The 144,179-nt window shown below is 38.7% G+C and overlaps 1 protein-coding gene across 1 annotated transcript; it reads right to left on the reverse strand.

Moving 5' to 3' along the window:
- Positions 1-8,481: 8,481 nt before the first annotated feature.
- LOC105467552 (protein CASC2-like) lies at positions 8,482-93,708 on the reverse strand. The gene is made up of 5 exons (XM_071069058.1): positions 91,593-93,708; positions 63,155-63,229; positions 21,024-21,085; positions 9,660-9,769; positions 8,482-8,866 (listed from the first exon to the last, which is right to left on the reverse strand). The coding sequence occupies exons 1-5, from the start codon at positions 91,643-91,645 to the stop codon at positions 8,645-8,647; spliced, it is 522 nt and encodes a 173-aa protein (XP_070925159.1). The 5' UTR covers positions 91,646-93,708; the 3' UTR covers positions 8,482-8,644.
- Positions 93,709-144,179: the final 50,471 nt, after the last annotated feature.

Consider the following 144,179-nt stretch of genomic DNA (forward strand, 5'->3'; position numbering starts at 1 on the left):
GAAGTCAGGGGGAGGAGGGGGCAGGCCAGGGAACCACATAAATAAATGGGAATTTCTACATGGACATGAGGATTTTCTTCTTCATTTAAAAAAAAATGAGAATAAGGCATGAGTATAAATTCCAAAAAGAGCAATTTATTTAAGTCTATCATTTTTGGCAACACAATAGAACGCGCTTTGGGATGAACAGTCACAAATCACTCCCCTTCCCACTGTCTGTTTTCTCCACCATATGTTGTGAAGAATACAATTCACATGCTGAAGCTTCGCCTCCTCTCCATGTGAGAAAGCACATTGTGCTATCAGCGGCCTGGTCACTGAGCCAATGTTTTTTGGAGTGGTGGAGTGGGAAGAAAGAGAAAGTAAGAAATACAGCTAACCCTCCAGTCAAATGTTTCTCTTTTTCTTTTTTCTTTTTTTTTTTTTGAGATGGAATTTCGCTCTGTCACCCAGGCTGGAGTGCAGTGGCGTGATCTCGGCTCACTGCAACCTCTGCCTCCTGGGTTCAAGGGATTCTCCTGCCTCAGCCTCCCAAGTAGCTGGGATTACAGGTGTGTACCACCACACCTGGCTAAGTTTTGTATTTTTAGTAGAGATGGGGTTTCACTGTGTAAGCCAGGCTGATCTCAAACTCCTGGCCTCAGGTGATCTGCCTGCCTTGGCCTCCCAAAGTGCTGGGATTGCAGGTATGAGCCACCACGTCCAGCTACCAGTCAGAATATTTTTCAAAGCCCAAAGAACTTTAAAAATAGTTTATTTGGCAGCAATACAGACTGGCCTGAGCTGGACTGGGCACTTCCAATGATCACTTTCATCAACTCTCAGAACTTCTAAGCAAAAGACAACTTGAGGGGCCACCAAGCAAGCAGGTGGCTTTGATGACCAATGATCACTTTCTCAGTTTCCTGTTTTCCACAGAGTGGTCGCTCTGCTTCCCCAGAACCAGTGAGATGTGAATTGGAGGTATTTACTTAGTAGAAAACCTAGGTTTTGATATTTGCCCAGGTCCCCATGGACTCTCCTGGCCCTTCCCTGATGGACTGTAATGAGAGCGCAATCATTGGTGAGATAAATTAAAAGTAACTGCCTGACATACCAACTATTGCAACCTTATTAGTACTTTATTGTAACCTAACAAGCTGACACATCCACATGACATCTATACACCCAGAGACACACTAAAGCTGTACAAGATCCTTCAATGCCAGTCTCTTCATCATGACAATGACTGTTGGACGTTCTCTGTGCCATAGCTTTCATAACTCCACATCCATGTACAGGACGCAGATGGCCCTGATGAAACAAGGCTTTCTAGAGACATTCTAAGCCGACTCAGTATGAGGTCAAGTATTTTATTAAGCCCTGCTCTTTCAGATGTTTAAAGAGGAAAAAAAAAAAAAACCCCAAAAAAACCCCAAAAAAACCAAAAAACCAACCCTTGTGTTTTCATTTACAGCATGACAATTTTGAAACACTATTTTAACAGTGTTCTAATCAATTACAAAATGAAAGTTAACCTTCATGCGATTTCATGAAAAGCAAGAAAAATCTTGGGGGTTTTGAGAATCACAGGTAAAAAAGGAGATTTGACTCCTTAAGTTGCACATCAAACTTTTCGTCTTGTCTAAATCAAACTGAACAGATGTGGAAAAAAATGAGTCAGGGTCTCCCCATATAATTCTAAATGAGCTTTCAGGTTCTGCTTCCTATGGCCCATTTTAACCTAAGCTGCCTTATTGCCTAAAATCTGCAACTTGATACTAAAAGCTTGTCAAAATTAAGTGCACGCTTTATAAGTTTACATTTTTACAGTCTCACTGTTTTTCTTTGATATTTGACAGGGACACAGGTTCCCATGTCATCTGGCCTTGAAGTACTTTTAGAACTTTCTGCTGGACCAATCTGAAGGAGCTCAAGGTTGTGGTGAGTTATGCGGCCTTTAAGTTGCCTGCCCAGCAGCCGGCCCTTGGGCCCACACTTGAGGGCTAACACCTGCTGGCTGGACAGAGCAATTAATTTTTTTAAAAATGCGGTAAGCTGCCAAAAATCAAAGCTAGAGGATAAAAATATAATTTTACCTCTTGAGCTTCCAGGGGTGGCCTTTGATCTCTTCCAATGCTTGTGTGGCAGGAGGCACGGATCTTAAATTTTCCTGCAAAAGAAACACCTTTGAAAGACACCAAACACCAAACGCTGACTGCTCACCATCTCTATCCTCTGTCCTATCACTCTCGCATAATTACACTGACACCTAACCGAGATAGCTCCTCACAGCAAAAAGACATATCTACCAAATGTCCCCTTCTTTAAGAAAATTATCATCGGAAGCTCTTAAATTATACCACAGCCCATCCCTCGTAAGATCAAATGTTATTTCTGTAAGAGGCGATAGTTGAGTTTTCCGGTTGATGATTATAATGTGGCATTTGTTTCAGAATGCCTGTACATTAAATAGATAACTGAACTTCAAAGAGCTAAATACCAATCATGGGCTGGGGCACGGCCACACATACAGCCTCCCTCCTTCTCCAAAGTCTTTGGTAGCCAAGACAAGGTCACTGGTCAGGGTAATTTGCAGGAAAAGTCAATTTCTCAAGTACCGAAGCAGGTGTTGTGGCACTCTATGACAATTTACTGAATCTAAATTGAGGAAGTTGAAAAAAGCAAAGGTCATGATCCACAGGAAGAAAGGAGGAAAGAAAATCTCTTTGACTGTATTTTTAACTCCTTTCAACCAAGATGCACTCACCAACCGAGACAATGAACACTAAAGATAAATAAATGAAAACCGGAGTAGCTCATTCCAATCAGCAACTTATCTGATTTCTTTCACTAAAAGCGGAGGATTTCATGTTTGCTTGAATTCACAAGGAAATAAGCTCAATTTATAACAGCTAAAGAACAACTCTTCTGCCTGTGAGTGTTTGGGTAGCAAAAATCAAACCAAGATATCAGAACTTTCTGTCTTTAAGTCAAATAATACATATTATATAATACATACTACGTATCATAGAGTATACAGTATTGTTATAGAATAATATATGATAAACATATAGTATATAACCCTGGATATTTTATTTGAAATCCACACATTTCCCATTTCCCCAAAACTAGGGATAGGGAACACTGTCAAAATGGAAAACACTTTCCAGAAGGGAAAAGAAACATGAACCTTACAATCCACAGTGTTGTTGATGTTGCAAGGAGATCATAGGATGTGGAGTTAGAAGATTTGAATGTGAATTCTAGTTAATCACTAATTAGCTGTGTAATTAGAACAAATCATTTAATCTCCTTCAGTCTCCATTTTCTCATCTGTAAAATTGGAGGTTGTAAGGATTAGATAAACTAATATATGTGGAAGCATTTGGCAAATTAGAAATATTTCATTATCACTGTTAACCCTTATGGCATATTTTCCCGAAGGGGGAAATGCATATACCACTGGTACACATGAGGTTGGGGTAGGCACTTAAGGTTTAAAAAAATGAGTCCGTGTGAAAAAAAAAAGTTAAATAAATAATAGTACAGGTGGAAAAATATTGAAAGTAGCATGCAAACGATTGACATTTGGTTGACTTATCCAGATATAAATTCTTCTTGGGAGGAAGGGAAAAGAGATGGAACCACCAAACTCCCTAAGGATGTCTCTAGTACAAAAAAAATTATTTTAAAATGTAGATAAATGGGTTACCTTTTAGTTAAACACTCAACCTAAAAAGAAAAGTATGCATATGATTTGCTTGCATGGCAACTTCTCTTATTAAAAAAAATCTCATGAAAACAACACTGTCTACATAATCCAAAACTGAGTTCTAGCCTGTAGTCTCAGTGTTTTCAAGCAATATTACATGCAATAAAATTGCATTAAATTGCATTTCCAGAATAATCTGAATGTTCCCCCTTGGAATTTATGTCCTCTGTCTAACAAGGGAAGCTCATATAGTGTTTTTGGTCAGAGTGTGATAGCCATAAGTTATCATAAATGTACACTAACCTCCTCGTTTTATAGATAGGGAAACATAACTGGATAAGGGCAGCCATTTGGTGACTCCCCATTTGTTGCAGATCTGGAAATAGAACTGGCTTTGGGTCCACAGACTAAGTCCAGGGCCTCTCCTATTTCCTAAATGTGAAGTACTTAATGTCCAAGCAAAGTCGGGAGAAACATTTGACATTTAAATCCTCTGTTTATTTATTTATTTTTTTAATTTACTGGTGCTAGTGAAAATCCTGTGTCAAACACAGAGGGCAACCTTAAAAGGCATTAAGCACTCAATACATTAAGAATTGAAATACATTACCTTCTTCCAGTCTCATATTCTTATTTGTTCTTACATTTTATGGTTCTTCTATATTCTTAATTTAGTTCTGAAGTTACTTTCCCTTTTTCTGTTATGTCCCCTTGAGTACAAAATATACTTTCACGAAGGTGCTTCTTAATCTTATCCAGGGTGTTTGTGAACCATCTACATTTATAGGAATATGCATTTTTTTCTTTTTGAGATGGAGTTTCACTCTTGTCGCCCAGGCTGGAGTGCGGTGGTACGATCTCAGCTCACTGCAACCTCCGCCTCCCAGTTTCGAACGATTTTCCTGCCTCAGCCTCCTGAGTAGCTGGGATTACAGGCGCCCGCCACCATGCCCGGCTAGTTTTTTTGTATTTTTAGTAGATACGGGGTTTTGCCATATTGGGCAAGCTTGTCTTGAACTCCTGACCTCAGGCGATCTGCCCACCTTGGCTTCCCAAAGTGCTGGGATTACAGGCATGAGCCACCACGCATAGGAATATTTTAATATTTGGAATTGATAACTGAAAATTCAGCATACAAAAACGCTTGTCTATATGGAAAACAATATACATGTTGTCACATATTATTACACTTGGAGTATTTAATGCAAAGGTAGTGTGCCTTTTTTTGTTGTTGTTGATTTTCCTTGTTTAGTGAAACATTTTCCAGTAGCCAGTCAAATAAATTGCTGGCAAATGAACAATATTTTAGCCATCAAGATTCAATGATCATGTTGGCCTCCCGAAACCAAACTCCAAATATGTTGAGGAAACATTCTCTGCCATGGCAGTCTCAAAACACCCTGGCATTTTACTGATACCTCTGGCACTATGCCTTCCAAAATCAGAAGGCCAGCCTAGAGCCTTGCTTATTTTAAAGTTTCTTTTTTTATCATTACATTTTAATTTTGAAATAATTTCACGCATATGAAAAAGCTACAAAAATAAGACAAAGCACTTCCATATACCCTTCATCCAAATTTCCAAAATGTCCATATTTTACCACAGTAGCTTTAGCATACTCTTCCTCTCTCAAAAGACTAACAGATCAATAGGTACATTTGTTTTTTTTCTTGAACCATCTGAGAATAAATTGTAGGCATTTTATCCTTTTACCCCTAAACATTTTAATGTTGTAGTTCCCCCATATAAGGACATTGTCTTTCATAGCTGCAGTACGAAAATCAAAATCAGGAACTTAGAATCAATATAGCACTATTACCTAATCTACAGACCTTATTCAGTTTTTCCCAATTGTCCCACTGATTTGGTTTGCAATACTTTTGATACCTCACGCCATCTTCTAAATGCATTGCTCTGCCCTATACATTGGGAATTCTGTAAGCCAGAAGCTCTTGTTCCCACACAAATAGTTCAAATGTTTTAAATTAATAAGTTATATAAATTGCTCGGGTTGAAGGAATACTCACTCATGTTTAAATTTGCATACCAGACACGGTAACACAACTTCTAGTGACTCAATATGAGTCACGTGATCATGCCCCAAAAGTGTGTTTCATGCTAAAATTGCAAAGTTGCCTGAGTCCTTGTGCTTTGTGGATTTGGGGTCCATAGTCATGGAAAGTTAACCATAGACCCTCACCTAAGTGCCCTGGAGAAATTCTCCCAGCATCAGTCTTGATAGCAGGCTTGATTTCCTCTTCCGGCTAACGGGTCACTTGAGATCTTCCCATGGCTTCATGATGTGAATTACATGAGATGAAGAAAGCATTAGGACAGGGGCTGGCTTATTAAGTGCCTAACCACTTATAGATGTAATTGATTTTATTAGTTGAATGAACAAACAGTCAAATACACTGTTTTGCATGAAACAGGATAAAATTTATTTTCAATTTGATTTAAAGTAATTAGCACATTCATTTTTCACAGCTTTTCTAATCAAGCTAAATCCTAGGCCTCCTCATGGAAGAATAAATAAGTGCAATACTATCTTGAAATTTAAAAAGTTAAGACAACACATGAAAATAAGAACAGAGACTAGGGGTAGGAGCTATATCATTTGTATATTGCCGTGGATACTTTACTACAATGCAATAGAACAACACATCCATACACTTTCTGTCAAATCATATTTCTAATCTTTGTCTAAGGTCTTAATATAGGAACATTTATTGGAGAAATAAAATAAAATTAGAAGGCTCCTTCTTTCCTTCTCTTTCTTTCCCCTTGCTTCCTCCCTCCCTCCCTTCCTTCCTCCCTCACTCCCTCCCTTCCCTCTCTCTCTCTTTCTTTTCTCTTCCTTTCTCTTTCTCTCTTTCTTCTTGCTTGCTTTCCTCTCTTTCTCCTACGCGCCCCCCCTTTTCTTTCTCTCTCCCTCTTTCTTTCACAAAGGGACACATCTAGCTTAGGAATGTGGCACAGAGCTAATTAGCCAGGCAAATAAATAAATACAGTAGAATACACAAATAAAGGTTGCCACACCTGCAGGCACTCGGGTTGAGTGAGAGGGGCCCAGTCCTCCACAGGTCACATGGGCCTCTTTTCCACCACCACTGACTGTCCTGTAAGCACAGCTGACACCACTTCGCCTCCAGCAAGGTCAGAGCGCAGCGTCACAGGAACAGAGGCAGCATTGTCTTCACGTTCACACGGAAACACCGTCCAATGTGCTCTGATCAGCAGCTGCAACAGGGGCTTCCCCATGGCGGCAGCACCAGGGCCTCCCTCGAAAGCCATCTGCCTCATCCTCCGATGGCCACCTTTCTTCCACCAACCTGCCTTCCATAAAATGCCTTATCTTGGCTTTTGAACAACTCTTCAATCCCTCAGGGACTGTGGGAATTCTCACCTTCCCTATTCGTACAAATTGCCTTTAAATGAGAAGTTATTTGGCCTGTGGTGGACACTGTCATCCGGAGCCAGAAGCTCAATGTGAGCTATGATTAATGAATTATAAAGCCAATTCACTGAGCCATTACATTAGTGGAGCACTGTCGTAAGCAGGAACTAATTCTATGTGGAAATAATCATTCAAGCAGAGAAAGGCATTTCCTATCCATTAGAAAATACTACGAAGAGATAATCCTTAAAAGAAAAAATCCACATACTATTGGCCAAAACAAAAGATTATTCAACCTTTGAAAACAAATTTGAATTTTGGCTTAATTATAGGTTTTGCTCTTATGATAAAAGAAATGCTACTTGATTATTTGATTATAAGCAATTTAGTACATGACCAGTTCTTGGAAAAAAATTTCTTTTAAGTAAAATCCCTCAATTTGTGTTTTATTACCAAAAGCCTCCATAGGGGAAAAATGTGTTTAAGACTATAACACAGGTTTAGAGAAAAATTTTGGTGATTATTGTTCATTTATTTTCCTTATTAAGCTAATTTAATTATCATTGAGACACAAACATTAGCTCCAGTACTGGGCTTCACACATCTGTTAGTAAAGATTTGATTAGGGCTACACAAATGTGCTAGATTAAACTATCTAGTTGGTGAAATTCAAGCCACCTGGATATTTTAGCAACATCAATAAGAATAATTCTCTTTTTCAAAATCAGTAAATCCAAGCTATATTAAAAAGAATTAATTAATGAGTGCCAGATAGGCAAAACAAACATTTGACAATGAATCATATTATCAAAGGTTTTGAGGGAGATCCCTCTCAGCTTATGTTTAGATGTCAAATTATATTACCAAAACTAAACAATCTGTTAAGATGATGTCTTAATGCAATAAGTCTCTAGTGCCATACGGGGTTTTCTTGTTTTTTTTTTTTTTTTTTAACTTCTTAAACATTGTTAGTAGGAAAAAAGATATGCTCTATTTACCAATGATAATCAAATCATAAAACATTTGCCCCAAAATGTTACCTTGGATATTTCCAAGAGCTGTTAGTCATTGAAATCCTATTTAAGATACTGTTACAAAGTTTAGTTAATGTGTCACACATATATCTTGATGTATGCTTCATAGGAGGAACTCAGTAAAGACACGGGTATTGAAATAATTAATATATAAACATTAGGGGTTTCATAAAATATATAAAGAATTCTAGAATTAGAAGGAACTCAAAAAATCATCCAGTCCAGGGCTGGCAAACTTACTCTGTAAATGGGCAGATAGAGAGTGAATAATCTAGGCTTTGTGAGCCTGATGGTCTCTGTAACAACGATTCAACTTTGCCCTTGTAGTCATAGACAAGAGTAAATTAATGGGTATGTTTGTGTTTCAATAAAACTTTATTTACAAAAGCAAGTAGCAGATGGAATTTGACCCACCAGCAGTATATCGATAATCCTTCATGGAATCCAACTTCTGTATTTTAAAAACCAACACCTTCGGCCTCATGTGGGATGGCAGCTCGCCCAAGGTTAAACAGCAAGTTAAGCAGCAAGTGGCAGAGCTGAAGTTGAATTTGACCCTTCCAGCTTCCAGGCAAGTGCTGAATTCATTGTAATGACACATGGATGGTTGGCTGTGTTCAGATGGAAAGTCTGCCTCAGTCTTAAAGCAGATCGGAAATGCTTCATGTATTTGATGTCTATAGAATTGTGATGTGTGGATGACTCCTCACATCTCCAGTGAATAAGTTGCTTTCCAGAGACCTAAGCAGAATCACAAATAATATTTTCTGGGAAAGGAACATGAACATCCTTGCAGTTAACCAAGCATGAAAATGCTCGCCTGAAAAGCCACACATGGCTTGCTTCATTAAAGACCATTTCAGTCTTGAAAAACTGCGTTTCTATTGAATATTTATAACAAATATGATTGAATAAAAAGAATTTAAGGTGGAAAAAACCCTATGTGTTGTGATTCCAAATTAAATCTTATTTTCATGTTGACAGTGTTTTGTATTCCCTGGTTTGCATGGTATAAAGAATCATCTTATTACAATGCCCTTTTCCAGCACCAAATAATAAGACTTTCTAGATTAATACTTGAGTCACCAACATTCATTTTCTAGCGGGGTTTTCCCCTTTCACGTAGTTCATTCTTTTCATTTGGAAGGAAGCGCAAGAAATGAGTCCCTAAGCAATCCTAAATGAGGATGTGGGTCTGGGTCTTTCTCTGTGGATATCTGCATGGAACGGCTTTGTAATCCTTGCCCTAAAACTGACAGTCCAGAAAGATATGATTGATGAAAGGGAACTGGATGTTTGAGTCAAAATGGACCGTCATTAACTAACTGAACCAAGTAAATGAAATGGAGTTTCCAAGGGGCAGTGGGGCACATTCTTCTTGAAAACATGGGCCCAATGTTCAGGATGTGTTTTACTGAAGGGGGTTGGGGAGTGGTGGGAGCCACTACTTAATGGCTCCCAGCTTGCAAAGGTGAAATAGCCCATACTATATATATAAATATATATATATATGTACACACACACACATATATACATACACACACATTTTTTTTTCTTCAGCAGTTCTGTGTTGATGTTGATTTGCACATCTCTCACTGAACAGATGAGGGTGCATCTTCTCCTGTGTCATGCATTTTTCAGGCTCTGAAATCACAAAAATAATACTCACAAATGCAAATAAAATTATGCTACTATAATTGTTTTCTAGTTTAGTTAGGTATTTTATATCAGCTTAGAAGTAAATTAAGCTGTATCTTTTCTTACTTTATGTAATCAAACAAAAATGCACAACATAAAAATCTTACATTTATGTGAAACTATATTTTCACATATGCGTTTCTTTTGGATCAAAAGGGTAGATTTTTAAAATAAATTGTATCATTTTTATAATACTTCATGTTAGAACTTAGGTCATATGTTATATCAAGTACAACTTTAGAATATAATAAAGACCCATGTATTACTGAAATATTGGAGCATACAAGTGTTTTTAAAATAAAAGTTCAACCTCTGCCCTGCCACCAGCCCCCACACAAAAAAGCTACCATATTGCTTTAGGTCACGGATAACAAAAGCATGAATGATTCAGATGAACACCTTTTGAACTTTTTTCAGGAAGACTTGAGTGGTAAGGTAACTTAAAGTCTTAACCATAATGCATGCAGGTGGCCCTTTCTTGGCTTGAAACATCTTGAAACAGTTTCCGTGCCAAGCAAGGAGGCTCCTGTATCAGTGTGGCTTGCTCAAGAAGGATGGAAAGAGAGTATGCAAATGAGTGCATATTTATTGGTTCAGGGGCAAGACTTAGAGTTGAGCGGTGCAAAATGTGACTACCCTTTCTTAGAAGCTAGCCAGAGTACATAAAGGGAATAAAAATGCATTTTTCATTATGTTTTATTCACTGAAGGAATTTCTGGTTGTTGTTGTTGTTGTTGTTTTATAATAGATGATTAAAGAATACAGGACAGCATGTTATACAAGAATAACAAAGACAAACAATTAGCAAACTATTGAGTTAGAGTGGATCTACTGTGGTGCATGTTTAATTGTAGGACTAAACAAACGCCTGTGCATTGTTAATGGGTGAACATATTGGCTGAGCTATCTGAGCTATTCCTGCTTATAAAATAGAACCTGAAGCAAGTGTATAAGGCTTTGTAGTTTGTATTTTTATATTGGCCTTATTCTTTACTCCATGTTATGTTCTTACTTTTGTTTTTCTCTTCATTTATGTTATCTTGAAGTGTCTTATGTACCCTTAGAAGCTACTTTAGGTCCAATTTAGAACTAGAGTTACATATAGTTTGAATTTTACACCATTATGGAAATTTGAAGATGTTATCATTCACTGATAGGCACAAATTATTATAAGAAAAGCTGAAGTCATTAGCCCAAATAAAGGATTAGAATTAACAATGAAAGTGAACTTAGAGTATAATTAATGAATTCTCTAATTGCTCTTCCTGTGTTAGTTCATTAAGCCTGACTATTGCGTGGATATTCAGGCATCTGTCTCCAACATCTGTCATCTCACTGATTCCTGGGTTGACTCTGTTGAAGCCTGGGAGGAAGGGTTTGCCTTTCCTCCTTCACTGCTCTTTGCATTTCCCTCCAAAATCTGAACATGCTGTGAAAACGAAAACCTTTCTCTAATATAATTGTCTGACAATGGGCAGAACCACCGTGAGAAAGTTTAAGACTTCCACGGAAAAGTTGCAGATTATGCTCACTTCAACCTTTGCTACCATTGATTGTGCATGGTTAACAGCGGAGCAGCTCTTGGCCATGTGTCACCTTTAGGCTCAGAGTTTTACTGGTAATGAGATAGTATATGGGCAGATATCTGCTCAGATAGATGACATTCCCAATCCACAGACTCATTTGTCGGGAACAAGTTCACAGCCAGTGTGTGGGAGGCACCTCATGACCCTCCCCAGCCGAAAGACTCACAATAGGTCTCACTGTGTTCAAAGACTGACAGCATAGAGGGGAAATGAGCTCATCCTTTTCTTGTCTGGTATTCTAGTCCAAACTTTATTGGACTGGTGTTCTAGGTAACCCACTCACTAAAAATTGCAGGAGCAGAAAGATCTAGGTGGGGTGGAGGCACAGAAAAGACAAAAGGCGAGTCACTATCTTGTAATCAGCTTAAGTTCCAGGACTTTGCATTAAAAAGGAATAGTTACTTAGGTATATAGCACTTAAGCTGCAGAGTAGTTGGCTAGCAAAAACAGTCCCAGGATAAGTTCAAAGCTGGAAATGATGTTGGTTGGGGGCAGCATGCTTGGTTAAAACACTTTCTCTGCAGATACAGGTGGTGATTTACGCATGCAATTGAAATGCATTCAGGATACATTTATATATATATAAAATAAAGCTCACTGCTATTTTTAAAATAGGTTGACTTCAGCTTGTACCTGCAGATACTTATATGTACACTTGTTCATACTTATATGTACTTACATGTATACTTATATACAGATATACAGATACTTATATGCATACTTGTTCGTGACCATTAGAATTAACAACACATAACATTTGGGATATTTCAGAGTTCCACACTTGACCTTACCCAAAAGCTCTAGAAGCGATTGTTTTCAGAGTTCTGGTTGCATGGATTTATTAGAAAATGCTCTTCTGTATGGAAGACATGGCTTGCTATTGCATTTCTCTTTTGCAGAAAAGCAAGTCCAACAAATCAGTGACATTATTATAGCAAGAAATTATCTATGGGGCTCCACTTCCCCAGGCTATATTTCAAATTAGTGTGGGGCTATATGGAACTTAGGGAGTGGAAAGACCATGGAATAATCAGGAGATTAAGTTTCCAGTCCAGGTTCTGCCAACAAACAGCCCTATTACCTCAGCAGGTCTCCTCCTTGTTCCATCTTTGTAGAAGAAAGAAATCACTGATTTCTAAAGCTTCCTTCCAGATCTGACTTGTTTGGACATTATGTTCTTTCCCCTCTGGAGAAACAAGTGTTATTCCCTGTGGGTGGTGGTGTGAGGAAATCACTCAGAGCGAGTAAACTGCCCTCTTCTCTCCGCAGAAGAGGAATCACAACTTCCTCTCGACTTAAGTTGATAGTGCTTTTGCATTTTTAAATTCCTATGATGAGAGGTCATCAAGAAAGAGCCACCTGATCAATCAATTCATCCAGAAGGTCCCAGTTTATCATCTTATAAGAAAAGTATGCTCATTGATTTGTTGGTTTATTTATTTGTTTATTCACTTATTCAACAAATATTTACTAAGTACTCGCTATGGGCCTGTCACTACCAAGAGGATAAAGCAAAGAACAGGAGAGAGGAGTCCCTGTCCTTCTGAAGCTCATGATTGAATGGAGGATGCTTATTTTAAAGCATAAGTAATTACAATAGAGTGAAAGGAATAAAAATGTAAGTAGGTACAGAAAGCGGTGAGAATACTTAGCAGGGGAGTCCCCATCCAATCTAAGGGTCAGGGAAGATGCTTCCTGAAGAGCTGGCACTTAAGCAGAGTCCTAAAGGATGAGGCATAGTTAGTGAGCTTAAGGGAGTCTTGGAGGGAGGGCAGAGGGCGAAAGTCATTTATCCATGCTCTGCAAATCACCTGACACATGGAGGCACCTGTCCCAGGTGACAGGATCTTAATGGGCAGCTCAGGAGAGAAGGGAACACTTTGAAACATGAAAATATGTGAAAAAAAAAAAAAAAAAAACTGAAAGGATGAGAGGCAACAGCATCCAGCATACCACAGGATCTGGAAAGTGGTGTGTTCCCACCAGCCAGACTGGACAACTTCCTGGTTCATAGGGCATTAGTTCATAGTGCATTGATAGTGGTGGGAAATTAATGTCTTTAGGCTGATTACAGCCCTGCTACCACATAGCAAATCTTAAAAATAAGACCCAACAGTCCAAACTGTTTTCAAATAACTATGTCACAAAACAGCTCAAAAATATTTACAGGAATACAAAAATATCAAGCACCCAATAAGGAAACTTATACTGTCTGACATTCAAGTAGAAATAACTAGGCATGTAGAAAAATGGGAAAATATGACCCGCAATGACAAAAATCAATCAAAAGCAACCTGGACTGACAGATGTTACAAGTAGCAGACAAGAATATCCAATTATTGTATGTATTCCATATGTTTAAAGAATTAGGCAGAAACATACATGGAAGATATTTTTAAAATACTCAAATTGAGGTCCTAAAAAGAAAATCTACAATGTATGAGATGGCAAATACATTGTATGGGATTAACAGAAGATTAGAACTTGCAGAAAGAAAGATCAGTAAACTTGAAGATATACCCATAGAAACTTTCAAGATGAAGCACAGAAGGAATTTTTTTTTTTTTTTAATGAAAATAGCATTAGTGAGCGTGGGACTTTCAAGGCTTAATATAACTAGAATTGGAATTTTCAAAGAGCAGGAGGGATGGGGAACAGAAAAAGATATTTGAAGAAATAATGTCTGAAAAGTTTTTATGGAAACTGTCAATCCAGAGAGCCAAAAAGCTAGACAAAGCACAAGCACATGAATCATGAAGAAACCACACCCAGACACATCATAATGACATTGCTCAAAGGTAAAATTGTTTTAAAAACTTTTCTAAAAAGTAAAAAAGTCTCAAAAGTCGTCAGAGGAAAAATAAAATTATGCTACATACAGAGGAATAAACATATGGATTCTAACAGATTTCTTGTCAGAGCAACATGTTTATAGAGCTGAAAAACAAATCTATGAACCCAGAGTTCTGTACCATAAAAATATCTTCACAAACAAAGGCAAAAGAAAGGCTTCTTCGGAGTTTTCAGAAAATACAGATTTTCATCAAGGAATGAAAAGAAGAGGATATGGTATCTACATAGTTAATTTTTTTTTCTGGTTTTAAAGTATTTTAAAACTACCATTGACTATTTAAACAAAAATAGTTACAATGTAGTATGGATTTGTAACATCTGTGAAAGTAAAATTTGTAGCAATAGCCAAGGCTTAAGAAGGGAGAAATGGAAGCATCCAATTAAAAAAAATCTTATAACATATGTGAAGTCATATAATATCACTTGAAGGAATAGTGTAATAAATTAAATATGTATACTGTAAACCCTAAATAAATTAAATATGTATAGTATAAACCCAATCATAAAGATGACAACAAAGAGTTATGGCTAGGAAACCAACAAAGGAAATAAAAATTGAATAACAAAAGTATTCAATTAATCCAAGAGAAGACAGAAAAAAAGAGAGGAAAAGGGAGCAAATAACTGAAGGGATAAATAGAAAATAAATAGCGAGATGACAGATTTAAACCTAACTGTATCAATAAGCACATTAAATGTAAGTGATGGAAACGCCTTAACTGAAAGCAGAAATGATAAGATGGGATATACTACCTATAAGAAGCACACTTTATACATAAAGACACAAAAAGGTTAAAAGTAAAAGGATGGACAATATATACTATGCCACACTAAACAAAAGAAAGTTAAAGTGGCTATTTTAATATTAGACAAGGTAGATTTCAGATCAAAGAATACTACCAGAAATAATGAAGACCATTTTATGATTTTAAAAGGGCTAGTTCATTAAGGGACATAATGACTCTAAATATTTATGTACTCAATAACAGAGCTTCAAATTATATGAGCAAAACTGATGGAACTGAAAAGATAAATTAAAAAATCCAAAAGGATAGCCACAGATTTGAATACACCTCTGTTACTAATTGGTCAAAGAAGTAGACAGACAATCAAAAAGAATATAATATAGAATATCTAAATATTATCAACCAACTTGATCTGATTGGCATTTATGGAACACTCCACCTAGCAACAGCATAATACACATTATTTTTTAAGGACATAAATTACATTTACCAAGGACTATATTTTGAGCCATAAAAAGTGCTCAAAAAATCCAAAAGAATTCAAGTCGACACAAAGTATATGTCAAATTTATGTCAAATAATTTCATTTTATTTGACCAAAATGAAATTAAATTAGAAAACAATGACAGAAAATATTTAGCAAATCACCAAATATTTAGAAATAACATACTTCTAAATAAACCCACTGGTCAAAATGAAATCAAAAAGGGAAATTAGAAAATAGTTTCAACTGAATGAAAATCTAAATACAACATATCAAACTTTGTGAGATGCTGTGAAATAGTACTTAGAGATACAGTCATCATTAAATGCATATGTGAGAAAAGAAGAAGCATTTCAAATTAATGACCTAGTTTTTCACCTTGGAAAACTAGCAAAAAAAAAAAAAAAAAAAAAGCAAATAAAACACACAATAAGAAGAAGAAAGAAATCATAAAGATTGGAGCAGAAACTAATAGAATAAAAACTAGAAAAACAGTAGAAAAAATTAATGAACCAAAAAATTAGTTCTTTGAAAGGGTCAATAAAATTGAAAAATCTCTAGCCATGCTGATCAAGAAAAAAGTAGAAAACACAAATTACCAATGTTAGAAATGAGAGAGTTAAGTGACATCACTACAGGATCTACAGACATTAAAAGAATAAGAAGAAGATTTTATGAACAATTTTATGTCAATAAATTCAACAGCTTAGACAAAAGAAACAAATTCCTTGAAAGATACAAACTATCAAAACCCACTCAAGAAAAAATAGATAAACCGAATATCCCTATGTCTAAAATGAATTTGTAGGTAAAAATCTTCCCACAAAGAAAACTCCAGGCCCAGGTGGCTTCACTGGAGAATTCTACATTAAAGAAATTAACAATAACAATGCTAAACCAAGTCTTCCAGAAGATAGAAAACCAGGGAATGCTTCCTAACTCATTCTATGAGGCCAGCCTTACCCTGATAGCTAAACCAAAGACATTATGAGAAAAGAGAACTACAAACTAATATTGTTGTTAACATGGATGTAAACTTTTAAACAAATTTCAGCAAATTGAATCCAATAATATACTGAAAGGGGTAATATATCATGTCTATTATGTAAGGTTTTTAATGTAACATTAAAAAAGCAATCATAATTCACCACATGAATAAACACAAAAGAAAAATCATTTGATGATCACAACACATGCAGAATAAGCATTTGACAAAATTCTACAGCATTTCTGTTTGCTTCTCCATAAACATTAAATTCTCCGTAAACTAGGAATAAAAGGGAACTTCCTCACGCTGTTCAAAAGCATTTGCTGAAAACCTGTAGCTAACATTATATTTAGTGGCGAAAGACCAAATGTTTTCCCTCCAAGAACAGGAATGAGACAGGAATGTGTACTCTCCCTGCTTCTATTCTACATTTATTGGAATTTCTAACAAGTGTAGTAACTCAATATGTGATAAAAAAGTCATCCAGATTGAAAAGAAGTAAAGCTGTCTTTATTTGCAGAAGACATAATGATCTGAGCAGAAAATCTGATGAAATCTACCTAAACATTACTACTGCTAATAAATGAGTTTAGTAAGCTTGCAGGATGCAAGATCAATATGCAAAAAATCAATTTTAAATATATATTTATATATATTTTACATATTTATATAAATATATAAAAATATATTTACATATCTATATAAATATGTAAAAATATATAATATAAAAATATAAATATATATTATATATTAATATTAAGTTATGTAACATAAATATAACATATAATATATATTTAATATATATTTTATATATAAATTTAATATATATTTATATATAGCACAAATTTAATATATAATATAAATTTAGTATATATTTAATATATAAATTTAATATATATAATGTAAATTTATATATTAATATAAATATAAATTTATATATTAATATAAATACATATACATATATATACCCTAGCAATTAAAATTATAAAAACAATACCATTTATAATAGCATTATATAACATGAAATACTTAGAGATCTGGCTAAAGATCTGTCCCTAAAGAGAAGCCTGACTAATGCAGATGTTAAAGACCTGCATAATGAAAACTATGGCGGAAAGATATTAAAAGAGACTTAAATAAATGGATATCATATGCTCATTAATCAATAAGTGAAATTATATTTTCAGTTGTTTCCTTAGTTCATCTACAAATTCAGTGCAATCCTAACCAAAATTCCAGCAGATGATTTTGTAGAAATTGACCAACTTATTCTAAAAGTTCATATAAAAACATGAAGGATCTGGAATAGCCAAAAGAGCTATGAAAAAGAAAAACAACTTTTGAGTACTAACACTGCCTGACTTAGGACATACAAAATTACAGTAGTCAAGACACAGTGGTATTGACATAAAGATTGAAAAAGAGACAAATAGAATAGGATAGAGTACAGAGCTAGACCTTCACATACCCAGACTACTAATTTTCAACAAAAGTGCAAAGGTAATACTGTGACAAAAGGATAATTTCTTTTTTAAATGGGTCAGAGCAATTGGATATGTATTTGCCAAGATAGGTAAAACTTTGAGAAAATAACATAGGAGAAAACTTTGTAACCTTGGGTTAAGCAAAAAATACTTAGATACAATGCCAAGCTTAATTCAGAAAGGAGCCAATTGATAAACTGGACTTCATCAAAATTTAAAACTTAAAACTTCTGCTGTTCAAAAGACACTACCAAGAAAATGGAAGAAAGAAGCCACGGATGGGAAGAAAACATTTGCAAGTTATATATCTAATAAAGTACTTGTGTACAGAATATATAAATAACCTTCAAAACTCAATAATCAAAAAAACAAAAAAATGGGCAAAAGATTTGAAGGACACTTCATTAAAGAAGAAATACAGTGAGGAATAAGCACATGGAAAAAGGCTGACAGCATTCCACAACAGAAAAATGCAAATTAAAGCTGTGATGATACACCACTACAAATCTATTAAATTAATTAAAAGACTGACTATGCGCAATGTTAGTGAGGAGGTGAAGAAATTAGAACTCTCATACAATGGTATAACTGATGTGGAAAACAGTTTGCTAGTTTCTGAAAACATTAAATATCCACTTACTATATGATCCAGCCATTCCACTACTAGGTATTATTTTTCCAAGAGTGACAAAAGCACAGGTCCACAGGAAGACTTGTAGGTGACTTATACAATATGCTTATAGCATATTCATTTGCAGTAGCAAAGATCTGGAAACAAAATGTCCATTAACAGGGGAATGAATAAATAAATAGGCAACACCATACAATGGAATACTACTCAGCAATGAAAAAGAGAATGAACTATTGTTAGACACAACAACGTGATTGAAGCCAAAATTAATAATGCTAGGTGAAAGAGTATCAACAAAATGAGAGTACATATTATATGATTTCACTAACATAAATTCTAGAAAAACTTAGTGTCAGAAAGCAGATCAGTGGTCATCTGGGGATGGGGAATGAACAAGTCAAAGAAAACTTTTGGAGGTGATAAATAAGTTCATTGTCTTGATTGTGTTGATGGTGTAGGTTCAACTTTGTCTAATTTTGCACTTTGTGTACAATTTATTGCATTTTCATTTAGCTTTTAAAAAGTCAAACAAAAACTGGAAAAGTATATTTGCAACAGATATAAAAATTGTATCTATAATAGATAAAAAGTTAATATAAATTGACACAAAACACTAATATTCTAACAGATAAACAGGCAAAGTTACACACAGATTTTAAAAATAATAAAAATATAGACTGGGTGAGAGGTGGCTCATGCATGTAATTCCAGCACTTTGAGAGGCCAAGACGGGTGGATCACTTGAGGTCAAGAGTTCGAGGCCAGCCTGGCCAACATGGTGAAACCCTGTCTCTACTGAAAATACAAAGATTAGCCAGGCGTGGTGGCACCCGCACCTGTAATCCCAGATACTCGGTCAGTCGAGGCAAGAGAATCGCTTGAACCCAGGAGGTGGAGGTTGCAGTGAACTGAGATTGCGCCACTGCACTCCAGCCTGGGCGACAAAGTGAGACTCCACCCCCCCCCAAAAAAAAAGAAAAAGAAAAAGAATAAAAATATGACCAGTACTTTAAATGAGAAAATGTTCAACCTCATGGAGAACTGAGAAAATAGAAATTAAAGCAACTCAAATGTATCAAGTTTTACCTTACAAATTAGGAAATATTAAATGTTTTTTTTTTAGAGACAGGGTCTCACTGTGTTGCCCAGGGTGGACAACCTGCTGGTGCAGTAGCTGTTCACCGGTGGTATCATAGCACACCATAGTCTTGACCTCCTGGCGTCAAGCCATTCTCCCGCTTCAGTCTCCTGAGTAGCCGGGACTACAGGCTCATGGCTGGAAATATTTTTAAATGATAAAAACAATGTTCATTAAGGTATGATAAAATAGTCTCTCACATATTGCTAGTGAGCATATAAATTTATGTTATTATTTTGGACAACAATTTGGCAATGTGGATTTCAAATAACAAATAACCTGAGCCTTGAAAATGGACCTGATATTGATTCAGTAATTCTACGACTGGGAATCCATCCTAAGGAAAAAAGTTCCAAAAATGGAAATCCATCCCCTTTCCCACAAAGATATTCATAGCAACAATACTTATAATAAGGTAGCTTGGAAACAATGTAAAATTGAACCATAAGGGGTCTTTATGTTATTGTTATATCAATTTCCTGAAAAATTATACAACCATATGAATTCTATTTATAAAGATTTTTTAATAACTTGGAGAACTAGGGGAAAATATTGTAATATTAAAAAGAAAAAACAAAAAGTACACCAAATCACAGTATGATTACAACTGTTTTGTTAAAAAGTGTTTTTACAAGAAAAAACACTAAATAAAGATTACATTTGGATGCGCCAAGATGTTGACGACAGTTTTCCTTGGGATTCTAAACGTACAGCCGAATTCGTTTTCCTTCTTTATGTTACTCACATATTTCCAATTTTTATGTGGCTATTGGACTTTTGTATTAAGAGGCAAAAAAATCTTTTTTAAAAAGAAGCAGAAAGTGTGATCAGTTCTTCACAGATTTTACAATTTGAGAATAAAAATTTTAATTACATTTTTCTTCCTAGTTATTTGGAGACTGTTCAATATAGGCTGTTTCTACTCACAAATTGATACTGGAAAGAATCGATATTGATCTGTTTCTCTTTTCCCATTTTTTGTCATTTCTCATCTTTGTCACCCACTCTCTGTGTGACAAGTTATTATTTTTTTAAATCTAAGTTTCTTCATCTTCCCAATGAGAGAACTGAACCGGATTTATACATTCCTGCATCACATATTTCCAGAACATCTGCTCTGGGCAGGGCCTTCAAGATGGGAGTAGGGGCAACTGGAGAACCTACGAAGCTCCCAGTTCAAGATTCCCACTAGACAGCTCATGTGAAAAGCAGGTTTCTGAGAAGGGGTGATTTTCCATGGGCCATCCTCAGGGGATGAGACTGGCATCAGAGTAGAAAAAAAGCACTCACCGAGAAGGGTGAAAATAGCCCACAGATCAGCAGGGTAAATGCAGCCTGCTGGGCATGTCCACCTAGAAGCCAAAAGGACAAATAAGTTGGGAGGGAAAAAATTTTAAAGATCAGACAAAAATAAAGTGTAGCATTTCTTAGAGTCCAGGTAATGCATCCACCATCAGCTCAGAGATAAGCAAGAGTGTGGAGGTGCTTTCCTGTAGAAAGAGACAGCAGTGTGAGGGAACAGGTTAGAGAGACAAAAAGGCAAAGTGACAGTGAAATGTGTGTGTCGGGGGGATTCACTCTAGATGCCAGGAACTTATAACGTGTTTATAACCAAGTTTACTTGGTCCCAAAGACTGGGGCTTTTATGTTAGCTGAATGGGTCACAAACTCTACTTTCATGGAAGGTTATATTGCTCCAGCAAACACCTTGACTTCAGAACACACCTTCCCCACTTCTACTCCTGCCTCTTTTCCATCGTGACTTGTGAATGTTGATGACTCCAGAGGAAGCTGACTACGTCACACAGTCATCAGGAAAAATGTGCTAGCTGCCTTTAGCCTGAATTAATATTATGCTTTCAATTTAAGCCTAAGAAAAGAGAATCTATTTTGACTTTTCTGTAAGCAAAAAGTGATCATTTGCTGATGGTTCCTTGTGCAATTCAAAAAGAAAATTATTAGATGTATGTAGGCAAGTACTGACTTGCAATGACAGTTTCTGTGAAGATGTAGAATGTATCAAGAATATACTGCTAGGAATTTTCTGTTTGTTTTCATTATCTAATGTGCACTAGGTTTGAGGGAGGTGAGTGTGTGTATATACGTGTTTCCATGTATGGAGAAAGTGCAAAGTTATTAACATTTTCATCTGCAGAAATGGATTGAAATTGTGTTCATTGACTCACAAGTAGGATCCATTACTGGGTGCTGGTTGGCAATGTCTTCTGAAAAGCACATAATAAATGAGAAATTGTCATGCCCAAGGCAGCCGCAGCTGCTTCTTCTAGACAAGGGCTTTGAGGGTTGGTTTTCAAGGGACCTGGCTTGAGCTGGAGGCCCCCAGGCTCCAGGGAAGGGTTTGATAACAGCCAGTGGGTCACACTGTGGCTTGTCACTTTCTCAGGAAAAGCTGATCCTTTTTCTAAGTCCGCAAGTGACAGGATTATTGTGTAAGTTCTTCGGAGATGCTTTCATCCTGACTGTTTTTTGTCTAAGGCTGTTGAAGGAGCTTTGCCAAGAAAAGCAAAGAATAAAGTTGAAAGACACCCAGTGCTAATGTCCTTGGTTCCACAGGCATGGGTGCCAGGGACTCTAAATGGGACGGCCTTCGAGAGGTCCTGGAGATGGGAGGAAGCACATCAGAGAAAGAGACACAGCCGGGGAGACACTAAAGGGCCTCTGTGGCCACTTCTCTTGCCCAGGGCAGATCCTTCAGGCATGGGGGTTTTCCATTCTAGCCAGGAATGACAAATCCATCCGAAGGGTACATTTTCAGCCAGTGGAACAGTCGATTGTGTGCAAGACCACAGGCTCTGTGCATGTTGTTGACCACGCTGCCTCCCCTGAAGAGGCTCGATGCTTTCTCGATGTTCCTCTCTCCACCATAACGATCTTATGTGTTTCTCCGAGTCTGGTTTGCAGTCTCCCCAGTAGACCTTTTCCACTTACCCCATCTGTCCTTCACACTGCAACCAGGGGCACCTCTTTTTTGTTGTGAACAGACTTGCTTTTGTCATTGACACATTCTTTGGATGCTATTTTTCTATCCTCGATAAATTTCCATTCCAGCCAGGAGTGTCAGAATCTCTGCAGTGACAAATCCATCTAAAGGGTACATTCTGGCCAGGACCCACTGATGGCAAAATGGGTCAAGTGGGACATCTGCCTTCAGCATCTCTCTACCTCCATCTGACAAACATCCTGTACCTGAGCTGCTTGTAGTATGCAAGGAACATCAGACACTTCTCTCTCTCCTTCCCCTCTCCCATCAAAACTTATATATCCTGGGTACTAATCTCTCAGGGCCCTTTTAGGGGCTGAAGTTGAAGTACAGTAGCTTGTAAATAACAGACACCTTCTCTACGGACACTTTGGTATTTAACAGGGGCTCTGAGTGCTTTGAGCTAAAATGGGAAGCAAAGTTGGCCTTTTAGGCCCTGAGGTAGATTAGAGTGGGGAAGAATTTTGGAACCATGGAAGGAGTGTAAGGGCCACTGCTTAGGGTCCTTCATGTCATGCTTAGAGATGGATGTCCAGGAAACTATTGCCTTGAGAAATTCATGCGAAGTCCGGAACACTTAGCACAATATCTGTTATGCTGAGAAAGCAGTGCAGCTTTTTAAAGTGGTTCAATAATTACTCTCAGACACAGAATATGTGTGCATGCGTGCATGTGTGTGTGCGTGTGTGTGTGTGTTAGTGTCACTATGCATGGTTGTGCAGGTTGTGCACTGCAAAAGGGCTGCATGTAGGGAGGCACCGTTCCTATGGCAAACATTAATGCATATCTTAGGTAAGACAGTCAACTGGCAGAGGCCATTTCTAATTGGGAGAGGGGAAACGTCAGTGCAGGTTTCAGTGAGAGACAGAGGCAGGTTCTAGCTCATCCCTCTTGGGCTCTCCCCTACTTCAAGGTCCTGATCACCTGCCCTACAACTTCAGGCTCAGCTGAAGAAGAAACTGCGTCTTGAGTCTATTTCTCCCGCTCCTACGATTGCTTGCTCTATACCATCCTAATGGTCCTGTTTCTCTCACCCTGACTGAGACAGCTCGGCCTGAGCCTGCCCACAGCTTCTCACCTCTCGCCTCCTGCACTCCAGCCTCCCCAGCTCCTCTTTCTCTTCCTGGGAAATGCCACACGCTGCTCCCTCCCACCCTAGAGCCTTTGCAATCCTGTGCCTTCAGAGTACCCAGATCATATGAGAATAAAGCTTGACTCATGCCCTTCAGCTGCAAAAGAAAGAAAAAAGGGACGTCCCCAATTTCTGATGAATGAAGCGTCAGACCCTTTTCCAGCCAAGACGTGCCCAACATGCTTTGCCCCTTTCTAAGAGCATGTGGTTTCCTTTTCCTCTCCCCTATTGGACAGCTGGCTGAGGCTGTCACTGGGAGCTCCACCCTTTCTGAGTCACGAGGCCACCAGCTCCCTCGAAGCTTCACTCCTGGGAATTTGAACCTTGAGCAGAGGGAAAAACAGCTGGATCCAACTAGAATTGCATCCTGGCCATGGCTGCCTGTGTCTGACCCCACAACTGGAGCAGAGCCTGCCCTCCAGCCTCCACGCTGCCTTAGTTCCTTCCTATGGATGGGACATTTCAAAATTCTTTCAATAAATTTCTCAGTGCTGAAGCTACCCAGAATTGGCTATGGTCCTTGTTAACTATCAGAGTGTTCTTCATACCTTTGCCCTTCTTGTTCCTATTGCCAAATCTTACCCAACTCTCAAGATGATCTTGTACAAATACTGCTTCCTCCACAAAGTCTTCCAGCATCTTTGCCCTCCTATCCCAGGCCAAAAGGAATGATCCTTCTTACTTCTTCTCTCCCACAGCCCTTTATCCTTCTCTGGCGCTGTGTATCAGACAGTACCGCGTGTGCGTTCTGGATGAGGTCTTCATTCATTTGTGGGTCCTGAAGGGCCCTTCACAGTGTCTTACAAACGGTAGGTTCTCAACAAAGCCTTGGTGGATGCCCATTGCATTATTAACAGCTGGGGTGGCTGGGGCGCATTATGTTCTCTCTGCCTCCTTGGCTAGCTCTGTGCATGTGTGATTATCTCTTCTTCTTTCCTTTATTTTGAAGAAACAGAGGTATTCCTTGTTTACAAGTTTCAGATAACTCTATCCAGTAGTTATACTGACCAGCTTTGATCTTGTAAATAGCTTAAAAAGTGATGATTTTAGGGGGTAACAATAAACCGATGGCACAGAAATGTTACAGGCTCAATTGCACCCTGAAATGTAAATAGAGCTGGGTACATGACTTCTTATAATCTGTGCCCATTGGCAGTGGTCTTCCAGTTCACTTCCCACGCAGGTGAAGGCTCAGCGTCTCACAGCTTCCCCTGCGTGTGTCTCTGTGACGCCGAGAACAGGGGTGAACAGCACCAGGCTGCTGAGGTTCTGGTGTTCAGTGCTCTGGGGCTTGGTGGAGCTGCTGAAAGAAAATGGCATCCATAGAGAATATGGGGGAGAAAGAGAGAACAAAGCCTTTCCTGTTACAGATTGAGAAGACATGTTTCAGGCAAATTGAGCAACTGAAAAGGCATATTTTCTTTCAGACTCTTTACATTCTTACAGGAAAATTAGAGGAGACATGGAAAATTCAAAGTATGCTGTGTCTCCATGAATTGAATCATGTTATCTGATTTGAAGACTGTGAAGTTATTAATAATTTTATTTATACTAGCTCATGAAATTAGTTGACTTTGGAATCGATCTTTGTTAAAGTGAAGTGGAACGCTGAGTGATCTGGGGACAGGCAGGACATTACCATGACTTTTGAACACATCACTTGGATTTGTCTCAGCTCATCTAGTGCCTTTCATGTCACAGAACATTGAATTTGGAAGGAAACCTAAAAATTCTCTTATGTGTCAGAAACTATTTTAGTGGGCAATTGGCCTTAAAAAAATTCCAAACTTCATTTCCTTTCAAGGACATTTTAGCTTGGTGTTGGCATTACTCATTCATGTGTGTACTGCTACAAGAACATCTTGGGTATGGTAGAAAATAAATGGTTTGTACAGTTTTGCCCAACTTCCCATGACATATTGAAGAGCATTGACACGGTGTAGAGAAATTTAGATGAACTATACTTCATGTCCTAGACCATTTTGGGAGAGACTATCCCAGAGTCTTCACAAAAGCCTCAATAAGACATGTCTTCAAGATGATATTGCCTGTTTGTGGTACTAAACTGATCTTTACTGAGAGTGCCTCCCATTGACCAACCCAATTAGAAACTTGAATTGTGGTGATGGCACTTCAGGACCAGTAGGGCCCCTCCCGATCATCTTTCCTCATGTCTTCACATCATCACTTGAATCTGCTCTTCTTCCAGTGTCTTCAGCTCAGTAAATGGCCTGACTTCATCCTATTGCCAGCATGTGATTCTCAGCATTCACCTAACAAAACCCCCAATCTAACTGTATCTTGCACCCATATCTCCCTTCTCACTCCCATTCATAGTCCAAGCACCATCATCTACCCTAGACTACGGCCATGGCATCCCAGTTGCTGTCCTCATTTTTTTCTCTTCTTCCTTTTCCTTTCCCATCCATTCTACATACAGCAGCCTAGGCTATACTTCCGAGACACCAGTCTTACTGTGTCTTACCCCTGCTTTTCACCCATCAGTGGATTCCTCTGTGATACTTTAGCATGGCCCCCGAGGCCCAGCATCTTCTGGCCCCTCTCTCACTCTGTATCACATACCATGCATTCACTCTACCTATGCCTTAGCCATGCAAACTTTCGCTGTGTTCCTCAATGTGCCAAGACCCTGCCAATTCAGGACCTACATTTAGGCTGTCCTTTCTACCTGGGACTATATATATCCCCCTACTTTGCCTCAAACCTCCACCCCTCCACAAACTTTCCTGGATACCCTGTTTTCAATCACTGATCTTACCTTAAATGCTGGTTCCTCAGAAATACCACCCTGAACACTGAGATTAAATTCCTTCTGTTAGAGGTACCCAGAGGAGGGGCAGTAAGCTTTTTCTATAAAGGGTCAGAGAAAAAATATTTTTGGCTTTGCTGGCCATACGGTCTCTGCAGCAACTACTCAACTCTGCAATTGTAGTGGAAAGCAGGCATAGACAATATGTACATGAATAAGCATGACTGTGTTCCAATAAAACTTTATTCACAAAAGCAAGCAGTGGGCCAGATTGAGACCAGGAACCATAATTTGCCAATCCATGCCTAGAACATTCTCTCTCTTTGCATTGTACTATTTATAACAATAGGAAGTAAGTAATTGTATCTGCATGATTATGCGTTAATGCCTGTCTTTGCTCCCTGGACTTCTTTTTCATGAAGACAGAGATCAAACCTGCCTTGCAGCCTCCAGCAGGGACAATAGACACCCAGATAAAATAATGACTTAAGCCAAGCTAATTTGCCTAGTCAGGTTTTATCCTAAGTCTTTAGCTTGAGCAATGGGAAAGGGGCCTCTATTCTTTCCTATAGAAGACAATAACTTGAGTGTATAGAAAAGCTGAGCTGCTGCAACGATCTTGGCATCAGTAGAAACTGAGAATGGAACCAGCACTGAGAAGTAGGTCTGAGAAATTAAGAGAAACTAACTGGATTATTGCTATATCATTCAGGTCCTAGATCAAGCCCTATCTGACTTAATCTATCTAGTTCTTTTTTTTTTTTTTTTTTTTTTTTGAGACAGAGTCTCACTCTGTCACCCAGGCTGGAGTGCAGTGGCACGATGTCGGCTCACGGCAACCTCTTTCTCCTGGGTTCAAGTGATTCTCCTGCCTCAGACTCCAAAGTAGATGAGATTACAGTCACACACCACCATACCCGGCTAATTTTTGTATTTTTAGTAGAGATGAGGTTTTGCCATGTTGGCCAAACTGGTCTCGAACTCCTTACCTCAGGTAATCCACCCACCTTGGACTCCCAAAGTGCTGGGATTACAGATGTGAGCCACCATGCCTGGCCTTCTAGTTCTTGATTCTAAAGTTTCATGAGTCAACATATCCTCATTTTATTAAGCACAGTTTAATTAACATTTTTTTTGTGGCTTGCAGTGGAAAAATGTGCATAATATCTGATATTTTCTCATTTGTACAGTGGAGATAATAAAACATAACTTGAAGGGTTATTGTGAGCATATAAAAATATACATAAAGATGCCTAACTGCATATTGCACACAGAAACCACTCATGTTTGTTAAATAAATGAGTAACTATTCTCATGAGCAAATACATATATTTGATGAAGCACTGTTTACCATAATATGTCTTTATCACACACTTTGCCCCACTTATGATTTTGATTATGGAAAGTTTTGACATTATTGTCAGTTGGTGAGCAATCAAAGTGGAGCTATCATCTTAATATGTAGTACAAGACACCAGGAAAAGGAAATGCAAATTACAAAAATTGATTTTAGCCACAATTTCAGGAATGTATACTGTATTAGTTCATTTTCATGCTGCTGATAAAGACATCCCTGAGACTGGGTAATTTTTAAAGAAAAAGAGGTTTAATGGACTCACAGTCCCAAGTGGTTGGGGAGGCCTCCCAATCATGGCAGAAGGCAAAAGGCATATCTTACATGGTGGCAGGCAAGAGAGAATGAGAATCAAGTGAAATGGGAAACCCCTTATAAAACCATCAGATCTGGGGAGACTTATTCACTACCATGAGAACAGTATGGGGGAAACCACCCCCATGATTCAATTGTCTCCCACTGGGTCCCTCCCACAACGTGTGGGAATTATGGGAGCTACTATTCAAGATGAAATTTGGGTGGGGACACAGCCAAACCATATATACCTTGTCTAAAAAGAGGCTTGCTGACCAAAGAAGATATGAAAATGGTGAGTAAGCATATTAAAAGGAGTCCAACATTATATGTCATTAGGAAGTTGCAAATTAAAATAACAATGAGGTATTTCATTGTTGCAAATTAAACTACATGCCTTTGAACAAAGTCCCAAACACTGACAACACCAAATGCTGGTGAGGATATGGAGCAACAGGAATGCTCATTCGTTGCTGTTGGGAATGCAAAATGGACAGCCACTTATGCAGTTTGGCAATTTCTTACAAAACTAAACATACCCTTACTATGTGATCCATCTAGCATGCTCCTTGGTATTTACTCAAATGAAAACTTATGTCCATACAGAAACCTGCATATGAATGTTTATAGTAGCTTTGTCATAACTGCCAAAACTTGGAAGCAACCACATGTCCTTCAGTAGTTGGATGGATAAATAAATGGTGGTATGTTCAGACCATGGAATATTATTCAGCACTAAAAAGAAATGAGCTATCAAGCCATGAAGAGACAGGGAGGAAATGTAAATGCATTTACTAGTGAAATTAGCCCACCCAAAAGGCACATACTGTATGATTACAACTATATGACATCCTGGAAAAGGCAACACTATGGAAACAACAAGAAGATCAGTGCTTGCCAGAGGTTGGGGAAAGACAGAAATGAATAGGCAGAGCACAGACAATTTTTAGGGCAGTGACACCATTCTGTACGATACCATAATGGTGGGTACACATTTTTTTACAACTGGTCAAAACCTATAGAATGTGTAATACTAAGAGTGCACCCTAACGTAAACTATGGACTTTGGGTGATAATGATATCAATGTAGGTTGGTCACTTGTAACAGAGGGTACCTGTGTGGTGTGAGATAGCAACAGTTGGGGAGATATGTGTGGAGGCAGAGAGTATAAGGGCCCTTTCTGTACCATCTGCTCAATTTTGCTGGAAGCCTAAAACTTCTCTAAAAATAAAGCATATTAATTAAAACATAAAATATATTTTAAAAAGAGGCTTGCCCATATCATGGTTCAAATAAGATGTATTTAACAACAAATTTTTTTCTAGGCACCTCTCTTCAAAAAATTCTTCCCCCAAAGAGATTGTTTCTGAAGAACCAGAAAAGAAAAAGAAGGAAAAAATAAAACAACCAAACCTCCAAATGTACCTGAGGATTGAGCAGACTGTGTCTTAGGTACCAGGGTTTCAATGAGTTTGAAGAGAATAGAATTTGTTTGCTTTTGTCTTATAACCCAGGTACATGAATAACCATTGACTGAAGCTTGCAAAGACATGGAAGCAGTGAGAGTTCAACTGACTCATGGAACAATCATATGAATCAGAATGGAAGAAAGATGACAAGACTGAAGAAGAAAGCACCGCTTAAAATATAAACTGGAGCCAATTTTTCCCTATCCTAAGCCATTCACTGGCCCTTCAGTTGGAATCAAACCTTAAGTTCTTACCAGTACTGAAGAAGCCCTGTGTGAACTGGTCCCAGGCTACCTCTCCAGCCTTCTTTCCCACCACTCCCTCCCTGCCATGCTGGCCTCCTGGTTGTTGCTGCTCCAGGGCCTTTGCACTTGCCTGGAAAGCTCTCCTCCTATTGCATGACTTTCTGTCACTTCATTCTAGTCTTTGGTTAAATGTCACTTCCCCAGAGAGCTCATCCTTGGTCATGAAGCTTAAAATATCAACCTCCTTCTAAACTCTCCATTCCTCTACACTGCTTGATGTTTCTTCACAGCATTAATCACTACCTGATTCTATTACATGTTGCTTTGTTCAATTGCCCCATATCTGTCTTCCCCACACGTTTTGCATATGAGCTCCTGAGGACAATCTCAGCATCTGAGCTGGGCTCAACCTCAGCATCTTACCTCAGTATCCTCACCTCAGAATCTACAGCAGTGCCTGATACATGGTAGCAACTCCATAAATATTTATTGATTGAATTTGGTGCAAACAATTTCTATGTGCCACCTTTGTCATCAATCACATTAAATTTATTGTTTGATTTTCTGACAATAAAAAGAAATCTCAGTTACTACAGACCTCCCTGGAACAGCTCACGTGTCTCCAATGAGAGAGACATAGGTGGCTGAGAGTGCAGCCTAACTCATTTATTCCAGATCCAACTCAAACACTTGTAAAGAATATCACATGCTTCCTCATGGCACTGAGACACACTTTTCAAGAGGATTAGCTTGTAAGAGTCAGATAATCCTCCTGGGTTGGATAAATAGATCATACAGAAATTCCTGGGGTGCGTTCTACATAAGGCCTTTAACTAAAATTAAATTAGCAACAAAATGAGCTTTACTTAGGGGTAAATTAAAGTTTTTTTTTTTTTAACAAGCTGTTTTAAATGATCACAATCTGAGAGGTAGGGTCTTTCTTAGACACACATGGTGTTTCGCATGCCTTGTTGCAACCCCCGTGCGCTCACCCTAGGGAGTGAGGCAAGGAGAGGAAGGTTGGAGTTCTCCAAGGGACATCAGCCATGTTTGCAAAGGAAAGCAGATTTGGGATTTATAAAAAAGAACCTAAGAATTCTAAGGATTTAGGAAAATGACTTGCTTAAGTTGGCATCTATAACAACATGAAACTTGCACACCTCCCATCCCCTAACACACAGAAGCAGAGATTTTGATTATATCATATCTCAGCAGCGTTTGTCAATAGCTATCAGTGGGGCAGTGACCAAACCCAGGGCACATCCACCGAACAATACTGAAGTTTGCTTCTTTACTACAAAAATGTTGGTCCTGGTAAGGTCAGCCCAAGCACCTTCTTCTCCCTCAGGTGCAGTACTGTATCTACTCTTGACTGAATCACATAACTGTGCAAATATTTTACTTTCATATATCATTGGTAGCAAGTGTAATACTGAGATTTAAAGGTAAATAGTTAGAGAAATTGCAGTTACATTGTCAGACTGACATTCCTATCATCGCAAATCAAATTTTGCTGTGTGCAGCCAAAAGCAAATAGTGGTTTTTAGACACAGCCTTTTTTATGGGCTCTTTCAGATCATATATAAAAGGCTGTGGTTTTGGTCAACAAGTAATAAGATAAAAATACATTTTGTAAGGATTATTCTCAGCTAAGGGGTTGAACTCTTTAATTTAGCATCACATTCTCTTCTCACTAGAAGGAGTTAGAACTAAATTGGGGGGAATTAACATTCTCGTCATGACTTAGGAAAAGGAAAAGAGTAGATTTGAATTGGAATCTTAAAGCATGGTTAGCTCCTGAAAGGAGATGCTTTAACATGTCATGTCTCTATCTCGGCAGATGTCTCATTTGAAGTGCTCAGGCCTGGCCTGTCATTTTTCTGTGATGATGAGTGACATTTTCCAAATGTGAAGGTACTAATCAGGATGAAGAATCATATTCATTGAATCAATTCATCCATCCATCCATCCATCCATCCATCCATCCATCCATCCATCCACCCACCCATCCATCCACCCACCCACCCATCCATCCATCCATCTATCTATCCATCCATCCATCCATCCATTCATCCATCCAACCATCTATCCATCATTTGAGACCAGTCTTGAGCCAACCTCTGTGCTAGAATTTGAGGATATAAAACATCCCACCACCCACTTATTTATGTATCAGGATGAATGACACATGGGCACTGATGAATACGAAGTAAATGTGTTATACAGTTTACAGCAAAAGGATTCCCCAAGGAGAAAGGGTCAGGTTCAGTATGGAGTGAAGCAAGAGCGAAGCCACATGGGCGATTTGAGGTGTCACTAGGGCAGAGTTTCCTCAGCACTGTCTAGAGGCTGTGCTATTTGAAATCCGCAGGTACACAGAGGTATGAGTGTTCAGGCATTTCTCTTATTGGGTCACACAGGTGATTGGGGTAGGGGCACACACAGAGAGTGAACCTGGGGAGGTTGTCAGTGGCCAAATGCCAATCACGGAGTCAGTGGTTTTATTACACATGTTCAGGGGAATGTGATGTGGTGAGAGGTTAGGCCCAGGCCACATGCTTCATACTGAGCCAGGTACCAAGATGCTGGCAGCACATGAGCAGAGGGTGAGGGCAGGCTCAAGGTCATGTAGGCAATAAGGGCAGAATAGCATTTGACACATGGTCCGGCTGTCTCCACAATCCCTGTTTTCCATATGTACTTGGTCCTGAGGAATTCAGCTTATCATCTCAGCCTATCTGTCCAAGAAGAGCTAGAAGCATTGTATGTTGAGTTTCTTATGCTCTGGCAACTTTGCAAACTTGATAAGTTTGTAAGCAGGAAGGTTTTGAATATTCTTCAATCTCCTTTTATATTCTAGCCCATATAAATATGGCTTTATTTTTACCCAGCTCGTACTTGGATTCAGAAAGTAGCCAGGTTTTCCAGCCTGAAAAGATTCAGAAGGCCCTCAGCACTTCTAAAAGGAGTGATATGGGAGACATAGTTATCTCCATTCCATTCCATTCCATTCCATTCCATTCCATTCCATTCCATTCCATTCCATTCCATTCCATTCCATTCCATAGCACAAAGAGTGACTGAGTACCTAGTCGATTCCTGGCAGAGTGGAGGTTGCACTATGATTAAGACATATTTTCTGCTATCCATAGGGTAGGAAAGACATTCATCTATAGGGCATAAATACAGCATATGGTACAGATAACAACATATGAGTGTTGGCGCAAGACAGTCTGACTCCTATATCAGAAGGGAAAAGGCCAGACACTCATTTTCCCAGCCTCCCTTGAAACTAGCAAGTGGCATATTGACCTAGACTCCAGTGGCCAGATTCAGTCATCCTAGACTTTTCAACTTGTGGTTCAGACAAGTAGGGACAACCAAGGATTCTTTCTGAGAGAGAAGAAGGTGGAGGCATGATGTACGTACCCACTGTAGTAATGACAGTGATGTTAATGACAGCAATCAGGGCTAGGGATTAGGTTGATGGTATAAGTGATGTCACCAAGTCTCCTAAATGAAACAGTTCTGTGGCTTGAAATGAGGCACATAGATTACAGAGGCACATATTGTCACATATCTTGGTACATACATTACACTGGGATGTAATAGTACATTCCAAAGATTTGAAGAACTTCCCTAAATCCCTTTTTAAGTGACATTTAAAATCAGCTTTATTGAGACATAATTGGCATATAACACACCACACATATTTAAAGTGTACAGTGGGATAGTTTGACATGTATATGTACACCTGTGAAATGATCACCACAATTAAGATAAAGACAGACCTATAAAAGTTTCTTCAGACCTTTGATCCTCTAACAGCTCAGTTGCATTTTCTAGAATTTTATATAAATTAAATCATACAGTGCAATGCAGAGAGTTAATGTTTGTGTTCCTTCCAGATTCATTTGTTGAGATCTTAATACGATGCTATTAGGACGTGGGGCTTTTGGAAGGTGACTAACTATGAGAGTGGTCGCATGTTCTCACTCATAGGTGGGAATTGAACAATGAGAACACTTGGACACAGGGCAGGGAACATCACACACTGGGGCCTGTTAGGGAGTGGGGGCCTGGAGGAGGGAGAGCATTAGGAGAAATACCTGATGTAAATGACAAGTTGATGGGTGCAGCAAACCAACATGGCACATGTATACCTATGTGACAAACCTGCACATTGTGCACATGTACCCCAGAACTTAAAGTATAATAATAAAAAAAATCATGAGGGTGGAGTACTCGTGAATGAATGGGATTTTTACTCCTATAAAAGGTATCCAAGAGAGCTCTCTCACCCTCTTTTAGCCATGTGGGGACACAGCTAGAATATGGCTGGCTATGAATCAGGAAGCAGGTCCTCACCAAGCAGAGTCTTCAGGCATGTTGATCTTGGGCTTTCCAGCCTCCAGAACTGTGAGAAATAAATTTCTATTGTTTAAGCCACCCAATCCATGAAATTCTGTTATAGTACCTCCAACTGACTGAAAAAACACAGTGTGTCTTCTTTATTTGTCTGGTTCTTTCAGTCAGCATTAATATTTTGAGATTTATCCATGTCATTGAGTGTATCACTAGTTCACTCCTTTTCATTGCTGAGTAGTATTCCTTTATATGAATATACCAGTTTGTTTACCCACTGACATGTTGATAGACACACTTGGGTTCTTTCCAGTTATTACAAATAAAGCTTCTATAAACATTTATGTATACACCTTTCTAGGGACATATGCTTTCATTTCTCTTACGTAAATAGGAATGGCTAAATCGTATGGTAAACGTTTAATGTTTTCAGAAACTTGCAAACTGTTTTCCACATTGATAGTACCATTTTACATTCCCACCAGCAGTGTACAATCAGTCTTTAGCCATTCTAACAGGTGTACCGTGGCATCTCACTGTGATTTTAATTTGTATCTCACTAATGACTATCAACACCAAACATCTTTTTTCTTTCAACTTTCATTTTAGATATTTGCAGGTTTGTTACCTGGATATATTGCATGATGCTGAGGTCTGGGGTACAAATGATGCCATCATCCAGGTACTGATCATAGTACCAAATAGTTTTTCAGCCCTTTCCTCTATCCATCCCTCTCCCCTTAAGTAGTCCTCCATTTCTATTTTTGCCATTTTTATGTCCACAAGTGCCCAGTGTTTAGTTCCCACTTATAAGTGAGAACATGCAGGATTTGGTTTTCCATTCCTGCATTAATTTGCTTAGGATAATGGCCTCCAGCTGCATCCGTATTGCTGCAAGGGATATTATTTCATTCTTTTTATGGCTGTCTAGTATTCCATGGTATATATGTACCACATTTTCTTTAGCCAATCCACCACTAATGGGCACCGAAGTTCATTCCAGGTCTTTGCTATTGTGGCTAGTGCTGCAGTGAACGTGTGAGTGCATGTGTCTTTTTGGGAGAATGACTTGTTTTCTTTTAGCTATATGTCCAGTAATGGGATTGCTGGGTTGAATCGTAGTTCTGTTTTAAGTTCTTTGAGCAGTCTCCAAACTGCTTTCCACAGTGACTAAACTAGTCTACATTCCCACCAACAGTACATAACATAATGTTGAACATCTTTTTATGTGTTTACTTGGGTATATGTATCTTCTTTTGTAAAAAGTCTGTCCACATTTTTTTGCCCTTTTCAATTGGGTTGTTTATTTTCTTATTATACAGTTTTGAACATGCCCTTTATCAGACATGTATTTTGCAAAGATATTCTCTGAGTCCATGGTTTGTGTTTTTACTCTCTTAATAGTGTTTTTCTAACAGCAAGAGTTTTTAATTTTGATGAAGTCCAATTTATTCATTTGTTTTTCTATGGATCATGTTTTGATGAATATCTGAGAACTCTGCCTAACCCAAAGCCACAAGGGTTTTCCATTTTTAAGGAGTTTTATAGTTCAGATTTTAAATTTGCACCAATAATCCATTTTGAGTTAATTTTTTAGATGGTACAAGGTATGCATCGAAGTTCATTTCTTTGCCTATGTATATCCAACTGTCCCACCACTTTTCGTGAAATAGATTCTTTCCACTAAATTGCCTTTGCACCTTTATGAACACTCAGTTCTTCACATATGTGTGAGTTCGTTTCTGGACTCTATTCTGTTCCATTGATCTATCTTTATGCCAATACACATTCTCTTAATCGCTGTAGCTATAGTAAGTCGTAAAATATTTTTTTTCCAAGCTGTTTTAGCTATTCTAGGTTCTTCATATTTCCATATAAATTTTACAATAAGACTGTCAATTTCTACCCCCAAGAGATTACTGGGATTTAAATTGGAATTACATTAAATCTATAGATTAACTTGCAGAGAATTGAATTCTTAAAATTGTTGAGTGCTTCAATCCACAGCACTCGGTATCTTTCCATTTATGTAGGTCTTCCATAATTTCTCTCAGCAATATTTTGTAATTTTCAATGTCAGGTCTTTCACATCTTCTGTCAGGTTTATTCTTACGTATTTCATAATATTGATGCTATTATAAATATTATTTTAATTTCCAGTTATTTGTGTCAAGTTGTTTAATTATAATTGCTATTATTTGAATTATATAATGCTTCAAGTAATTATAGAAATACTATTAATTTCTCTATGTTGATCTTATGTCCCAAGGAATTTACTAAAATTACTTACTAGTTTAGTAGCTTTTTACAACATTCCACTGGATTTTTTACACAGACGATAGTGATGTCTGTGAATAAAGAGCATTTTATTCCTTTCTTTACAATCTGGATACCTTTTATTTCTTTTTCTTGTCTGATTTCATTGTCTAGAAGCTCCAGTAAAATGTTGATTAAAAGTGATGAGAGACAAAGTGATGAGGAATAAGACATCTTTGTCTTATTCCTAATCATAGGGTGTGATGGCTGGTTTTATGTGTCAACTTGGTTGGGCTATGGTATCCAGTTATTCAATCAAAGACTAATATAGGTATTGCTGTGGAGGTATTTTATAGATGTAGTTAACATCTGCAAGTAGTTGACTTTAAGTAAAGGAGATTATCTTTGATAATATGAGTGAGACTAATGCAATCCAAGTTGAAAGGTCTTAAAGAGAAAAACTGAAGTTTCCTGAACAAAGAAGAAATTCAGCTTCTGCTTAAGAGTTTCCAGTCTGCTGGCTTGCCCTACTCAAACTTGCCAGCCCCCACAATCACACAAGCCAATTCCTTGAAATAAATCCCTGTAGATATATATCTACTATATATCCATCTGATGAGCTGAGACTTCCTGATGAGGAATAAATGCTGGATTTAGTCAAAGCTTTTACTGCATGTATTAAAATAATCAGATGGTTTTCTTTTCAAATTTATCATATGGTGAATTATAGTGATTGATTTCCAGTGTCAAACCAGTCTCACATGGTGATCATGATGTGATATATTAATACATTGTTGGATTCAATTTACTAAAATTTTGTTTAGAATTTTTGCATTTAAGTTTATGAAAGAGATTGGTCTGTAGTGTTCCTTTCTTATAGTGTCTTTGTTTGGGTTGGTATGAGAGTAATGCTGGTCTCAGAGTTGGGAAGCATTATATCTTTTATAATATTCTTGAAGAATTTTTATAGCATTGGTATTATTTATTATTTAACACAGAATTCACTGTTGAAGCCAATCAAGCCTGAAGTTTTCCTTGAGGGAAGGTTTTTAGCTACAAATTCAATTACTTTAGTAAGTATAGGGATAAACAGATTATTTAATTCTTCTTAAGTGAACTTTGATAGTTAATATTCTTCAAGGAATGTATTCACTTCATTTAAGCTGTGACATTTATTGGCAAAAAATTCTTCATATTATTACCTTACTATCCTTTTGCTATCTGTAGATTCTGTAGTGATGTCACCTCTCTCATTCCTGACATTGGTAGTTTCTGGTTTCTCTCTTTTATGTGGATCAGTCTGGCTAGAGATTTTTCAGTCTTACTGATCCTCTCAAGTGACAAATATTTGTTTTATTAATTGTCTCAATATTTTTTCTGTTTTTATTCATTTCTGCTCTGAGCTTCCTCATTTCCTTTATTCTCATTATTATGGGTTTCATTTGCTCTTTCTTTTCTAGTTTCTTGGGTGGAATGTGAAGCCATTGATTTAAGACCTTTCTTTTTTCTAATATAAGTACTAATTATTATGTTTTTTTTGGTTAATTTGTGTTTGTTAATTTGTGTTGTGAATTGTTATAGTTTTACAGTATTGTTTTTATGTGCTTCAGGTGGGATATAGTAGAGTTGGCTTTTACTGGTCCATAAAAGCTAATTCTGTCTCTTCTCAACTCTGTGTTCAGTAATGTCTCATTGGTAGCTTGAAATTGATCCATGCTGGGAGTATTTACACCACACAAATTGGTAAACACTGCATATTGGGGCTTTTTGTTGTTTTTTGTTTGTGTTTTTCTTACAAGTCAGTTTACCAGCACACCATTGGGGTTAGTTCTTCTTCATAAATGTTTTCTTACATTATTGTTTACTATTCACTTGTATCATACCATAAACTTTATGATATTTTTATTTAAGATTTTTAGCATTGTATTCAAGCCAAATTTAATTTGGAAAGAATTCACATCTTCCATGACATTCAATCTCCTCATTCTGATAAAATATTCATAACTATTGACATACCTCCTCGAAAATTGTTGATAGTTTTCTTCATAAGGGTCACCTAAATTTTATGGACTACACTAGAAATAGTATTCTAGACTGAGATTGTGATAAAGTTGCAAAATGATTGACTCAAAAAGAAATGAGAATGAGAAAAAATATATGAGGACGTTCCTTAGAAAGTTGGGTTCCATGCTCATCTTGTTCCGACAACACTGACTCATCTAAATTCAAAGGAGCAAATGAGAAGCAATGTCTGGGATGCTCATTCTCAAAAAACTGAACCAAGAGATAGAAAAAGGGTCTTATGAGGTAAAAGCAAAAGATCTTGATGCTTTGTCCTGAAGAGGAGAAGGCTAATGTATAATCTGATAAAAAATACAGAGAGTGTTCTAAAAATATGCTAAGGAGTTTATCCAAGAAAGAGCACTTGCTGGGAACAATGAAGAAGAAATTCATGCAATAGTTAGAGTTGAATGGATGAACTTTTCAGGTTCTGCTAATTCTGATGAGCTAGAAGTTCAATTTTCTTTGATTACGGTGAATAAACAAGAAGAAGCTAACTGACGTCGAAGTAAAAGATTCAGTTCAGTGTAGGGAGAATTCCAACTCTCTTAATGCAAAAGCAAATGGAGAACCAACAAAAACAAGCAACAAAACACTGCAAAGGTGGTTGAAGGAGGCTGGGTGCTCTCCAATTCTCTAGGCTGTTTAGCAGTTCTCTTGAACAGCTCAGAACAGTGGGAGCAAACTGCAAGATGATGGTCTCCATTTGGCAACAGACATATTTTATTCATCTGTCAACGTAGCATTTGAAAGCAAAATGACACCTGTATGTCTTAGGTGCCCCGGGAAGGGGTACATTCTCCCATTTGCCATCCACCTGCTTTCTACTGTTTAAAATATTTTGGCTACAAGGTCTGCTGTAGTCATTTCAGCAGACCTGCTATAGTCATTTCAGTCATTTCACCTGGCTGACTCTGGGAGCAGACACATTTGAAGCCTCTGGCTTAAGCATTCAGTGCTCTGAATTTTACGTACTAAATCCCAACTTCAGTCTTAAAATTATAAAATTCTAAACAAGGATTTTAAACTGAAAGTTATTACCACATCTTGGATTTTTAGTCTTTTTATTGATACTTGCTAACATGGATTCACGCTCATAACAAGGATTCAAAAGGATCATTTAGCAGTAGGTAATGTTTTCTGGCCTCAGTTGAAAGTGGTAACATTTCCACCTTCAGAGATGAGTTTGCTACGCCATTATCTCGGTTGGTTATGCTATTAAGTATTGAATGATGAGGCCCATGCACCAATAGTGAGTAAACATTAATTTACTTATTCTTAAAATATATTTCTTTAAAAACCCCGAATAAATAAAGCAAAAAGATATTTAAAAATACATTTCCAGATAATAAAATAATCTTTGTTTTCTACATATGGAGAAGTCTGGAGCCATTTTGACCATCACATTAAGAAATGGATAAATCAGAGTTCTAAAAGTTCAACTGTTTTGAAGGCAGAAAATAGACTTCTAAAAATCTATCCTGATCATTTAGTAAATCACAATCACTGAACTTCTGACCATGGTTTCTGATCTTTTGCATCCAAGAGTAATGTAAATGAAAAGAAAAATAGCACAGAACTGAGAACAGCGACTCCCCAGAGGCCTGCATCTGAGGTTCAATCTACTTGGCAGGTTTCTTGTCTCTCTTGCCCTTATGTTCTTAGCTTCAACTTGGAATGAGAAAGTAAGGAGAGAAGAGGCCTCATGAAGAGCAAATGTCACACCCTCAACATGGCTTTAATATTTACTATATTGGAAACAATATAAACTGAGGTTAAAGAAACTGTTTTATTTTCTTTAGATGGAACAGCAGAATTCCACACACAGTGTTTTGAAATCCAGAGCCTCCTAAATAAGAGTTTAAAAGTTATTTCTTAGTACCCGTTTAAGGAGTTTTGGACAGGGTCATATTTTGAACATATGTATAAGACAGCATTCCATAATTGATTTATTAACATATGAGGTCATGTTTATGATTTCTTTCTGAAATATTTAAAAGCAAACTATAACTGTATAATCCTATAAAATCTATTCATCACAAACCTGCTTCAAAAGTTCATAAAAAGCACAAAAAGAGCCAGCATATTGTATTTAGTTACGGTTGAAGTTTGTACTCCAAAGGATAAATGAATACGATTTGTATTTGCTATGGATCGGGCTGTGTTTTATTCACATTGTGTTACATCTCAGGAGAGAGTTTGCTAAATAAGGCCAAATGGCAGAGATTCAGAAATCCAGAAAAATGCAAACATCACATTTTTTTTCATGGTGGACAGGACAGGAATGATTAAGAAATCCTTTAGAAACGATTACATTTTCAAATGTTTTCAAAAGGCCGCAGAATTCCTAAAAGCTAAATCTCTTCCCATCCCATTCATCTTTAACTACCCTGTCATTGCATGTGATCTTTAAAAATATAATGTGCATACTTTGCTCTGCTAAACCCTTTTAATTTAGGTTTCATGCATCCTTTGTATTCAGATACATTACTTGTCATCCCCTGCTGATCCTTACAGTTACCAAAGAAAACTAAGACCCTATGTTAGCTCAAAGATAGGGCAGGACATTTCTCCAAAACAAGTGTGTGTTAATAGCATACTTCTTTTACTGAGGGTCCCTGGAAGAGGTGACATATTGAATCGAAGTTACTCTAAGCTGTAAACATTATTAGATCTCTTTCTGAGAAAAGTTTTCTACTGGAGGAGATGGCAAAGATCTGGCACTTCTAAGAGCCTTTAGGAGGAGAAGGAGAAAATTTGTAGAGAATGGGGTAAAATATCAAGAAAGGAGAGGCTTGGGGTATCAAAAACAATCAGCCCATTTCACAGATTTCCTGAGATAACTTAGGAAAGTAAAGGAAGGTGAAGGAAGTGACTTTATCTGAGCACAACTAAATGCAGGGATAGTGCTATTCCACAGCTGGTCCTGTTTAATACAATTGTAATCTTCAGAGGCTATTGTTTTATTGTGCTGATATGAAAGCATAATTTTTAAGTGAATAAAATCATGGCACTTGTGCAAATATACACTTGTTAAAGGTTTTATTTAACTCATTAGTTAATGAGAGAACGAGTCAGATGTAACAGATAGAGGAACAGTCCTTTGAACAGGTACATAAAAAACAATCAAGAATGCTGAAATACATTTGCTAATGGACATAAAACTGGTCAATATCCACATGGTAATAACCAATTGCACTTCTACCAGGGTAAAGATCATTTGTATCTGTATGGACAAGAATCATTGGCATCATTATTAGTTTCCTGCAATTTACAGAGCTGTAAAATAGCTCAAACATCACAAAAGGTATAGAACCCTAAAGAATCAGATAACCTCGCTAGAGGAATTGTTCAGACCAGGTTTCTCAATCTCATTTTAGTCAAGATAATATTTTTTTTGGCAGTGGAAGGCGGTCCTGTGTATTATAAGGTGCTTCTCACCATCCCCACCTTCTATCCACGGATTCTAGGAGAAATCCAAAATGTGACAACCAAAAATGTCTACAGAAATTGCCAAATGTCCCCTAGAAGGAAAATCATCCAGAGTTCAGACACGGGTTTAAATAATGCTCAGTATTCCATTGAAAGGACACAAATAAACTCTGCCCATTTCCAGTCTTCTACAGTTTTTCCAGGCAGAATGAGATTCAGAAAAGTTAAGTACCTTGACCAAGATTCCAGAGGTGGTGGAATGGACTTCAAAACTATTTCCAACTCCAGAGAGTATTTATTTTTCATTCCGTAGTTCTGAAAATAGGAATTGATGACATGTAGCTCCTTATATGAAATGTTCTCTTAGTACTTATAATGTAAATAATTGTGAATCTTCTTGCTCTTGCCTTTAGAACCATTTCTGCTTGGTGTCACCATTAAGAGAAACACAAATCTAACTCTAAAGGTCTAGAAAACTAATATCTTCACTGAAGTCTCTTGAAGAAGGGAGGAAATTATAATTTTAAATTACAGTTTTAAAGCAAAACTTTAAAAACCCATTGTAGGCATCTCCCTGCTGAAAGTAGCCCCACTTACCTTTGTAGCTGCTCCCCTAATATCTCTTTGGACTCCCTGAAACTCCAGCTTGCTTCTCTCACATGCCCTAGTCCCATGTTCCACAGAGAAGCTATGCCCTTACATAAATCAATCTGGTCTCTATTTTTCTTTTCTTTTTTTTTTTTTTAATTTATTTATTATTATTATACTTTAAGTTGTAGTGTACATGTGCATAACGTGCAGGTTTGTTACATATGTATATTTGTGCCATGTTGGTGTGCTGCACCCATCAACTCATCATTTACATCAGGTATAACTCCCAGTGCAATCCCTCCCCCCTGCCCCCTCTCCATGATAGGCCCCTGTGTGTGATGTTCCCCTTCCTGAGTCCAAGTGATCTCATTGTTCAGTTCCCACCTATGAGTGAGAACATGCGGTGTTTGGTTTTCTGTTCTTGTGATAGTTTGCTAAGAATGATGGTTTCCAGCTGCATCCATGTCCCTACAAAGGACGCAAACTCATCCTTTTTGATGGCTGCATAGTATTCCATGGTGTATATGTGCCACATTTTCTTAATCCAATCTGTCACTGATGGACATTTGGGTTGATTCCAAGTCTTTGCTATTGTGAATAGTGCTGCAATAAACATACGTGTGCATGTGTCTTTATAGCAGCATAATTTATAATCCTTTGGGTATATACCCAGTAATGGGATGGCTGGGTCATATGGTACATCTAGTTCGATTAGATCCTTGAGGAATCGCCATACTGTTTTCCATAATGGTTGAACTAGTTTACAATCCCACCAACAGTGTAAAAGTGTTCCTATTTCTCCACATCCTCTCCAGCACCTGTTGTTTCCTGACTTTTTAATGATCGCCATTCTAACTGGTGTGAGATGGTATCTCATTGTGGTTTTGATTTGCATTTCTCTGATGGCCAGTGATGATGAGCATTTTTTCATGTGTCTGTTGGCTGTATGAATGTCTTCTTTTGAGAAATGTCTGTTCATATCCTTTGCCCACTTTTTGATGGGGTTGTTTGTTTTTTTCTTGTAAATTTGTTTGAGTTCTTTGTAGGTTCTGGATATTAGCCCTTTGTCAGATGAGTAGATTGCAAAAATTTTCTCCCATTCTGTAGGTTGCCTGTTCACTCTGATGGTAGTTTCTTTTGCTGTGCAGAAGCTCTTTAATTTAATGAGATCCCATTTGTCAATTTTGGCTTTTGCTGCCGTTGCTTTTGGTGTTTTAGACATGAAGTCTTTGCCCATGCCTATGTCCTGAATGGTACTACCTAGGTTTTCCTCTAGGATTTTTATGGTATTAGGTCTAACATTTAAGTCTCTAATCCATCTTGAATTAATTTTCGTATAAGGAGAAGGAAAGGATCCAGTTTCAGCTTTCTACTTATGGCTAGCCAATTTTCCCAGCACCATTTATTAAATAGGGAATCCTTTCCCCATTTCTTGTTTCTCTCAGGTTTGTCAAAGATCAGATGGCTGTAGATATGTGGTATTATTTCTGAGGACTCTGTTCTGTTCCATTGGTCTATATCTCTGTTTTGGTACCAGTACCATGCTGTTTTGGTTACTGTAGCCTTGTAGTATAGTTTGAAGTCAGGTAGCGTGATGCCTCCAGCTTTGTTCTTTTGACTTAGGATTGTCTTGGAGATGCGGGCTCTTTTTTGGTTCCATATGAACTTTAAAGCAGTTTTTTCCAGTTCTATGAAGAAACTCATTGGTAGCTTGATGGGGATGGCATTGAATCTATAAATTACCTTGGGCAGTATGGCCATTTTCATGATATTGATTCTTCCTATCCATGAGCATGGTATGTTCTTCCATTTGTTTGTGTCCTCTTTTATTTCACTGAGCAGTGGTTTGTAGTTCTCCTTGAAGAGGTCCTTTACATCCCTTGTAAGTTGGATTCCTAGGTATTTTATTCTCTTTGAAGCAATTGTGAATGGAAGTTCATTCCTGATTTGGCTCTCTGTTTGTCTGTTACTGGTGTATAAGAATGCTTGTGATTTTTGCACATTAATTTTGTATCCTGAGACTTTGCTGAAGTTGCTTATCAGCTTAAGGAGATTTTGGGCTGAGACAATGGGGTTTTCTAAATATACCATCATGTCATCTGCAAACAGGGACAGTTTGACTTCTTCTTTTCCTAACTGAATACCCTTGATTTCTTTCTCTTGCCTAATTGCCCTAGCCAGAACTTCCAACACTATGTTGAATAGGAGTGGTGAGAGAGGGCATCCCTGTCTTGTGCCAGTTTTCAAAGGGAATTTTTCCAGTTTTTGCCCATTCAGTATGATATTGGCTGTGGGTTTGTCATAAATAGCTGTTATTATTTTGAGGTACGTTCCATCAATACCGAATTTATTGAGCGTTTTTAGCATGAAGGGCTGTTGAATTTTGTCAAAAGCCTTTTCTGCATCTATTGAGATAATCATGTGGTTCTTGTCTTTGGTTCTGTTTATATGCTGGATTATGTTTATTGATTTGCGAATGTTGAACCAGCCTTGCATCCCAGGGATGAAGCCCACTTGATCATGGTGGATAAGCTTTTTGATGTGTTGCTGAATCTGGTTTGCCAGTATTTTATTGAGGATTTTTGCATCGATGTTCATCAGGGATATTGGTCTAAAATTCTCTTTTTTTGTTGTGTCTCTGCCAGGCTTTGGTATCAGGATGATGTTAGCCTCATAAAATGAGTTAGGGAGGATTCCCTCTTTTTCTATTGATTGGAATAGTTTCAGAAGGAATGGTACCAACTCCTCCTTGTACCTCTGGTAGAATTCAGCTGTGAATCCATCTGGTCCTGGACTTTTTTTGGTTGGTAGGCTATTAATTATTGCCTCAATTTCAGAGCCTGCTATTGGTCTATTCAGGGATTCAACTTCTTCCTGGTTTAGTCTTGGAAGAGTGTAAGTGTCCAGGAAATTATCCATTTCTTCTAGATTTTCCAGTTTATTTGCATAGAGGTGTTTATAGTATTCTCTGATGGTAGTTTGTATTTCTGTGGGGTCGGTGGTGATATCCCCTTTATCATTTTTAATTGCGTCGATTTGATTCTTCTCTCTTTTCTTCTTTATTAGTCTGGCTAGTGGTCTGTCAATTTTGTTGATCTTTTCAAAAAACCAACTCCTGGATTCATTGATTTTTTGGAGAGTTTTTTGTGTCTCTATCTCCTTCAGTTCTGCTCTGATCTTAGTTATTTCTTGCCTTCTGCTAGCTTTCGAATGTGTTTGCTCTTGCTTCTCTAGTTCTTTTAATTGCGATGTTAGAGTGTCAATTTTAGATCTTTCCTGCTTTCTCTTGTGGGCATTTAGTGCTATAAATTTTCCTCTACACACTGCTTTAAATGTGTCCCAGAGATTCTGGTATGTTGTATCTTTGTTCTCATTGGTTTCAAAGAACATCTTTATTTCTGCCTTCATTTCGTTATGTACCCAGTAGTCATTCAGGAGCAGGTTGTTCAGTTTCCATGTAGTTGAGCGGTTTTGATTGAGTTTCTTAGTCCTGAGTTCTAGTTTGATTGCACTGTGGTCTGAGAGACAGTTTGTTATAATTTCTGTTCTTGTACATTTGCTGAGGAGTGCTTTACTTCCAATTACGTGGTCGATTTTGGAGTAAGTACGATGTGGTGCTGAGAAGAATGTATATTCTGTTGATTTGGGGTGGAGAGTTCTATAGATGTCTATTAGGTCTGCTTGCTGCAGAGATGAGTTCAATTCCTGGATATCCTTGTTAACTTTCTGTCTCGTTGATCTGTCTAATGTTGACAGTGGAGTGTTGAAGTCTCCCATTATTATTGTATGGGAGTCTAAGTCTCTTTGTAAGTCTCTAAGGACTTGCTTTATGAATCTGGGTGCTCCTGTATTGGGTGCATATATATTTAGGATAGTTAGCTCTTCCTGTTGAATTGATCCCTTTACCATTATGTAATGGCCTTCTTTGTCTCTTTTGATCTTTGATGGTTTAAAGTCTGTTTTATCAGAGACTAGTATTGCAACCCCCGCTTTTTTTTGTTCTCCATTTGCTTGGTAAATCTTCCTCCATCCCTTTATTTTGAGCCTATGTATGTCTCTGCGTGTGAGATGGGTCTCCTGAATACAGCAGACTGATGGGTCTTGACTCTTTATCCAGTTTGCCAGTCTGTGTCTTTTAATTGGAGCATTTAGTCCATTTACATTTAAGGTTAAGATTGTTATGTGTGAACTTGATCCTGCCATTATGATATTAACTGGTTATTTTGCTCGTTAGTTGATGCAGTTTCTTCCTAGCCTCGATGGTCTTTACATTTTGGCATGTTTTTGCAATGGCTGGTACCGGTTGTTCCTTTCCATGTTTAGTGCTTCCTTCAGGGTCTCTTGTAAGGCAGGCCTAGTGGTGACAAAATCTCTAAGCATTTGCTTATCTGTAATGGATTTTATTTCTCCTTCACTTATGAAACTTAGTTTGGCTGGATATGAAATTCTGGGTTGAAAATTCTTTTCTTTAAGAATGTTGAATATTGGCCCCCACTCTCTTCTGGCTTGGAGAGTTTCTGCCGAGAGATCTGCTGTTAGTCTGATGGGCTTCCCTTTGTGGGTAACCCAACCTTTCTCTCTGGCTGCCCTTAAGATTTTTTCCTTCATTTCAACTTTGGTGAATCTGGCAATTATGTGTCTTGGAGTTGCTCTTCTCGAGGAGTATCTTTGTGGCGTTCTCTGTATTTCCTGGATTTGAATGTTGGCCTGCCCTACTAGGTTGGGGAAGTTCTCCTGGATGATATCCTGAAGAGTGTTTTCCAACTTGGTTCCATTTTCCCCCTCACTTTCAGGCACCCCAATCAGACGTAGATTTGGTCTTTTTACATAATCCCATACTTCTTGCAGGCTTTGTTCATTTCTTTTTCTTCTTTTTTCTTTTGGTTTCTCTTCTCGCTTCATTTCATTCATTTGATCCTCAATCACAGATACTCTTTCTTCCAGTTGATCGAGTCAGTTACTGAAGCTTGTGCATTTGTCACGTATTTCTCGTGTCATGGTTTTCATCTCTTTCATTTCGTTTATGACCTTCTCTGCATTAATTACTCTAGCCATCAATTCTTCCACTTTTTTTTCAAGATTTTTAGTTTCTTTGTACTGGGTACATAATTCCTCCTTTAGCTCTGAGAAATTTGATGGACTGAAGCCTTCTTCTCTCATCTCGTCAAAGTCATTCTCCATCCAGCTTTGATCCGTTGCTGGCGATGAGCTGCGCTCCTTTGCCAGGGGAGATGCGCTCTTATTTTTTGAATTTCCAGCTTTTCTGCCCTGCTTTTTCCCCATCTTTGTGGTTTTATCTGCCTCTGGTCTTTGATGATGGTGATGTACTGATGGGGTTTTGGTGTAGGTGTCCTTCCTGTTTGATAGTTTTCCTTCTAACAGTCAGGACCCTCAGCTGTAGGTCTGTTGGAGATTGCTTGAGGTTCACTCCAGACCCTGTTTGCCTGGGTATCAGCAGCAGAGGCTGCAGAAGATAGAATATTTCTGAACAGCGAGTGTACCTGTCTGATTCTTGCTTTGGAAGCTTCCTCTCAGGGGTGTACTCCACCCTGTGAGGTGTGGGGTGTCAGACTGCCCCTAGTGGGGGATGTCTCCCAGTTAGGCTACTCAGGGGTCAGGGACCCACTTGAGCAGGGAGTCTGTCCCTTCTCAGATCTCAACCTCCGTGTTGGGAGATCCACTGCTCTCTTCAAAGCTGTCAGACAGAGTCGTTTGCGTCTGCAGAGGTTTCGGCTGTGTTTGTTATTGCCCTGTCCCCAGAGGTGGAGTCTACAGAGACAGGCAGGTTTCCTTGAGCTGCTAGGAGCTCCACCCAGTTCGAGCTTCCCAGCAGCTTTGTTTACCTACTTAAGCCTCAGCAATGGCGGGCGCCCCTCCCCCAGCCTCGCTGCTGCCTTGCCGGTAGATCACAGACTGCTGTGCTAGCAATGAGGGATGCTCCGTGGGTGTGGGACCCTCCCAGCCAGGTGTGGGATATGATCTCCTGGTGTGCCTGTTTGCTTAAAGCGCAGTATTGGGGTGGGAGTTACCCGATTTTCCAGGTGTTGTGTGTCTCAGTTCCCCTGGCTAGTAAAAGGGATTCCCTTCCCCCTTGCGCTTCCCAGGTGAGGCAATGCCTCGCCCTGCTTCAGCTCTCGCTGGTCGGGCTGCAGCAGCTGACCAGCACCGATCGTCCGGCACTCCCCAGTGAGATGAACCCAGTACCTCAGTTGAAAATGCAGAAATCACCGGTCTTCTGTGTTGCTCGCGCTGGGAGTTGGAGCTGGTCTCTATTTTTCAATTCACCTTTCCATTCCTTATTCCAAGGAATAAAAAAGGGTAAAGCTATAGATCTTTACATTTTTTAATTTTTTTATCCTAATGCAAAAGTAAAAAATTCTCATTTTTAAATGAGAAGTCAGATAACATATCTGAATATCTCTCTACTGAAAGAATCTAGACACAGTGACACTCCAGGAGCAATAAGCCCTCCTAGCACCCAGGTCTTGGTCTCTAAGTACCAAGTCCCTAAGTAGCAAGATCTCCACTGAAGGAAACCAGGACTCTTTAGAGAAATGTATTGGGGTGGAAAAGGAACAGGATGAACCTAAAAGTGCTCAAAAAATAGTGGGAACATGTAAAAACAAAAAATACAGGAGCCAGCTAAAAAAGTTTCTGCTGCCAAATTTGGGACAAATGGAGCTGCAGAAAGAATAATGACAGTTACGAACCACAGCACAAAGAATCCATGAGTCTATAGTGATGCTCAGAACAAAATGAAAACCAAAAACCTTGGGGCGCTAGAAGGAGAGGGGGAAGGGAAAGATTTTCTTTACCAAAGAATGCCAATTAATAATGTAGAAGGAATAACAGAGTGATACGATAGTACCTGCAGTGTGTCTGCGTGATTCCAATTTAGAGAATTCCTCAATTAGCTATACGTATATATTTACAAGTCTCTCTCTCTCAACCACCTATGAATCTGTGTACATTTGGATTTCATATAAGAATTCTTAGACTCCCCAGCTGAAATAAAATTTAAAATTACTATTATACAACTTAGTTTTTGTATCTCCTTTATATATTCGCCTAGATTTCATTGTCTAGGTATAATTTTTTTTTTTTTTTTTTTTTTTTTTTTTTTTAACCGAGTCTTGTTCTGTCGCCAGGCTGGAGTGCAGTGGCGTGATCTCGGCTCACTGCAACCTCCGCCTCCCGGGTTTAAGCGATTCCCCTGCCTCAGCCTCCCAAGTAGCTGGGATTACAGGCATGCACCACCAGGTATTTTAGTAGAGAACGGAGTTTCACCATGTTGGCCAAGATGGTCTAGATCTCTGACCTCGTGATCCGCCCGCCTTGGCTTCCCAAAGTGCTGGGATTACAAGTGTGAACCATGGTGCCCAGTCTAAAATATTTAATTGTTAAATTGTTGCCAACCTTTAGCATATTATGTTGAAATGAATATTGCTATCTATAACTCCCTGTGTATATTTCTGTTTCCTCCAGATAAATGCTGAGAAGTGGAATGGCTGACTCAACGGACAGAAACAGTTTCAGAACTTTTGGTATAGATTTTCCAGAAAATCCATGTACCAGTATTTTCCTCCAGCAATGGGCTTGCATGACTGTGATTTATGAATTCTAACAGTCATGCTAATTTCCATTTTCCAGGCCCTTGCACTATGCCCTGCAGTTTATTGACATCCCTCATATAGTCCTCCCAGCAACATCCTGCAAGGTTGGCAATATTTTTCCATACAAACAAGGGAACTGAAGCTCTGAATTTCAGTTACCCAGAGTCAGAAAGTAGGAATAAGGCATGCTGGAATTTGAACTTATTTTACAGATCTCTAGAGCCTATGTTCTTTCCACTTGGCCAAGCTACTTTCCACAATGTGCTGAAAATAGGGTCGCATTTCTTGTAACTTGATGTCTCACCATGCTTAAATTTTACAAATTGCAACCTGCCCTTTACTCAGAAGAGGGCACAACCTGCTCTCTCATCCTATTTTCTTTCTTTTTCTTTATTTTTTGAGATAGAGTCTCACTATGTCACCAGGCTGGAGTGCAGTGGCACTATCTCACCTGACTGCAAACTCCGCCTCCGGGGTTCAAGCAATTTTCCTGCCTGTCTCCTGAGTAACTGGGACTACAGGCACGTGCCACCATGCACGGTCAATTTTTAGTAGAGATGGGGTTTCATCATGTTGGCCAGGATGGTCTCAATCTCTTGATCTCGTGATCCACCTGCCTCGTCTCCCAAAGTGCTGGGATTACAGGTGTAAGCCACCGCCCCCAGCCTCTCCTCCTGTTTTCTTCAATACCTGGATTGGATCCCATTCCTTAGAAGGCTGGCTAAGCCTAACACTGCCTCTCTGCCCTGACGTGTCATTCAGGAGTGTGTGAACAGGATATACATACACACACACACACACACACACGCACACACACACACACACCCCCCGATACATCCAAGTCTAATTCAAAATCATATGATTATTTCTCTCCATTCTACCTTTGTTTTCTCTTTTTATCCACAGTGAGGACCTTGGTCCCCAAACACATCGGATTATTTACTTACATTCTCAGTCCTACAATACAATATTTTAGAATAATATTAATACTCCTTTCAAACAGCAAGCCTATTGAGTCAAGTAGAATTCCTTGCAATTCTTTTATGTCCTTAGCCTATATCCCATTAAGGGCAGACAGTCAGAGGAATATGCTCAAAGCTTACCTAGATTGATTCCTTTTATTTTCCTTCTGTGTGGTTATGTTAACAATTTCATACACAAATGAATTTGTTTCCAATTGTATTAACATTTAGAGTCCTCCCCATCCTTTCTGATTTAATTTTAAGTTTGAAAAACATAAACATGATTTAAAAGTCAAAACTATGTACTGATAGAAATCTTACTTCCTCTCTTTCCCTTCCATTATGTTTCCACCCACCTCTTGTAATTAGCCAATTGGATTTACTTCTTGCTCATGCTTCCTGCATTTCTTTTGGGGAAAAAGATCTTATTTCTCTTTCTGTCTTACACATAAATAGCACTATATATCTCTCTATATATATCTATATATATCACTATATATATATCACTATATATATATATATATTTTATCTTGCTGTTTTTTAAACTTAAAAATATATCCTGAAATTATCTATCAGTTTGTAGAAACCTTCCTTCTTCTTTAATTTTTTTAACATCTGCATACTGCTGCCCTGGGTGGCTATATCATTGTTTATTGAACCATTCCCCTATGCTTTGGCAATAAGACTATTTCCTATAATTTGCTATTATAAATCACAACTTGGAATAATTTTCTGCATAATTTTTTATATTCCTAGAAGTATATCTTCAGAGTAAATTCCTACAAGTTGGATTTCTGGGCCAGTAGGTAAATGCATATGTAGTTAGACATTGACGACTAGTAATGTATAAGAGTGTCAGTTTCCTCAAAGCTTCGTAAGAGTATGTTGTCAAATGTTTTAACATTTTGCCTATCAGATTCATAAGAAATTGTATCTCTGTGCAATTAACTGACATTTTCTTATAGTAAGTGAAATTAAATATCTTTTAATATATAAGGGTCATTTGTATATATACTTATATACATCGTGTATATGTATATGCACTTATATTTTGTGTGTGTGAATTCTCTATCTCTTTTGCCCATTTTCCTGTCAGGTTTTTTTTTTCTCTTATAGTTTTTGAGTTTTTAAAAAAATATAAGGGATATTAACTCTTTCTCTGTGATATATGTTGCAACTCTTTTATTCCAGTTTAACAATTGTGTTTTTACTTATACTCTTTTTTGACAATTTTTTAAAAATTCAATGTTTTCTTTATTACATCTGGATTTTGAGTCATAGTTGAAAAACTTCTCCCCATATCCAACTTATATAATGAAATTCACCTGTGTTTTATTCCACTACATGTATGGTTTTATGTTTTACATTTAAATTTCTCACCCATTTGGAGTTTATTTTTGTGTATGGTGTGAGGGAAAAGAAGATTTTAAATTAATTTTGAGCTGGCTGGTTGCCTGGCTTGTGATTTCTTTTAGGAGTTTCATATAAGACATGAAACACAAGTGGCATGAGGACAGCGGGTGTTAAGGTGGCAGCACGGAGAATTGTAAAGCACGGGAGGCATTGTCTTGCTGAAGGGGTGAACTGGTCCAGAGCATCACTGTTCAGAAGTCTCTATCTTCATCGGCTCTGGCAAGGGACATGTGAGTCTAGCCAAGGACAGGTAGAGTTTCTGCAGGTGTTTGGAAAGATGGGCCAGGAGAACCAAGTAGCAGAGACAAGCAGTAGAAATCCTTCCCTCTAGCAAGGGGGTAAAAGGCAGCGACAGAAAGTCAGGGCAGGAGGAAAAACTGGGCTGGTCCTGAATGACTTCAGAGGAGAGAGAATTTCCTCAGCTGAGCTCAGACAGCCAAGAAAGAGGACCATTCATGGGAGCAGGGCCCGGTTCCTGCAAAGGGCCAAAGTGGTAAAGATTTAAGTCAGGCAGGACATGAAGAGTGTCATGGAGTGATTATAAAACCCAACAGGAAGAAGATGAGCCGGGGCCATGGTGCGCCCCCGCTGAGATAGCTGATGTTAGTCTGAGCTCTATGCTCTGGATCCAAAGTTTGGATTTCACCCAGTATATAAAGAGATCTGCGTTCTCCAAACTTGGGGGTTGGAAAAGAGAAAACTCAGCCATCTGAGGGAGTTTTATGGATAAGCCCCATGAGCATTCAAAAATGCATTGAACAGAACAAAACACAACTTACAAGGATTTAGAGAGATTTCTGATGCAGACCATGAAATCTGTCTCACAGAAACATCCATGAGTCGGGGCATTGCTCTAAAAAAGAAAGGACTAATTCTGCTAAGTGAATTATTGCTGACTACGAGACCAAAGGAAAGTTAGTGTTTAATTTTAGTTCACATAATTGCTGCCACTTCGCCCGTTCTCTCCTGCCCTCTTTGTGGTTGGTTCCCCTAACACCAGGAAGCAGGGATATTTAAAAGGACATAAACGGCTGGTGGCCCAACTGGGATTCAGAAGGATCCCTGATCCTATAATCACATTTCCTATATTCACATTTTAAAAGTTGAAGGCAATATATTCTGATTGCAGATGCAGAGCCCCTGAGACGGAGATCTGACTGTATTCACTGAAAAAACTGGACCCACCAATTTTTTTGACCTGGAAGTGGACCCGCCCAGTTCAAAGCCATGTTTTCAAGGGTCACCTGTATTTTTCACATTGAAATGATGTCCATCAATGCCAGGAGTTATTGTAATAGGTTTAGTTTAATTTATGATAATGTGTTGCTAGCCCCATGAGATACTGAGATAGTTTCTTACTGTGTCTTTCCCCCACAGGTATTCATTACCAATAGTCATCCCTCAGTGTCTGTGGGGAATTGGTTCCAGGACTCCCCTGCAGATACCAAAATCCACATGTGCCCAAGTTCCTGATGTGAAATGGTGTAGTGTTTGCATATCACCTATGCACATAGGTTAAGTATACTTAAAGTATGCTCCTATATACTTTAAATCATCTCTAGATAACTTATAATACCTAATACAGCATCAATGCCATGTAAATAGTTTTATACTGTGTTGTTTAGAGAATCATGAAAGAAAAAAGTCTGTACATGACACCATCTTTTTTAAAAAATATTTTTAATCTGTGGTTGGTTGAATCCACTGACACGGAACCCACAGATATGGAGGGTTAACTGTATAATTAACGTGGTCCTCTGCTGGGATAAAAATGCATGTTATTCTTAATAAATGTAACAAAAATCAGTCTTGCTATCTAACCCCAAATTGGCAACCATAAGACATAGTGCTCTTTTCAATCAGCATAGTGCTCTTTTCAATCAACTCTCCACTAACAGCTCCAGCTCCATTTTGAACGCACTGCTCTGCGTTGCCCATCAAATGCAGGACTGGGATAACATGTTTATGGAACTGTTAAGGGATATTCCTCTATGTCCTTTATGCTTGATTCCAGTGGTTCCCAACATTTTTGGCACCAGGGACCAGTTTTGTGGAAGACAGTTTTTCCACGGACAGGAGTGGGGTGGGGGATGGTTTGGGGATGAAACTGTTGCACCTCAGACCAGGCATTAGATTCTTGTAAGGAGCATACAACCACAACCTAGATCCCTCAGATATGCATTTCACAATAGGGTTCCAGCTCCTATGGGAATGGAATGCCGTGGCTGATGTGACGGGAGGCGGAGCTCAGGTAGTAATGCTCCCTGACCTGCTGCTCACCTCTTGCTGTGTGGCCTGGTTCTTAAAGGCCAAGAACTAGTATGGGTCTGAGGCTAAGGGGTTGGGACCCCTGCTCTATCTTGATGGCAAGTCAGAGCCCTGGGCTATAATGTAGATGTGCTTTTGCTAAACAGTCCTCCCAATCAACAACTTGTCTACATTTTAAATGATTGAAATTAGAAGCGTTACTATAAATAATATGTCTGGGTTGTGCATAGAACTGCTTTTTGATGAAACTCATTACCCTATTAAGTGTTATTTGATGCAGATGTGTACTATACACTCTGTTTAAGACTGAGTACCACCATCCCATTACTGGGTATATACCCAAAGGATTATAAATCATGCTGCTATAAAGACACATGCACACGTATGTTTATTGCGGCACTATTCACATTAGCAAAGACTTGGAATCAACCCAAATGTCCCTCAGTGACAGTCTGGATTAAGAAAATGTGGCACATATACACCATGGAATACTATGCAGCCATAAAAAAGGATGAGTTTGTGTCCTTTGTAGGGACATGGATGCAGCTGGAAACCATCATTCTCAGCAAACTATCGCAAGAACAGAAAACCAAACACCGCATGTTCTCACTCATAGGTGGGAATTGAACAATGAGATCACTTGGACTCGGGAAGGGGAACATCACACACCGGGGCCTATCATGGGGTGGGGGAGGGATTGCATTGGGGGTTATACCTGATGTAAATGACGAGTTGATGGGTGCTGACGAGTTGATGGGTGCAGCACACCAACATGGCACATGTATACATATGTAACAAACCTGCACGTTATGCACATGTACCCTAGAACTTAAAGTATTAAAAAAAAAAAAAAAGACTGAGTACCAGCAAGTTTTTTTTACCAGACAATGAGAGATACGTGTCTTGCTAAATTTTCCTTCTTACCTTGGCTATCAGGAAGCTCAGAACTAGATTTAGCATTCAACTAATATATGTATTTCATTACTATCTCTAGTATAATTATTTCATCTTCTACATAATTTCTGATCTTGTTCAACCTTATTTTAGCTGTCTTGTTTACAGATTGCTGTAACTCAAAAACACTGAGATAAAGAAGTGTCATGGATATGCTTAGGCAGAGATTTCAGCCAGGTTGCTCCAGAAAATGGATGCTTTTTAGAACAATAAACCAGAGACAACTGGCTTCTCGAAGACTATCTCAAGCTAACCAAACTCATAAGTGACCAATAATGCTAATATAGATAATCATCTTGATAGTAATAGCTAACATTTATTGAATTTGTATTTTGTGAAATACACCTGCAAGCAGCCAAGTGTATGTTTCCTAGAACAATCGAGTTCCTCAGTCTTTTGGGGATTGTCCCAGGTTAACCCAATTTAGAAGAGACCAGCATTGAGTGCTAAAAAAAATCATAAGTGTCACCCACTTTGAGAAATATGCCTAGCAGCGAGCAGGCAAGACAATCGGTACAGAATAGTGGTTGGAAGCATAGGATTTGGACTTGGGTCTGAGTTCAAAACCCAGTTCTGTTACTTACTCAATGCGTGACTTTGGATAAGTTACTTCACTGTTTGTACCTGCCTCCTCAGGTGTAAAATGAAGACAATTAGATTACCCACTTCTCAGGATTGTGGGGACACAATGGTTACAAGTAATTCAACACAGGGCTGAACACAGAGGAGGGGCCTAACATGGCAGTCATGCCAATGAGTATACATGGAGGTGATGATAGCAGCTCTAAGAAAAACACCTGTGTGAAGCCAGGTCCCAAGTTGCGATCAACAGGGTAATCCATGAGCCAGGATGGATGCAAAACCAAGGGAGGTAAAATATCTTCACAAAGTGTCCTCAGCTCTCCGAGCTTGAGAAACCTCCCCATTCCTGGCGAGGAATGGGGAGCTTCAGGCCAGTGAAAGAATGGAGCCTCCTAGAAACAAGTAATATTACTAGGAGGAGTGTGTCCATGATACTTCTTTATCTCAGTGTTTTTGAGTTACAACAATCTATCAACAAGACAGCTAAAATAAAGCTGAGAAAGATCACAAAGTATATAAAAGATGAAATAATTATCCCAGAGACAGTAATGAGATACATATTTTATTTATTTATTTATTATTATTTTTTGAGACAGGGTCTCACTCTGTTGCCCAGACTGCAGTGTAGTGGCACGATCTTGGCTCACTGCAGCCTCTGCCTTCCAGGCTCAAGTGATTCTTCTGCCTCAGCCTCCTGAATAGCTGGCATTACAGGCATGTGCCACTACCGCTCAGCTAATTTTTTGTATTTTTAGTAGAGATGGGGTTTCACCATATTGAACAGGCTGGTCTTGAACTCCTGACCTCAAATGATCCACCTGCTTTGGCCTCCCAAAGTGCTGGGATTACAGGCATGAGCCACCACACCCCAGTAAAGAGATACGTATTTTAGTTGCATGCTAAATCTAGTTCTGAGCTTCCTGTCGGCCAAGGTGAAAAGGAAAATGTGGAAAGACACATACCTCTCAGTGTCTGGTAAAAAGTAATTTATCAGTTCTTCAGGAGGGGCAAACTTGCCAGTATTCAATCTTAAACAGGGTGTATAGTACACATCTTTCTCAAATAGCACTTAATAGGGTAATATGTTTCATCAAAAAGCAGTTCTATGCACAATCTGGACATGTTATTTATTCCCTCCTAGGGAGGAGTGGGGAGCTTCAGGCCAGTGGACAAGGCCCATGGAGCATAGCACATGGGTTCCATCTGCCCCTGTTCCCTCTGCAGCTTTCCTTGGCTGCAACGTAAGCACAGCTACTGTCAGCACAGCCCCTGTGGACTGAGTCACTCGCCCCTCCAGGATCTGGTTTCCTTTCACAGCACAGATTTCCTCTTGTCTGGGAAAGAGGTTCAGGAATGTTGGCTCCATAACTTTTCCGCGATCACGTTCAAAGACAAGAGTGTTGTTCCATATCCTCAAGTATCATGCTTTTTTTTTCTTTCTTTTTTTTTTCGTGAAATTAAGTTTATTAAGAAAGTAAAGGAATAAAAAATGGCTACTCTATAGGCAGAGCATGGAGAAGTTTCAGGATGAAACCGTTCCACCTCAGATCAGGCATTAGATTCTTCTTGTAAGGAGCGCACAACCTAGATCCTTCGGATGCACATTTCACAATAGGGTTCTAGCTCCTATGAGAATCAAATGCCATGGCTGATCTGACAGGAGGTGGAGATCCCCAGAGTAGCTCCATGCCATATTTTAAAAAGACATTATTATTTTATTATTTTATTTTTACTTTCTGAGATGAAGTCTTACTCTTTCGCCTGGGCTGGAGTATAGTGGTACGATCTCCACTCACTGCAACCTCTGTTCCCCGGGTTCAAGAGATTCTCCTGCCTCAGCCTCCTGAGTAGCTGGGATTACAGGCATGCACCACCACGCCTGGCTAATTTTTGCATTTTTAGTAGAGACGGGGTTTCATCATGTTGGCCAGGCTGGTTTTGAACTCCTGACCTCAGATGATCCATTCGCCTCGGCCTTGCAAAGTGCTAGGATTACAGGCACGAGCCACCTTGCTCGGCCAGAAGATCACATTAAAAATCATTTTGATTTTATCCATTTAATGTCAATAAATAAACCTCCCTCCAACCAGTGTTTGTGTCATCTTGTCTTTGCATTCTGTACAATCAGGTGCCTACGTATTTCTTGTTTTTTACTGTATATTATGTTGCTTCATATTTTTTCTTTTCACACTTGGAAATGGGCAGAGTGTTATTATTTTGAAATCCCCAATCAATGGTATTTGTAAAAGCCTATATCAAAAGCTTCTAAACAATGAGTGCCTTTGCCAAGGGAAAAAATAATTTTATTCATTTTAAAGCCTATGTACGTACTTGATGGTGGGAAAACGCAGAAGAAAGAGCAGCTGGTTTTAAAATAGTAACAACAGCGATGACATCCACAGTAATACTGTGTGATTTGTCTTTGCAAATCTAAGAGGAAAAGCCAAACTCCAAGAAACCATTTGGTTTGGTGCGGAAATAAGTCATAGGTTAATTTCTCCTTTCAGTGAAATACTATTCAAACTAAGTATTTATATTCTTCCCTTCACCAAAATGCAATTGAAAATGAACGTGAATCTTGTGGTAATTTAAGCATTGCATATTGTCTAGTTGACAGAGTCATTTATAAAAGTTCGGATATTTTATACCCCATCAGGGCTTAATTAGGGTTTATAAAGATCACTGGCAGTTGAAACAGAAATATTGTATCCTTCCTTTCCCCGATGACTCTCCCTTGTTCTTTTATGAGGGCCTTTAAAACTCATTTAAGTCTTGCAGAAGTTAATCAGAAAGATAGATACTAGCCATTCTCCAGGGGCGTCTACTCCTCTGAGTTCTCCCCCTTTCCCCCAAATGCCTTGGGCCGTCATAAGCACAGTTAGTTCCAAATTCTGTCCCTTGTCCTAATAAAGTTTTGAAAGGAAATTTTCTCAAACAAGAAGGTGATAGAAAAGGCACACAAAGCTCAAGACATCTGCGCTCAGATAATTTTAGCTGACTTAGGCCAAAGGATGAAAAAGTGAACTGTTTGGTAACTCCACACAGCGGAAAATGCTGACACATGGTATCTCTGCACAGGAGATATTAACACTCTGACTGCGAGGGTGCAAAATTGAACAGATGGCACCTCTAAATGCAAGACTCATATAATCTATTTCCACTAGTGTTTTTTGTAAACTTTTATTTTAAATTTGGTTCTAAGAACAACAACAAAAAAAGGTAGGGGGTGTTAATGGCACCGTCCAGGGACAAACTTACAGCAGCTTCTCTTTAAGAGCTCAATTAATGCGCCTCTAATTTAGTCTGTGATTCTCATCCTCTTCCTGTTCTTAAGTTTTCCTGGGAACCAGCGAAGATAAGACTTCGAGGGAACTAGGCTGTCTGGCCAGATAATAACTCTACTAAGGGTTGTACTAAAACAGGACCTCTGAGGCACTTTACATCAAAATAAAAACCCGAATCATTCTCACTCTGGCCTGTCTGCCTTACCGCCTCTGCCTATCTGCATTGAGCATTTTATTGAGCTGCAACTATGGGTAAAAGGTGTGCAAAAATCTTACCATGGACTGTTTATTTTTTAAAGATAATGGGTTGACCAAGGCATAGTTTAACTGTCAAAGCAAACTGTCAAAACATATTCATTTTAAGTTTAGCTGCTAAGTCTTGGGTGAGACTATAAAATGAGAATATTTTAGAGTGTCTAGAACCTACAAATTCCGTCCCTCTGGTTATATAATACAATTATTTAATAGTTGTTTTTGTCATGTTGCTCACAGAACAGGTATTTGGGGAGCTGCATTTTTATCTTGACATGTGTACATGTCTAATCTTCTCAACCAAACCTTAAGAGCCCTCGGAGCAGTATAGATCTTATACTGCCTTGCATTCCCACTTCACCAGTTACAAAGATTGTATTAAGCACTCACTAAATGCATGTCAACTGAGCTCTCTAGCCAAGTTTAAAATGAGAGTGGAAAGATCACAATCAGATAATATACAAATATAAAAACTGTTCAGGAAAGTGAGTGCTGAACAAAATCACTTTGTTAAAAAACAAAACAAAAAACAAAGAAAGAACCAGCCTCATACTCAGTAAACTCTGGGTCTCTTCCTGTTGGTACATTTGAGTATCAGCTACAAGAACATCATCATTTCTACAGAAGAACTGGGTGACCCCATAGGAGTTCAGATGCACACATCACCATCACTTCTCTGCCCGTGCTGGCCACAGACAAGCATGGCATCATTCTGACCCTCAGGTGGAAGGCACAGAAACTGGCACTAGACAATTTAATGATTACCTTGCAAAGAGTATTGGGCAAATCATAGTATCTCTGGGAGACCCAGAAAATGTGGCTGGAGGTCAGGCAGCCAACAACAAGCAACAGATGATGCTGCAGAACTTGTCTGGTAGACACTGATGTGGCTGTCACAAGGCACAGATGCTATAATTTGCACCACATTGCCTCCACTGCCAGTACTAGATGTTAGATGCCACCCCCAGAACTGCTGCCACGACCACCTCTAGAGGTTAGATGCAGCTGTTGTTGCTGTTTCCAAATTCTAGCCCCTGGGTAGAACCTGCTTCTTTGCCGCACCAGCTTTTGTTTGTTTGTTTTGAGATGGGGTCTTGCTCTGTAGCCCAGGCTAGAGTGCAGCGTGGCACGATCATAGCTGACCACAGCCTCGACCACCCAGGCTCAAGCCATCCTCCTGCTTCAGCTTCCTGAGTAGCTGGGACCATAGGTGCATGCCACCATGCTGGGCTATTTATTATTGTTGTTATTATTATTTGTAGAGATGAGTTCTCGCTATGTGTCCCAGGATGGTCTTGAGCTCCTGGGCTCAAGGAATTCTCCCACCTTGGGCTCCCAAACTGCAGGGATTACAGGTGTGAGCCACCACACCAGGCCCGCTACCAGCGTTTGATTGGAGACTGAGGGCTCCCTCTAGTCCTGTTGGTGGAGATTAAGCCAAATGTTGTGCCCTAAGTGCAAGGGAAGCAGGCAAACCAGTCTCTAGCATTTTTGGCCTCTATAAAAGGAAGAAGGCTGTGTGTCATTCAGGGCATGCCTGCTTAAAGCGATGCTATTTTTCAGGGATAGGAAGAGGCTCAAATGCTGTGTAGATAAAAATAATGATAAATGTTCACTGCACTCACCATTTCATTAAATCTGGGGTTCTCTGCAGGGCTGACTTTGTTCTTCAACAATCCGTCGCTGTTAGCCACCATTCATTCCCTCACTATCCTGATGCTTTGTAATATCTGCTTACCTACCTATGCACTCATTAGCCTGTAAGCTCTCTGAGGGCAACAACCCTGTCCCTTCACTGCTGTATTCTCAAAGACACAGGGTTAATAAATATTCCACTGATGCACAAAAGTTTGCGTCCTTGAAAGCTGGGCTCTAGGCAAGTTACAAAGAAGGGGCGTTGGGCAGTGGGAACAACACTAGTCTGTTAAACTTTTAAAGCACCGGCTTCAGAGTACCTGTGAACCCTACACAAGGAACCCTACACAAATGTTTGTGCGTATGTGTATACATGCATTTCTCTGTGGAGAGAATCCATTGTTCACAACATTTTCTCAGAGGAAACAAGGGCCCCTAATATAGACAGCATCTATTTATGTTTGATACATGCTTAAAGGAATACAGGCTTGCTATGAATACTTTGAAAATACAGCAAAATCTCACTGTAGGGTGTTTCTGTGGAACACAGCAGCATGTTCCTTTCTTTATTTACATTTTTAGAGAGATAAAAATGTCAGTATACACACATATTTATCAAAGCATAAAAATGTGGAGTCAATAGAAGAAAAACAGCTTAAAACAAAAGTTTGGATTCGACTTCCACTGTTAGCTGTGTATATTGGATAACTGGTCAACCTCTCTGAACCTTGCCACCTTTGTGGATAGATTAGGGGTGATTCTTACTTCTGAATATTGCTGGACAGATTAAATGAGATGGTTTGAGTAAGTGTTTGGCAACGAGCTGGAGCTCAACACACAATATGTTTTCTCTTTCTGTCCAAAATTTCTAACAGCTAGACAGACAAGATTTCTAAGTTAAATTTACTCCAGCCTTAGAAAGATTTTACTGTATTGTTCTCTGTCTCTGATTTCAGTACTTGGGGATTTGACGTTGGGATTCAACTCTCCACTCTCAGTGAGGCCAAAGGAACAGAGTGGCATGTCTATTGACAGAGGAAGGAGTGTGATTTGTCTTATGGCATCACTGAGATGTTGGCTACTGAAGGTCCTTAGAAAGTGAGTGTCCCTGGGGCTCCTGGCTGAATGCTAGCAAAGAAACAACCTGGGCAGATTTGAAACACAAACTAGAAGGGCCAGTGGGTGAAGCACTCTCCCCACCCTGCTTCAGAGCAGAGGATCCTCAAATTCTCTCTTCCAGAGAGGTCCCTCCCATCCATTCTTGTAGCTTGCCATGCTGCCTTTGAGGCTCTAGAGTGAGCTTGAGATTCCCCAGAAAGAAGCTTCCCTTTGCTGGATGGTACCTATTGGAAAATCCCATCCTATCTGTTTGTTCCTCCTTAATGGAATCCAGTGCTCAAGAAAAGAGGACTACAACCAGGAAACCTGGGTCTTCCTCTTGCTTGAGGCAGACCTCTCAAGTGTGGAAAGATTCCAAGGTCACTTACCTGTCACAGGGACTCACCCATCGCCTGAATTCTGCCTTGAAGGGCCAGTATCTGTGTCCCGCCAACCAAAAAGTCCTGGGTACAAAGTGGAAAGGAGAGTTTTGTGCTATGTATAAGTCATCAGAAAAAAACCTATGAAGGCAGGATTATTTATATGACCTAAAGAGATTAGGTTTTGAATTATTAAATTTGTTCATGTAACAGTTCTTAGGAAGTGATCCAAAACATAACATACATATTGTGATACAAGTGAGATGATCTGGAAGAGGGTTTTAGATGTTATTTTTCATCTTCAAAGAAAAAGCTACATTTCAAAATGTCTTTGAAGAATACTTATCGTGGTTTTAAAAATCGGAGGATTTTTAGAGTTGGGAAGGTCCCTAATGCTTATCAACTTCAATGTCCCTCCCCTCCTATATATCTCCCCCACCTTATGATGCCTGAGTTTCTCCTATGCACTCCGTCACTCTTCAAGCCAGTCAAGGAACAAGCATCATTGTCTCTGTTTAAGAGTGTTTTTGAAAAGTAGAATCTTAGGCCACACCTTAGACCTACTGACTGATAATCGGCATTCAGTCAGGTCCCTAGGTAATTCATACGTACATGAGAGCTAAAGCAGCATTCATCTACAGCGCTGCTTCTCAGCCTTAATCATACATTTGAATCACCAGAGAAGCTTTCAGAAACTATTGTTATAAGCCCACCTTCAGTGATTATGGGTTAATCACTATAGGATGCACCCTGAGCAAGGGGAGTTTTATTTATTTATTTATTTATTTATTGTTTTATTTATTATTTCAGATTCAGGGGTACATGTGCAGATTTATTACATGGGTATATTGTGTGATGCCAAGGTTTGGGCTCCTAATGATCCTGTTGCCCAAGTAGCAAACCCAGTACCCAATAGGTAGTTTTTCAACCCCTGCCCTCTTTCCACCCTCTCTCCTTTTGGAGTCTCCAGTTGCTCTTGTTCCCATCTGTGTGACCATGTGTATACCCAATGCTTAGCTCCCATTTATCAATGAAAATATGAAGTATTTGGTTTTCTGTTTCTGAGTTAATTTGCTTAGGATAATGGGCTCTGGCTGCCTGCATGTTACTGCAAAGAACATACTTTCATTCTTTTTTATGGTTGCGTAGTATTCCATGCTGTAGATATAGTACATTTTCTTTACCACCACTGATGGGCCTCTGGGCTGATTCCATGCCTTTGCTATTGTGAATGGTGCTTCAATAAACATATGAGTGCAGGTCTTTTTAGAACAATTTATTTTCCTTTGGGTATATACCCAGTAATGGGATTGCTGAATCAAATGGTAATTCTTAGTTCTTTGTGAAATCTCCAAACTGCTTTTCACAGGGGCTGAGCTAATTTGCATTCCCACCAACAGTGTATAATCATTCCCTTTTCTCCACAACCTCACCAACATCTGTTATTTTCTGACTTTTTAGTAATAGCTATTCTTGCTGGTGTGAGATGGTATCTTATTGTGGTTTTGGTTTTCATTTATCTGATGATTAGTGTTTTAAGCATTTCTTCATATATGTGTTGCCTGCTCATATGTCTTCTTTTGAGAAGTAGCTATTCATGTCATTTGCCTACTTTTAATGAGTTTTTTTTTCTTGTGGATTTAAGATCCTTATAGAGTCTGGATATTACACCTTTGTCAGATGCATAGTTGCAAATATTTTCTCCTATTCTGTAGGTTGTTGGTTCACTACATTGATTATTTCATTTGCTGTGCAGAAGCTCTTTATTTTAAGTAAGTCCCATTTGTCTATTTTTTATTTTGTTGCATTTGCTCTTGGGGTTATCATAAATTCTTTGCCCAGGCCAATGTCTAGATGAGTATTTCATAGGTTTACTTTTAGGATTATTATGACTTGAGGTCTTACATTTAAGTCTTTAACCCATCTTGAGTTAATTCTTGTATATGGTGAGAGGTAAGGGTCCAGTTTCATTCTTCTTCATATGGTTAGCCAGTTTTCTCAGCACCATTTATTAAAAAGGGTATTATCCTTTCCCTGTTGTTTATTTTTGCTAACTTTGTCAAAGATAAGTTGGTTGTAGGTGTGCGGCTTTATTTATGGGTTCTCTACTTTGTTCCATTGGTCTATATGTCTATTTTTGTATCAGTACCATGCTGTTTTGGTTACTGTAGCCTTGTGGCATAATTTGAAGTCAGGCAATGTGATGCCTCCAGCTTTGTTCTTTTTGCTTAGAATTGCCTTCATCTCTTCAGGCTCTTTTTTGGTTCCATATGAATTTTAGAATAATTTTTTTTCTAATTCTCTGAAAAATGGCATTGGTAATTTGACAGGAAAAACATTGAATCTGTAGATTGCTTTGGGCAGTATGAACATTTTAATAATATTTATTCTCCCAACCCTAGAGCAGGGAATGCTTTTCCATTTGTGTTGTCTATGATTTCTTTCAATAGTCTCTTATAGTTCTCCCCATAGTCATGTTTAACGTCCTTGATTAGATGTATTTCTAGGTACTTTTTTTGTGTGGCTATTGTTAATGGGATTGAGTTCTTGATTTGGTTCTCAGCTTGAATGCTATTGGTGTATAGAAATCCTACTGACTTTTATACATTCATCGTATATCCTAAGACTTTGTTGAAGTCATTTATCAGGTCGAGGAGTCTTCTGAGAAAATCTTTTGGGTTTTCTAGGTATAGGATCATATCGTCAGTGAAGAGAAATAATCTGACTTTCCCATTTCCTATTTGGATGCCTTTTATTTCTTTCTCTTCCCTGATTTTTCTGACTAGGACTTCTAGTACTATGTTGAATAGGAATGATGAGAGTGGACATCTTGTCTTATTCCAGCTTTTAGAGGGGAATGCTTCCAGCTTTTGCCTATTCAGTATGATTTTGGCTGTGGGTTTATCATAAATGGCTCTTACAATTTTGAGGTATGTTTCTTTGATGCCTAGTTTGCTGAGTTCTTTTTTATCATTAAGAAACATTGGATTTTATCAAATGCTTTTTCTGCTTCTATTGACATGATCACAAGATTTTTGTTTTTAATTCTGTTTATGTGGTAAAGCACATTTATTAATTTGCATATGGGGAGCCATGTTTGCATTCCAGGAATAAAGCTCACTTTATCATGGTGGATTAACTTTTTGATGTGCTGCTGGATTCAGTTTGCTAGCATTTTGTTGTGAACTTTTGCAGCTATGTTCATCAGTGATACTGGCCTGTAGTTTCCTTTTTTTGTTGTGTCTTTGCCAGATTTTGGTATCAGGGTGATACTGGTTTTGTAGAATATTGTAGGAAGGAATGCCTTTCTCCTCAATTTTTTGAAATAATTTCAATAGCACTAGTACCAGCTCTTCTTTGCATGTCTGGTAGAATTTGGCCATAAATCCATCCGATTAAAGGCTTTTTTTTTTTTTTTTTTTTTTTTGGTTGGTAGGTTTTTAAAAAAAATACTGACTCAATTTCATTACTCGTCATTGGCCTGTTCAGGTTTTACATTTCTTCCTAGCCCAATCTTGGGAGATTGTGTATTTCCAGGGATTTATCCAGTTCCTCTAGATTTTCTAGTTTGTTTGCATAGAGACGCTGGTAGTAGTGTCTGAGGGTGTTTTATATTCCTGTGGGACTGGTTGTAATATCACCTGTGTCATTTCTGACTGTGATTATTTGGATCTCTTCCTTTTTTCTTTGTTAATGTAGCTAGTAGTCTCTCAATTTTGTTTTTTCTTTCAAAAAAGCAAATTTTCATTTTGTTCAACTTTTGTGTGATTGTCTTGAGACTCATTTTCACTTAGTTCTTCTCTGATTTTAGTTATTTCTTTTCTTTTGCTAGCTTTGGGAGTAATTTGTTCTTGTTTTAATAGCTCCTTTAGGTGTGAAATTAGGTGGCTAATTTGAGATTGTTCTATCTTCTTTATGTAAGCATTTAGCACTATAAACTGTTAACACTGTTTTTGCTGCATCCCAGAGATTTTGGTATGTTGTGTCTCTATTTTCACTTGTTTAAAATATTTTTTGATATCTGTCTTAATTTCATTGTTTACCTGAAAGTCATTCAGGAGCAGGTTGTTTAGTTTCCATGTATTTGTGTGGTTTTGATACTCTTGGTATTTATTTCCATTTTTATTGCACTGTGGTCCAAGATGAAAGCAAGGGGAGTTTCAAATGCTTCCCAGGGGATTCTAATATGCAACAAAATTTGAGAGCCTTTGCTTCTTTAGCATATCCAACAAGTGGTTGCCCCGACTTTTAAAAAATATATTCAGAGACTGTCAAAGCCACCTATCCCATTGTAATTGCAAAGTGCAACTTGATGCTAAATTTGAAAACCTGCCTCTATGTAACGTGTACACTCCTGGTGTAGTTTCTGTCCTTGGAAGTCTTACAGAAAATGCTAAATCCCTGCTGAGGTGTCTAACTCATCCGGCTTGCTCAGGATCTTCTTGACTTTAGCACTCAAGATCCCATGTCCTAGAAAACCCCTCAGTCCTGGGCAAACTGAGATAGTTAGGATAATGTCACCCTTCCAGGTATTTTCTTCCATAGGTTAAGTATAAATGTTTTTCTTCATTGCATTCACTGTTCCTTAAATTTCTAGGGAAACACCTAGATCTGTTGTCCTGCAATACTGGGTCTATCAACACAACCTAGAATGGCATTGAACCCTTAGCTTTCAAGGTCAGAAAGGAATTATTATCACAAAATAAACTGGCCTTTGTAGAGCTTCCTTTTTAAAACATTGATTTTAGGAGATCCTTCTTTGAAAATTAACTACTATCCACTGGGCATGGTGGCTCATGCCTGTAATCCCAGCACTTTGGGAGGCAGAGGCGAGCAGATCATTTGAGGTCAGGAGTTCAAGACCAGCCTGGACAACATGGTGAAACCCCGTCTCTACTAAAAATACAAAATTAGCTGGGTGTGGTGGTGCGTACCTGTAATTCCAGCTACTCGGGAGGCTGAGACAGGAGAATCACTTGAATCTGGGAGGCAGAGGCTGCAGTGAGCCAAGATTGTGCCACTACACTAAAGCCTGGGCAAAAAGAGCAAAATTCTGCCAAAAAGAAAAAGAAAGAAAGAGAGAGAGAGAGAAAGAAAGGAAGAAAGAAAGAAAATTAACTATTATCAAATCTTTTTCCTATAATATGTTTGTGTTATTTTCACAAATTTTAGGTGCCAAATTCTATGCATATTCATCATTTTGTTTCCCTGTCATCTTCCAATGCAATCACTGGCCATAATTAAATTACCAAGAAAGCACAATAAACTATAAAATGAACTTTTGAAACTAAAAATAATCAACTGCAGAAGTCTTCAAGGTAATTATTTTAGTATAAATTAATTTTTAAAATAATCCTAATAAAGGTGTTTATTGCAGTGTTGGTTGAGATTGTGAAGAAAACTGGAAATAATGCAAATGTACAATAGTAAGGGATAAGTAAGTTATGGACTAGTCACTTGATAAAATGTTAGTCTATTAAAAATATGATTATAATGACTATGTAGCCACATAGAAATAATATTAAACAAAGCAAAACTAAATTAAATAAAGCAAAATTCATTCTTGATTACATGTATTAAAATCACAATTTCATATGGATGGAGATTGAAAGGAAACATTTTACGCCATATCACAGAGGGTGGTACAAGTGTTGCTGACTTTATCCTTTTTTAAAATTAGGTTTCTGTTAATGTTGTCAAACTAAAATAGTGACAGAGAGGGAGGCTCTCAAAAAAAGTATATTTGGGAATATGCAAGGTATAGTAATTTTGCAATTTTGAGACATGTATGTTATGGTGGATCATTGGCATATATGGAGAGGTTGGAGAAAGAGGAAACTTCTAAAGGCAAAGAGAAGAAATCCACATAAGCTGCTTTGAAGCAGAGTTTATTGGTCACAGAAGCTCATTGCTGGAGTTGGTATTAGCTCATTGGTAGATAGTAGGGCAGCTTATCTGGAATGCTATAATCTTGAGGAATTTATGGTGGTCAGTTATGTCACATGGTACATATAGGGCATGCAGGACATGTGGGGTTTGTGGAATGTGCAGGGATTTGTTGTGATAAGGAAAGTCTCAGGCATGCGTGTGAGGTGTGTGAACTGGGGTTATGAATCGGGGTATGAGCCACATCAATGTTAAAGGAGAGCAGATGGGAATCTAGGCAGCCCCACTTCGGGCTCTAAGCATCAAGCAGAGCCCCTCGCTGGGCAGGATCCTTCTTTCATGCTCACTTAACTCCATTTTGTTAGGGTTTTGACATAAGTGACTTCATTTTGGTACTGGCAACTTCCACAATATTATTAGTATGAGGAAAAAAAATGTATGCTCTCAAGCCTCGGTAATTATTTTTAATTCATTTGATCTTGTTTAGTGCAACATTTCTATCCATGAAAGATGGCAGAGGAGAGTGGTTGTGAGCATGCACTTAATAGCTAACACCAGCATCTCTGTCTCTCAGCTTCCTCTTCTGGGAAATGGGGAAAATACAAGCTACCTCCTGGTGTTGTGTTATACTATGTGTACACCTACCCACACACACACCCACACACACAGTATCCCTATTCTGAAAATTCAAAATTCGAAATGCTCCTAACTCAAAAGCTTTTGAGCACCAACATAATGCTCAAAGGAAATGCTCACCAGAGCATTTTTGGATTTCAGATTAGGGATGCTCAGCTGCTAAGTGTAATGCAAATATTCCCAAATCTAAAACAATCCAAAATCTGAAATACATCAAGTCCCGAATATTTTGGATAAGGGACACTCAACTTGTGTATCTATCTAACTGTAATAGTAGAGTAGATATAGATATATAGATATAGCTATTGAAAAATGTAGAGAGTGTGCATGATTGACTTCTCAGTGTGTCTATTGGTGTGTGAGTCTCTATGTGTATGAATGTGCACACACACCTGTCTAAAGTTATCCATGCATTTGTGGATGGGAACTGAGAATCATCTACCAAATCCTTTCCTTTTACCAAGGAGGACATTGTGGCCCCGAACTGGGGTGTGATCTACATCAGATCATAGCATTAAAGCTGAGCAAATGGGAATCTGGGCAGCCCCACTCCTGACCCTGAGCACCAAGCAGGGCTCATCACTGGACAGCGACCTAGTGGTTGGGAGGGTAGGCTCCACACTGAGGTGGCCCAGCCTTGAGTCTTGGCTTTTCTGCTCCAAGCAGGTGGCTAAGCCTCGCTACCCCTCCTTCTCTTCACATGAGGACTGAGAACAAGAATGCCCATCTCATACTTACTGTGAATATAAAAAATGAGATGATGCATAGTGCCTAACAGATAATGACAGCCAACGAATGTCTGTCATGATCAGAAATTTTCCAAGGGTATCCAACCCAACAATGTTTTATCAACTGGAGAAAAAGCAAAAAAAAGTATAGATTGTCCTTATGTTTAATCTCAAAGAAATGAAGAGCAGTAACACTTATTAAATGCCTCTTAATGTGTACAGAACTTTACATGAGCAATCTCAGTTAATTCCTAAAACTACAAAAGGTACAGTAGTAGGCTAGGCAGGTACAGTATTATTATTCTCGTTTTATAGATGAGGAAAATGAGTCTAAGAAAAATTAACTTTTCAATGAAAATGCATAATAGAAGACATAAAAGTAGTTAATGAACATGTAATTAAACCTACTAATAATCAATGAGATGTATATAAATTACCAATGAGATAATACTTTTCATGCACCTATTTTTTTCTTATCATTTTTGAATAAGATTACTCCAGCTTGTGTGGTTGGAGTGAAGTGATGGTAAGAATGTAATCTTGTACAACCTCTCTGGACAGCAATTTGGCAAGGTGATTTATGAGCTTGAAATTCATGTTCATACCGTTTGGCACACTATTTGAACATATTAAAATCTATTTTAAGGAAATCATCCAAAATGTAAATAAAGATTGATGCAAAAAGATGTTCATCACAGTGTTATTTATAATAGCAAAAAAAGAAACCATGTAAATGGCCAATATCAGACTAAGGTTAAATATATTACTCACAATGTACAATTATATTAATACAACTATTAAATATGATGTTTATGAAGGCCTGGAAAATGCTGATATAATGACATTAAGTGGAAAGCAAAGTACAAAATTATAAATGCAGTGTTACCTCAATCATATTTTAAAAATCAGGGAAAATTGAATGATAATATACTTACATATTATAGTTATTAAACTGAGTGATTCCTTTCTTTCTGCTTCACACTTTTCTTTATCTTTATTCATTTAATGTGTAGTAATTTAGAATTAGAAAAGGTGAAATGAATATTGTCTAACACAACACATAATGCAGGACAGAGCCTAGATGTAAAGCAGCCCATCAGACTCTGAAGTTACATTTATTCTACCTCATCAGGGGCCACAAACTCAGAAGTTACATAGCCCGTCAAGTAAGGTTAGTGAGCCAAGAGAGTAGGGTATCAGTACGACAGAAACAGATATTTTTCTCTCTGAGTAGCAAATTTGGGGTACTAATATCTTTTCCCAGAATGACACTTTACAGGTTATATTATGTAATGTATAAGCAAAGTTAGAACAAGGTCGAGTTCTGTACATCTAGAAAGATGCTTGGTAAAATTCTAGGGAAAAAAAGTGAACATTCTTGCAAAACTGTTCACAAGACCATAATTCAAATGCCTAACCAAGCATAAAAATGTTATTCTCCCGGGAAAATCTCACCTTCTACTTAGGCACCTGTTTTCCCAATTTTTGTTTTGAGTTTTAATTAGTTAGAATGGATTCCTTTCCCCCAGTGTGTAACAGCGAGGACCTAATGGGTAGACAGCTTTTTCTGTAACAGGAGAATGTCTTTGTCTATTTTCCATAGTAAATCTCAATTTGCTGGCAGAGCACTTAGAAACATTTTGTACACTGCAATGTTTAGGTGTTCTCCAAGATTAATTGTTTGCTAATATCCCAAATTACCCTCTGTAGGTACAGCGGTTGTTTTTCTTCCTTTGGCATGGTCCTTTTATTTTGACAAGAATGTGACAAAGGATTAATTGGACCCATTTATTCTTCAAATGTTTGACTCTCAGGGAATTTGCTGGTTCTACTTCTAATCAAGAGCTAAACTGGCAAGTGGGTAGTTAGCAAAGTTGGCTGCACATCTGCAAATATCAAATGTCTGTGAACAAGACTAAGAACTCTCTCTCTCCTTTCTGGTCAGATGGTTTCATTTAAGATCCAAAGGGTCAAGGGTCACAGCATGACCTCATCAAATTAGACCCAACCGAGAGAGGTGTTTAGCACAACAGAAAGGAAATAATCTGAAGGACATTAAATGCAAATGAAATTGCCATCTGCAAACTTCAAAAAACACCTGATCTAAAAAAATAAATCTCCTGCTTAAAGCTGAAACCTTGCCTTCTTTTCCCCTCCAGAGTGGACACAGAAGTTTGTTCTCGTAGCTGCCTGACAATCACTCAACTTGCCAAAGTCCATTTGCATTTAATATTCCCCTCTTGACTTTTGCAAGTTAAAAAAATTGACAATGATCTCCTCGAAACACGAAGAGGAAAGTTCAAGCATGGATATTACTCCTTTGCCTCTTGTGCTTGGCTGGCCAAATTGGTCACAGAAACCTGTGATTTCTAAAACTAGAAGCCAATCACTTTGGGGCAGGTTTGCATGAGCATGCATGGGAAATTCCATGGTGTGGAGTTATGAGATGAAGGTCCCAAGGGTGACGGGAGTTGTAGTTTATTTTTTATTTATTCAGAATAAAAGTCTTCACATGCCAGGGACTGTGCCAGGCCCTGGAGATACACTGCTAAGCCCGCCAGACATGGTCCCTGTCCTTGAGGAACTCAAAGACAAATAAACAAGTAATTGCCTTAAAGTGAAATAAATGCTCGGAAAGTGTGGTTCACAACAGTGGTCACTCTGGAATACCCAGGCACCACCCATGCGGTCTGCCTACATCCAACCCAGATAGAGAGGAGAACAAGGCAGGTGGTAGCAAGTGGCAGTATCTGAACCCTTGCTCTTCTCTGGGGTGCTGGAGTAAGACCCTTGGGGGACACTGTTGTCGGATACATCAGCCCTGTGACCAGGCAAGAGTGGGACACTTCACCTGTCTGACCCTTGTTTTCTTATCTGGCTAAAAACAAAGGCTGACAGGTAGAAGTGGAACTATTCTGCTGGTGTAAAGAGTTTCTAATAACATAAACGTCGGCCGGAATTCAACAAGCTGCTTTATGAGAAGGTGAGCTTCTCCCTCACAGGCTCTGTTCCAGAAAGGAGTGAAAAACCACTAGCTAGAGATACTGGTGGGCAAATAGGAGTGGAGGAGTTGGTGACCTTTAAAGCCAGTTCCAGCTCCAGCATCACAGAAGACTAAGAGAGGTTTATTTTCAGTTGTAAATCTCTATGATTCTATTCATTTGAGTGAAAAATCACAGTGAACTTTTGGCTCACATTATATTATTGACAAACTCTCATTTGCCCAAAAAATATCAGTTGGATGGTGCTTCTTGGAGTCATTCAAGGCTAAGACCCTGAGTAGCTTAAAGCAAGAATCCTCTTTGACAGAATTTAAGTTTCCTAAAAAGACTGTGTATAATAACTTCTTCAGATAGCCATCAACGCCCCTTACAGAACCTATGTGATCAGTAAACCACCTGTGATCTTCATCAAGGTCTGTGCGATTTCTCCTGATGATGTGTGGGGTTTGTCTTTGTGGCACTCTTGTTTGCGGCTCATGAATAATAGTTTGTGTCATACACAGCAGTGGAAACTGGGAGATTGTGCACGCTCTGCCACTTGCTGTTTTATTTTGGGCAAGTTCCTTAAGTTTCTGAGATTTAGTTTTATGTTTATAAATGAGGATTGTAAGAAAACGACCTACAAGGATTGTATACATTGTAAAGAACTATGGAAATCAAAGGGGCTACCACTGTCCTTGAACCGTGTTGGACACCAGGTATCCCACAAATGATGCTTAGGAATGGAAACAGGGATCTTCCCACATCATGACTCTTAGGGGTCTTTCTGTTGCCAACGTGACCTGAGGAGTGAACTATTGGCAAATATTACTTCAGAGATAATAACTGGTTTGCAGTTCTGCTTCCAGTTTTCCAGAACTGTATAGGACGCAAGTAGAGATCATAGCTCATGAGAAAAAGTAAAATTTTAAAAAGTAAATTTATTGTCCTGAATAGTATCTTGTTTATCCATTGACCAGGGTCCGCATCCATTACATGCAAGAATTCCTTGCTCTGAACTTGTAAATTTATCCTGTGAAAGCATCTGGGACTCAGGAATAGAGAAGCCAATAACTTCAGAGTATGTGAGAGATGGCAGTGGGGTTGGGGTGTTCATTTGATGAGGCAGTGTCAAGAGTTTTGGGTACCTGGGATACGGGGCTTAGTGTAGCAGCTTTCTCTAAGACCCATGGAGACACAAGCAACCATGCATGCTGTAGAGGCACATGGAACAGTGGAGTGGAAAGTGGAAGAGAGGGCAGTGGAGAGGAGCAGAGGGGAGTAGAAGGAGGTGTGGACTAAGAGCAAACTGGACCTGGTGGCTCCTGGTTCTACCATTGTCTGTTGGCAGCCAGGTGTCAGGAAGTCTAGCGGCTCAGTTCACTCATCAAAGCAAGAAAAGAACTGAACCACGTACCCTCCAAAATCTTGGTAATGATGTAGCAGAAATTTTGCAAGATTTGGCAGTGGAAAATCTCATCTGTAAAATATACCAGTAAAACCTATCTCACAGGGTTGTAGAGAGGATTAAATGAGAGAATCAAATGGAAATCCTTGGTAAAGTGCTACATCAGAGTCATCAAGTCATTTACGGCTCCAGAAGTGAAAGGAAAAGAATGAAGATGGAGAAAATATGCACTGAAGAATATAAATGGTTTTTCTCTAGCAAAGATGAATCTGAAATATTAATGGCTAATGCTGGCTTCCCTGAAGCTAATGCACTATATTCAATATTTTTCACCACTAAGTATTTTTTAATGCATCAATAGGTAAGAGAAGCCAGACAGAAACATTTAGATCCTGGACAAACAATAAGGGAACTGGACATCCACGATGGTGTTTTGGCCTATGTGGATGGAATATGGAAATTCATCTTGTATTGCAGAGATCCAGAAACTTCTTGGACCCAGTGGTGATATAGGATAACTTCATCAGCTTGGTGCTTGCTAAGAAAGGAGAAGGAGGATTTGGGCATGAGGCCTAACTGTCATCTTCTTGGGTTTGGGGATGATGACACCTCATCGATCTTGTGTCATTTCAGAAAATGGCCACTCACCTCCCTGCCTTGGAATTGGGTCAGGGTGCAGCCGTCCAAAGAGGCATTTGTTAACAGTGAAGAAGCAGTCAGCGCAGTAGCAGGGGATTTATGCATTTGAGCTCAGGAACGTTGGCTGTGGGGGCGCACATCTGGCCACAAGATGCTCTCTGGCTGCCTTTTGGATGAAGAGGCTTGGTCAAAGGAGGTCATGGCAGGTTCAGTGGGATTGCAAATGGCGGGGGGGGGGGGGCTACGGTGAAAGTAAACAAGCCGCTCTTCTGACTTCAAGCTTCTCCCCAACAAGGAGAAAAGAGGTGCGCTCGTGTGTATTTGCAAGATCACTGAACTATTTTTAAGCACTTGGAAACTCAAGGCTGACAAATCTCTCATCAATCAATATTGAAAGTTTTGTGTGAGAACAATGACAATTAAAAAGCTACCCAAATCAAACGAAAACTGCTCTAAAGTAATTACAAAAGGGGTTAAAGAAAAAAAAATACGTCCTTATGTGCTATTGGTTCTGCAAAGTAAGTCAACACTCAAGTCTACAGAATTCTTACACAATAACTTTTTCTGTTTTCCTCAATTAATTTTTAAAAATTATATTAATAAAAGATTTTCGTGCATTTAATAAGGTTTCTTTAATTTGGTTTTATTCTTTCTGTTTTAAATTTAATAATATAAACTAGTAGTTGAGAGTATGAATAATAAAGACAGGAATTAAATTGATCACTCTGCAACACTTTCAGTAGCGGGAAAGACATCCACCAGAATGGTCAGTGACTTGATTTGGGATGGAAGTTCCAAGGAAATCATTTATTTAACACAATTTTTGCAGCAGTCACCAGTCTTAATGCCATATTAAAGAAGAAAAATGTTTAGCAACAAGACTGACTTTTTCCCATGTGCTTTAGGTTTCGAAAATACTGCTACGGAGATACCTTGATTTCGCATTCACTGGGCTTCACAGTTTGGGGACCCGTTTTTATATTTGTTTTCTAGTGTAAAAACTATACACCATGAGGGCCATATAAATCCACATGTGACTTCATTTTGACTTCTCATGAGGGACTCCCTCCAACCCCCATCCAGTGCCCCAGATAAAAAGACATGTCCTTGTTTCTTTTCTTCTAAGAACAAGATCTTTCCCTTCTAAAATTCCTTCCAAAAGTCTTAATTTCTAGCTCCTGACCCTGCTCGGGCCTTAAAACCCAAGGCCCCAGCTGTTAGGGCCTCTGTCTGGGTCCATGACCCTAAAGCAGCCTCTCCACAGCTGGCAAACTTCTGCACTTGCTTTGCGAGTTTGCTATCAATTTCTGGCATGCGAAGATTTTCCTTTCTTTCTTTCAAGTTCAGCTATACATTTTTCAGTTTGTTCGGTTGTTTTAATTTGTTTGCATATTGCCCTGAATTTCAAGGGGATTGTAACAGACAGAGACTTCCACATTGGCTCAGATCACTAAGTTGTTAAAACTGGAATCCCACAATAATGTTGATAAAATTCACTCTTCCAAAAGTTTCTTCAGATGGGTTTCTCATGAAATTGATTCTTATAATGTCACCTTATAATGCCATGTCTCTTTCTGTCACATGAATAATAATGTATTCTTGAAATTGGCCAGGCCTGATGGTGTCAGAGGAAGAATGCCAAGAGGAGAAAGGGGTAAAATATTACTCCTGCCCCTTCCTAGCCGTGTGACTGGGACAAGCCACTGACCTCCATCTATTCGGTGGAGGCAATAATGTCAGCTCCTCACAAATGTGTGGGGTATTAGAAAATCTGAAGACTGTTACTTCTCGTTTGGTTTACACCAGTGGCCTTACCAGGATTCCTGGCTAGGAAGCATGATGAGTCCAGAAGATCTACTAGTTTTGAGAACTGTAAAGATGAGAGTTATTCTGCACCATACAAGGAGTTTTTTTAAGGCAGAAAAAAAATTAATGTTCCCCTGGTATTTCTTGTACAGAAGTTTGATTTTCTATGTTCACTATGAATTTGTGTGACATTTATCTCTCATGCCATGTAGGGATTATGTCATCAAATGGAACCCCGCTCCTAGTTCCACCCAGACAGATACCTATATGCTCCATGCATAATTTCAGCCTGATTCCTTTTCTTTTCCCTTCCTTCCTTCCTTCTTTCTTTTCTTTTCTTTTCTTTTTAAACAGGGTCTCACTCCGTCACCCAGGCTGGCATACAGTGGCACAATCTCGGCTCACTGCAACCTCTGCCTCCTGGGTTCAAGAGATTTTCCTGCCTCAGCCCCCTGAGTAGCTGGGATTACAGATGTGCACCACCATGCCCAGCTAATTTTTGTATTTTTAGTAGAGACAGGGTTTCACCATGTTGACTAGGCTGGTCTTGAACTCCTGACTTGAGTGATCTGTCCGCCTTAGACTCCAAAAGTGCTAGGATTACAGGCACTCGTGAGTCACAATGCCCAGCTCTGAAGCATTTTCCCTCCAAATAGTCCCCCTTAACCCTCCTTCATCAAGCCGGATGTGTGTTTGGAGGTGAAAACATTTTGTGTCGGAGTATAAAGTACATTGTTAATAAAGACAAAAGTCCCACGCAACCAAAGTGTAGGACCCAGAGTCAGAGCTTGGGATGCCAGAAAGAGTTGATCTCATTCACTTCACCACACATGGAAGAGGAAGTGGGAACGTTTTCACACCATTGTTGTGTTTTCTTTTCTTTTCTTAGATGACACTTAAGAGAACATGCCTTGGTTACCCAAGATTTTGGTCCGAGAGTAGAAAGTCTTCAGATACCTTCTTAGGAATCTTTCTATCCGGAAGAAGAGAAGTGTGTGAGAAGGGTTATCTTACTGAGAAAGACCCATTGGCTGGGCCATTCCGGGAGGGGCAGTAGACCCCAGGGAAAGAAAGGGCCCACTCAGATTGCTGCAAATGCTTCATATACATTCATGCTCTTAGAAAAAATGTTTAGGAGCAGCAAAAAAATCGGTAAAGTTTCAATATTCTCTAGGATTTCTGATAGATTGGTGACCTTTCTCAATTCACATCACAAAATTTGTTTATTCATTTTCCACTCATCACAGAATTTGTTTATTGATTTTCCACCCATGAAAAAAGACTTCATTCCTTCAAAGTGAACGTGTCAAAGTTTTGAAAGTCTACTTCATATTAACTGTAAAGTTTACAACAGAAATTGGCATTTCCAAGAAAAGTAATACTAACACTCTATTGAGCAGCATGAAAACTTACATGAAACTTAACTCCCAGAAAAGTCACGTGGTACTTTCTAAGGACAACCTGTAAATTTGTGATATAAATGATATTTTGAGAGAAAAATATTTTTTGTTTCATCCTTGTCCTTTTCTAAATGATGTGGAGTTCTTTATAATAAACATGAATATCCTTTACAAAAAGTAGTATTTTTTCTTGACAAGTGAGGAGCAGATATTCCAATAGATATTAATAATTCTAGGTACTGAAAATACAGATAATTGTCATTTTCTTCTTCCATGTACTATACTATGTTTTCTAAATCTCCCAAAGTTAAACAAGTATTAAGAAAAAGTTTGAAATGGAGATAATGCAGTAAGAACATAATCATTGTTGTCTATAATTTTAAACAACTCTTTAAAGAGACATTTGATTGAATGTCACTAAGTAAACATACAAATATGTAAACTTTCAAAATCTCTTATTAGGTCCTGAATGGTAGATTTTCTTCACAAAGATATATGAAATTTTTAAGCTCAAATAATTTATGTGTTTTAATTTAAGACATCTGTTTTTCATTTGACTAGTTTAAATACCTTCTGTACAATATTTAGATTCTTTATTTTTTTACTCAGCATCATTTTTGTTTGACCATCCTTTGAGAAATTTTAAAAGTCTCAATACATTGAATATATAAATTATTTTTTTAAAAATACAAATTGACAACTCTGTCCTATCACACCACATTATTCCCCAAGCTGCAGGGTTAAGTTCTCAAAAGAGGTCATTCCTCGTGTTCGTAAAATTGTTCTCGTCCTTGACAACAGAAGGAGAAAACAAGACCAGTTCACAAAGTTACCTTTCCTTCCTCTGTGGCTCTTTGGGCATTTGCTCTACCTTTCCAGGTTCAAGCCCTTCTATTGAGGGCAATAGCATTTAAGCAACATGCACAAGCCTCCACGGGGTACAAAGTGCTATTCTAGGTAACATGGCGGATTATAAATAAGACACAGTTAAATCATCGAGGAGCTTATGATTTACTAAGGGAGACAGAGATGTAACTAATTCATCTGATAAAGGCAATATATAGTAAGTGCCTTGATAAGGTGACAAAGAAAAATGGGATTGCAGTTCAAGAAAACATGTATTCTAAGTATGGAAGGAGGAGCGAAGGATGGGGACGTCATCTAGGCCAGGGTTTGAAGGGTGACTGGTAGGAGATGTGCACTCCAAAATGAAAAACCGCATAATGAGAAGAAAGAACTAAGCTGAGAGAGACAAGAACATTTACAGCAGGTACAGGGAATGGCAAGAAGGCTGTGTGGTTGGCTTATGGAGGTAGGTTTAGGAAGGTTGTAGTGAAAGATAAAATTGGAAAGAAACTTTGAGTCAGACTCTGAAGAGACAGAAATAGCATATTAGGAGGTTTGAAGGTTTTTTAAGATGATGGCAGAGGATGGGCATTGAAGGTTTTTAAGCATAAAAATTACATGATCAGATCTGCACTTAAGGACAATAGCTCTGGCCAACAGTAGGAGAAATGCGTTAGAGGAAGAATACACTGGAGACCAGTTAAGAGGACATTGCAGTGGTCCAAGTAAAACTTTAAAAATGGCCTGAACTAAGACAGCAGTAGAGAACATGGGAGGAAAGGAATAGCTGTTTCAGAACCTTGAAGAAGATGGATGGATAACTTAGAGACCCATTAGATGCTAGAGAAGGAGAGATCATAGAAGACCCCCAGCTTTCGTACTTCAGGAACCAGGAACCAGAAAGTTTAACCATCATCAACTTTAATAATTGGAATAACTGAGGCTACTAAGGAAAAGCTTCTAAATCTTGGAAATAAGCTTCAAAAATTACTGCATGCCTTTTTAATGTACTATTGGAGCGCTGTGTAACAATATCTGACTCTCTAAGGAAATGTAACTTTGTTTGCCTTACTATTACTATTGACTAGGACTCAGAATCAGTAAGCTTATGTTAATTTATAGACTTTTATAAGTTGCAAATGAATTTCATATGGTACAGATACAGAAGATTTCTGTCCAGTAGAAAATAGAAACCTAAAGGTAATGATTACATCGACCTGTGGGACATTAAACAATTTTACATCTGATTTGGCACTCTTAGGCCAGCATTTCATATCCTCTTAGAACCTGATTTGTCATTCTACTGGTTCCCTCATTAATGATTTGAATAAATACTTGACATATGCTCACTCTATACTATATATATTTTATTATAAATGTTTTTAACTTCTTGGTAGTTATACACTGATAGGGCCTGAAACCTGTAATATGGAACTACCAAGGCTTTCCTTGCAGTAATAGGCAAATCAGTATATTAAAAATTGTGCCAAAAGAGGATTTTAACAACCAGGAGACACAAAAGTATGTTTTGATTGAGAAAACAATGTATCCTAAATATTTAGTTGTCCAAAACCTTATACAAGGCTCATTAAAAATATTTCCCTTTAGTGCAATTTACTACCTTCCGATAATATTGTCTTTGTCCACATTCTTAATTATTTAAATAGAGAATTTATTTAATTAAATAATTATTTCTTAGATATTAAATATTATTTGCTTAAATAATTAAGGACAGATTACCAGGATAGGATTGTCTATTCTAGGGATATGCACGTTTCTAAGACTTTTGATATAAACTATTTAATTCTACTGCAATCTATATTCCTACCAAATGGTGTATGTGAATATTCATATCCCTAAACAATTAGCAACAACTAGCATTATCTTCTTTGTTTAATCTATACCAATTTAATAACAGAATAATAGTTTCAAGATATCTCAGCTGACAGAGAAAACCTCAGCCCCTCCAAGTTCATTGTTTAAAAGCACGTAAACTATATCATCATAAAACTAATAAATGCATAACCGAGCCAGAAATGAGTCAAGGAAAGTACCTAGAAGCCAACTTCTCCAAATAGCAGCACTGAGTGAAAGCAGAAGCAGGGGAGCTCATGGGAATGGGAGATGGGCCTGGGTGGGGAGGGGCTTCAGGGTCCCCACCAGAAGGCGAGGGGAGGGTATAGTTCCCCACCACACCCAGATATTGAATGATTCTGTGTGCATAAAGCCAGGAGAAAGAGTAGCCAATTCCTTGTCAACTATGTGGGACCGTAAGTGGGAAAAAGTGTCATCTCCAGGAACTAGAACAGGACTATACCACATACCAATGTGGTGTCAGACTCCATATACTCATTTGGTACAATAATTCAAAACTGAAAAATTAATTTAAAAAGTGATTCTACAGCAACAAAGTCTATGGGTACCTACAGAAATAAAAGCTAAACCACTGTGTAAGGATGCTTTTACAAAACAGTAATGAGACTTCCAGGAAAACAACCACTACTGGCCAGGTGCAGTGGCTCACACCTGTAATCCCAGCACTTTGGAAGGCCGAGGTGGGTGGATCACCTGAGGTCAGGAGTTCGAGACCAGCCTTGCTAACATGGTGAAACCCCATCCCTACAAAAATACAAAAATTAGCTGGGCATGGTGGTGGGTACCCGTAATCCCAGCTACTTAGGAGGCTGAGGCAGAGGTTGCAGTAAGCCAAGATCGTGCCACTGCACTCCAGCCTGGGTGACAGAGTGAGACTCCATCTCAAAAACAAACAAACAAACAAACAAAAAACACTACTAAAGATGAGTTCACAACAGAAAATTAAAAACCACATGGGGAAATAAACCACCATGGAGGAAGATGAGACCACATAACCATGGGAATTATGCACTCCAAATGCTGGATATAAGAGAATAATTTGAAATAATCTTGAGAATATCCAAGGAGTTAAGGAAGTCAAAGAAGCCATAAGATACAAGCAGAGCACTATTGAGAGAGAGAGCGAGACAGAGAGAGAGAGAGACAGACTCTGAGAGAGACAGAGAGAGAGAGAGAGAGTCAGAGACAGAGAGACAGAGAGAAGGCTGGTTTGAAAATAACCAAAAACGGGCCCGGCGCAGTGACTCATGCCTGTAATCCCAGCACTTTGGGAGGCTGAGGTCAGGAGTTCAAGACCGGCCTGGCCAAGATAGTGAAACCCTGTCTCTACTAAAAATACAAAAAATTAGCCAGGAGTGGTCACGGGTGCCTGTAATCCCAGCTACTTGGGAGACTGAGGCAGATAGTTGCTTAAAACCAGGAGACAGAGGTTGCAGTGAGCCAAAATCATACCTCTGCACTCCAGCCTGAGTGAAAGAGTGAGACTCTGTCTGAAAAAGAAAAAAATAAAAAAAAATAAACAAATAAAAATGAAAATAACCAAAATGGAAATTTCAAAAATAAACACATTCAATTTACAGGATAAATACTATATTAGCCACAGCTATACCAAAACTCATATCTGGAAAATTGATAGTATAAAAACCAGTTATCTGATTATAAAGCAATTGAGTCATAAATCCAGTATAAAAAGATAGTTTCAAACATTGGAAATGAATAAAAGGTCAATCATAAGTCATCCATATATTATACAAAAAAGTCATAATGGAAATTATGAAATATTCACATATAAATAACAGCAAAATTCTCCATATAAAAACAGGTGGGATACAGCTTAAAGAAATGCTTAAGGTGAAATGTGTAGTCTTAAGCATATTTATTGAAAAATAAGAAAGGATGGGGAAAAGCAGAAGCTATGTCATTTCAAAAGCCAAAACAAAAGTAAAAGTAGAATTAATGAAATAGAACAACAAGGAAAAGGAATCAAGATTGTCAACAAAAAACATTAGCAGCTTTAATAAATATTAATAAAATAGGCAAATATGTACAAAGATTGTTCAATGTGAAAAGAAAGCACAAATAATATTAAGAATCAAAAAGAGTATGCACCTACAGGTGGAGATACCTAAAATTATATGAAGATACTACATAAATTTTATGCCATCAAATTAGAAAGAAATAGATAAAATAAGTAATTTTCTTTAAGAATGCAAAGTATTTGAACATAACATCATACTTACAAGCAAAATCCAAGGTACTCTATAGACAAATGATTAAAAGAAATAGGAGAGCTTAGTGGGGTTGTTGACTACAAGATTAATATACAAAAATGTCACTTTTCAATATACAACAACTAACCAACTGGAATATGAAAAAGAACAAAATCATGGCATTTACAATGACAGTAAAATCGATATGAAACCTGGGAATAAATGAAACAAAGATGTATAATAAGGTTACAGACAAAAGGGGAGGCACCATTGAAGAATATAGAAAAGCTGTGATCAAGTGAAATCCATCTTAATAGATTCATAGACTCAATATTATAAAGATAGCAATTTCCCAAAATGAAATAATAAATTTAAGGCAATCTTCATCAAAATTCCAATGGGATATCTCAATCCACTAGGGCAATCACTCCAAGTTCATTCAAAAAGTAAAAATCCAAGAATAATGAAGAAACTCTTAGAAGTGTAAGAGGGAGGGAGAGTGGGAATAACAAGAAGAAAAGATTTGTTATACTGAATATTAAGTCTACAACAGCTTGGAGGTGGTAGGGGACTTGTAAACAGATTGATAGATTGGAAAGCACGAAACAGAGCAGAGCATAAATGACAAGTTGGAATGTGATTGATGTGACATTGCAAACAGCAGGAAAATAATGGACTCTACAGTTAATAATGTTAGGGATAGCTGCATGTCTGTGTTTTTTTTTTTTTTGTATTATACTTTGAGTTCTAGGGTACATGTGCATAACGTGCAGGTTTGTTACATATGTTTACTGTGTTGTTAAAAATTATCTTTGCCTCACGCCATACACAAAAACTAAATTCCAGATAAAGAATGAACACAAAATTACAAAATTATACAAACCACAAATATAAAATATAGTCAAATGTCTTTAGAGTAGGAAAGCATTTCTTAATGAAGAGTACAAAAAGCACAATATATTAAGAATAGGATAATAAATTTGGCCAAATCAAAAAATAAAACATCTACAAGATTAAAGACATCATAAACAAATTTAGAAGGCCAGCTTTTGACTGAGAGGTCTTTTCTATACATATGACAAGAAAATCCTTAGTGTTCAGAATAACCTATTAATCAACAAGAAAAAAAACCCTCCAATAGAAAAAATGACTTAATACGAACAGGCAGTTCATGAAAGATGAAATTTAAATGGCCAAGAAACACTTAAAATTTTCCATTAACTCACTAGTAATTACAGAAATGCAAATTAAAATAATAATTAGATACCATTTCAGATTGGCAAAAATGTCAAAGTTTGACAAATCTAAGCACTGGTGAGGATTTTGAGAAATACTGCTGACGTAAATTGAAAAAATCACTTTAGAGAGCAGTTTGTTAGTATCAGGTAAAACTCAAGACGTCCATCCCCTAAGACCTAGCAACCCAATTTCTAGAGACACTCTTGTATATGCATACAAAGAATGTTCATTGCAGTATGTTTATCAGTAAAAGCTTAGAAATGACTAAATATTCACAAGTAATTAATAAACAAATTGTGATATATTCACACATTGAAATAAAATCAGAATTAAAATAAACAAAATGTATCTAGATGCTCTGATATGGTTTTAGCTGTGTCCCCACCCAAATCTCATCTTGAATTAAAATTCCCACAATTCCCAGGTGTCCTGGGAGGAACCCAGTGGGAGGTGATTGAATTATGGGGGCAGGTCTTTCCTGTTCTATTCTCATGATAGTGAATGAGTCTCACGAGATCCGATAATTTTAAAAAGGGGAGTTTCCCTACACAAGCTCTCTTCTTTTGTCTGCTGCTATGTGAGATGTGCCTTTCACCTTCCACTATGATTGTGAGACCTCCCCAGCCATGTGGAACTGTGAGTCCAATAAATCTCTTTCTTTCGTAAATTGCCCAGTCTTGGGTATGTCTTTATCAGCAATGTGAAAATGGACTAACACATGCTCCATTATGAATTTATCTCAAAAACAAAATAGTAAGTAAAAAAAGGCAAGATCATACAATGTCAGATATAGTATAATAGCACTTATTTATGAAGTTTAGAAAACATCAAGCTGATATTCTATGTATCATTTTTTATATATAGCAGCTGTATGGTAACAGTATTAAAACACAGACTCAAAGTATTTGCACCAAGTTCTTTTTAATGACTGTGTCTCAGAAGCAAGGGACAAAGATGATAGACCTGAAAGACTTTTGGTTTCATTTGTAATGTTCTTTTTCACACACACACACACACACACACAGAGAGAGTAAAAATGACAAAATGTTATTTCTGTGTGGTAGATACATAGACAATTTTCACATTATGCTTTTTACATTTCTATTTTTATTTTACAATTAAAATAAGCAAAATAGAATGTTGTTTTGATTGTACTTCTTTGCTTATTAGGAAGCTGAAAAGTTTTAAAATATGCTATCAACCATTTCTACTTTTTCCAATGGAATTTTTTGTTAATATCCTTGGTCTCTCTTTTATTGGAGTTGTTTCAGGTTTTTTTTTTTTTTTAACTCGATTGTAAATATTTCTTTCTATTTTAGATTCGGTAACCCTTTGACCATCATGCAGATTGAAAGTATCTTTTCAGTTTATTGTTTGCTCTTACTGTTTTTCTTTTTTTTTTTTTTTGGGACGGAGTCTCGCTCTGTCGCCCGGGCTGGAGTGCAGTGACCGGATCTCAGCTCACTGCAAGCTCCGCCTCCCTAGTTTACGCCATTCTCCTGCCTCAGCCTCCCGTGCTCTTACTTTTATTTAGGTTATTTATTGACTTTTAGAAACTTACAATTTTTATGTAATCACACCTATCAAACTTTTAATTGTTTTCACAAGATCTTCTAAATAGTCATCTAAATTCTCATCTCATGTTTTTATGACTTTAACATTTAAGTATCCGAAACATGATAAGCACTATATTGATATTATTGGATAGAATCTTTAATATGGATAGAATTTAGTTTGATACATGTCATAAGGTAGGAATCTAAGTTTATTTTTTCAAACAATAGTTACCAGTTCATTCAGCACCATTCATACCAATTTTTAAAATAGTGCTAACTTTTCACATATACTCTGTTCCATATACAATCTCTTTCTGAGTTAGCTATTCTATTTTATTTATCTCTTGCCTATTTTGGTACCACGTTCCTAATTGTTGTAGCTTCACAGTGTATTTTAATAGCCGGGAGGTCAACTTCCTCTTCTATCAGTTGTTTTTGTTTATTCTTACACATTTATTCTTCTAATGAATTTTAAATCAATTTGTTAAGTCCTCCCACCCCAAATGCTGTTGGGATTTAATTGGAATTGCATTTTATTTATTGATTAACTTGAGAAGTGTCCTTATCTGTACAATCTTGCACCATCCAACCCAGGAACAAGGCATTGCTCTCCATCTATTGAGGTCTGCTGTAGGCCTCCCTTCAAGTTTGGTGGTTTTGCATCTAATAGATTCTGCACAAGTAAATATTTGTGTGTCTGTGTATATATATATATATATATATATATATATATATATATATATATATAATATGAGCTTCTTTTATTATCTTTTCTTTTCTTTTCTTTCTTTCTTTTATTTTTTTATTTTTTTGAGATGGAGTCTCGCTGTGTCTCCCAGGCTGGAGTGCAGTGGCGTGATCTCGGCTCACTGCAAGCTCCGCCTCCCGGGTTCACGCCATTCTCCCGCCTCAGCCTCCCAAGTAGCTGGGACTACAGGTGCCCGCCACCACGCCTGGCTAGTTTTTTTTTGTATTTTTAGTAGAGACGGGGTTTCACCATGTTAGCCAGGATAGTCTCGATCTCCTGACCTCGTGATCCACCTGCCTCAGTATTATCTTTTCATAATAAATATTGCTAAATAAAGCAAAGCTATATTTATATTTGTTTTACAATCAGGTCTCTTACTGAACTTAATTGTAATAGATTTTTCAGACCATTATTTTAGAATTTATAAATGTGTCATTTATAAATGACGAAAATTGTTTCTAATGAACTCATTTTTTAAATTTTGTTTTATTGCACTAACTAAAACATCCAGTGACTATCTTTGTTTTCTCCCCTATGTTAATGAAAATGCCTCTACTATAGCACCATTAATATGATGATGGCTAGTGTTTCGGAAGAGTTATTAAGTATAACTACTGATTTTTGCCAAATTTTTTTTGTGTATCTGTTGAGATGGCCACATGATGTTAATCCTTTGATCAATTGATGCACTCTATTATAGTCATGTATTTCTCAGTATTAAACCAATTATATATTCCTGGAATAAATTATACTTGATCATTTTTTAATATAGTGCTGAAATTAAGGTTTTGATTTTCTTTACACCTCATAATTTATCAGTATAGTACTTTTAATTTCAAGAGTTTATAAGAATTTTGATTGAAGCATTTGCTATTAACATTTTCATTTAATCGCATTGTAGCCAGAGGAGGTAGCCTATACTACTTCTACTTTTAGAAATGTATTGATGTTTTCATTTGGGACTAATACAGAGTCAGTATCTGTCAATGTTTTATGGGTGTACACACACAAAAAAAGGCATTCTTTTAGGTTACAGTTCTACATATAGCTATTAAGTCAATCATATAATTACATTGCTCGGATCTCTAAATTATTATCTATTTATAGAAAGTACTGAGAAAAATATGTAAAACATTTTCTCTACTAATATATTTATGTTCCATATTTAACAACTTTGTGTTATATATTTAACAAACTTTGTGTTATATATCTTTTGTCAAAAAAAGTATCCTCCTATTTAATGCTTTGTCTGTACTGAATTTTATTTTACATGACTCTTCTAGGTACTTTGAAGCTTTGGCATCCATACATTCTAAATTAAGTTGCTTAGCCTCCTGCATGGGACTTGCAAAGAGGTGAGGAACAATGGATACAAAATTCCCACACGTGCCTCTCTCCCACTTCCACGCTTGTGATGGAATGGTGGTTCTCAAACTTCCACATGCATCAGAATGCCCTGGAGGGCTTCTTACAACACAGATTGGGGGACCACCCCCAGAGTTTTTGATTCAGTAGATCTGCAGGGAGGCCTGAGAAACTGCCATTTTAACAAGTCCCCAGGTGATGCTGATGCTGGTCTGAGGACCACACTTAAGGACCGTTCTTATTTAGAAAAGGGCTAAGAAGTCCTCCAGCTGACGAGTCAGAGATTAGGACTTCTTTGGAGAGAGTTGGTGGGGGTGAAGTTCGCCCTCACCCCACAGGGAAGTGCTGCTCCATCACTCAGAGGGGTTGACTGGGACCCCTGTGTGCTTCCTGCCCAGGAAACAGTCAAGAGCCTGTGGCTGAGGGTGCCCTTACCTGCGGGGACAGCCTGTGGTCAGTACCATCAGGGGGACATCCTAAACCTCCAGAATTGGGCAGTGAACAGACATGGGCAGTGTGTTCCTGAGGGCCAGATGTGGACATGCAGGAAGGAGGTGGACTTGGGTCTCATAGCAAGGTAGACTGAGGGACGGAAATGGCCCCAGCAGAGAGGGATGACTACAAAACCCAGGGAAGTTTCATTTGTGTTGTCTTTGTCTGTATGAACCATGATTTCTTTCTTTTTTTTTTTTCCCGAATAATTTGGAATGCATATATACAGCTTATTTTAAACAGTATTAGCAGTTGTTTTAAAATAAAAAAAAAACTTGACTGACCTCCTGTTTCTGGATTTTAATAATTAAACACTATCTATGGGTGTCCTCATTTTCCATCTTTATGCAGAATTAGGAAAACAGCATATAATTAACGTTTTTCTGCTCCAATCATTGTTTACAGTATATATATTTCTTTTCACAAGTTCTCACATTTGCATTTATTTGTAATTATATTCACAAAGTTATTTACTTTTAATGCAGTTAATTCATACCAATACTTCCTTATTTAAGTGATGTATAAGTTCCCTTCTTAGCTGTAGAACATCTTCAAGGTTCTCGGTTTGTTTGTTTGGGGAGGATTCTTCTGGTTTCGCTTTTGGTTTTTCAGGAAGGTTTCGTAGATACCTTAGGGACATCTGCATAAGAGGTCATCTGTACCGTGGCGTTTCGTTTTACTTCTGTTTCTAAAAGGGCTTGGCCCATCCTTTTACCACCAATTCTCTGTGCTTGAAATCTTTATTTTGAGTCATCTTGGTGGGCTAGATTTCATCATGAGTACTTTTTTTTTTTTTTGAGATGGAGTTGCTCTGTCGCCCAGGCTGGAGTGCAGTGGCTTGATCTCGGCTCACTGCAAGCTCCGCCTCCTGGGTTCACGCCATTCTCCTGCCTCAGCCTCCCCGAGTAGCTGGGACTACAGGTCATCGCCACCACGACCGGCTAATTTTTTGTGTTTTTAGTAGAAACGGGGTTTCTCTACGTTAACCAGAATGGTCTCACTCTCGTAACCTCGTGATCTGCCCGCCTCGGCCTCCCAAAGTGCTGGGATTATAGGCGTGAGCCACCGCGCCCGGCCCATCGACTATTTTTTTTAAGAGGGGCTCTGGGGTTCCAATATCTGCCTGTTTCCAGACAGTTTCGATGGGTGTAGTATTCATGGGTCTTTCTTGCTCTTGGATCATGCTGAACACTGTTCCATCTTCCTCTGGCAGTGAATGCTGCTGTGGCCAAGTCTGAGACTGGTTGGATTTCCCTGTGCCACTCCCAACCTGTGGAGAAGTTCCCCTTTCTTTATCTTTGAAATTAAGTAATTCATCCAGACCAGTAAGGATTCTCCATGATCTTTAAAGAGCTTTACTTTCATTAAACCTCTGAATGTTCTAGGCTCTAAACAGTACTATAGGTTGCAGAATCTCTCGCTGTTCCCCATCCACCTTCACATTCTGCTCTGCCTCCTACAAATTAGGGCAATCTGCCAAGATTTCCTCTGGCCTGCAGCACCTCTGAGAGGAAAGCTGTGACTTGCAGCTTGTTTTTTTCTAGTCCCTCACTTTATGCCTAGCATAAGTTCCTTGAAGCTTGAAGCATTTTGATTGCACGTGTCTCTATCAGAATGAATGCAAGTTCCCCTACTGTTGCTTCCCTTTATGTTTTCTATTAGCTGACATGTTTGCTACAAACTTAAACTACAATATGAATATTCTAGCATAGCTCATTATTCTATTGATGAGTTTTTCTACACATTTTCTTCATTTCAATTTCTATTTACTTGCCATCTTTCAGACATTCCTACTTCCAAATAAAAGTGAAAAAAAGAAAAGATTATGCGATTTGAATCTGCTTGCTCTAAGAGAAGTTTTGCCCATTCATCTTGTCTTCCGCCCATTCATTCAACTGGGGGACAGGCACTGTGCTAAACATTGGGAATAATAAGGTAAAGCCCAAAACTTAGCTGAGGAAAAAGATAAATGCATTAAAAAATTAAAATACCACATGTTAAACTCTATCAGAGAATTTAAGAATTTTAATTTATCCTAAGAGCAGTGGGATCGTACTGGAAGGAGAGGTTCATTCTGTCTAGGAGGATCTGGGAAAAAAGTGACATTTATTGAGTACTTATATCAGATACTATATTAGCATTTTAATTTTATTACCACATTTGATCCTCAAATATGCCTATGAGACAAGTATTGTTACATCCTTTTTACAGCTGAGGAAACCCAGGTTTATTTAGGGGCAGTAAGTAATTTCACCACAAATGGTTAATTGCAGAAAAGTCTTCAATTCCAGCTCCATCTGACTCCAAAGCCTGAGGTCTTTCCAATACAGAGATTGACTCATCTTGGAAGGTGAAGGGAGACTTTAGAGGGAACTCCGTGTGGGCACATGCATGTGTGTTTGTGAGCGGAGGTGTGGAGGTGAGTGGGCAAACCTGTGGTTTTTATGTGCTTGGTTATATTTGGCCTTTATGCTTATGTACAATTCAGAATTATGAATTTCATCTTATCTTAGAAATAAATGATGGGATCAACATTATTCCTTTAAAGCATCGATCATTTACAAATTTTAGATCCACTCAGTGACCCTGGGAAAGAGGCTGGGTTTTATTTATGTTTGAAAAGTTGACATACCTGGAATATGAAACCATGGCTACGTTAGAAGACTGAATTCCAAATCTTGCCATTTGGAAGTATCCAGGACATCCCCTATTCTGGCCCCCAGATATTATAGGAATTGGTGGCCTAAGTGAGGAATGTTCACAGTCAGAATCCTAAGGAATGCATGGCCCCCCCTTTTTTTAAAATGAACTACTTGAAATTAATTTCTATAAAAAGATTAACAACTCAAATTTAATTAAATCCTATATTTTAAGTCTTAGAATAATATTGTTTAAGAAATACTTAATCATTTTATTTTGTTGTGTTGGATTAGCTATTTAAAGACAAAAGACTCCAGGCTCCAATTAGCTGCTGCCAAAAATTAATTTAAGTAACCTAATTGACTACTTACTTTAAGCTACATAGTCTTGGTGCTTAAATAATTTAATTCCTTGCAAAAGCGGGTGTGAGCTTTTTACCCTCTTATAAAACAATATTAGACCAATCTATTGCCAAATACTGAATATCTATCCAGTTAAGCTCTGCCCTGGCACTTGGTGTGCCCACAACACACATTATCATCTCTCACACAGGTGCTCCAGAAATGTTTGCTTCTGATTAGTGGAGGATACAAACAAAACCAAGACCCTTCCATGTCCTCAATAAGCTCATATTTGGGAAAAACAAGATCTGAAGGAGATATAAAAGGTAATGTATGATTAAAAATTAAATGGATGACTCAGACCATGAATTCAGAGGAGAGAGTGCGAGACTGCTATCAATGTAAAGGTTGAGAGAGCTTTGTGGAAAAGAAACAAATTGATCAGGCTGTGTTTCTTGGCTTTGAAAGGAGAGAGAAGGAAAGAATGGGAGGAGAGGGAAGTGAGAAAGCGGAGAGAAAAAATAGTGTGCCATTTGGAGAGCACATACTCTCTTGTGCTGTTAGCTGTTTTCTATGTGCCTATGACTTGAATCTCCAGCTGAAGGGAGGAATTGTGCAGAACGATGGTGATGATGACGACGACAACGCTAACAATTACCAAGCTCTTACTATGACCTGTGGAGCCAGCCAATTTGATATTTCATATCAAATATATGAGATAATATATATATTATCTCATCTGGTCTTCACAACAACTCTATGAGGAAACATATACCAAATAAGCTCTAAGAGGTTCAGTAACCTGCTCTGATCACATATCTACAAAAACACAAAGCAGGAAGCCGAATCCAAGCCATCAGATTTCAGGGCTGGTGGTCTCACTGGCTGAGTGGTTCTTCTTTGAATTTCCTAAAGCTGTTAATATAGAGTCTTATACAAGAAGGTGTCTGGTGTATTTCCATCTGTTGATTTGCTGACTCAGCAAAGTGAAGGATATTTGATGAAGAGCAATACAGAGGGAAGGAAAAGTCAGATAAGAATGGATTCTGGATGGCTCTGAAAGCCAGGTCTAGGGATTAGAAAACAAGGAGTCTTCAAAGATGCTGGAGCTGAGTTTGGACAAAAGGCCACCTTTCAAGCCCTGGCTTTGTCATTCAGTTGTCCTCTCTATAGATCATTCTTTGCCCCCATACAAAGGGAGCAGATCAAAAAAATCTGCTCTTGGTAAATAATAACAACAGCTCCTTTGGGTGGGGTGTCCCTTCCCAGTTTTCAAAGCATTGCACTGCAGTGCCTTGAACAGGCTCCATCTCTGGCTTCTAACAGTCTGTTTCTTCTCCTAGATTCAATTTCTTGAAAAAGGGGGAAACTCTCCTGCCTTTCAGTTTCTCTCATGGAAAAATCTAATCACCCTCTGAGTTTACCCAAATAGTTGTTTTTTCCCAGTTTACAAGTTTGTGTCAATAATTTGGGTCACTTATTATTTCACTCAATAAATATTTACTGAGGGCTTACCATGTGTCAGTTTAGACACAAAATTAAGCAAGTGAGACCCAGTGCTTGCTCATGTTGAGTTCTTTGGTTTAGCTGGGGATACAAGCATTAACCAAAGAATTACAATCTAGAGTGATGATTGTTTGGAAGCAGAAGTGCAGGGGCACTGGGGTAGCTTACAATAATGGGAGGGGGACCAAGGAAGTTAGGAAGGAACTGGCTTCCTGATGGAAGTGCCATTTAAATCAAACCATGGAGGAAAATTGAGACTTGAGTAAGCTAAGGAGGGGTGTGTGTGTGTATGTGTGTGTGTGTGTGAGTGTGTGCCTGCCTGTATGTGTGTGAGAGAGAAAGCATGGTGAATGTGAGAGGAAGCTGTTTGAATGTTTGGAGGCAGAAGAAGTGGCAGATGGAGGAAGGGGAAGGGAGGTTTTATGTATTTCAGGCAAGGAGAAAAGTCTGTACAAGGCCCAAGCATGAGGTAGAGCCCCACTGTGTTCAAAGGACTAAGAAAAGTCTAATGGTGGGGGCAGTAGGTATGAGAGAGCAAAGGTGTAAGTGGTTTGAAAGTGTTTGAAGAGGTTGGTGAGGCCAGCATCTACAGGGCTTATAAACCATATAAAATGGGTTGGGCTTGATTTTCAGGTCATGGGAAGGCATTGAAGGGCTTCTGGCTGGGGTGACATGATCAAATTTGCATTTTTTAGCATCCCTGACTATTTGAAGGAAGAATGGCTAGAGAAAGATGTGAATGAATGGAAACAATGGAGAGCAGGCAGGAGGCTGTTGCAATCATTCATGGAAGAGACATTGGGGGCATAGGGGACAGAAAAAGTGGCTGGAGCCCAGGCAAGGTTCAAGTTAACAGGAAGTGGTGACAGATTATGCAGGAGAGGGGTCCCTGATATCTCCTAGATTTCTAGATCAAGGAACTGGCTCTTCACACTTTGCACATCATCTCATTGCTTGTGTATCTCCCCATCTTCCTCCTGCATGCAGGAGAGGGCTATCCAGAAGCCTGGAGCAGGAAGATGGGCCATTTACCTAGGAATTCATGCTTGCTGAAATATTAACTAGCTAATAGTTTCCTCTGGTGATCCCTAAAAATTCGTATTTAGGAATTTATTATCCAGGAAATGAGACTATTCTGTACATTCCTTTCAAAGGACCCTCCATAAGGCAGAGACTTACTGAAAGCAAGCTTCATACATTCCTGGTGTCTTTCCACTCATTGAGATCAAAGTCCTCAAGAGTCATTGGTTTGGGTTATAATGACCATTCAGAGTTTAAGTAAAAATTAATGAAGCACACATTTTTATTCAATGTAAGGAAGGACTTTTCAAAAAGGAAATGAGCTGCCTCAGGGGCAACCGCTGTTCACTCCTAAGGACTAAGCTCAAATATCACCTCCTAAGATGCCAGCCCAGAGTCCGCCAGGCAGAGTTCAACATTCCATCCTCCTTGCCCCTGCACATTGTTTATTCCTCCACCATCATGCTCACTTCCTCTTACTATATCTTATTACAAAAGACTGAATATGGTAAGGTTTTGGAAATTTACATATAGAAATAAGTAGCATTTCTATACCCCAATAACAATCTAGCAGAGGACCAAATTGAGAAGGCAATCCCAATTACATTAGCTACCAAAAAATATATTTAACCAAGGAGGTGAAAGATCTCTATAAGGAGAACTACAAAACACTGATGAGAAATGATAGATGACACAAACAAATGGAATAATATCCTGTGCCAAGAACTGGAAAAATCAATACAATTCAAATGACCATGCTGCCCAAATAATTTACAGATTCAACACAATTCCTATCAAATTACCAATGTCATTTTTCACAGAATTAGAAAAAACTATTCTAAAATTCATATGAAACCAAAAAAAAAAAAAAAAAAAAAAGGCCCAAAATAGCTAAAACAATCCTAAGCAAAAAGAGCAAAGCTGGAGGCATCACATTACCTGACTTCAAATTATACTACAAGGCCATAGTAACCCAAACAGCACAGTACTGATATAAAAATACATAGATCAGTGGAACAGATGAGAGAACCCAGAAATAAAGCCAAATATCTGCAGCCAACTGATCTTACACAAAAATGTATACTAGGGAAAGGACATCCTATGCAATACATGGTGCTGGGACAATTGGATAGCCATATGCAGAAGGATGAAACTGGACCCATACTTGTCACCATCTACAAAAATTGACTCAACGTGGATTAAATACCTAAAGGTAAGACCTGAAACTATAAAAATCCTAGAAGAAAACCAAGGAAAACTTGTTCTGGACATTGGCCTAAGCAAAGAATTTATGACCAAGTTCTCAAAAGCAAACACAACAACAAAAATAGACAAATTGGGACTTAATTAAACCAAAAAGCTTTTGCACAGCAAAAGAATCAACAGGGTGAACAGACAACCTAAGGATGGGAAAAAATATTTGCAAACTACACATCTGACAAAGGGCTAATATTCAGAAACTACAAGAAACTCGAACAACTCAACAAGGAAAGAAAACCAAACAACCCCAATACAAACTTGGCAAAGGACATAAGCAGAGAGAAGATATACATTGGCCAAAAAACATATGGAAAAAATGCTCAACAGCACTAATTATCACAGAATACAAATTAAAGCAACAGTAAGATACCATCTTGCACCAGTCAGAATGGCTATTATTAAAAAGTCAAAAAACAACAGAGTTGGCAAGGATGTGGGGAAGAGAATGCTTGTACACTATTAGTGGGAATGTATATGAGTTCAACCTCTATGGAAAACAATGTGGAGAATCCACAAAGAACAAAAAAAATAGAACTACTCTTTGATCCAGCAATCTCATTACTGATACATACCCAAAGGGAAAGAAAACACTATATCAAAAAGTTATCTGCATTTGTATGTTTATCACAGCACTATTCACAATAGGAACACGGATTCAACCTAAGTGCCCATGAGTGAAGGACTGAATGAAGAAAATGTGGCATATATATATATACTTTGTAGCCATAAAACAGATTGAAATCATGTCTTTTGTAGTGACATGGATGGAACTGGAGGCCCTTATCCTAAGTGAAACAACTCAAAACAGAAAATCAAGTACTGCATATTCTCACAAGAAGTGGGAGCTAAAGAATGGGTATACACAGACATACAGAGTGGAGTAATACACGTTGGAAACTACAAAAGACAGGAGGATGGGAGAGCAGCTGAGGGGTGGAAAAATTACCTATTGGGTATACAGTATTAGTCACACTGCTATAAATAACTACCTGAGACTGGGTAATTTATGAAGAAAAGAGGTTTAATTGACTCACAGTTCTACAGGCTTACTAGGAAGCATGACTGGGAGGTCTCAGGAAACTTACAATCAGGGGAAGAGGAAGCAAGCACCTTCTTCAGATGACAGCAGTAGAGAGAGAGCAAAAGGGAAAGTGCCATGCACTTTTAAACCACCAGATCTCACGAGAACTCACTCATTGTCACAAGAACAACAAGGGGGAAATCTGCCCCATGATCTACTCACCTCCCACCAGGCCCTTCCTCCAGTTCAACATGAGATTTGGGCAGGGACACAAATCCAAACCGTATCAGGTACAGTGTTCACTATTCAGGTGACAGGTGCACTAAACACCTAGACTTCACCACTATGCAATATAAGCATGGAAGATATCTACACTTGTACCCACTAAATAGATAAAAATTTAAAAAAAAGTTAAAAGACTGTGAATGCCTATTTGTATCCACGTTGTGCCCTGGCATATAGAAGGCACTCATACTGACTGTATGAGTGAATGAACGAAGGAATGAGTGATGTTAATTTAGAGACTGAGTGATTCCCACACAGCTGTGATATGAAGAAATTCAAGTAACAGCTAAGGGGTTGGATGATAAGACTTTCAAGATCTCTTTTATAGAAGCCAGCACCCTTCTCAGCCATGAGCAGCCTCCACTTTTACATTGAAGCCCTTATCACTTGTGATCATGAGCCAATGCTGCAGAAACCTTTTGTGATCTTCCGGAGCCTGAGCCTGACTCTCCCCACTGGCTGCCTCACTTGTAAAACTTTCACTTCATAATCAGTTTTTATTACCAATTTGGATTTGACAATAAGGGCAGTCTTTTTTCTTTTTCCTGCAGGTGGGTGCCAGGGACACTGTTTCACTCCTCTTTGCTCTGTACTTTTCAGTCAAGGACTGATTTCCCCCACACACACCTAAGCCTGGTCTCAGCATACAGAACCCAGGTAAGAGCCCCAGCTCTCTTCTAAGAAAAGAGTTTAAATATGTTTCAGGTCACAGTCTCTAAGAGCTACATTACAATGGACATTGAAAATGTTTAATTAATAGTCAAACCTCTAAGTCAAGTCAGTATGTTCCTTTACAAATGTTTTCCTACAAGTATTACAGGAAATTCCAGCAGAAGAAGCATTTTTGACTTAACCAGGTGTATTAGTTTCCTGTTGTTGCTGTAACAACTTATCACAAACTAGGTGGCTTAAAACAACAGAAATGTATTCTCTTACAGTTCTGGCAGCTTAAAGTCTGAAATCCAGATGTTGGTTGGGCCATGTTCCCTCTGAAGGCTCTAGGGCAAAACCTGTTCTGTGCTCCTTCTGACTTCTGGTTCCAGGCATTCCTTGGCTTGTAGCCACATCACTCCAATCTCTGTCTCCATGGTTGCATCACCTCCTCCTCCCTCCATCTCAAAACTCCCTCTGCCTCCCTCCTATGAGGATACATTTGATTGCATTTAGGGTCTACGCAGATAATTCAGGATACATTCTGTCTCTCAAGATCTTTAACTTAATTACATTTTTGGGTTTTTTTTTTTTGCCATACATAGTAATACTCACGCTTCTGCCATGTAAGGTAACATTCATAGGTTCAAGGGTTTAGGATACGGACATATCTTTTCTTGGGCGGGGGGCGGGGCACCATTCAGCCCACTACATCAGGTAACACTTATTTTACCCTTTAACAATTTTACCCATTAACAATTTTGGAAGATGTTAATGTTATTGCAAAGGCCACTGTATGTTAGTGCTGATGAACCACTGAGAAAACAGGTGAAGAAGCCTGAGCCCAGGAAGGTTAAAGGACTTGCCAAAGGTTATACAATAGTACAGCTGGAACCAGAGAGAGAACTCCAGGCATCCAGTCCAGGGAACTTGAGGGTCATATCATGCAACAATCCCAGAAGCAATGGTATATATATGTGCATGTAGTTTAGAAAAATTAATCCTTGCACCGTGTTTGCGTGGGTGACAGTGTGACCTTATGAGAGCAAAGCCACTGGAAACAGAACAAGCCTGAAGCTATTTCACTGGTTATCACCCTTCATCACTGGTGACAAATAAAAGAAAAATGGTCAGATATCCCACTCTGTCATATTTAAGAGTTATGTGAACAATTCCACAGCATAAATGTGTCCAGAGAAGCAGAGTTTATTGTTTTCATAGAACAGGGCATGGAGGGCTCTAGAAATAAACCACCATAGGCTTGAATGATGGTTCCTCCACTCCAGTGGTGGATCTCCAGTAAAGTGATGAACACCTTCTGCAAATGGAAAATATTCATCTCAGTGCATTTCTCCAAGACTCAAATATAAAAAAATGCATAAAGCACCAAGAACGATGACTGGCATGTAGGAGGCCTTTGACCAGCAATGGCATCATCATCCCTATGTTAGTACACGGAAGGGGGAAAGTAAGTCCTTTGTAAATAAGTTGCGTGTGCTTATCTGGAGAAAACAAGAAACCTAAAGCTAGATTTGGCAAAATATTTGGAAACTCATCTTAACAGACTATTTTGTTATTACCAAATCATAAAAATTTGGCTGGCTATTTTTAGAACTGATATTATTTTAAAACTTCCTAGGTCTTAAGGACTCTTGGGCCATATTTGTTCTTCAAAAAAAATGTAAGATGCTTATTTCAACAAAACTTCAACAAAACTTGAATGCTTAGCATGTGCAAAGAATTATACTCTGGGACTTACAAGTGCCAATTTTAAAGTTATATTGAGGGCAGAGAGCTATTCAACCAAATAAGCGAGAATTGTAAGTGTGCCTAGATGTTCCATTTAAGGACAGAATAACTAACAAAATTGTCAAGCACATGACTTTTGTGGAAGTCATTGTTCCTGCTTTTGCCTGCCACAGAACGAGGGCAAGATCACTATATATTTAATAAAAAATGCTGCAGGATCAGATGAGAATCTCAGGTTAAAGACTATTACATAACTTAACATAGTGAAAAACAAATATAGCATCATTTTCAAAACAAGGCAAGAAAATCAAAACAGCACAAAATTGGAAATAAATAATTGAATTCATTTCAAGGGAGGCAATCTGAAACAGCAAAGAGCACGGCTTTGAAGTCAGGCATAGTTGGGTTTGAGTCTTGTCTGTTGCTCCCTGGTAAGACTAAAGAAAAGTTACTTCTTCCTGGGTCTCATTCTCCTCATCAGTAAATGGAGATAAAAATGATTGCTCCATAGGATTGCTGGGAAGATTAAAGTCGTGCTGAGGATTCGGCTTACTGAGTATCTGGTACAGAGTAAGTGCTCAATGAATGTTGCCAATTTATAAAAATAAGAATTTGTAGCAAAGTTACTTCATTAAAGGAAGCATTGCACCAATATTTGCATCCAAATAAAGAAAAGCATCTATCTTTATTATTTGTGCTGAGGTTTATTTTATGTTTCTATTTTATTTGTGTTAGTGCACATTGTTGACAGTTACAAGGATCTGTTTCAGTGTTTATTTGTTTCATTTCTGTATTTATTTCCTACACACAAAGAAGTACATATCCAGAAAGAAAAAGAGACTCACATGCTCACCTTTGCACATAACACAGTGGAGTTTCCTATTAGCTCTTTGCACGAGAAACCAAACTCATCCAAATGTTAGGTCGAAAATATCCTGATAGAGCTCTCCTCCGACATCCTTCATTTTACACTCAAAAAGAAGTCAGTCTACGTTGTTGTTTACTGTAAACCCTGGCAAAGAGTTCAGAATTACCTTAGAAGAAAACATATTTTTTTTTGTTTTTCTTTTTTGTCTTTTCATAGTTTGGATTTTGTGAAGGACAGCCTCAATGTTCAATGCAATAGCTTTAGCTACTTTTTTTTTTCTGATATAACTACATCCCCAAGTGTGAGTTAATCCTTCCTTGCCCATGGTCCTTGGACAGAAATAGAATGAATAAATCAACAAATTTCATTTTGACCAATTCATTTTAACTACCATTTGCACAAATACTTATATTAAGGTTACTCAAAAGGAAAAACCCAGTTAACTTGAGGAACTGCTCTATTCATTTTCTTTCCATAACTGGTACCTATTTAATAATAAGAATTGGGCCGGGCGCGGTGGCTCAAGCCTGTAATCCCAGCACTTTGGGAGGCCGAGACGAGCGGATCACAAGGTCAGGAGATCGAGACCATCCTGGCTAACATGGTGAAACCCCGTCTCTACTAAAAACACAAAAAACTAGCCGGGCGAGGTGGCGGGCGCCTGTAGTCCCAGCTACTCGGGAGGCTGAGGCAGGAGAATGGCGTAAAAACCCGGGAGGCGGAGCTTGCAGTGAGCTGAGATCCGGCCACTGCACTCCAGCCTGGGCGACAGAGCGAGACTCCGTCTCAAAAAAAAAAAAAAAAAATAATAATAATAATAATAATAAGAAGAAGAAGAAGAAGAATTAGTAGCTTATTTGTATTTGGGGGCAGAGATAAAGGGAGAAATGAGTGTGCTAGAGTAATAATGTAATGGGAAAGTTCAAAAAGTTACCCCAGGGCCTTTGCTCTGAATATGAGAAGAATACATTGCAGACTACCTTCCTTCTATCTGTGGAGGTTGGTGACTGGTCAAAAATTGCCTAAGAACACAAACCAGAGCAAATGAGAGGGACAAGAAAATTATAAAACTTCCATTAATGTTTTGCCTTGCTAAAGGTATGGGATCTTTTGCATAGGAAAACACTTTTCTGGGCATTCTTTGGTGGTTAAAAGTTTACAAGGAGACAGTTGATACAAAAGGCCCATATTACATTACATAATAAAGCTTAAACAATGCAGCATGAAGATGCTTCTCAGAAGCTGGAAAGCAAAGAAGCTCTGGAGAGGTGATTTCTCTTATCTGGGAAGAGAGGAGAGGGAACACCCAGGCAATGTGGTGACCTTCCAAGCAGACCCCAAGAAGGGAGATGACCAGGGAGACATTCCGAGGAACAGGATGGCAAAGGGGCTTTTAAGAAACAATGATGACTGCGGTTTAATTTTAAGCTGTTTCTTGTGCACAGGGTTGCAATCCCCTCTAATATTTTCAACCTCTATAAACATCTATTTCATGCATAACCCTTGAATTTGTGGTGCTTCAGAGAACAAAGAAGAGACAGGGACCAAACTTGAGGTTAGGTAGGTAGAAAGAAGATAGCAACCAGAAGAAGCAAGATGGGAGTTCAATGGGAGCAGGAATCTGGAGGGAAAACCTACTGCATTGTGGTTCTATAAGGTGCTCAGAAATGTTCATTGAATGAATGAATGCATGAATGAATGAACCCCTGGAAACTTTGGGACAGAAATGCTTGACTTCCAAGAGCCTGTAGGATGGGAAAGTATTGAGCCATTTATTTGGATATTAATAAAAAGAATGCTCTTAGAAGCTTGTAGTACTTGGGAACATCCAGGCTAAAAATTGCTAAGACCTAGATGTTGGGAAATCATCAATAGGAAGTTGAGGATGATTTAAGGTTGAGGATGAGAAGGATGAGAAGTTATGATGCCTGTTCTAGCAAACTGTGCTTTGTATTTCTGCATTTTGCTTACTTGTTTCTGGGAGGAAGATGAGGAAAATTTTTCTTAGATTTTTAAAAAAAACTCTTAATTACATTTAAAATAGAGAGGCCCACTTCCATCAGTAAGGACAAATACTCGATGACATTTTTCCTCTCAAACAAAAGTTGTCATCACAAAAAAAAGGTATCAAGTGATATCTAAGATAAGGTAAACAGGAGTCATTAAATCTCATAGCCTTGGAGTCACGAGAATTTGGTTGGGCATCTGTCTAAAGTCATAAGAGCATTCCAAAAAACCATCTAAAAGGGGAGAACATGGAAAAAACAGCTGATATGTCAACCCAACTTCTTCATAATGACAGAATATATGAAGCTGCCATGTTTGTTCTGTATCCTAGAACTATGGTACTTGGCTAACCCCAGGCCACTGGCTCAACAGAATCATAGCATTATGTTCCTTGATTCAATGAACATGATGTTCTCAAACTAGCAAACACTGTGTTCTCCACTAAAATTCCCTCAAAGTAAAACATACGAAGGGTGAGATGAATTAATGGCTGACAGTATTTACTAAATTCCTAGATTCAAACAATACAATTGCCTAATTTTTACTTATTAAAAGTAGGCAATTGTTGTTTTGCACTCAAAAACTCAGAAGAAAGAAAACAAGACTTCCCTTAGCACTGTGGTTTTCAACCAGGGGCAATTTTATCCACCAGGGGACATTTGGTAATATCTGGAGACAATTTTGGTTGTCATGCTCGAGGGGTTCCTGCTGGCATCTAGTGGGTAGAGGCCAGGGAAGATGCTACACATTCTACTATGCACAGGACAGCCCCCACGATGAAGAATTGTCTCCCTCTTTATGTCAATATTGCCGAGGTTGAGAACCCTGCGTTAGCACTAAACGTTTGAGGTGCTTTCAATCATTCTTCATTTAACAAGCAACATTTACTAAAGCTTACTGTGTGTCTGATGTGGCCCAGGTACTGTGAGTTCAGAGTCCTGCTCTTGAGAAACTCACAGTTCCCAAGGAGAAGCAGTTAAGAATGGAGGCAATTACAAAGAGGAAAATGTGTTAGTAATGGTATATCTGACATATTTTAGTAACACAGACCAGGGAGAGAGAGGTTGACAATGAGAAGTTGAATGTTTTTAGGAATTGCATTACTACCATTAATTAATTTATTTATACAACAAAACTTATTAAACAGCCAAAATGTGCCATGCTTAGTGCTATCGGGTCATAATACTGTTCTGTAGGTCCCTGACTTGTAATTTTAGAGGTGGAGGACGCCAAACCCTCTAAACACATTTGATTGGAAACTTTATGTTGACAGATACAAAGTGGTTTTCCTTGAACAAAAATAGCAATATTAAAACGAATTTCCTGATCTCCTAGGTTCCTTGGATTGGCCTCAGCACTGCCCAGGATAGGGGCAGAAGATGAAATGGATGCCAATAGGCGGAATGCCAGGTCTCCTATCCTCACCTCTGCCACCTCACTTCAACAAAGCAGCTCTGCATCTTACCTGAGTGTCTATAATGAAGCACATTGAGAGATCTTTTTAAAAAAAAATTATCAAATACTGATTTAAGGAATTCACATTGCCATGTTGGAAATCAAGAATGACATTGATTTGAGTTTTAAGGACAACATATTATAGTGGGAAGGATATGACACAGACCGGCAGGAAGGCTGAGTGCTAGTTCAACTCTGCTGCTGATGAGGTGAGTGACCTCGGGCAAGGAGTTTTATCTCTCCAGGCCTCAGTTTCTTCATCTGAAAAAGGCAATGATTATTCTAGATCAGTTCTGAGGTTGCTCTCAGCTGTAAGATGCTGTTATTTATGTAATTACTATGTAATTACTACACAGTGTCCACTGTTGTGTAATTGTATGAAATAAGCAGACTGAGAAAGTGTTACACACACAAGGGTAAATACAATCCTTGACCTGGAGGTTAGTTGGAGTGGTGATGGGAGTCCTTTCCAAAGAGAATGGGAACTTCCAAGTTGAATCCATGTAGTAAGTTGGCATAAAAAAAGTTAAGACTTCCCAGTCTACCAAGTTCAAGGTCTGAGAAACATCCTTGGATCTTTCATTGTTCTCATTAAACATCCAAATGAAAAAAGAATTCATTTCTCTCAAGGTTACATGTAAGAGCCTAGTTCCCCTTTTCCTTTACCTTGACAGGCTGCATGGCCTCATTAAGTTATACAACTTTGCTTGCAACTGCATTGACTTCAGCATATCAGATGAGCATGTTTCTAATAACGAGAAATATCATCCCTTTCATTACTTCTTTCATTCATTCAGCAAAGATGTGTTGAACACTTGCTATGAGCCATATGAGGTTGTGCTCTCTTATTCCTATTATCACCCCCTAAAGATGAAGATGATTTAAAAATGCTGATCACTGGTCCTTCCTGCCATCTGTGTTGTCCAGAAGCATTCCATTTTCTGAAACCACAAGTCACTGAACCTTAGCATTGAAACTTTCCCAGCATTTTCCCTTTTTGTGTTTTATAACTCTATGAAGTCTCATCTCCCCCAGGCTATTGGAACACAGAGCTCAGCTGAGCCTGAAATATACTGAGAGAGAAGAAATTAGAAAAGGAGGAGGGGGGAAGTTAATGGCAAAAGCTATTCACATGGCACCACCCCCACAGGTCCAGCAGGTTCTCTGATATCCTTACAAGCCTGGTTAGTGAGGCATGCCTCCTCGGGGAGGTACTGGGACAGCCAGTTTCTCTAAAGGCCCCGCCAGCCCAAACTTCCTGGAGAAAAACTCACTATCCATAAAACACATTTTGAGTAACACCAAAGTGCACAGTGACCCATAGCTTTCTTCTTCTGAACAAATTGTTTAAAGACCAAGATGTGTTGGGGGAGATACCGGGCACTGGAGAATTAGCAGCAGGTGCTATTTATAGAGCCACTGCGCTCGGCAGAGGTCCCTCTGCCCAGGGAAAGCCATTAATCTTCCCCAGCAAAAGAAAAAAGAAGTAATAAACTTAATAATGATTTAGAGTAAAGGAGGGAGAGAAAGCGCTGAGGCTAATACCAAGGTGGATCTAAGCCAAGAGATTAGTTTCTCTTGGTGGAAAACAACGTGCACACTCACGCGCACACACACAGACACACAGACACACGTGTGCGTGCACACACATGCACTCTCAGTAATGCAGGCCTGGTTCCCTCCTGCCTCCCAAATACCGATCACTGCTGCTCAGTCTCTTAAAAAAGCAGTTAAATGGCTTTTCTTTTTGGGAGGCTGACAGACAAATGTCTCTAAGTAGCGCACTGCTGCAAAGAACACTCTAGATATGCCACGCTAAAGCAGAAAAGTGGAGGGATCCAAGGTTTATTAAACCTTACAACACTGTTATGACACTCACTGCTATGACAGTGAATTAATTCCTGGGTGATGCCCTTTATCAACAAAAAGTGTCAAGATATATTTTGAAAGCATTCATATTTTAGCATAGTTTAACTCACGTTCCAGTGGGGAGACTTAATAGGTCACGAGGAGCTGGAGAAAGTGATTTCTGTTTTCATACATAAAAGAGGGTCCACCAGGTATATCAGCATTCAAATTCCCATTCAGTAAAAGGTATTTTGCATTAGGAAATTCTCTCTTAGAATTCTCATGGATTGCAAACATAAACTATAAAGAGCAAAACACGCAAAAAAATAACTTTTTTTCCAGGAAAGATGCATGAAAATAAATATGCTTCCAAAGGAAGTGACTGTCCTCATTTGGATCTTTAAAGTTCTCAGAGAGTGCCAGTTAGCGGGAAGTATTTTCATTGCAAACAATTCTGCCTTTTTAAATGTTAAGTATCCTTTATTCCTGGACACCAACCAGAGACAATGGAAAGAAAGAAGACCTGGGCATCCAGGCAGAAAACAGGCGGCCTTGTAACGCAGCCAAAATGAATTTAGAATTCTTGTGTGATACAATGTTAAGGCAGGAGTGTTGAGTAGAAATGTGTAATGAACTCCAAGTGGCTGCCTTTCAGATCTCAAGAGCTGAAACTGACTTGACGCCGGAGACCGCTGCTTCCCCTGCTCAAGTATTCAAGTGACTATGGCACCCGGGAATAACAATGAGAACGGCACAAAGACCACCACTTCAGAATGGCGTTCATGGATGGAGATGGGCCAAGTGTGCAGGGCAACAGATCCCCAAAGCACTTTGTGTGTGACAACTTCAAATTTTTGATAGAACTAGATGTTGAAAAAAAATTAGGGATGGATGGCAATTGAATAAGTCTATGTCCCTTTGGGGGAGCTCTCAGGATGTAAGAACACTAGATCTTTCACATTAATATTGCATAATGAGAAGAGCATATTACAGGGTTTTATTAAGTGAAATTCATCTTATTGGACATAGAGTTGTCACTTTGTTGACTCAATTCTTAGCTATATGAAAAATACCATCTAATAATTTATTTATGATAATAATGCCTATCATCTCAATTATTGTTCATCATGACACACTTTACAAGTAGGTCTTACAGGTACTATTATCCCCATTCTGCAACAGGAAAACTATAGTGTAGAGAATTAAGTGCTCTGTGTGAATAGGGTAGTAGCAGAACCCATGCTGGACCATTTTACTTATCAATATGTCATAGCAAATTTAACATGGAACACAAAGTCTCTAAATGACTCTGACAGTCTCTAAATATAGTTATGGTGTCAGTAGGCCAACTGGTTGCTACACAATGCTAATAAGGAAAAGATAATAGGAATAGTAGGTTGAACTGTAAAAAGGAAAAACTAATCTTGCTCCATTTCTTGGCCACAGACCAAATCCTAATTCCATTGAGTTACTTCACAAATATATACTCAGGAGTAAAAGTATTTGAGATAAGGCAAGAAGAAAGATAGGCCAGCAAAGACTCCTTATTAAAAATGGGGCAAAGATTAAAATATCAAGATAATTTTGGATTACTTTTAGGTCAATGATGAATTTTCATAATGGAAGATATCACATCACCATAAGGTAGCAAAAGTATAACTATATTTGAAACTTTCTACCCATATGAGAGGACAGAATACCACATCAAGAATACAGTCACCACCTGCTACCACCCAGATTTTGTGCTTCACACATCCACCAACTTACAGTTACCGTGGTTCTTTGCACTGTCAATATCCAAAGAATGAAACTCACACAAGGCAGAATTGTCTTTGTTCTCATGTAAGGTAGTTTAGAACTTTCTCCTTCTAAAGAGTTTCAATAATGACAGGAACCCATGACCTAATTTTACAGTTGACATTATAGTGAGACTCCATCTATTTCTAGTCCACAGTGCTGTTGACATCCCGTTCCATTTTTCATTGACAGTTCTTTTATTTTCTGTGTAATGACCAATGCCTCTAATTTGCATTTTCCTGTTTTTGAAAATACCCTTTAAAAAACTTGCTTAGTAAAAAGAAACGTTCCAGAAACTAGTTAATAATGGGTAGAAGCATTTCCATGTTTACTTCTAATAAAAACTGATCTGTTTCTAAACCCTTTTTTAAGGGATATGGTTAACAAGCCACACCCAACTTCCATCATGTGCGTTTTGCTTTGTTGGGTTGTGTTTTGTGGGCTCCTTTGACCTGAAGATTATTCTGAGCAATATGCATTTCACCTACTCAGTTCTGTGTGATGCCGGATTCCATCAGCAGGAGAAAGAAGAAGTGGAGAGGGATGAAATGGTAATACACTTTGGATACGAGAATTATATGGAATTACAGAATAGATTTATTCTAGCAGAAAACCACAATGATGGTTCAAAATAATAACATAATGTATGAAACTCTGACAACTCATTTTTAAAATATTTTATCTCTTCCTGGAGTATAAAATTAGTTAGAGACAGTGAGCACATTAGCCTCTATAGTTTTTAGTACTAAGTTACTTCACTGCTATGTGATATTGTGTCAACAAGGTTTTGTGACCATATAAAATGAATAATGTTTTGCATAGAAGTTTTCTCGTTTACTTTTCAGAGTTTCCACCATTGAATTAAGAACAAAAAGTACTTCCTATGATTTGTTTTTGGGTCATTTCTGTGGATACTGGGGGAATCACTAGGCTGGACATGAACATATGACTATTAAAAACACAAAATAGGTACCACACTAATAAGAATTCAACCTAAACGAAAGAAAACAAGCTACTAAAAATCTGGATTCCATGTTAAAAGAACAGCTGAAACTAATGACATTTAATTATTGGTTTAATCTCACAGATTTTGCCATTCTCACATATACATATCAACATTTGTTTTAGGTGAAAATAAGCAAAATTGCACATGACCATTCAATACTGTAGTTAAGATTTGTTCCATGGAAATATTTTAAAAATAGAATCAGTTAAAAATACTATTAAAAATGCTTATGCTAAAGATATTCTGTTTTTCTTAAAGCAGGGGAAAGTTCATGATGCAGTTTTTTTTTTGAGACGGAGTCTCTGTCGCCCAGGCTGGAGTGCAATGGTGCGATCTTGGCTCACTGCAACCTCCACCTCCTTGGTTCAAGCGATTCTCCTGCCTCAGCCTCCAGAGTAGCTGAGATTACAGGTGCCCACCACCACACCCAGCTAATTTTTGTATTTTTAGTAGAGATGGTGTTTCACCATGTTGGTCAGGCTTGTCTCGAACTCCTGACCTCAGGTGATTCACCCACCTCAGGTTCCCAAAGTGCTGGGATTACAGGCATAAGCCACCATGCCCGGCCGATGTAGATGTTTTTTGTTTGTTTGTTTGAGACAGAGTCTTGCTCTGTAGCCCAGGCTGGAGTGCAGTGGCGCGATCTTGGCTCACTGCAAGTTCTGCCTACCAGGTTCATGCCATTCTCCTGCCTCAGTCTCCCAAGTAGCTGGGACTACAGGCACCTGTCACCATGCCCGGATAATTTTTTGTATTTTTAGTAGAGACAGGGTTTCACCATGTTAGCCAGGATGGTCTTGATCTCCTGACCTCGTGATCCACCTGTCTCGGACTCCCAAAGTGTTGGCATTACAGGCGTCAGTCACTGCACCCGGCCTGTAGATGGTTTTTGAATATTCATCTTTGGGTTGTCGTTGAGAGTTTGACATTACAAAGATGAACACCCTGCACAGAAAATGCAGCAACCTCAATGCACATACCGGACTAGGTTGTCAGTCCACCCACACCAATGAAGGTTGAGATTGCATCAAGGAAGCCAAGTCTTCTATACAGTATGGTTACTGAGAAGTTACAAAACAATTCATTTGGCAAAGAAGTGGCCCAGGTTTGTTCCACTTTGCAATCCTGGCCAGTAGTCCCAACCAGAGGAGCAGGGGTGGCCACATGCAGACTGGTAGCGCCAGCATTCTTTACGATTTGCCCCCAGTCAAGTGGGTGAGCACCTGTTTGGAAGGCTGATTAATCAGTAATTCAAGGAGATCAAAATCACAAAATTAAAAGACAGAGTTCAATCATATCATGTAATAGAAGGAATGTCCTAATGGCTATGGTGCCCAACACAGGATATAAAGCGAGTGTAAAAGGCAAGATGACCCCTCCTCCACAAACCTGGAGGAAGTGACTTAGTCATTTTACACCAAAGCCCAGAGGGTTCTCTACTCCAAACCTCCAAACAATAACCGTTTACCAAGTCTTCCCCGGTGCTGCCGAGTAAGGCTGTCATGCCAGCAAACTGCTACGATTTCCTTTTTTTAAGAATTGCCAGCCAAACACGTCAAAATGCATATGCAGCCTCCTAGCAGGGACACTTCAGATTTCTAATTTGGCAACGGTCTCCACTCTTGCCTGACGCTGACAGCTGATTCCTGAAAACAGGACTGCTCCGCAAAGGCTGCCTGGTTCAGTGAAAGTGAAGAAGGACACCTTCACACAGTCTCTCCATTGAGGCTGTCCTCAGTTTCAGGGCAGCCAAATTGAATAATCATAAAGGCAGGGCACCAACTGGTCTCCATCCTACCCGAGGGCCTTCAGCTGCAGTGTGTCTTTGAAATCCATGTGAGGACCACTCTTTGGCAGAGGCCTGTCTGTTCACACCCTCTGGAAGCTGCATCCTTTGGCCAGGACTCGGTGAAGCAATTTAAGCAACTGCTCTGTTCCTAAGTAGCTTTCAAAGAATGGGAGTTGGATCCTGAACCTTTTCTGCCATATATTTATGTCTGGCTAGTGAAGATTCTTTCATGACTCTGTTGGAACAGACATGATTGCAACAATTCTGAACTTGACTTGATGAATCATGCAGAATATTCACTTGAGTTTTTTTATATGATCCCCTGAACAATACTACATCCCTCACAGACTCAAAGACCTCAAAATTTCCCAGTGATGTTACAGGAAGCACTTTTTAAAAATATGTTTTGCTCCCATCTATATCCTACAGAGATGCACCACATGTGTCTTTGCTCTGGTCACTTTGTACCTATTTTGAATGTGAAACTAGATAAATAAAGCCTATGAGGAATTACTTGATAATTCTACATCCAGAAAAGAACATCATATTTATATTCCCTACCTTTAAGAGGTTATTTTCTCCCTTTTTTTTTTTCTTTAGCAGGGTGGTATTATCCTTTATAATTTCCAGGGAATGTAGACAACTCCAAGGACATTCCAAAAATTATTATTACTACATCCAGATGAGGAAACTGAAGACCTTTTTGTTAAAGGAAGCACAGCCTGCCATCAGCAGAGCTGGGCTGAGATCATGTGAAAATCCATCAGTTCATTATTAAAACCCACTTTAATGTGAGTCTGTCCTCATTGTGATGAGACCAGAGATCAGCATCCCATCAACCTGGCCCAAAAGTGAAAATTTGGTTGGCGGGTAAGAATTTTAGGACAATTATTTCCTAGAAAAACCACAGCCATACACTTCTACAGAAATAGCAAACTCTTCTGCTGGAACATCTCCCTATATTAGATGCTTTGATCTGGCATTTTTCATCTTTATCACTTCCTTAACTCAGTTGCTTTCATTGTCTTTTTGAGATAAGTGACTTTTGTAGTTGGACAATGGGAGATGGTAAGAAAATCAGGAATTAACTACGTAAGTCCAGAAACTGCAGTCCTCAAAATCTGTACACACTTATACACACATATACATATTAATTAAAAACCAAGTCAGTATTAAAAAAAATCTGTGTAGCTTCTTAGTAATTGAAACATAACACGAATGGATACACAGCACTCAGCACAGTCTCTTGCACATATTAGTGCTCAGGAAGTAGTTTTAATGAATCTCATTTTAGGGTATAGGATCTTTGCAAGTCTACCTGATGTGTGCATTTGGGGTATTTGGCAACAGTAACAAAAGAGCACATCTTTCTTTCTCTGAACAGAACTGTAGCTGCTCATGCTGATGTTCCTTCGCTTCTATTAGGTTGGTAAAAAAGTAATTACGGTTTTTGCCATTACTTTTGCACCAACCTAATAATTTCATACCATGTCTTTGGCTCATCCCTAGCTAACAAGATCTGCTAGATGCTGTTTGTAAATTTTCATACAATGAATATAACATTTAAGAAAACTGAGCAATAACATTTTAATGTAAATATATATATACTATGTAATAATAATGTAAAACAAAGTTATGTTGCAAAAGAGAAAAGCAATGGAACTTATGTTGACTTTAGAGCTGGGTTAAAAGCCACCCTTAGAACCACAATCTGATGATCCTACATTTCCGAATCACTTTGGGGTTCACAGATGTTTCATGATCGTTGGCCTTTAAGGGCGTTTAGTTGTTTCAGCAATGGGAGCCCTGCCGACCCACAGCAGATCCCCTGGGTAGGAGGAGTAAGACTTCTCTGGTCAGAGGAGTTTTGTTCAAAGTGGAAAATCACCTGAGATACACTGATAGGAAATTTTAATATTTTTAAACAATTAGCTTATACAAGTGCTTAAAGTGAAAGCAGGTAGTCCTCAATGCTCCAATATATTGACTGAATTTCTTAATGGAAAAAAAGGAAGAAAAAAATTCCCAATTGTCTCCTGCTAACTGACAAAGCAGCAGCATATGCTGAATGATCAATTTCTTTGCAGTATTGTTGCTCAGGTAGAATTGCCTCTGTCTTTAAAACAGAATATGCATCAACGAAATCATAAACAGGTCACTCACAGCAAGTCAAAGAGGATTGATTCTAGGGGAGTCTTTTTAAATGACCTTATTTCAAATACTCAGCTTTTATTGACATCTTAGTGTTCTCTCAGCAGAGAGAGTAGCTCCTTGAATTGAAAGCCTGCAACTGTTTTTGTGACGGAACTATTGATTTTTTCCTTCTGATATAACTTCACATATCCGACTGAGTTTCACATCCCATATCCATCAATACCAAATAATTGTTAAAGACCCCCTATAGGAGTTATCTGTAGGCCACATATGTATATAAATATATGTCACAGGTTTTTTTTTCCCCTAAGACTGCACAATAACAAGGAGCATGTCATAATAAAGTTAACGTATTTATTTGATAAAAAATTTGCCTCTTTTATATCAGGTGACATGCCAAAAATACCAGGAACTGCCAATCCCATGGGAAGAATGGACATAGAGACGTGAATTTCTCGTTTGATTTTTTTAAATTGCATGTTCAGAGAATGTATTATTCCATTTTTTAATTAAAGAAGAGCCTTGCTATCAAAATGCTCTCCCACACATCCTTTCGCGCTAGGTAGCACGAACACAGTTTGAGATGGAAAGAGGCTGTCCAAAGTACTTATTAAGGAACTTTCCTGGCGAACCACTGAAAAATATCCTCAAGTGTGACCATCACATCTGCATCAAGTTATGAAAAAAGTAAGGCTTGTTAACCTGCTGTTTGGAAACCAGAACACTTTTATCAGTTCATATAATTGCTAACCCCTTATTCACTGCTCAACGCTGGAGAGTTCTTTACCTCCTAAGATCCCACTAATTGCTGACAGATTTGATTTCTCCCTGACAGCAGGAGTCCTGTTTCTGGCCTTTACATCAAGTAATTGCTTTATTTTTCTCCCTCTGCTCTAAAAAACGGAATTCCCTTCTCCCCTGCTTGAACCCCTTTAATGGCTTCTTTCTCTGTTATTAAATCCTTGCCATTTAAATCACATTTAGCGATGTTTTGAATAACTGATTCCAATTACTAAGGCTCTTACCAAGAAGCAGCTGAAAACGCAAGTCATTACTTGCCCACAGACAAGCGGCTACACCTTGCAGCCAAGTCTCTGGTGAACTGTATTGTATTTCTCCTCAGTACGGGGCAATTTATACTCACAGAAGGCTGATGTCCAGCAAATATACAGCTGCAGGAGCTGTCTGACACCATCATTTGTGCATAATGGATATTAGATTTTATATTTATTTTATAAATAGCCCCATTCCTTAAAGAAACCATTCCCTTCTTCCCATAGCGTCCGGCAGAGGCCACGTGGAACAACAGCAGAGATGAGTAGTGACCGCCCCATGACCCACCGTTAGGGTGCTCTTCAAAGGTCTAATAAAAGCCACGGCTGGGCCCAAACAAACAGAGCTATGGAGCTGCTGCCTCTGCCAGGGACAGCACTCCACATTGTCAGAATTTGCTTTGACAGTCCACAGTTTGTTTTCCCTTGACATTGTGGAGTTTGGAAGAAAAAAAAAAATCCCTGCCATCTTGTCTTCCCTCTCTTCCCATGATGTTGACTGTTGCTGTCCTTTTTCTGTTTTTTATTTACCTGGCAAAGGGATGTGTCTGATAAATTTCATGATGCAACCATATTTCTCCTATCATTTCAGGATTTAAGGTATTGCGTGGATCCTGTTTCTCAGTCCCATTGGCTGTAAGATGACCAAAAAGTAATCTGTTCATTTTGGTAAATTTCATCTGACACAGTGGTTTGGCCTCACTAAAAAATGATGCATTTTTCTGCCCCATTTGCATTGATGAAATATGATTTTCTTGGGCATATTTAATGCAGAAGAGCCTTTGTTTCACAGGGTATTTTAGCGGGTATGGCATAATTTATACCTCTTCAGAATTTAATTTTAAACACTGAATAACCAATTCGTTGTATAGACACATGTATAATGTGTTGGGTTTCAGTGGTACATCAGGTAATCATAACACAGCCTGGCTATCATGGTTACCAGGCAGATCTAACTTAATGAACTGGCAAATGTGAAGGCAGGGCTCACCTTCCTAATTTGATTAACCAACTGTATGTCTCAGCTATGACTGGGGCTAAGGAAGGTTATCACTAATTTCCAACTTGAGGTTATCAGCGAAATTGAAAGATTTCTCAATTCTATATATGACACATAAATGTGAGAAGAGTTTTGTGTGTGGGGCTGTATTCAGGAAGTTTAATGAATGACACCACTATCAAAATAAATTATTCGTGTGACAATTATCTCATATATTGTGCTACATTTTTCTCTACTTTTGTGGGGGCTCAACAGGGGTATAAGTAAATTCTGTACAAAATAGAGTGATGACTTTTCTTCCTAAATCCATGGAGATTTTGGTTTCCATCCTTTCATTAAAGTAGGCAGTTTAAGAAAGACTTTTGAAACTCATGATTCTATTATTTAATCATCTTCAAAACAGTGACAAAAACCACAAATGTCTAGAAGGATGTATATGAGGTGTCAGAATGACTCACGCTGCTTGCCAAGTGCCCATGGAGATTCAGGAGAGGCACAGGCACAAAGAAAGAGAGAAAAGCAGCAAATTCACCTGGGATTTTGCATTTTCCATTTTTAAACACTGCCTCTTCAATTATTTACGTTTGATATTTGTGAAAAGTGTTACCTTGGATGGCCCAGAAATCCCAGTCTTATATTTGTCTGAGGAGTAGGATGCCGGAGCAGTGGCACTGCCCATTCTGGAGTCTGGATTATTAATGTGCTTGTAACCTAAAGGCCAGTACCTCATTCCTTCACTACCAGGGTGGCGCTTTTTCATCCACAGAGAGAAGAAATGTGTTATGATTCTCAGACTGAGTACATATAGCAGAGATGCCCCAGCCTTTCCCAGCATCTATTATAAATAGGTAGCCCTCCATTTCTACCCAACACCGTGCCTGTCTTACACCTCCTAGGCTCTTTGTTGAGAAGTCCATTTGCCAAGGGACTACCAAAACCTCAGAGCTTCTCTTAGGAAGGGTCCCAAAGGAGCACCCCAGGGCAAACAGTGTACTGGAAGGGTGGTCAAGACCAAGCAGCTTTCGGGCTTTAAATGCAAACTCATTTTATCAGACAGCTAGGGGGCAGGGGAGAGTCTTATTAGAGCCGTTTCAGTAGTTAGAAAAACATGATAAATCAGTCAGGCCATTACAAGGACAAAATTGTAATGCAAATGAATGGTCACCACAGTGCTTCAGGACTCAGAATTTGGAGCCAGAAGGCATATATTTGAAATCTGCCATTTATCAGCAATGTAAACTTGGGCAGGTTACTTAATATCTCTACCTTTATGTCCTAATTTCTAATAGGGATAATTATAATAGCATCTACTTCATAAGATGGAGGATTACATTAATTAAGCTTGGAGAACACTTAGAACATGCTCCTGACATGCTATAAAATCACCAAAAGTACAGCTTTCATGAGTTCACCCCAGCGCTGCCTCTCCCTGACCATTTCCCCTCCCTGAGTGACATTCCCTTCTCCTTATTTGCTAGTACCAACTCAGAGTCCTACTGTGTTTGCTTTCTTTTTCCTTTCCCATCAAAACTCATGCTCCAAAGCTGTATTTAGTTTAAGGGAGAAAATGTTAGTATCTTGGGTCATTCTTACCAAAGATATTTGTGCATTAATAGGGATATAAAACTAGGACAAATGAAATATAAATGGTGGCCTCTTCGATGGCAGCCAAGAGGTTTGTGGATATAGAGATAGAATGGGGTCTTCCCAGAGTTCTGAATTTGTGCTGTTCAGAGGGCTGCCTCCTCCATGTGTTGAAGGTTGCCCTGACTGTAGGACACTCCTTGTGAAGAAAGAACGATGTTTACTACTTTATTTTATAGAACAACCCCAACAGGCCACAGTGCTGTTTGATCTGCCTGTCCTGCACTTAGAAAACCCTTTGAGAATGAGATGAAAGGGCTTTCTGGCATGGAATAAGACTATCTCTCCATTGGTTGAAAAGATGTGACAGCATTCAGATCCTACTCAATGGAACTCTTGACAAGCATAAAGGACTATCTGCAAAATGCTTTCACTTGCATTTCATTACTACAATTTTACAAATGTTTCAGCTTTCCATGTGGCAAAGTTTGATTTTGATCCTGAATATCTCCACAAAGTAGTATCAACAAGGATGGAGGAACTTGTACCTCTTTTCAAAAGACAAGAGGATTTTGATGTAAGTGACATTTTGATGTGTTTAGTCTAGGAGAGGTGCTATGGCCATGAAGGAGCCAGTAACCCACAGTTGTTCCTGAGGACAAGTGAGCCATACTTCAGGTCTTGGGGAAAGTGACCTGGACTAAGACTCAGGAGACTTGGCTTCCCAGTGAAGAACTGGGTGGCCTTTGCAAGTCCTTTCCTTCTGCTCTGAGTCTCCTTAGTTATAAAGAGTTGAACTAAATGATCTTCACAAGTCCCTTCCATCTTCAACACTTAATGTTTTGAAATTAATCAGTCTTCTGTTTCCAGGGATCTAGTTTTGGGTCGCTTAGCCTATTTATTTATGTCTAGGTATTCAGCTAGACAGAGAAACACACTGTTATTTAAAACATAATATACAGATATTAAAGATACAAAGTATATTATGAAAGAGTATGTTAAATACTCCAAATAATTCTATCAGGCTGTGTGTGTGTATACAGTGTACATATTCAGCCACAGCTGTTCATTCTAAACTAGCTCTACTAAGACCATCCTTGTTTCTCCAGAGCTAGCCTTAGTAAGATACTTTAAGAGTTTAGGAGGGGGATTCTGAGCTTATCAGAGTAAACTGCCTCAGAGGTAAAATGTTTCCCTAAACATTTATAGCTGTTTACAAGAAGGAGACAAAACTGATGAGACTACTACATCTTTACCTTCGAGTTCTCCAAGAAGGCAATTCTTTGTAACCTTCATCTTTGAAACAAGCTTTAGATATTATCAGGAAGATGCTTTATTTTCTTCAACAGTAATATTTTTTGACTTGAATTTAAAGATAAGCCAGATGTATAATACAGCATTCAGTATTATCATAATAATATAATGTTGCCTGTTATATTTAATACAAATAATAACAATACAGCATTAGTACTGACCAAAATAGTTGGGCTCTTGAGTGTTTGAAAGTTCTTTATAATCTGGCAAAATTATCATGAAATTCACTTAGAGCATTTTATTTAACAGACCACATTTGTGCCCTTAATGAATAGTAATTAAAACTCACAGCGGCATTCCCACTAGGTGATGGAGAGTTATTATACACACTCTCTGAAACAGGTAGGCTTAAGACAATGTAGGCTGTCCTTCTATGTGGATGTCAAATGCAGGAGGAAATTAAGACTTAATTTGAATTTTTCCATTTTTAGAGGACTAGGTACTTTTTTCCAAGTAGGTGTTAAGTCTGAGGATCAAAATTCTGATTTGATCATTTTCAATATAGCATGGAGTGGTGGATAAGTACCAGTGGTAGATTCTAGTCCTGGTTCTTTAACTAAGTGGTTGTACGATTGGCCTCTGGTAAGACATCTGCCCTCCTAACCTTGGTTCCTCATCTGCAGGACAGGATGGATTAAATCGTGACCAAGATCATGTTTGGCTCTAATAAGCAGTGAATTTCTCCAACCTCAATATTCCTGGCCTTAGCCCCAGGGGCCAGTGGCATTTGCTTGTAGGTTCTGAACCTCTCATCCTCGTGTATCTTGCCTGGCCTGTGGCTCCTGCCTCTTCACTGGACAATGGATCTTCAACTCCCTCTGTCTTCAATGTCTTCTGGGCCCAATCCACTGTCAGTCAGCAGCTCTGACCTACAACTTGCAATGAATTTCTTGGCTATGGTCAGACTTGGTGGGTCTGAACACTTTTTATCTTCCTGGTCCTTTCTTTAGTTCCCTTGGTCCCTGGTCCTGCCCCTACAGGATGTTGCTATTCTCCAAGATGACCACGATTCTCTCAGCAAGTTGCATCTTGTTCAGCTTCCTATAGACACTGACTTTGAAACAAGGACTCCAATGCAAGTAGTTTATTTGGGAGGTGAAGGAAACAGGAAAAGGGAAGTAGAAAAAACAGACGGGGAGGTAATTTAACCAAAACATGGAGCATTATCAAGCAGGCGACCATGACCATGGTCAATACCTGGACCTTAATGCCAAAGGGAACTCTGGAAGCCAATGGAGAGCATGTGCTCAGCATTATGGACCTGATGGGCGAGGGAGCTGGGGTATTTATGTACCAACTCACATCATCATCCAGTGAAAGAGAGGGTTTTTAATTCTCAAGCACTTTCTACCCACCATGCTTAGACAGAGTGGGTTCTGCCCACCAGAGAAGACCCTCAGGTAGAGAGGTGCCAGGGTTGGTGACTAAGAGCATGAAGGCCAGTGGTGAGATAGAAGGGATCTGTGCAGGCTCCCCTAGCACACCTGGGGTCAGATACAGCACCTGTGAGGCCATCGCTTTAAGGATTCTAACCATCACGTAAAAGAACTCAATGATGAAACCCACCTGTCAGACTCTTCTGCACCAGCCCATGTCCTAGCTTGGCCACCCTTCCTTTCCTACCAGCGTCTCTCATTCCTTTAGCTATCATTCCTTCTTGTGACCTTGCTCTTCCAGCTCCCAACTTATCACCTCTTTTCTCAGCGGATGACCAGCCTTTGTCCCAGGGCTGAGTTTTCTGCTCCAAATATCTAGCATTTCACTGTCATTTCTTATTGGTTCTCTCTGAACTGTCCTATGAAAAATCCAGTGAGGGGTTAGGAACGGAAACATTCCAATATTTATCTGACTTTTCCTAGTTTGGCCTCAGATAGGAGTAAGGTCAAAGGGGTCTGACCATGTAATACCTCTTATTTATAGGACACTTTACAGTTTATAAAGGAATCTCACGGAACCTTATTAAAAGGGCATGGAGGTTAGAATCAAAAGCATTGCACTGGCATCTTGGTTCTTTCAGGTACTAACTCTGCCCAGTGATGTTAGACAAGTCATTTCTCCATGATGTGTTGCTTTCTTTATCTATAAAATTGTAATAATCATGGTGATACCTGTTGTTCTCACTTCCCAGGGGTTGTTGCCAGGTTCAGCATGGACATGGGCCCTGGTGAACCATCCAGAACTCACTCTGTACCTCAGTTATCTGATTTTTCACAATTTTACTGTTCACAGCAGCCTTGGGAGAAGGTAAGCGAGGTTGTTTTCCTTGTTTCAAGGTTAAGGAAACAGAGAAGCTCTTCTGAGTCAACTGCCAGAATCTGTAGTTCTCAAATGCATGCAAAGAATTATTGTAGCTTCACATCAAATCATATTTAAAAGACATTTGTAATGTTACATTCTTGAAGAGAAAAGCAAATGCATGACATTCTTTGAATAAGTACAGTCACAAATCTGAGATCTTGGAACAACTGAGAGAGTATGATACTTGAGTCATTTAGAAAAAGTTTTACTCTCTGTCTTAAAATTAGCCACATAGTTAACAGGATCAGTCATTTGAGATTCTAAAAAGTACTAATAGGGCTGGCTGAGAAAGCAAGAACTATGTACTTATCTGTTATTGCTCTTTTTTTTTTTTTTTTAAATCTCTCCAATGATTTTTAATTTCCTAGATAGGGGGCAGTCAGCCTTTTGAAGAAACTCATTTATTTCAGCATCACTCTGAGTTCCTAATGTAAACGTCTTTAGGGGCTGATTTGGAGGAAGTAGGACAAGATATACAAGACATTTCCACTATTGCCTGGAGGCAATTTGCATCTCTTAAAGATGAAGAGGCAGAGGTTAAACATAAGCTGAAACTCATCATGACTTATATACCATGATTTTTTTTATATATCATTTCACACAAATCCATTTTTAAAAGTTGAATATGTGATTTTTAAAGTCAAATATCAGCAAAGAAAATTGGACTGACCCGAAACCGCCTTCAGTGTTTAATGGTAAGGATGTTGTGAAATCTGAAGCAATTTTGTTTTCCATGCACACATTCTTTTTTAGGAAGAAAATCTTTCTTTGCTCCACATTCCTCTTTGTGCCCACAGAAATGCTTGATTTGGTTTGGTATGAGTCAAACAAACTATTCTCATCACAAGTGGAGCAAAGAAAAAAAAAGGGGGGCTTTTCATTCAAGTTATGGGTTCTGGAAAAAATTGTGTAAAAGCAGGCTATGTAACCATAGTTGTTGGCCACTCTTTTGTGAGCTATCTGTAGAACAGTTATTTTTTCCTGCACCCACCCAACAGAAAATAAAGGGGCACAAAAAACGCAGCCTATTACAGTTTAGGGAATATAGAAAAGTGCTTATAGAACTCCTTCCCCCCCCCCCCCATCCTATGAATGTTCATGCATGTCTACGGAGAATTATTTCTCTTCTCTTTCCATGCTTCCCCTAAGATTGTGCCCTATCAGCCTAGCAGGTTTAATAGGTGAACTACAAGACAGCAACAAGACAGTGTTAAGTATGGTTATATCTAACACTGAATTTCATGTGACGGCATCCACTACCTATTAAATCACATCTATCACTTGTGCTGTGATTTGGTTAACACATTGTATAGGAATAATTATGATCCTTAGATCATAATATTTAAAGGTAGATGTTTAACAAGAAGGAAGTTAAGATGAGCCAAAGATAGGAATGACATGATTAGCTATTCCCTCTACTGCAGAAAGCTTCTTAGCAAATGAAAATAAAAATACCATCAATGATCACAGGGAAATCAAACTAAAACCTCCACAAATCCTCGTAGAGGTTGTTAAATCTAATCATCCAGGATAACAATTTGGAGAGAATGCAATAACTTCTCCATGCACCAGGACACAATTATGGTCAACTCTGAAGCTCTTTAAAATATTGAGTGTAGCAGGCAAAGCTGGGATATGAAAATGAGAGCTTAAATAGGCCCAGAAAATCAAAGGAGATTGGAACACTAGGGAAGAGTCGATGGTTTCATTGACGGTGGAGCCAGCAGGCCAAGGGAGCTTCGTGAGTTCCAGAAAATGACTTGGAAAAATCTCTTAGGATCCTAAATCCAGAAAGAAATGGAAAATGCCATTCTGTCTGCCCACCTGCCTCTAAGCAAGACCACACTAAAACTTTTTTAAAATCCTGTGGAGTATCCACATTGCGATTTAGTAGTATTGTTGTATAAGAAACCTTGAGAAAAATTTTCCCTTCCGATAAACCAACATTGACCTGAAAAGAATTAGTTAACAGCTCAAAAATTATTAATGATTCTCAGATGGGAGTTGAACAATGAGAACACATGGACACAGGGAGGGGAACATCACACACTGGGGTTTGTCGGCGGGTGGGGAGTAGGGGAGGGATAGCATTAGGAGAAAAACCTAATGTAGATGATAGGTTGATGGGTGCAGCAAACCAGCATGGCACATGTATACCTATGTAACAAACCTGCATGTTCTGCACATGTATGCCAAAACTTAAAGTATAATAAAGTAAATAAATAAATAAATAAATAATAAAACATTGTACAGAAGGGCCTGGCACCATCATTCGCGATGCCTTTGGAAATGAGTTGTGGATGTTTTGTCATACTGGTTTGAGATCTTATTGGTATAAAACACTAACCAACAAGTAAATGTCAAAAGATGAAAAAAGTTTTCCACTATGTTCTGTTTTCATAAAAAAAAATACATTTAATAAGTTTCTAAAGGAGAACAGGATGGCCACGTTAGAACCCTGCCAAACTTATAAACTTCAACAGTCCCACATACTGAGATGAACAGAAAAATGCATTTCACAAGAAATAAAATACATTTTTCGTCTTCTGGATTTGTTGAAGAAGAAGAAAAAAAAACCCACATCTGTCCCAAATTTCTTTGAAGAAACTGAATGCCATTCAGTTTTCCTAAGCCAACAGACTTACCCTTTCTACTGGGTTACCATAGATGGCTTTGTAAAAATAACTTTAATGCTATAATCCAACAAAATCAAGGAGACAAATTGAAAAATCTTTACCTCTACTAACATCTCAGGAATGGAAATAACATTTTTCTCAGATGTAGGAAGAACATCAATATAAGTAATTAAATATTTATAGGGTTGTTCACCAAAGGTTTGTAAATACAGCATTTTATACCTGTATAGTATCATTTTAAAAGTTGGGATAATCACAGCCATTTCGTAGTTCTTATGAAGATCATGTAAATTAATGTGTATAGCTATACAAATATAAGGTGCATTTATTGTTATTCAAATTTATATTAGATTATGGCAGCATAAAGAAATGAGTAACAGCATGGACCCGCAAGCAATACTCCTAGGGTTCAAATCTTTGCTTCATTTCTCACTGTTTAACCTTGGGCAGGTTTCTTAACCTGCTTGTGCCTCACTTGTAAAATGGGGATAATAAGAAAATCTACTTCATCTGGTTGTTATAAGAATTAATTGAGTTAATATGGGTAAGCACTTAGTGCCTGGCACATAGTAAGCATGCTATAAATTATTCTTAGTTCTACTTTTGTTGCCTCTGCTTCTGCTGCTGCTGTTGTTATTGTTGGTGTTGTTTGAGTCACTGTTCCATTCTAACTGCCTCTCTGGGGACGGGCTGCAGCAACCTAAGTGGCCAAAGTTATAGACAAGGGTGTCTGAGAGTAAATCCTAGGGCTCACATTCTCTGGATTTCTAAGTTGGAGATTAAATGAATGGGACTGCAGTTATCAAGTCCAAAGGGAAAAAGAGAAAAAGAAGGGCTATGATTTGAGTCCAGGAAGCTCAGGGAAGCCCATGGGAAGGCCCAGTCTGGAAGTGATTCCTGTACCATGCGAACCAGCAGTGCTTGTGCTTTATACCTGGTTCCTGATGCTGCTGTCCAGGGGGTGCCCTGCGGACCTAAGGGTAAGACACTGGGAACAGATAAAGGCCATCACGTGACCTCCTTCTGAAGGATTTGTTGCTACAAAATAGCAAATATTGAAAATGTTTTAAAGTGACTCCCTAAAATGGCAAGGAAGTCAGAATTTGGTGTTCAGATAAATAATGCTTTTTGAGGTTGTAGAAGAGCAGTCTTTCCAGATAAGATACACCTTCCAGTCTACCAAGAGACTATGTCAGTGAAGCTAAGAGTGCTGATTCAGTAGAGAGTCTCCAAACCATATTCATAAAGGACTGGATCTGTGTCTACTTAGCTAATTCAGAAAAACATCAGTGAAATCATTGAAGACATCAGTAAAACAAAGGGGCAGCTGGCTTTATGTAGACAAAAGGTCTGAAGTGTTGATTTTCAACCACTAGTTGTTTTCTTCATGGATAAAAGAGAATATACTTTTCTTGTGCCTGAATATAGGCCTTTTCTTCTTTTTAGGAGAAGATCATTTGAAACTTAGTGGTACAGCTGATTTTTACTTTTGTTTTACTTTTCTTCTGAGAAAAAGAGCTAGGGAGAAATTTCCCTTGGATAGTGTCTCTCAAACTTTAGCAAGTTTTAGGAATGTCCAGGGCACTTGTTTAAAAATGCAGATTTCTGGGCCCCACACTATGAACAAATCAACATCTTTCACTTGTGGGGGAAAAGCAAAAAGGTACATAAAAACATTAGAATAAGAAATGTCTTTCAGAAAAATTAATGATATGTGGACTACACCTCTTCATTTACAAAGTTAGAAAAGGAGTCGTGGTGAAATATGTTTTAGATTTTTTGATATAACTATCTCCAAATCTAGTTCCAAAATTTTATTCCATATCAGTCTTTTTCCTTTATTATATTTTATTATGTTTTTGATTATATGTTTTGTTTTTCATATACTATAGACTTGTTTCTAAAGAAGGGCATAGTTTTATGGTAGGCAGTTTGTTTGGAATTAATCCACATATAAATAAAGGAATAAATGACTAGGAAAAAATTACAAGAAGTATGAGTGGAAAAACATATTAACTGGAGACATGACTTTCCCTCCTTTTTTAATATATATGTTTTGCATAACAGGAAATCCCCCAGTTTATTTTTAAAAGGATATAACATACATGCTTAAAGAAATAACCATAATCTGCTCTTTCATGAGAATACAGATAAGACCTACCGAAATTCCTAAATACTACATTTTCTGGAAAGTTCCCAGCAGTCACAAAGATGGCCTAGTATGAACAAAATTAACACCATCAGAGAAGAGCTACCATGATCTTTAAATTCATAATCCTCATGTATTCTATGATGTGAGGTGAAGCTTCTGAAGAGTAGGATATTCCCTGAATTAGAATGGCCCTTCTCTTCTACTTTTGATAAGCAAATCCAACCTGATATTTGCACAAGGATGATAGTTTCTGTGCACCCAGGCACTCTCCTTTAGATTTTTGGCACCTGTTCTCTCTCCCTCTGGTTTATATCCGAGTTTTGAGGATGGTCTCCCCCCCTTTCCTTCCCCTATTATTCTCCAGCCATTAAACACTTATCAGCTCTCTATCTCTGACTGAGGAAATCTGAGCATGGTTACATTCAGAATTACTGATGTGTTTGTTTATATGATCAAAATGGATGTAAATATGCTCTATTCTGCAAAGAAAATTGAATACTTGGATGATATAGTTAAGTGGAAATGATACCAGTATGTCATTTTGTTTGAAAACAGAGCCAGGTTAACTGTTACTGTATAAAAAAGTCCTTATTGTTTTCTTACCAAAAAATCCATAAGAAAAGTCTTTCCAGATATCTATATATTACATGGTAAACAAGGCATATTGGTATCACTATTACCCAAGAAACAATGAGAGCCACAATCTGATTGATGCAGAGGACATTTACTTAGATACATCCAAAACCAGAGACGGACAGAGAGGAACAATTATTGGAATGAATATCTGTGTCTTTATTGATCCAATAAATTCATAAGAAGGCTAATCAATGAATTAGTAAACCTCATGTCATCTGAGGTCATGATTTCTATTTCCACTGTTCATAGATTTGAGACTATATAGCAAGGAAAAAAAACCTTTCAGGAGGTCTAGGTCCTAATTCTGACTTTATGACCAATTAGTTCTATAGTATTGGGCAACTAATTAAGTTCTGTTGGATTCAGTTTCCCCTTTGCAAAATTAATAGATTGTACTAAGGAACCCCTAAATCACTTCTGGCATTAGTACTTTAAAACGAGCACGAGTGTTTCTCTCTCTCTGTGTGTGTGTGTGTGTGTGTGTGTGTGTGTGTGTGTGTGTGTGTGTGTGTATAAAACTAAGACATTCTCATTTCTTTCTATACAAAAGTTCCATATAAAAGCCTTTTCTCCATGCCTAACAAAACTAACACTAAGTAGCCCAGTAACCAGTGACATTTTCAACTTGTCCATTTGAATTATAAACAAAACACTCTGCAGATCTTATTGTTTCAGAGAAGCCTTCAGTTTGTAGGATATAGGAATGGAACAGCAGAAAAAGTGAGGTATCCATCTCTCAGTCCAACCAAAGTTATCAACAAAATTAAGTTGACATAAATGATAAAGATCTTGGAGCTGCCTGTTAAAAAAGCTCTGGCAGGAAGAAGTGGGAGCTGTGCGCTTTCCCCGGAAGGTCCTTTGCAACAAAAGTGGACGGTTTGCCTTGAAAAATTACTTGTATACTTCCAAAGTCGTTTATATAACCAAGTGAAAATATACAGAAGTGCTCTAGCTACAGAAAGAAACTAAATGAATAATGGAGGCCATTTTCCAGATATGGGGTCAGGGGAACAGAAATGCTGGATGTTTGACTCACTCAGATTGGCATTCAAACTGAGTGATCCATACACTCAATTCCTTACTGCAAAAAGAAGATCCCTGTGTTCTTTAGGGCCTTAGAGAAAGTAAAGAGAACCATGCCAGCCAAGAAGCACTTTAAAGTGCAATAAATTTTCCTTTTGAACTAAATGTACATAAGAACTTGTGTGGTGGACACAGATATGCTACTGCTATAATAATCTCTGTTAAATGCCCTAAAAATGATGCAACGTGCTTCTTACTACTGCAGAAATACTAAAAGTTTATCCATCATCCTTGTTCTTTTCTTTTTTCTACAACCTCTAACTCAACTAGGTTGCTGAAGGAAGGCCTTGGGAGCTTCCACTCCAATGTGTCCATTGGAAGGTACCAGATTAGCCCTAGGATTAATGAACTCTCGTCAACACCCATATGTACTTCCCTCCTTGAAAGGCACAGTCCATATCCCTAGGAACTTTCACGAATTAATTGATCTACCAGTGAGTTAGATAGAGAAGCATCATGTAGGGGAGGGACGAGGGAAGAGAGAGGGCAGTTTGGAAGCACTGCCTTATCAGAGGCATTGCCACGCAAGTTGGCAGTCACATCCTCCTCCAAGATGACCAGTAAGTTCTCAGACTCAAGGGGCGCCACCCAGCCTAGAGTGCATAGAGTCTTCCTCGTGTCCAATGAGGGAGCTGGAGGCAACGTGTTCCATTTTTTACATAAACGTAGCTCTGAGGGGCACGTAAGCTGACTTTGCACTTCTGAACCAAACTGAAGCGGAGGTAGTCCCTGAGCAAAAGTAAATACAACTAGGGGCTTCTGGAAAACAGCTTAGAAGTTAGAGAAGCTTGGATTTTCTCTTTTATTTTAAAAACAACTGCCTTAAAAAAATTTATATTATCCTTGTTAAAGTCCAATAATTAGTATCCTAAGAAATTGTTAGCCCAGGCAATATGAAGAGAGGAAAAGTTTGGTTGTTTAGGGAAATATTAGTTAATCTGGGTGGTACAGGTAAAAGATACACTTCTCTAAGTAGTAGGCTACTTTGTCTGATTTATTCATCCTACATTATCTTTTCAGTCAGAAAGTGGAAAGAGTTGTTTTAGAAGCCTTGCCATCTTTGTTATTGGTAGTTGGACAACAGTTTTGGTATATGCCAGATATAATTTCTCCACGTTTTATTCTACTCACTTTTGTTTGAAAACAGACAGTGAACTGTTATACAATGAAGTATATCAAAAGTTCTGTATAAAAAATAGTTTTGTAAGAAAATTATTCTACATGGGACAACTAATCCTTGCCCTTGACATGTAACTTGAAAAGTCTTCCACTCTTTGCTTAAGCTGTTTCTTCCACCCAGATTGCCCTTTTGATGATATTCATGGCTGCATAAACAAATCACATGATTAATTCTATCATTTATTCATTCAACAAATATTTATTGAAAGTACACTATGTGCAAGGTACAGTTCTATATGGTGGGTGATGAACAAGACATAAAAATCCCTACCCTCATGTAGCTTCTATTCTATTGCAAAGAGATGAATAATATCAACTTTAAATGGCAGTAGCTAGATAAGCCTAGGTGAGAGGAAGTCTGTGTTATTCTTCCCCTGTTGAAGATTCATCTCTGCCATCATGTCCTCTCCCCTTCCTCTCATGACCTCCCATTTTCATTGACCCATTGCACCACACTAAGTAGCTAAGGAAGAGGGTGGCCTGGAAACCCCAGGACAGGAAGCAAGAGAAGGAAGACATGGTGAACCCTATATGTAACAGTTTCCCCAGAGCAATGGCTGGAGTAAGAAGTGGGGTCCAGATCATTTGAAGTAATGTACGAAATATATCTGATAAAGCTACAGAAGTGGTGTTTTAAGGAACAGGAAACAATCAATTGCATCCAATGCTGCTAATAAGATGAGGACCATCAGCAACATTGGAGGTCATGGTGACCTTGACAAGAATAGTTCTGTAGTGATGGGAGCTGAAAGCTGATTCATCCATCTAGTCTCACTCCTCCTCCAAATGGCTATGAAAATATAAAACACAAGATAGTAACCCCATCAACTTCTGCCACATAACCTTCAAATCTACCTTGGCAATCATCCTTTGTTTTCCCTTTGGTTTCAAGGGAGGAGGCAGTTTTTTTCATACGGGTCTAAGGGTTATCCTGCCCTCTCCCGGCTTCTCAGAATCTTCAGCCTCTTCAGTATTCACTTTTCCACCTAGGTATTCAATACGTCCTTCTCTGTCGAGTTTTTCCCATCCCGAAGCCACCAGAGAACCTGATACAGACTGCCTTCCCAATTTATGAACAAAAGATGTGGAATCCATGAGCACAGGAAGCATTTCAACATGCTCAGGTCTTCCCCAGCTCCACATTCCCTTCCAGCTAATACTTTATTTCCCATCCCCTTCTTACCTTGAAAGAGCTTCCAACTTCACTGTTTCTATATTCTTACCTCTCCCAGTCACCTCCTTGCTGTCTGTCGTCTACCTCCACCATCACACTGAAACTGCTCTTGCCAAACTCATCAATGATATTGTTGCTGCTCTGCCCAAAGAATCTTCCCTTCTGTCTCTTTCTAGATCTCTTTGTGGCACAAGACTCCTCTGACTATTTCCTTCTTCCTGGTACACTTTGTCCATTTGCTTCTTTGACATTGAGTTCTCCTGGCTTCTGTCTTTCTTCTCTGCCCTCCTTTTCTCACTTCTTTGAAGCCTCTTCATCCTCTGCTCATGCATCAAGGGCTGGTGTTTCTATCCCTGGCCTTCTTTACTGCTGACTCTGGTTTTCCGCTGGTGCAGTCGTTCCCTCTCCAGGCTTTCATTACCTGTCCACATGCTGATGATGCCTGAATCCATACTGCCAGCCCAGCCCTCTCCAAAGCCTAGCAGACATTTGCACTTACAGGTCTGGAACACTCCCTCTTTTGAGACAGGGTCTCACTCTGTTGCCCAGGCTTCTGGAGTGCAGTGGTGCAGTCATGGCTCACTGCAGCCTGGACCTCCCAGGCTCTGGTGACCCCCCACCTCAGCTTCCCAAGTAACTAGGACTGCAATCATGTGCCATTATACCCAGCTAATTTTTAAATGTTTTGTAAAGACGGGATCTTGCCATGTTGCTAACACTAGGCTCAAGTGATCTGCCTGCTTTGGCCTCCCAAAGTGCTAGGATTACAGGCATGAGCCACCATACCTAGCCTGGACCACTCCTTGAATTCAGCTTGACCCAAACTGAACTTGAAACTTTGCCCACCTCCTCTCGGCAGACCTACTTATCCTGCTGAGCTCCTAAGTAATAAAGCTATCCATAAACAAATCTTGTCAACGATAACCTCTCAATTGCTCTAAGACCTATTCAGTCCTTCCTAAGTATACAAGCAGATCATATTCTGCGGTCCTGTGCCAGTACATTTACAGTTGTTGGAGCCAGCATCCATTTTGATTGGCCAGTGACTCTAGAGCACTGATTGCTTAATATTATTAATATCACCCCTGTTTACCACCTCTTTCTCAGTAAAGGCTGCTACCAGGTATTGCTTGGATTGGAACAACACACTCCATGCTACTTACCTTTAGTCACTAATTCATTCACTACTCATCGACCAGAGTCATGTTTCTGAAATGCAAATTTGTTTACATCTTTGTCTTACATAAAACCTGTTGGTGGCTCCTTATAGTCTAGATATCTAAAAAACTCTCTTCCTATTTTTTTTTTTTTCTTGGACTGGCTGCTGGCTAAATGGGATTCAGCCTTCAGGTCTCAATTCAGATGTCAGTTCTCCTGAAATCTTTTTTGCCCCCTCCCCACCCAAATCTTGGCTGCCCATCTTCTCTCATAGCATGCTGTACTCCTTGATTGAGAGGTCCTTTCTGGCACTCTCTCCTACTTTACCGCATATTCTATCTGTAATCCATGCTGCTAAGCCTTTCAGCCCCACCATTCCAGTGACACCACACATGTCAAGGCCACCAGATTATCACACCCCGTGATGAGTCTACTATTCTCATGTTCCTGGACTTCTCAGCAACATCTGACACTGTCAGTCACAAATTCTGCCTTGAAATGCTGTGGCTTCCAGGACCACAATGCTGTCTTAATTTTCTCCTGCCTCCTTTATAGGTGACTCCTGGTCTTTTACAAGACCTCTTGGACTTGCTATGCCAGTAGTGGATTGAGTTGGTAGCCTCCAAATGATATGTTCATGTCCTAACCCTAACACCATGCATAAAGTTAATATGACCATTAACTTACTTGGAAAAAATGTCACAGCAGGTGTAATTAAGTTAGGGATCTCTAGATTAATCATCCTAGTTTATCCAGGTGGGCCCTAAATCTAATGACAAATGTCCTTAAAAGAGACAGAAGAGAAGACATAGACACAAAGGAGAAGGCCATGTGAAGATGGAGGCAGAGATTAGAGCCGTGTAGCTACAAACTAAGGAATGTCTGGAGCCACTAGAAGCTGAAAGAGGCAAGGACGGATTCTCCCCTAGAGCCTTCAGAGGGAGCGTGGCCCTGATGACACCTGGACTTCTGGCTCCTAGAACTGTGAGAGAAAAAATTTCTATTGTTTTAATCTACCAAGGTCATAGTAATTTGTTACATTAGCCCTAGGAAACCAATATAATGCTCAAACAGAGTTTTTAATTTCCTCTCCCAAGCCATTTTCTTCCAGGTCTTCCTCATTTCAGTCAAGTGTGCAAAAATCCACACAGTTCCTCAGGCCTAAAACCATAGGAGTTATCTTGGTTCCTCTCTTTTTCTCCCACTTCACATCCCATGAATCAGCTTTATCCTCTCTATTTAAAAAAGTTACTCAAAGCCTGATTACTCCTCATCCAATCCACCATTACTACACAAGTCCAAGCTACTCCTTATCTTTCTTCTAGACTGTTGCTTCAACATGCTAAGTAGTTTCTCTGCTTCTTCCATTCTTTTTTTTTTTTTTTTTTTTTTTTTTTTGAGATGGAGTCTTGCTCTGTTGCCCAGGCTGGAGTGCAGTGGAGCGATCTCCACTCACTGCAAGCTCCGCCTCTCGGGTTCACACCATTCTCCTGCCTCAGCCTCCCGAGTAGCTGGGACTACAGGCGCCCGCCACCACGCCCAGCTAGTTTTTTGTATTTTTTTTAGTAGACACAGGGTTTCACCGTGTTAGCCAGGATGGGCTCGATCTCCTGACCTTGTGATCCGCCCGTCTCGGCCTCCCAAAGTGCTGGGATTACAGGCTTGAGCCACTGTGCCCGGCCTGCTTCTTCCATTCTTGAACAATTCCAGCCAACTCTTAAACTCAGATCCCATCACATTCCTGATTAAAACCTTCCAGTAGCTGCCCAAGTTCTTGGACTATGGACTCACGGGCCCCAAATGATCCGGCCCCAGCCACTGTCCAGCTTCCCCTCCACTACCTCCCTTTTGGTCACCTCTTGGGCTGCCTATCTGTTCCTCAACATCCCCACGCTCCTCCCTCTCACTGGCACTTGCCATGGCATCCGGGTCTTCTCTGGCCAACTTCTCTCACCAGTTAGATCTTTCCCTTCTAGAGCCTTTCCCTAGCCATCCAATGTAAAATAGACTTCCATGTCTTTTCATCATCTACCCTGCTAAACCAATTTATTTTCTTTGCAGCATTAATGTTCTAAAATTGCATTATGATGTATTTACTTGCTTGTTGATTATCTTCCCTACTAGAATGTAAGATCTGTGAGAGAAAGTGCTTTGCCTATTCATCAAACAAACCCCAGAGCCTGGAACAAAGCTTGTCGTGCAGTAGACCTTCAATATACCCTCAATATATATTGTTTGAATGATCAGATGAATATATTTTAACTGTCTGCTTACCCTCTCCTTCACTGTTCTGTATTCAGTGCTTATCATAGTCCCTGACTATGTATATGTGATAAACCAATGGGCATATGAATGAGTATTTTCTTGATCACTCCAGCTGGAAGGAATCTCTCCCGCCTCTGAACATATACATGCTATTGCTTTATATGTTGACATATGATTGTGCCTTCATGTCAACTCATTTCTCTATACCATCTCTCTTTCTCACTATAAACTCTTTTAGCTCAAGATCATGATCTCTCTCATCTTTATTTCCCACACAACATATTTTGCCATATGTTACAGAAAGCAGCACTTCAATGGATATTTGGTGATTGACTGACTGAATGAATAAATAAATGAATGATTACAAAGGACACAGTCTGGCAACTTGTAAACTTCCACATGCTTAAGACTGTTCAATCTATTCCTACTTGTCCCAGATTCTCTATAGCTCTCCACCAAATCCACCACTTGTGAGATATCAGAGGATCAAAAAAACTTCACTTCTTCCCTCTGAGCAGTGAATACAAGAGGCAGCAAGTAGCAAAACACTCATGATACCCATGGGTCTATTGGACTCTTTTTTGGCCACTAACTCACTTAATTTGGTGTAGTTTAGCACATTACAAGATTGTTCAAGAGTACTATAAATGATGTCAGACACCATCAGAAACCACTTCAGAAAATCATTGCCTGTAGCTGGATCAAAAGGTGAACACCTGGAAACTAGCAATGCTAGGAAAACAGAATAAATCATGTTTTCTACTCTACCTCTTAGAGATTTACACCTTTTTGCCCTAAAGGATGTCAATATTTTTAAAAACGTTTAGGCTACTATAATATATGTATAAGTCATTTGTACAATAATAAAACATTTGGGTACCTGATTGAAGAGGAATTATTCTGGCTTCTCTCGCTTCTATTTCCAATTATTCTGAGCTACTTTCAAGTCATTTTATTTATTCTGGTCATTTATTCAGGTTATTTTAATACTTTTATTGGTACTAAAAGTATTTATTGGTACTACTTTCAACAAGTTAATTAAACAAAGACAGCCATATGTATCCAAATAAATAGATAATGATAATGACATTTGAATTTTCAATGGATTATTGAACTTAGAATATTTTTAAATGACTTTAAAAAGCAATATGGTAGTATTTAACTGCTTTAAGCACACTAGTTTAGGGAAAATGCAGGACTCAGAACAATAATACTTTTCTATCTTTTTTTTTTGTATCTCAGAGCAAGTTGTAAAAACAGGTTGATAAGACAGCTCTTATGTGAATGATAGTTAATGCCTCCCAATTTTAATCCAAAAGCTTATTTCTTTGAGTGTTCAGTCACTCACTAATGCCTACTTTGTGCCTCACAAAATGGCAAATGTGGTGAAAATGACTCTACAAAAAGGAAAAGATAACTTAAACTAAATTATGAATAGATTCAGCCATCGGGCAACAGTGTGTGTCTCCACAGCAGCAACTCTTACCAAAGAGACAGCAAAGCTGAGCTTCCTTAAAGTACTGTGAGAAAAAGAAACGAGATGTAGGAAAAATTAAGACTTTTTTTTTGGGGGGGGGTCATTTTTATAGCTTGAACATGGTTTATCTGAAATTTTGTGAACTTGATATGCTATTGTGTTCCAGGCTGCAGAGTTCAAAAAGAGATGGTTTGTTTGAAATTATGGCACCAAAATCTGTTTCCACTTAGGATTTTACAAAACAAATGCTTTGGAAATTCAGAGAAGGGGACAGCATGGAAAGAAATAACTTTCCAATTTTATTTTAACATTCAGTTCTTGATACCCAGAGTAATTTGGTCCCAGTACACTATGACAATCACATCTGTCAAGTCCCTCTTGGACTCTCAGTCTTGAACGGAACACACAAAAATGCCCAGAAGGATTTTGTTCTTCTAGAAAATGAACCTGCTTCGCTCTGAGGACCCTTCTTAAAAGATTGTTACTTCATTCAGCTGTTTCTAGACTGAAAATATTATGAACCATATCCTTGGCTTCCGTGTTCAAAAAATGTAAAATTACAGAATTAATCAACTGAACAAAAATGTCTCCAAGTAGACAGTTTTGTCTCAAGAATTTTTTTTCTGCTATATTGAATGGCCTGCAATATAGTGGATAAAGAAACTGTGTGAGTGTGAGCGTGTGTGTGTGTTTCTGTGTGTGTGTGTGATGCATGTGTATTGGGGGCTGCTTTGTTGTGGCTGTTTCCCCCTCCCTTCTTTGGACCTGAATGAACCAGGAATGCCTTACTGGAGTTAGTTGTTCTCAGCCGTTTCCTCTGCATCCACACTATGCACAGTCAGAGGGAGCAGGGAAGGGAATATAGAGACCTGTCAGAATGTGTCAGTGGGGAGGTAAGCAGGGAGCACGTGCACTTTGAAAAAGTCAGTTCTGCCAAGAATTCATCCTCATCCTTTTCAGGATCACTACCTTACACCGGTAAACTTTAAAAAGCTGAAAGATAAACCTACAAACAAAAGGTCTTTTTAGAGATATATTTCCTAAGTGTGTCATTCACATATGATCTTCATGATTTTAGACATATTCAAGCATCACTACCTATAAGTTAGTTAATCCTTGTTAGCAAACTTGACCTTAAAAAACTCATAATTTATTTATTTTGTTAAGGGGAAGTTTCTTTTACTATCATACATAGATGTGCTGGTTACATATATATTTACATATTTATTTTTAAAATACATTTATATATTATGTATATATTATATACTATGAAATGTGAATATATAATGTATGCATATTATATATATGATTATTACATTTATATATAATATATATTTTTCTGAAACAGTATGTATTAAGTGTATACAGATTTATTTATTTGTTTGTTTTTTATTTTAATTTTATTTTTGAGATGGAGTCTTGCTCCATTGCCCAGGCTGGAGCCCAATAGCATGATCTCAGCTCACTGCAACCTCTGCCTCCCAGGTTCCAGCGATTCTCCCACCTCAGCCTCACAAGTAGCTGGGATTACATGCATGAGCTACCACACTCAGCTTATTTTTGTATTTTTAGTAGAGTAGGGTTTTCACCATGTTGGCCAAGCTGGTTTTGAACTCTTGACCTCAGGTGATCCACCCACCTCGGCCTCCCAAAGTGCTGGGATTACAGGTGTGAGCCACCATGCCTGGCCTGTTTTATTATGTTTTATTTTTTGAGACAAGTCTTGCTTTGTCATCTAGGCTGGAGTGCAGTGGTGCAACCTCAGCTTACTGCAACCTCCACCTCCTGGTTCAAGTGATTCTCCTGCCTCATCCTCCCGAGTAGCTGGGATTACAGGCTTGAGCCACTGCTCCTGGCTGAGACATATTTATGTTTAGAAAAATATTTGCCGCCTAAAAGCCACTCATTTTTGGAAACATTGGTTTGAAGTATCCCAAAGTTGAATGATTTTACAAAGAAAGATGAGAGGCTCAGGCACTGACATGCCACAAACCCACTTGTCAGAAGTACATGCAGCTGATGCTTCCTTTCTTTCCTTGGTGACTCTCTTCTCTTCTTCTGTTCCCTTATGCTTTAAATTATTCCAGCATCCCTTCTCACCATCATGTTTTCCTCTCCTTCAACCCCTTACCTTGACACACTCCACAGAGACTATATATAACATTTGTTTTCCAACAAAGCGGGGATAACACATTCATGTCTCCCAGGGAGAGTAAGCAATCAGTTCTACAAAAGCATGGTTTCACTGTGAGAAAAGGACCTCGATGTCCCCACGTCCTACCTAACTTCACATTCCTCCATGAAACTGCATATTAATTACATAAGGTCATCAAAATATTGGAGGCATGAGATCATATTCTAAAAGTAAAGACTCTAACATAGTAATTGAAATAATGAATTGAGGCACAGTTTTTATTACACAATGATAGGAAATACACCTGTTAACAAAAAAAAAAAAAAAAAAAGAAAGAAAGAAATTCTAACACTATATTTTATGATTGGGTGATCTAATTTGAATATATGTCCCTGCCAAATCTCATGTTGAATTGTAATCCCCAGTGTTGGAGGTGGGCCTGGTGGGAGGTGTTTGGGTCATTGGGATGAATCTCTCCTGGCTTGGTGCTGTCCTCATGACAGTGAAAGAGTGCTCACAAGATCTGGTTGTTTAAGTGTATGGTTCCTTCCCCTACTCCCAACACACACACACACACACACACACACACTCTCTCTCTCTCTCTCTCTCTCTCTCTCTCTCTCTCTCTCTCTCCCTCTCACTCCTGCTTTTGCCATGTGACATACCTGCTCCTGCTTTGCCTTTTTCCATGAGTAAAAGTTCCCTGAGGCCTCTGCAGAAGCCGAGCGGATGCGGTGCCATGCTTGTACAGCCTGCAGAACTGTGAGCCAATTATACCTCTATTCTTTATAAATTATCCAGCCTCAAGTATTTCTTTATAGCAATGCAAGAATGGTCTAATACAGAAAGGTGGCACCAAGGAATGAGGCATTGCTATAAAGATACCTGAAAGTGTGAATGTGACTTCGGAACTGGGTAACAGGCAGAGGTTTGGAGGAATTTGGAGGGCTCAGAAAAAGATGAAAAGATGAAATAAAGTTTGGAATTTCTTAGAGACTGGCTAAATGATTGTAACCAAAATGGTGATGGTGATTTGGACAGTGAAGTCCAGGCTGATGAGGTCTCAGATGAAAATGAGGAATTTATTGGGAACTGGAGCAAAGGTCACCTGTGTTATGTCTTAGAAAAGAACTTGGTTACATTCTATTCATGCCTTTGGGATCTGTGGAAGTTTGAACTTCAGAGTGATGATTTAGGATATCTGGCCAAAGACATTTCTAAGCAACAAAGCATTCAAGATATGACATGGCTACTTCTAACAGCATACATTCAGATGTGGGAGCAAAGAAATGACTTAAGGTTGGAACTTATATTTAAACAGGAATAAGGGCATAAAAGTTGGGAAAATTTGCACACTGGTCATGTGGCAAAGAAAGAAAAAGCTTTTTTAGGAGATGGATTCAAGGAGACTGTGGAGCAACCACTTTTTAGAGAGATTTGCACAATTAAAAAGTAGCCATGTGCTAATAGCTAAGACAATGGGGAAAAGACCTCAAAGGCATTTCAGAGATCTTGGAGGCAGCCCCTCCCATCACAGGACCAGAAACCCAGGAAGACTGAATAGTTTCACGGTCCAGGCCCAGGGACACCCTCCCCCCTCACACCTGCACCCCTACCCAACTCCCCCACTCTCCCCCCAGCTTCACACTGCTCTGCACAACCTTGGGACAATGCTCCCCACATCCTGTCCACTCTGGTTACATCCTCAGCTCAAAGGGCCCCGATACAGATCAGGCTGCTGTTTCAGAGGGTGCAAGCCATAAGCTTTGGTGGCTTCCATGTGATGTTAAGCCTGTGGGTATGCAGAATGCAACAGTGAAGGAGGCTTGGCAGCCTCCATCTAGATTTCAGAGGATGTATGAAAAACTCTGGGCACCCAAGCAAAAGCTTGTTGCAGGGTTAGAGCCCTCATAGAGAACCTCTACTAGGGCAGTGCAGAGGGGAAATGTGTGACTAGAAGCTCCACACAGAGTCTCCACTGGGACACTGCCTAGTTGAGCTGTGGGAAGGAGACCACCATCCTCCAGATACCAAAATGGTAGATCTACTAGCAGCTTGCAGTCTGTGCTTGGAAAAGCTGCAGGCACTCAACAACCAATGAGAGTTGTTTTGGAGGCCAAACTCTGCAAAACCATGGTATAGAGGTGCCCAAGCCCTTGGAGCCTACCTCTTGCACCAGTGTGCCCTGGATGTGGCACATGAAGTCAAAGGGGATTATTTTGGAGCTTTAAGATTTAATGACTGCCCTGCTGGGTTTCAAAATTGCATGGGGCCCGTAGCCCCTTTCTTTTGACCGATTTCTCTTTTCTGGAATGAGAATGTTTACCTAATGCTTATGCCTCCATTGTATCTCGGAAGTAAATAACTTGTTTTGATTTTACAGACTCATATGTGGAAGGAACTCATTTCCAGATGAGACTTTGGACTGGGGACTTGGGATTTTTGATTGAGTTGATTCTAGAATGAGTTAAGACTTTGAGGGACTGTTGGGAAGCCATGATTGTATTTTGCAATGTGAGAATGACATGAGATTAGCAGGGCTAGGGACAGAAAAATATAGTTTGAATGTCCCCATCAAATCTCATGTTGAACTGTAATCCCCCGTGTAGGTGGGGCCTGGCGGGAGGTGTTTAGGTCACGTGGGCAGATCCCTCATGGCTTGGTAGTGTCCTCATGATAGTGAGTAAGTTCTCATGAGATCTAGTTGTTTAAATGTATGGTACCTCCCCTTCAACTCTCTCTCCTGCTTCTGCTTTTGCCATGTCCTGTGCTTGTTCCCACCTCGCCTTCCACTATGAGTTAAAGCTCCCTGAGGCCTCCCTGGAAGTCAAGCTGATGCTGGCGCTAAGCTTGTACAGGTTGCAGAACTATAAGTCAATTAAACCTCTATTCTTTATAAATTGCCTAGCCTCAGGTATTTCTTTATAGCACTGTAAGAATGGTCTAATACACTGGGCAACTGCCCAGCCTCCCATCTTATTTAATTTGAGCATAGAAAATGATGGCTGGATTTAGAAATCCAGGTACAAATGCAGAAAAAGAAAAAGAGTATCATTTATTTCCTGTGTTTTTTCTTAATTCAGTTAGAAATGGTTAAGTGAAGAAAACAGAAATTTTTTGTTTTGATTTTTAAAATGAATGACCCAAAAGATATGTCAAAAGCAAACTGTTTTAAAGTACTTAATACTTTTAAACTTAACATTACTTCTGCTTGGTAGGTTCACTGACACTTTGATGATATGATGCATAATACAGAAGGTTTTAGTAGCATACAAGGATCTTATTTTATATAAGACCTAAATAAAATGTTTTGTTCATGACAAAAATTGTGATTCAATCAAAAGACAACTGACCCCACCCACTCTGGTCTTATGTTTCCCCATTTGTAAAAGGAGTAGGTCCAATGAGAGGGTCTTCTAGCCCCGTTCTAAATCTAAAAATTTATAACTCTGAGATCCTGCATTTCCCAAAGATATAAAATGCTTTATCTTAGTGTCGATCAGGTAACTAAAGAAGCAAACACGGCTGGGTGCAGTGGGTCAGGCCAGGCATCATGGCTCACGCCTGTAATCCCAGCACTTTGAGAGGTCAAGGCAGGCGGATCACCTGAGGTTGGGAGTTCAAGGCCAGGCTGACCAACATGGAGAAACCCTGTCTCTACTGAAAAAACAAAATTAGCCAGTTGTGGTGGTGCATGCCTGTAATCCCTGCTACTCGAGAGGCTGAGGCAGGAGAATTGCTTGAACCCAGGAGGCAGAGGTTGCAGTGAGCCGAGATTGCACTCCAGCATGGGCAAAAGAGAGAGACTCCGTCAAAAAAAAAAAAAAGAAGAAGAAAACACAAGTTAAAATATTAGAACAATTATATACTTCTGAGTTTATTAACCAAACGCACTAAATAGTTGTGTATTCACAATTTCCCTATCTTAAAATTATCTAAAAGTCCAACATCCAGCCTGGTTAAGTATCATTTTTATATTTGTAATTAAAAATTAAACAACTACTCAATGTTATCATGTACCAAAACTGCATGTCAGGAACAAAACATTAGTGAGTTGAACTGTAGTCATCGCATGTGTCTTATTTCAGTGCTTGATTCTAGTCTGAGACGGAGACATATATGGCTCCATATCTCTTTGAAAATTTTAAAAATGGCATGTATGCCTTTTTCTAATTTGATGTCAGGCTTTAATGTTGTTATGCTATTTTATAGGCTCCTTAAACTAAAAAAAAAAAAAAAAAAAAAAAAAAAAAAAAAAAACAAACAAACAAAAAAAACTAGTCCAGATAAAAAATAAACTATATGTCTAAGAAGTTTAACCTGAACAAAAGCTGAGAGGGAAAAAACCTTCATTATTTTAGCTGAAAAATGGCAGATTAGTTCATTGAGTTCTAACCGAGACTGAAATCCAGCATCAGTTTGGGGTGGGATAAGGTAGGTAGGTACGGGTGTTGCGGGGGGGCCTACAAGAGCCCCTTATGGCCCAGCTGAGGTCTCAAACTTTTTTACTTTTGAGATAATTTCTAAAAGAGATTACATATTCTGTATTCTCTTTGTGTTAAAGCACTAATTTATAAAATATCATTTGAAATACACTAACATTTAGGAAATCTGATTTTGCAATTTGTTCTTTTTTTATGTATTCAGAAGCCTTGAGAAATGTAGCAGATTTGATGACTTGATTGTGGCTTCATTATTGGTTTCTAGAGCTGCTTATTGGTTATCGACAGAATCTAAGCTCCATGAAACCTGGGATGTTTGTCTATTTCACTCATTGCTGTGTCCCCAGTGCCCAGAACAGTCCCTGGCACACAGCAGACGCTCAAACAAAATTTGGTTAATAAATAAAGGAAATTAGTATATTTGTGATTTCTGTTTGCAAAATGTCCATTCTCGAGTGAGAGAGAGGACTTTGGGGAAGCCTGCAGGAATTAATTGATAAATAATGTAATATTTCAATCTTTCTACGGGTTGGCCTCAAATTGTGTTCTGATCCATTCTTTAAAACAAGAAAAAGTGAATAAGCAAATACCCAATAAAAGTGGGCAGCAGTAATAGATAATACAAACGAGGATGCAATTTTTTGTTACTTCTCAAATTCTCTCTCTCTCTCTCACTTCAGGCTGTTTATATTGGGCAGAAGAGGATGGATGGATGGATGGATGGAGGGATGGATGGATGGATGGATGGATGGATGGATGGATGGACAAATAAGTAAGATTGGGAAAGGCTGACTGCTTTATCTCCCCTTTAGAAACTTAATAATTATAGCAATAATAGCTAATACAAGGCATACATGGTGCTTATCTTGTTGTGTCAGGCTCTGTTCTAAGGGCTTTATATATAAGATATATATCAATGCAAGTAATTCTCACAACTACCCTGAGAGATATGCCCTGTTTCTGGCTCCATTTTGCAGATGAGGAAATTGAGGTGCAGAGATATTAAGTGACTTGCCCAAGATCACACATTTAGTCAGTGGTGGAGTCAAAAGTTAAATCACAGTGGAATCTCCGGAGTCCACACTCCTAACCACTTTGGTATACTGCCTCTAAGACTTAGCAAAGAAACATCTTTAGCTCTCTTTAACCCACTGTTCCCAAAATTATTTGGCCACAGTATACCAATCAATATCTCTAGAACATAATTTTGCAAACACAGAAGCATGATATTTCTTTGGTTCATTACAAGTCAAAATGTCTGACCTTGTAAATAGGGGAATGAGTTATAATCAGAAATGTTCTCCTAATTTTAGGAAAGAGTTAGCATGAATTGAGTTTGAATTCTCAGCTTCCACATGCCATATAACTCACCTATGAAACAAGAGAAGGAGGCAAGATATTCTTTGCTATTTCTTAAAAATGAAACAGCTTCTTTGATTGATGTTCGTGAGTTGCAAATCAAACAAAACTATGTACAAAAGTACATAGCTGGCAAAACGGCATGACAAATGATACCATGAAGTTCGTGACGAAAGAAAGTTAAGAAATGTTCCATTCTCCAAAGTAATTGAAACCTAGGCTTTACCATTCACTTATGAACCATTCCAGCTGAGAGGTTCTTCTCACAGCCACCAGCAGGCCCTGAGTGAACCCTGGTGCAAAGTCTAACATAGAACACTGCTGTGTTGTGCTTGCCTGCATAGGCCCTCAGGAAGGGGAAATAGGTTTGGCTAAGTAAGGATATATTTCTTAGGGCGGTAGGAAAGACAAGCTTGCCCGTCTGAGAGGCACACAATCCAGGTCTGCCATACAGAAGAGGGAGCTTCGAGCATCTTTATTTTAGCTGCACTGTGACTTCCTGCTCCCATCCACCAATATCAAGTTTAAGGTGGGGAAGGGTGTCAGGTGGGAAAGACAGAAGGGCAAGACCCACAGGTAGAAAAAGAAGCTGCCAAGTCACTCCATTCTCACCCCCTGTCACCTGGGGTGGACATCAATGGCAGCTTTGTCTTAAACAAAAGCTTTGGTCAAGCAAAGGCCTTTTGCAATATGCCGACAGCTTTGGTTTAGTTTTACCACTAATCAGTGCTGAATGGAACATGGATTCAATACACTCTCAAAAGGAAAGGGCTTGGTAAGCGGAGGCTGTCTGGATTTTCTTTGTAACTTTTTTATTAAAATTCTGATTATTGCTGGGTCTACAAATCAGATAGTAACAGAATCCAGAATATATGGCCATGCTTTATAATGCATAGCATGTGAACTATCTTGCAAACCATGCTCTTTTAAATAATGAGTAGAGGAAAACTGGCTTTTAATTATTTTACTACTAACCTCTAAAGTTCATTTTACTAAATATAACTTTTAATGTTATTAACATAACTTTTGAACAAAGGAAATATCCTATGTTGATGACTGTAAAGAATCACACGCATATCCATTCTCATAGTCTTCCAAAGTTAAAGGTACAATATGAGATACATCATTCAAATATATAATGGAATCCTTGAGTGGTTCAATGGATGGCTTGAATTAATAAAAACATAGGGAAATTATTCTTTAAAACCATGAATTCACAACTACAAAGCCTATTTTTGCTTTGCTATTATTAATACAATAAGAGGTTTGACTTTGACCCTGAAATCATAAATGTGGAAAACATTAACAGTATTATACTGACATGTCTGAGCCTCTCTTTTTCTGTATTAAACTGAGGCTTCTGATAAGTTTGAAGGAGTCCCTATGGCACCAAATAAAGCTAAACAATTTATACAGCCTAAGATCAAGGAGGTCTAGTGAACCAAAAGATCTCAGCTCCTTGATAAAAGGAAGTCTATTTGAAATCACTGGCAATTATTAACATTTTAAAACTATAATTTAAGAAATCATTCTGGCTAAAAATAAATATTAACCTTTTGGAAAATCTAACCTTTCTAATAATTTATATAACAGGCTTTTCAAAAACATTTCAGATTCATATTGATAAAAATGTGTTCATATGATTAACCTAGGCTTTTTCCTTCAACCATGATAAATTTAAACTAAGAGTGAATTAGAAGGCTGCAATTGTCTTTAATGTAATAGCATCTCTATTAAAATAAACTGTCTTTTGGAATGTTATGGTTTTTCCCCAGAAGTATTTTATTCTTAAGATTGGGTTTTGGTAACAAAATAAGATGGGATTTTTGTCTTCCAGATCATCGCTTAGTCTCCTCTGGGGTAACAGAGCAGCAGTTTGTTATAATCTGTGAGTTCTGCAGGGCTACTCTGTACATCCCTACCAGGGAAACTGCTGTGGTGTCACAGATTACAGTGGAAGACACATGCTGCCTTTCTCTTGCTTTCGATCTGGATAGACCAGAAGCCATGAGCCATGCTTGGGATGGAACATACTCCAGAGATAAGCATATAACAAAGTGGAGTAGCTAGGAAGCAATTGTCACTGGTTGTGATACTTCAAATCAGTATTCAAGTCTAGCTTTCCCCAAGTGGGATAACAGGCCTCTCGCAGCCTGCAAAGAACACGCATGAATCTGAGAGCCTATAAGTATTGTTGACTATAGCTTGGTCGTTCTTTGGACATCATGTTTTCTTAGACTTTCTATTGAAATTACCACTTTGGTAAAGTTTGCACGATAAACTATATTTCCAAAAATAGTTTTTGTCAGAAAAATAAAGCAAAAAAAAAAAAAAAAAAAGGCCATTGCAAATCTTAAGAGGTCATTCCTTTTAAGCCTGCTTAAGTATAAGCAATTTAGAATCTTTAAATGTAGTGATATTTACAAATTATTAGAATGGGCATTAATCCTGTTTAATCTTTAGTGACATTACGGAGGCAGTGCTCCATCAAGAGAAGGAAAGTACTGAGACCATTTTTTAGCTGAAAATGTCAGTCAATGAAAGTGAGCTGTCTCCTCAAAACAACAAAACACAGTTTAAATTGATCTTCACACTCTCAAAAATGATGTTTTCATTTCAAATATATGTATGGTTACAATAATTAATGTGTTCTATTGATTTGCTGGATAACTGTTAATGTACCCCATGTTACCAGGATAATCTGAGTCCTTTTGAAACTCCATAAATGGAAGTATTTTTGAATATCATGAGCTGTAGTTGATACCAATTTTTGGTGTCCTTTAGAGTAGCTTAGTAAAGACTGTTTCTCAATTTGTTTTTGGTTTAAACAATTGGTGTTTAATTTAACTAAGGAAAACCTTAAACTTAAGTTTGGGTTG

This window comes from Macaca nemestrina, chromosome 9, assembly GCF_043159975.1.
Source record: "Macaca nemestrina isolate mMacNem1 chromosome 9, mMacNem.hap1, whole genome shotgun sequence".
Lineage (NCBI taxonomy): Eukaryota > Metazoa > Chordata > Mammalia > Primates > Cercopithecidae > Macaca > Macaca nemestrina.

Bases quoted from the DNA above. Each gene is read 5' to 3' on its own strand.
- LOC105467552 (XM_071069058.1), bottom strand. From the start codon at position 91,645: ATGGCAAGATTTGGAATTCAGTCTTCTAACGTAGCCATGGTTTCATAT. The intron at 21,086-63,154 runs GTAAGTGACCTT...TTTGGCTTCTAG, and splicing joins TGGGTGAGTCCCTGTGACAG to GTGGACATGCCCAGCAGGCT. The intron at 8,867-9,659 runs GTATATATGTGT...GATTCTGCTTAG, and splicing joins AAAAAAAAATGTGTGTGTAT to GTCTCTGGAAAGCAACTTAT.